The 133,164-nt window shown below is 36.8% G+C and overlaps 1 protein-coding gene and 1 long non-coding RNA gene across 2 annotated transcripts; both read right to left on the bottom strand.

Annotated features, from left to right (window-relative positions):
- Positions 1-61,546: 61,546 nt before the first annotated feature.
- LOC141912181 (uncharacterized) lies at positions 61,547-63,154 on the bottom strand. Its single transcript, XR_012620132.1, has 3 exons — positions 63,127-63,154; positions 62,920-62,972; positions 61,547-62,848 (listed from the first exon to the last, which is right to left on the bottom strand). It is a non-coding gene; the product is annotated as an uncharacterized LOC141912181 (long non-coding RNA).
- A 2,625-nt stretch (positions 63,155-65,779) lies between these two features.
- LOC141912037 (chondroitin sulfate synthase 2-like) lies at positions 65,780-109,677 on the bottom strand. The gene is made up of 7 exons (XM_074803207.1): positions 109,617-109,677; positions 99,478-100,255; positions 88,792-88,935; positions 88,485-88,630; positions 76,165-76,283; positions 75,896-76,009; positions 65,780-66,859 (listed from the first exon to the last, which is right to left on the bottom strand). The coding sequence occupies exons 2-7, from the start codon at positions 100,195-100,197 to the stop codon at positions 65,874-65,876; spliced, it is 2,229 nt and encodes a 742-aa protein (XP_074659308.1). The 5' UTR covers positions 100,198-100,255; positions 109,617-109,677; the 3' UTR covers positions 65,780-65,873.
- Positions 109,678-133,164: the final 23,487 nt, after the last annotated feature.

Consider the following 133,164-nt stretch of genomic DNA (forward strand, 5'->3'; position numbering starts at 1 on the left):
AACAATCCAACCACCATTTCAATATTCAATTCCCCTGGTGACCGTATACAAAAACCAATGATCGTGAAACTCACCACAATCATAGAACATGTCAGCAGCTACAATTTTGCAATTGATCGTGATAACAATACATGCCTCAGTACCAATATAATATGGAAATACTAAAGGCGCTTTTATGAAATTGAATCTGATTCGGATTAGCTAATAGATGTCTTTAGCCTGCAGTCGAAGAGGACGCCACTAATCGCCACTAACTTGCACCCCGAGCAAGTGAGTCGATTTAATAAATCAATTTACTTAACCGTTTCCATAAACGTGTTGATTTACCAAATCGGATTCACTAAACCGCGTGCCGTAAACGTGAAACTTAAATCGATTTACAAAGATTCAGTTTCGTAAAAGCGCCATAAGTTATTCTACTATTCAACGCCCCCTGGTGACCATATGCAAATCCCAATGACCTTGTAACTCACCTCTACCTCCACCTAGAACATGTCATGAGCTACCACTTAACAATTGATTGTGGTGACAAAAAACGCTTAGATATTAATATAATATTGAAATTCTAAGTTAATGTATTATTCCAAACACCCTGGTGGCCATATACCAAAAACCAAAGACTTTGAACTCACCAAAATCATAGAACATGTCATGAGCTTCAACTTTGTAGTATTTTTGATCAGCCAATTATCACGCAATTGGCGGCCATTTTGGTATCATCAGTACTTATTCGTAGGGGGAAAAAACGTTTTTCCACATTATGTTGATACCTAAGCATATTTGGTTACCGCAATCAATTACAAAGTTGAAGCTCATAAGTACTGATGACACCAAAATGGCCGCCAATTGCGTGATAATTGGCTGATCAAAAATACCTGTCTCAGCTACAGAACCCTATCCATAGAATAGCCACCCAAATTTCAATGAAAAATGGCAAACCAGTAGGAAGCTACATGACTCCGAATTCAATATAAGGGCGCCTGTGATTAGCTCCACATCCCAACAGGTGTTGAAAAACAGATTAGGCCACACTAAGTAATAGTAATACCCTAGTTTCTCATCCGATTTTTTCTGGAAAGTGACAAGGGCGGCCAATTATATTTCTATTGTTATTCTTAAATAAAAACGTTGAAATAGAGACTTATGGAAAAGATGCGGGAGAGAATTTCTTTTTACCAGTGCGAAACGAATAGGCAAAAAACTTTATTGAGAATCCAAAGCTCCCTAAACCTATAAAATCAAACTATATCGTCTCATTTAATCGAGACTGAGACAATCATTTTCGCTATTTGCATCCTTCCTCGAAATGAAGTAAGATGAAGCAAACCCTGCCGGTTATATAGCTGACTAACATATTATATGTCTCTACCTCCAGCATCTGTTTTAGTATATGTTGGCACAATAACTGTAAGGAAACAATATAATTTGTCTTTTATTTTTCTAAAATGAAAAACGTTACAGGAAACCAATAGGGCCCGATAGATTTTGTATGGACTCGGCAGCATCGTTCAATTCAATCACCGTTAACATCAACGGCCTGCACTAGTCAGTTGAATACGGCGCTCGAGGCGGACGATCGCCAAATCGCTGGCGACTAAATCAAACATGTTGTCGCCCAGTGTGCCCCCGCTTTAAAGTCTTATCTTTACCGAGCGAGGATTAGTGCACGTGTCGCTCTGATGATTTTTTCCCACTTCATGAACTATAAATAATACATCAGCTTGAACATATAAAGCTCTAACTAAGGTTTATATTCACGCGACAGGCCGGATGTTATTTTAAAATTAAATTCACACCTGCTTTTCGAAGGGACCCTGCCAGGATTTTATTTTTACAAATTTTTAGCATGATTTTTCCGACCCGGCAGCTGCGCAGAAACAAGGTATCGATTTTTTATAGTGTAAATCATGAAAAGTGAAAGGTTACAGAAGCTCGCTGCAGTCTCCCACGTAGGCTAATCATGGTTTATTAATCTAGTCCACTCACAGAAAAGAGTAAAACAAAGAAACGCCTACCGTTTAAGGTCTGGATCCTGAGTCTTTTAGTGAAGTCATCTGTCACGTACGCTTCCTCATCGACCTCTAAATTAACACAAATACAGAACAACATTATTTAGTTGCTTGGAGGAACCAAACAAACGACATTGTTTGAACATACAAGGCCAAAGCATAGATGTTAAATTAATTTCTCGAAATTAATTTATGAAGACTATGGGTCCAGGGACACCTTGCCCACTTGGGTCGCAGTTTGAAATGCTCAACAATCACTAAATTTGAACGCAATGGGCAAAAAAAAGAACTAGGAAATCATTATTCAAATATCTTATATCAATATCATATTATTCACCTTCATCATCAGAGTCTAGCTCTGAACTTGAAGACTGATCTGAATGTTCCTCTGGCAAATAATCATGATCATCACCACTATCATCGTCAAGTTCGATACCAGAAAGGACATGAACACCCGATGAACCCTCAGAAAACGTCTCTGCACCATCGGATTCGCTGGGTTCTGATGTTGAATTTTCATTGTTGACGTCATTTCTGTCAGCTAACAAAACAAGGACAGGTCATGTGAAGTTCAGAAATAATTTTTGAATAGTTAATTAAATAAATAAGCCCGAATCCTACCCGGGATTTCTTACAATAGGCATATGTTATGGCCCATAACAGGTGATTCTAGGACAATTGCCCCCGCCCTAAGTAAATTTTAACCCTAAAGTAGCACAGATACTAACTTCTGATAAATTAGACTAACCAACTTAGAACTAACTAAATTTAGACTAGCTAACTAACTTTAGCTAAACACTAAAACTGATTCCGATAATTTAGTCACTAATAATTGGACTAACTAAGTTTCCTTTGATATCGTAAGTGGATTATAATTACTTGAGGATTGATTGTAAAGGTTTTGATCTGCTCAAGTAAACTAAAACTAATTTGAATGAATTTCTAAGTAAAGTTGTTGTTGGTTACATGAAGTATTTAGGTGATGTTAATCCAGATTTAAAAGGATTTACTTTGGGCGGGGGCAATTGTCTGGGGACAATTGTCCTTGGGACAATTGTCCTAATAGGATAACAGGTATAGGTCCCGCCGTAGCATTATTTCTTACAATAGGCATATGTTATGGCCCATAACAGGTATATGTCCCGTAGCATATTTTACAGTGAGTAAGAAATAAAACTAGGATTCATCGTACCTGTTTCATGATCCGAACAATTAGCAGGCCTGTCGACATTACTTTCAGCTAAAAAACAAGGACAGATTACATAAAGTTGAGAAAATCGTTTTCAGAGATTTAATATAATCTGTTTTCAATAATTTTTCAATAGTTAATTGAATAAATAAGCCCGAATCCTACCCGGCATTTCATACAATAGGCATATGTTATGGCCCATTACAGGTATATGTCCCGTAGCATATTTTACAGTGAGTAAGAAATAAAACTAGGATATGTTGTACCTGTTCAATGATCCGAACAATTAGCAGGCCTGTCGACATTACTTTCAGCTAAATAACAAGGACAGATTACATAAAGTTGAGAAAATCGTTTTCAGAGATTTAATATAATCTGTTTTCAATAATTTTTCAATAGTTAATTGAATAAATAAGCCCGAATCCTACCCGGGATTTCATACAATAGGCATATGTTATGGCCCATTACAGGTATATGTCCCGTAGCATATTTTACAGTGAGTAAGAAATAAAACTAGGATATGTTGTACCTGTTCAATGATCCGAACAATTAGCAGGCCTGTCGACATTACTTTCAGCTAAAAAACAAGGACAGATTACATAAAGTTGAGAAAATCGTTTTCAGAGATTTAATATAATTTGTTTTCAATAATTTTCCAATAGTTAATTGAATAAATAAGTCCGAATCCTACCCGGGATTTCTTACAATAGGCATGTTGTGGCCCATAACAGGTACAGGCCTATGTCCCGTAGCATTTTACAGTGAGTAAGAAATAAAACTAGGATATGTTGTACCTGTTTCATGGTCCAAACAATTGGCAAGGATGTCGACATCACTTTCAGCTAAAATTAAGGAAAGGTCACATGAATAATGAAAGAAATAAACATTGTTGAAGCTGAGTGTCAAAAAATACATCATGGCTATTCCATATCATAAAGTAAGAAACAAAACGCTAAATTAAAAACAGGAAATATTCAAAATTTACAACTGGTTAGGGTAACATTAACCAGAGTTACCCAATGACGGTTGTGGTCGGGACTCTCGTCGATACTTGCGGGCCGCGTCACGTCGGATAGTTTAAATACTTAATTTTTGTTAAATATCCAAAATAATTACAAAGAATATTCACAAAATAATGTCAAATTAAATTTTATTTTTATTTCGTATTCCTCCGTAGTAACTGATAGGAAGACTGGATTCGAATCCCACAAAAACCACAGTGGGTCCGGGTATCGCTCCCGCTACTTTGACAGGTGAAGATGCTTAGGAGTCGTGAATTTTGTAGAATAACAAGTGCGTCGGTTTTACAGCATCGCTAAGGATCGAGTCCCGGAAAATTACGCGCGCGCACCCCGCATGTTAAAGACTAGAGTTCCGCGACATGCTTCCGAAATAATTAACTCAAAATTTTTGCCGATCCTTGGGATAAAATGCGTTTTTTAACTTAATCGTTTTACGTACGTGTCTTGAACTCCCGTTTTTCTGCGTTATTTCCTTTTCTGTGTCGTGTAAAATTCATATACGCTTGTACTATCTATAATCCGTATTTAAAGTAGTTCCATTAATTCGATACCCATGCAACCCGTGGTTGGGAACAAATTCCTAGGGAACAAATTCCTAGCGTAAAACACATAAAACTATTGAAGAGATTTAATGTGGATATCTGATGATCTTTTATTACATATACAGACAAATTTACTTATTAAGCCTTAAATCTGACTGTGCGCTTCACCAAGTTTTGACTATGACATTTTAGGCCTGAGGCCTATAGCTATGCTTTTATATTTGCATCTCATTTCGGTTCATCTCTATAAACAGAATCGTTCTCACGGCCGAGCCACGGCACGGTAGCAAACTCAAAATATTATAGTAATTGAATACAATTCAACAAGGATTTTGACAAACAATCTAGATATTTCCAGGAAATTTTGCAGTTTTATTTGTTTACTTTTGCTTACCGGACAAACCAGGAAGTAATTAAATGCACTAAAATGTTAGGCCTAACTCAAAAATTGGAAAGTCGAAAATCGATGCAAAACCACATGAGAAAATATTCCTATTTCAAATTTCAAATTTCATGGCAAACCGGTAAGGGTAGGGTATAGAATTTATGGGGTTCTCTTTTCAACAATCTTGAAAAATATCACAAAATAGTTAAATAAAATAACGTTCGAATTTGGAGTTCTCGAGTAGGGTCTACTAACAAAATGTGCTGTCTAGAAACATACAGCGACGTATAGATATGCGTGTTAGCTATATTGAAGGATTGCTAAAATTAGTTTTAAGTCACACGAATCGAAGAAAAGAGACTTCATTTTATGATCTAAATCTGGACTGCAGTCTAAAATGCATTAAAAACGATGGTTAATTTGGACTGCACAGTATCCAACTGGTCGTATCATTATGCCCAATTTGAGGTACGTATGTGTTAAACCAATTAGGAGAAATACCATAAAAGATTGATATCACACGAGTCTCGTAGGGCTTAGACCTATGTCCATTTATTTTCGTCTATCGATCTTTTTGGGATATTTAGGCCTCATTTATCGAACACATACCGGTACCTGATTTTGGTCTTGAGGACCATTGAATCTGCACAGTCCAGATAAATCAACGTTTTTGAACTCCGCAGTAGAGAACCAGGGGAACAGAGCCAGATGAATATTTTATGAAGGAATCCTTTAGTGTACCGTAGGTCTACCATATTTGATGAAGTTTTATACACAGACTACCCTCAGAATACCCTTTTGACCTGCTGGTTACGACTACGAAGGCTAAAAAAATGCAGGCGTAATCTTTACTAACATCCTTTTGACTCAATTACGATAAAGTGAATGATTATTCTAAATATCTACAACTAATAAAAGAAAAACAAGCTTATCTACCTGTTATTTGAAGATTCCAACCACCAATTACGTGCTTGGAAGAGCGCTGGTTTGAAAATACCCATAATGCAACTCATAGTACTGCATTGATCCACTGTGGCGCTAGCGTACTGTTCAAATATATATATTTGTGTGTCAGACCAATACTATGGGTAAGCAACACGGCTGACATCATCAACGTTGACGTGGCTGTTTGGCGCTAAAATAAAATGTGGGACGGTGTGGGACGGTTTGTTTATATCTAACTCATCATAATTCTTAGGTAGATTTATTAATTTTAGTTGAGCCATCATTCTATGATAATTATTATCTATATTAGCTTCAAAATAAATACTGATCCAAATTGTAAAATTTGCGGACGCGCGGCAACAAATGATCATGTAGTATTCTCATGCACAGAAGCACAGCAATTATATTCATGGATACAACTAATCTTTCAACGCACTCTAAACACACCTATAAAAATCACTCAAGACATCTTCTACACAGGAATTACTAAAACAACAGAAAGAGACTTCTTCAAACGCACACTTGCGAACTATCTTTTATTTCTCGAACAATCCATTTTGTACAAAAAAATTATTCCAATCTAGAACAAGGCTCTGGCCCCGTCAACCGGTGTTGTCATATCGCGGAAAGACGGAATCGCGGAATTTTCCAAAAACGCGGAATTTCTTCATTTTTACTTTAAATAGTAAACGGGTTTTCCCACGGGGATACCCACTGTCGGACAAGGCACCGGACCGATCGATGCAACGAGTTAGGTTCGAATCCCATTATTTGCAGGCAATTTTATATGGAATTATTATATTACGATACCGTTGACTGGATCAAATTCGGTTTTCGTATCTAGTCGACTAGTGGTCAGAACTAATAACCGAATGCGCTTGATTTTCGAACTATTTCCGGAATATAGTTCCCACTATCGGACATTCGGTTTCGTTTAGTTCGACTATACTCGACTAACTCAGATAACCGAAGGTGGCCCTGGCTGCCACCTGTAGAAGAAGTCAGAATCAAGTGGGGTGAAAGAGACCAGGCACCTAATGTCTATTTCTACTAGGCAAACTTCGGTTATCGAAGTTCATCGACTTTTTGAGAACTTCAGAAACGAATATTATCAGATAAATATTGGGCACGTTCGCGGTGTCGGACCGTAGTTGTAGATGGTTGCAAACATAAAATCCTACGACCAAACAAGTACCGGTTCAAATTCCTTTGAAATTATTATAATTTTACGGCCGTCCAGTACCGGTACCAATAAGATTATTTTGATCCAAATAATCAGCATAGGGACATATATGTTATAGCAGTCACAAAGTAAACATTAAAAAAACGAAACCATTTTATAATCTTTCATATCATTTAATTCTAAAAGATAAACCACATTCGCTTATAACAACAATGTAGACACACAACACGCATGAACAATCCTAAGCCAGAATGAAATATCCATAATGTCTATTTATTTTCGTCTGACATCGATCCAGTTCCACAGTTGTGAGTTAACTCTCAGTTTCTTAGAATCAATTCATTTCCAATGTTTTAAATCCAGAGACCAGAGTCAAATCTTAACTCGGAAATGAGTCCTGGAGAATGACCCATGGTGTCATCACAAATCCTACGTTTACGTACCATCGATCTGTATTCCATCAGTTAATGCAGCGATACTCTGTATCACTGAATTCGCAAAGCACGTATTGCCTAGGTTCTCCATTATTTGGAACAGTATCGTTAAGTTGTTGACTGGCGATATAATAAATTATCAAATACTAATTCCCGGTGTTGAAAACCTGGGTCCGGTGCCCTGTCCGACAGTGGGTATCCCCGTGGGAAAACCCCGTTTACTATTTATAGTAAAAATGAAGAAATTCCGCGTTTTTGGAAAATTCCGCGATTCCGTCTTTCCGCGATATGACAAAACCGCGCATCAACTCTATAATTTATTTCAAAAACTCACTTATAGATCGCCTAAACCAAGAAATCATGCTTCAACAAAACCTTCATATTTGGAGACTTAACAATACACTTATACACCTGGACGCAAGCGGACAGCTAGCACACAACGTTCATACAACATTCGGAAACGTTCGTGAAAGTTGTGTGATAGTTTATAATGTAACGTTCAGGCGATAACGTTTTCTGAAGGTTTTTCTAAACGTTATCATCCAAGAGCCTGCAGCAAATTATTAGTTAAGTCAGATATCATCAATATAGTCCGTTTTAAGCAAATCCCGACGTGGATTCCTACATTTTAATACCATTTGAAAGCAAGATTCAAACTTTCGGGAGTAAAGAAAAATATGGGATTCGAAACCGATGGATATCGTGACATATCAAAGCAGGAAGTGTTCGCCATTGTTCATCAATCAGCTTTAAGCGGCGTGTTTAAGGGATTTAAAAATCGTTTATTTACCAAGGTACGTTATTCAATCCACAAATTTTGATACTTTCAATATATGGAAAATCACCGATAGAATGTTTTTGAAACAATCTTTCATGTAGAAACCCACGTTAGAGACCTTTTCGTCGGGTTTTATATCAATGAAATGACCTAACTGTTGTTCTCCAATAACAAGCATAACAATCCCTGTATGTATGGATGAAATGAACTTCAAGGCTTAACACAACCATGAAAATAAAAGTTTCTGTATCATTTCCTTTTTATTTTAGGAATCACAAAGGCTGCCAGCTACGCTGTAACGACGACGACTGGTGCACTGGAGAACTAACTTACAAGTGAATAATTTCGATATTATACATGTATACATACGTAGTTACAAAATAAAAGTTAGGTAAAATAATTCAAATATTAGTTAGTTGAAAGGGATTTATTCGAGCTCGTGAAAGAGGACATCATGGTTATAATGTAACGTCATACGAACGTTATTGGAACGTTTTTATCAAGCTCAATGGTTGCAGAGAGGTTGTGAAGTAACGTTCAGTCAACGTTATCAAAAACGTTCTGTGAACCTTAAAATACATTTACAAAAAAACGTTCTACAAACGTTGCACGAACGTTCAACATTAACGTTAAAACGTTAGTGAAAAACTTTTAGAAAACGTTCTTTGAACGTTTTATTGTTAGCTGGAAACGTAGTAAACAGAATCACAAGCGACAGCATTAGCGTAGTCTATTAATTAAAACCAACGCCATTATTTATTACTTACCCTACATATCCCGACTTCGACATTTGAGGTACGTTCTGATTTAGATCGAACCGGGATGACGGTCTATCAATACGCATAGAACTGTATGACCACTTTTGCTTTATATAATCACATACGAATTAGTTCACTGTTTCTGATGTTTGGACTGTAAACTCAGTCTCATTGCCGCGATAGCTGGAACGCTGCCTCCGTTTTTGGCCTCAGGATAACAAGTTCAGTCTATCTGCGCGCAATGGTGACTGGAAGGTTGTTTAGCAAAGCTATTTTCGGTCCTATTCGTGAAGAATGGTCGACGTCGGAAATCCGGAACAGAGCGAAGGGAGTGAGACGTAACTAACAGTTTGGAATACCAGAACTGGAACTGACTTTATTTTTACACATAGCTATTTATATAACACAGATTTAAGACAGGTTGAGATATGGAAAATGATACAAAAACCAAGGTGACAAGTAGGTGAAATGACAGTGAGACAAACAACAATTAACACATTCTGACACAGACAAACAGTCTCAGAGGACAATGAGTAATTAGATGGAGACATAAAACAATAAAGATTTACGAAATATAGATGAAATATGTATAACAATTATCAGTGACATTTAGCGTTGTTAAAGTTGCCTCATGACATCAGTCTCATTGAAAACTACCAAAAACCTAATTGTGACAATGTAAATAAAACCCGATCAAGACTGTATATATATGTAAATGTACAAACATGTATTCAATATTCACGTGTCAGTGCCGCTTTCTTACTAACGGTCTATCAAAACGCATAGCACTGTACGTTTGATAGCGATACATTCACGAACCTAACTATGCACTGTATATATATAGTTTATTAAAGTGTCATCTTTAAAAGTAAAGCCAGCCTATAAAAGGCTTACAAGACACAAATTTTCATACAATTATAACTTATTCATGGCATGTTAACGTTTCGTCGTAAGGACGCCCTTTCAATATAGTTACAAACATATTCAATTATTTTGCAATTCGATAGAATTTTAATTAATACCTCGGTACTTGAAAGGGAAGTTATATCAAGAGTTAGTACATCTTCAATTTTTTGGTATAGGTCATTTCTTAAATCATGATATGCGTTATATTGTATATTAGAAACACAAAACTGCTCACAGTGTAAAACTTTTACTTTTAGGCAAATTCAGCACCAGATGTGAAGTACCAGCTGCGCACCCTTTGACGGAGAAATCCATCCTCATCGGAGCTGCACTGTCGTCATACAGCTACACTTCGGACCCCAGGGCCATACTCTCCATCTGGAAAATGTGCGTCTTGAAATGTGCTTCCTTTCCATCTAGTCAACACGCGGGATCATCAACTTAGAGGACTTCTACATCAACATCTGCCCGAGAAAACGAAACGACAATAAACTATCGGCTATTTACTCGCTATTTCCAAAATCTCGATGTATTAAATTAGGCAGCCAAGAAAATTCACCCCAATCAGTCGCTTGCCGGTTCAGACTGGTTGGAAGATTGTTTGAATGAACCGGAACCGAATTTCCAATTATGTACTTCAATTTAAACAAAAAATTCTGTTATCTCGATCGCCGATCACACGACTATATCCGTACTTCGATTTCCGATTTCAAAATCAAACCCCCTGTTTCGCTCCCGGCAGGTGTGGTGAGTCTGAAAGGGACACTCAATTGAAAAAGTCAAAAAAAATTTACCAGCCAAATAAATAACGGGGACAATCCCTATGTTAAGATACAAAAAATCCCCTAGGTAAAAATCCCCTTGGTAAAAATCCCCAATTCTTCAAAGCAGGTAAAAACCCCCCTTCTTCTGAATGTAGTGTAAGTAGATACAATCTTGTGGTCAATTAATTCATATCATTGATACATATATCTAATGTATTCGTATTTCACTGTGGAACACCATAAGGATATCATGTCGTGAGCATACAAACTATGGTATAAACTATTTGAATTGAAACATACTACAAATTAACAGTTCTAAATAGCGGTACTAAATTAGTACAGTTATTATAATGCACCAGTCAATGAAAGTCCCCGCCCTACGGCGACCGGGAAACGAAAATTAGCGCAAATTAGCGCCGGCGATCGGGACTTTTTCCCGCTACCGGTAATGTTATTTTTATCGCTACCGTAGCGCTATTGACCGCCTACACATGGGGATTCCTGCGCTATGGATCGCTTAAGTATGCGGGTAATTGTGCGCTACGGATCGCCGTGGGGTACCGGGAATACACTAAAACTGGTATTTGCAGTTTGAGAACCGTAAAAATTCTGAAATTCGATTTCTCTAAACGATATCATCAGAAAAATATTACAAACCAATGTTTAAAAAAAGTGATCCAATTGAGCTCTTAAAAACGGTAAAATACGAATTTATGGAAATAAAAAGTTCATTGTTGAAGATGGCGCTAGCTAGCGCTGTAGATCGCGATGGATCGACATTGCGGGTGAGGACGTCGGCGCTATTTGTTGCTGTGGATCGGGTCCGTACACAAGGACTAGTCGCCAAAGCTGCGCTGTTACCGGTATGCGATCCACTCATTTTTTCGCTGGATCACCTCTTTCCCGGCGCTATGGATCGCTAATTTTCGTTTCCCGGTCCACGTAGGGCGGGAACTATCATTGACTAGTGCATTAGTATGCAGTTAGTTACCGCAGTTAATGAAAGGGTTCATCTCACATTTCAAATATATTACACTAGCTTAAATCTGAAATATTTCAAATTAAAAGTTAGTTATTGCTTATAAGTCATGGCATCGTACAGCTCAAATATACCACAAGTTAACGTATTACAAATAAAAGTTCATTATTCTTATTAATTCTAACAATTTATTTTATGCTAAGAGTTTACTTAAGAATCTATCCCAACGAAAACATTTCAGTCTCATTGCAAATGAATAAAATTGGAGAACTTTTTTGCTTTGGAATGTTATTGAACATCGATTGTAGGAAAAATGGCCATGGAAAAAATGGCCCATAGTGGGGATTTTTACCTACTTTGAATATTTGGGGATTTTTATCTAGGGAATTTTTACCCAGGGGATATTTTACCAAGGGGATTTTTACCTAGGGGAGCGTCCAGAAATTACGTACCTCAAAATCTCCCGTTTTTCTGACCCCCTTGTACCACCTTTGTACCAAATTCACTGACCACGCTCATAGGTACGTACCATGGTACCCATGACCTCCCCCCAAAGAACACAAATCAAAGCAAAATATAAACAAGAGGCCTACGGGCCTTGTACCGCCATGGCGCAGTAGAAGAAGAATGATTCAGTATTCAAAGTTTTACAGAAATATTTACATTGTAACGATTTAACAAGTATTAAAATAGTTAAGATGGTATAGGCTATGTGGCGATAATGTTCATTTTCTGTTAATATATCCTTACATGAAAAGATGGGCCCATTTTAGCTGCCCTGCAGAGATTCGAAAAAATGCAAAAAAATTCATCAAGATTTGGTGTAGGCATCGTGCTGAAAAGAAATCCAAGGTGGATGGCAACCCTGGTGACCATACTTGAACTCAATTTTCAATGAGGGGTAGACAATTCACCTACAAAAATTCTTACACCTTCGAGATGGCTTAACTGGCGGCCATATTTTAAAGCCGATGACCTCCATATACAAAAGGCATGGACAGCTTACCTACCCCGATCCTAACACCAAATTTTGTGGAAATCCATCAACAATTGCGGGCTGCATCGTGCAAACAAGAATTTAAAATGGCCACCCCAATGACAGCCATATTTGATCGCCAATGACATTTTTTTACAATAGGGGAGGATATCTCGCCAGACCCAATCTTCAAGCTAATTTTCAAAATGATTCATCGCAAATTACAGGCGAATAACGGTGTTGAATTCAATTCAATTCCAGAGGGCCTGGCCTTTTTGAAAAACCAGCACAGATGCCTATTTAAATCACATGAAATTAAAAAATTCAGTGCTTCGGTTGAGTATGTATTGCGACATAATGAATCATCCCTCTGATATTTACTGTTGCGCAAGTATGTATTACACATACTGGATCGCCGCTCTCTCACTGAACAGACGGCATATACAGAACGCTTAGGATTCATCTATCGAAACACAATTCGGAGTTAAGGTTTACAGTTCTAAATGTAAGTACTGTTTTTGTATTTATTATGAAGTAGGGAAAGGGGTCTACTAAATATTTAACCTTTAAATATATTTATATTTAGTATATCTTTTAGATAGCTAGAGTTACCACTAATATCTTTAGATTAATAAAATGTCATACGTGTCAAGAAGCGATAGAGAAACTCAAGATACTCTTTCTGAGGAATAGACAGCAATGGATTTCGAATCAATAGAAATTGGCGTAGAAGTACAAGAAACACAAAAGATCGACGAAGAAACTATATAAGAATTTCAAAAACATTTAGACTACTCCAAAAATTCCAATGTTTAAGTTTAACATTTGTTGTGCAGTTAAATATTTACCGGCAATTGAAAAAAATGTTTGTAATTATAAATTTTGTATATAGAAATCAAATGATGTATTGGATGAAACGACCGAACATACTTGTATATGTATTGTGTAAATCTGTAGGCGCAGCTTGGTGAATATTCTATGTTCGGTCGTTTCAATTATGATTGGCGCATGCGTATTAATCAAAAACGGGCCTGTATGCCCGGTTTTGCTCAGTACGCATACGTGTGAATATTCTATGTTCAGTCGTTTCAATTTTACAGAATAGATATATAATTATGATTGGCGCATGCGTACTAATCAAAAACGGGCCTGTATGCCCGGTTTTGCTCAGTGCGCATGCGACACGGATATTGTAACTGGTATGATTTAGATATCAAGGAACCGAAATGACTTATCAAAAGCAGCGAGGAATGAAAAAGGATGACGTTAGTCGAAGATGAACAGACGGAAATTATCAAATAGATTTCAAATAGAATAAAAAAATTCATATATTATAAATGGAAAGTAAACAGCCACAAATTATCAATATTACAAATAACGCTGGTGTTATAAATATTTATCAGAAGACATGTTGTGAATGTAAAAAAAGTATTGTGTTTGAATTATACTTGAAATATTTTCATCAGTTACTGTATCATATTCTAAACATATATTCGATAATTTATAACCCATATCTTTAATTATACTCGATATTAAAATTTCATCAACCGGAGCAAATGTTATCTCAAATATAATATCTTCTTGAATTGCGTATTTATATAAAGGTGCATTATTATTTATCAATTCAAAGTCTAATGGAATTTTATATTTGCTTCCATAAATCTTTTTGATCAAATTATCTACGTCATTAGTTACTACTGCATTATTAGCTTCTGATCTTAATTTATTTTGGTTTTATGATTGGATGCCTTGAAATATCATATTATTTCTATTTTCTTAACCATAAATCTTTATAGTGCGTAAATAAATTATAATCATCTAATGAGAAAACTGTTTCTTGACCAATCTTTATAGTTAATTTTTCAATCAAATATCTTCCAAAATTATCAACAACATAATTATTATTATTACCAGTTACATATATATCAGTCGATAAATAAATACTATTTGGAACATAAAAAGTATTTCGTGTTAATCTAGGGATTCTAACATATAAAGTTTAATCAGGATTAATATTAGAAGGGTTATGAGTAATTATATGATGAGATCTTTATGTTTTAATAGCATTAGATATTCTAGGATTCTTAGAAGGATTTATATAACTCCCACTCATTTATTTAACAAAAAAAATTAATTATCTATTTTTTATCATATTCACTAACCCAAAAATAATAGCACTTACAACTGTAATTAAAAATAAAATAATATGTTCAGCAGCAAAGTTAAGAATATTCCCAGCAGATTTTAAAACAAAACCAACAATCGATGCAATAACTCCGGGTAAAGCTGCAACAGATTTTTTAGATAGTTCCCATAAATATTTTGCTAATTTTTTAAAACCATCCTTAACCTTATCTTGAATAGAGGTTTATCCGGTTTATTGGGAGTAGGTGTAGATTTCAATGAATTTGATATAGCTAAACCAATTGTTGTGAATACCTTAGTTACAGCTGTTAGAATTGAAAGAATTATTATTCCTTCTAATTTAAATAATAATTTTATTCTATCTTTTAATGATATTTCAGAATTTGGTTTTATCAACAAATCTTTAAAAATAACTTTTAATCTATTAATATTATAATCATATGATTTTAATAATATATATCAATATTACCAACTTTATCATCAATTTATTTAGCAAAAAAAATTATTAATTAGTAAATTCATATGCTACAAATATAACAATTACAGTTCTACCTAAAATCCATATTATTTCATATTTCTGTTGTTCTTTACTTGGGGTATAATAATCTTCATAATGCATCATCAACTGATTGAAAATCTCTATGTCAAATTTTCTGATCATATAATTCTTTATTGATGTAATCCATATAGTTTTATCTCTTTTCTCTATATTCTTCTGCAGCTTTATTGTATTTCTCTAATGCTAAGTTATGTCTTTTTTGTTCTGATAATGATCCATTTTTATCAATATGCTTAAATAAATAACCACCACCAGTAAATGCTAAAACGTTAACTATTGCTGACCCTATTATAGTTATAATTGCAGAAGCCATTTATCTAACAAAAAAATTATGCATTTATATAGGAGGAATATATTTTTGTTTTTCTAAATAATCAATAGTTAAATTAGATAAAGTAACTGCTAACGTTAATTTTAAAATATCATTTATATCAAATCTATCAACATTAACACTTCCCATTTTAAATACTTTTTTAATACCATTGAATAACCAACAGTTCCAACTGATAGTAAGGCACTATTTTATAAACCAGTTATTATCCACTTATTATCACTCATTTATTTATCAAAAAAATTACTATCTTCAAAATATTTAGTTATCTTATTTATGATTATTTCAACATTTTATTTCATTACTACTTTTATGATTATCATATATTTTAGATAATTTATCTTTAATATCATCGATAATTCCATCTTGATTTAATTCATAATATTCTAAAGGCGTTTTAATTAAATCAATCACTTTTTCTATATTATAATTTTCTTTATTAATCATTGATGCATTGTTGAATGATTTACTTTTAATATCAGTAATTACATCATTTAGTTTAATTCTCATTTCTTTACCATGTTTAAAATCAAACCCAAAACATATACTCGGTCCAACAGTTATATTCATTTATACAGTGAAAAAAATTACTCTCTACATCTTATAACTAATTCATAAATCACAGTGAAATTATTTAAATCAATTAAGTTACCATTATGATTGCTAATTATTAAATTACTAAATTGAGGAATGCATGGTTTGAAATCACATTCTGTTAAATTATAATCTATTTGCGTTCCAAATTCTTTAGCATTCTTCAATGGTAAAATATTCAATATACTAGAATTACAAGTTGTATCTTTAGTTGCTTCAAATGTTTTCGTTGGATCAATTAAATTGCAATAAATATAGAAGTGTGTTAAAGTTATTAAATTTTAATTACCATCTACGTTTCCTGTAACAGCATCTGGTGCAATTCCTAGCAATTTAGCTAATGGTTTTTTTTGCCATAAATGCATGTTGACTTTCATCATATATCTTTATTTTAATTTTATTTGCGCTATCACTTTTTATAAATCTTATTAAAAATTTATCATCTCTTCTAATTTTCAACCGTGCTCTTCGATTAATTTCTTGAGCTAGTGTTTCTAAATTATATAATCCTGGCTTTAAAATTAGATGAAACCATTTATTTATATTTCTAATATGAATTAAAAAAGTATTATCTTCAATAGTTTTATCCGTTATATTATAAAAAGAATTACATAAACTTACGTTTACTAATTTTATATAAACACAATTCTTAAATTCTCTATCTAATTGTACTAGTAAATTATGTGATTCATAATTTGTAAGTCTTCTTGAATCAACAAATATTCTGTATTCTTTTAATTCTACCATTTATTTTACATATTTTATTCGAAATCTATTTTATGGTGCCCTTTTTCATTCTTACCTTTGTATATGAAATAGAAATCTCCAGAGACATAATTCTTCTAAATCTTCACTTGATAATCTATTAAATCTATCTGGTAAATATGTTCTGAATTTATATGTATTTCCTTTCAATCCTTCATATTCTAAGTGGATAACTAATTTACTACCATATCTATTAGTAACTGTATCAATATTTGTAATTAGATATTTCTTATGAATTGTTTATTCTGTTAACTTCTTAAATTTATAATCTACTGATTTGACATTTGAAGTATCTTTGAAGTATCTAGATTAATATTTTAAGAGTAATAGGGAATAAGTTGTTTCAGGTTAAAGGTTGAGAGGGATTTATAATATGAATATAATACCCTCTATGTCTTTATTGTCTTTAGTAGTTTTAGTACTTTAAGTACATAAAGAATAAATCTTTATATTATCAATACTTTAAAAATAAAATAGAACTACTATACTACTAAAGAGATAAAGACATAAATATATATATATATTACTGTTTCAATAATAATATTTATTTATCCGATAGATTTTATATATTACTTTTTCAAAAATAATATTTTTCTTATTCCACAGATTTATTATATATATTTGATTCAGTAATATTTGTTTATCTCACAGATTTATTACATATTACTGTTTCAGCAATGATAAATCTGTGTCTTTATTGTCTTTAGTAGTTTAGTAGTTTTGAAAATAATTTCATTCAGTACTTATAAAATAAAGATTTATTCTTTATGTACTACAAGTACTAAAACTACTAAAGACAATAAAGACACAACATTTGTGATATCTTTTATTCTATCTAGAAATGATTTGCTGTTCTCACTGTTTGCTTGTTTACTCTCCATTTATAATAAATATTTTAATTAAAATTTGATTAACACGAATTAACACTAGAATTCTTTTCATAATCTCATTCTCTTTTGTTTCTTCTCTTTTAAATCTTAAGTGTTCATCTGAATTGCAACCATAAGCAACTGTGTGTATACCATCATCTAAAATATATCTTTTATCATCAAATGGATTCAGACTTATCTTCTCTATCTCTTCAATAAACATTTCATGATCTTCAGATCTTAAACCTTTCATCTTATGTTTTCTAACTTGTTCATTGAATATACAATTGATGTAATCTTTGAAATGAATATTCTTTTCTACTACACTTTTGGTTATTCCTTTTAACTTTTTAGCTTCATGAGTTTTAGTTCTATAACTATACATTTTAGATCTAATACGAATGAACTCTATCATTTCTTCACCCCCTAATTCATCTTTGAATTTACCAGGCACCTTTTTACTATCATTGTTAAACAATTCATGATCTTTAGGATAATAATACTAAAATCAAAATGATGTTTTAATGTTTTTAAATCATCTGTTATGTTATTAGTTTTTATCTTTAATATGTAACTGTCAGTATCAAAATATAAGATTTCTATATGCTTTTCTCCAAAACGAGGTTGCAATACGTTATAATAGAATTCATACATTAATAACTTTGATATTGCTAAAACTGTAGCTCCAACATAAATTGGTTTATTAAATTGCATAGATGTTCTCCTCATTTTATCTGAAGCTAAATTTTCATCAAATATTCTGTTACCTATGAACTTAGGATATGTTTGTAAATGTCTAATTCTTTTACCATTACTAACTAACTCAATATCATTTCTATTTCTTATATTTTCACAAGTCATTATTCATTAACTTGAAGAAGTCTTTTTCGAAATCAGTTTTAGCTTTAGTTCTCTGTTTGGTATTAAAATCTATATATTTTTCTAACCATTTAGATTGACTAAATGAAATATATCTATTTACTTTTTTAGAACCATTCCTTGATTCAAATAAAACTTCAACATTCTATAATGTACTACATAATTATATTTATCTTCCTGAGTTACCATTAACTTTTCTGTACGAATATGATTTTCGGGTTTAATTCTTTTTTGATAATTTGATAATTCTTCATGCGTTACAGTTTTATGTTCTGGACAGTATGCTAAATTTCTAGATTTAAAGTCTACAACAAAGAAGTTACCAGTCTCTGAATCATTTGCAATATCTAGAATTCTTTTCTTCCAATCAAATTTATCATTATTTTCATGTTGTAAAACTTCACTTATTTCAAATACTCCATAAGGCTGTGGTTCCATCATTGCCCAACCATATAGATTATTTGCATCTATATATAATAACTTATAACCAGGGTTATAATTTACATTGAAATATCTATCACCTAATACACCTGAAACTCCTCCTCTTATAGATTTTTCAAATAATAATAATTGATCTATATTTGTTAACAAATCCATTTTTAAATCTGTAAATTTTAAACCACAATCCCAAGTTAATCCTGGTGATGAATAACAATGGCAAGGATCAATATTAAAATATTTTAGATTTACATCTCTAAACCTTTCGAATATATCAGTTGATAATAATACGTCCGATTTTAAATATAAATCTCCTAATTTTCCATGATTTATTATTTTGAAAAAATTCCAAATATTCAATGTTCTATTATATACTTCATCTTTAACATATTCATTTTTTAATTCATCAAAAAATGGTTCTTTTAATAATTCAGTTAAATATTGAAATCATTATGTGATTTATAAAACTATATGGAATTGCGCCTTTATATCTCATTAATTGAAAATCATCATTATTTGGATAGTGTTGCTTTAATATTCTTAATTCATCATCAACTAATGATTTTGATAAATTATCTAATGAACTACCTAAAAATCTATATGAATCTATAAATCTTAGACACTCGAATTGGAATGATATATAATTCTCAGATGTTTTAGCTAACATTCTAAATTTATATGTTGGTATTTCATCTTTTGATCTATTTGAATTTAATCTTTCTATTTCATTATTGATTTCTTCTATTTTATGGCGTAACTGTTTGATGAATAAATGAGCATCATACCCTGATAAATTATGAAATATTACTGGAACAAAGTTGATTTTCTTAGCTTGTAAGTTACAATTCTCATGCGCTGCGCCTCTAAACTTTCCATTCAAATGATCATGGTCTCTTATTTTTTTTTCTTTATAATTGAATATCTTTTCACAATAATAACATTTATCTGCAAACTCAAATTCTTCTTTATCTTCTTCTGTCATAATTATTTCTATACTTTCATTTAACTTTTCATAAAATTTTATTTCATACTCGATTAATAAGTCACAAAAATGATTGATAACATTTTCATTTCTGTAATTATAATATTCACTTTTAATTAGTTCTGGGTAATCAGATTTAATATATAATCCAAAACATGCTGCTGATTGATGAATCTTTTTAATAGTATTTGCTATTGGTGGTTCTTCTGAAAAATCATTTTCATAGTTTAGTTTTTTTCTTTTATAATATATTTCTTTTCTTTCTTGATCAGTTAGTTCCTTATTTAGTAATTCAAAATCTCCATATATTACAAATGGTACTTTATTCATGTAATCATAGTTTTTGAATTCTAATATTTTATCCTTTTCATTTGGTAAAACTATTTTACAATAATCATGATTATCAGATAATTGTTTATGATTTAATAATGTACTTTCATTACTGAATCTATGTAAACATTTTCTACATAGAAATACTTTATTGTGGTTATTTTCTGTTCTAAAAAATAAATCGATTTGTTTTATCCACAAACAATGATTTTCATAATATAATATATCTATAACACCATTGGAGATGGAGATTTAAATACAAAGGTTCTAATGTATAATGTTCAATTTCATTACCTTTTGTTTTTGGCAATTTGATTAAATCAAATAAATTTATTCTTAAATTATTATCTCTTTCTATTTTTGGGATATTTCTAAAATCTGGATAACTGTCTATCTTAGACTGGATAATTGTCTATCTTATAATTATTTTCAAATTATTTATAATTTGTTAATCTATAAGTATGTTTATTATAATCCTCAACTGGATGTAAGCAACTAATTATTGTCCATAGAAAACATTTATTATCTTCATTTTGTACATTTATAACAGCATTTGTTTTAAATGGTAATTTGATATAACTTGATCCATTTATATTATCATCTTAATAATATGATAAATTATTTTCATCAATTGGTTTTGATTTAGTTAACTTATTATATTTTGTATTGAACACATGTAAAGTCATAAATATTATTTCATCAAATATTAAACCAGATCCTTCAAAATATTTCTCTTCTATTTTAGTTTTTACTTCATTATAACATTTATCTAATTTATCATCTATATGTTTTGAAATAATTTGTTGTGAATGGGAATTTATATTATATATTGGTTTATCTAAACTTTACTTTAGAAGATATGCTAATTTTAGGGTATTCAACATATGTAATTATTTTTATAATATTTTTCATATTTTCTAAATGTTTTTCATTTTCTTCTAATGTTTTTCCTTTATGAAATTTAAACTCAATAGCAGCTGGACCAATATCACTTATAAATGCTTCAGTTATCTCTATTTCTTCTTTATTATCTACTGAATTAATATAATTTCTTACATCTTCCATGTATGGTCTTTTATTGTTTAATTTATTTCTTATTCTTTTAATTGTCTTATGTTTCTTATCATTGTCATTATCAAAATAATCTTCACCTAAAATATTATTATTCATATTTCTCATATGACTTTTAGATTTTAAATGTTCATTACGATATCTTTTATCACTGAATGATTGATTACATGTATCACATTTGTATGTTTCTTTTTCATTCTTCAATTCATCTAATTTAGTTTCTAATATATCATCTTTATATTCTAACTTAAATTTATTTTCTAAATTTGTTCTAGTTTTATTGTGTCTTGCATTTTGGGATTTATCTATATTGATTTTACATGTTGGACAGTAGTACTTCCTATTTGCTTCCATTTTAATATCAAATTTTTTATTAAAATTGATTTTAGAAGTTATTCATTTTTATATTATTCATATATATGAATATTTTAAGAGTAATAGGGATAATAGGGGTTCAGGTTAAAGGTTGAAGGGGCGAGTGATTAAAAAATGAAAAATAAATTCGAGCGTGTGAGAATTTATTTTTTATTTTTTATGAGCTCGACCCTTCGACCTTTGGCCTGAACCCCTATTATCCCTATCACTTACGCCCCTTTCTTTAAAGGTTTATTTGTTGTATGTCATTAACAATCAGTTATATAATACTTTATTCATAACTTTGAAGCGGCGCGCTGACGGCGAACGCTCAAACAAGGTCAGTCACGTAGGCCAACGATAACACGAAACAGACCACGGTTTTGCCGGTTAAGAGCGTCTCTCCACACAAATTAGAGGGGCTGTAATGGACCATTTGTTGACACTCACCTTTAATAAACTTCGTATGGATACAATCGAGATAATTCCACCCTATAGTTCCACTATTCAACGATTGATGCGCAGCTTGAACATGGCGCCGCCATTCAATACGCTGGTCACGATGTATCTCGACACGCATCAAAATCACACTTGAATTACAAGTGTTGACTTATGGGAAACGATCGAAATCTAGCAATTTGGTTGGGAAAATATCAGCACTATAGTTGAAAAAAGTTGATAAACCTCCTCCGACTGTCTAATCATTTAAAAGCTTTGCCTTCACATGGAACTATTTCCGCCTTATAACAGGTGCACTCTGCCGCCGTGATTCGCCCATTCAACGATAAAAACTTTCCCACGGTCTTACTATCGGCATTTTCTAATAATTTAGGGAAATGTTTAAAAAAAGCGAAATTTCACACTCTGCATTAATAAGATTAAGCTTAGAGTATTTATTCGTTTGACAAATCTTCCTCTGAACTCCCACCAACAAGTTTTAAGTAGCGACACGACCGTAGAAGTATACGGATTAAACATGAAATAGTATAAAAAGGGAGGGTCAGCACAGTAAGGGGATTGAAGAAAAGATCGAGAGTGGTGTGAAAGCCTAAGATAGGAAGCTGCAAGGTATGTAGGAGTGAGAATTGTATTATAAGCTGATGTTAGAATAAAGGAAGAAATATAGACCCACGAGAAGTCGTTAGTATTATTCTGGAGACAGTGGAATATCTCGAATCGGATTAACCCTAATACTCGGAGGAATTGAACAACAACACGAGTGGAGAACACAAACCAACACCACAACATTGATGGAGAATACAGATTCACAACAGTAACCACACGATGATACACGAATAGAAAATGCGAAAGCGTTGTCAGAAATTGATTTGATTTGACATGTAAAATCGGAAAAAAGGTTAGCGGGTACAGCGAGTGTAGCGCAACCGTGTGGATTGTGTTTACAAACAGAATGTCGAGCATGCGCACTGCAAACAAGATGGCGGAAATAAAATCGCTGCGACGATATCATTTATTTCATACTGATCCGCAGCTGAATTGTACTTTCAAAAAGATCAAACGATTTATATACGTAGGTTTCTTGGCATGTCCTGGGAGAACACACGCATTGTTCGTTATGTACGATAATACATTATCCGCCTTAATGGTTGTTTGTCGGAAACATTTATACTTGTACCAGACGAGCATTCTAAATCATTTGTAGGTAATCACGGCGCTGTAGTCATTAGAAAAATTCGTGGAAATGAGCAATTATGAAATAAACTTATGAAACACTCGCTGACCCTTAGTCTGATAAATCGATTATAAGGAGTAATATTAAAGAGTAATATTAAAAAGTAATGTTAAAGAGTTTTATTATTTTTATTAATAAGAGTTTGTGTGTTTAAGTAATTGGAATATCAGGGGTTCATACCAGAGTACTAGAGTACTAAACACCACTCATCACCACAAGTAATTTTTTTTCCTTATAAATGGAAAGGAATGATGAATATAATAAAAAACTTATGTGGGGTTGGAAAAATTTACGGCCTTTAGACAAGAAAGAAAATCAAATCAAATCTAATAAACTAATAATAAATAATAATTTACAGATATATTTAGAATAGTTAACAAAGGCAAAGAAATTTATTGATCAATGGAACAATGATCCAAATAATGAACAATACGTTGAGGAATTTGATATCAAGGAACCGAAATGACTTATCTAGACAGTTATAATTACTGCTCCTAATAGATGCTGTGAGGCTTGGGTGAGAACGGTTAATAGCGTGTTTGTTATATACAAGGGGAAGTAATCCCACTCATCGCCACAAGTAATTTTTTTTCCTAATAAATGGGAGATAGAAAAGTATTCTTAGCAACAATAAATAACAGAATAAAACCAGCAAAAAACAATTTGAAATAAAAAAGTTAATTGATGTAACAAAAGAAATTGAACATAAGATATTGAAATTAGAAAAGATAAAAACTAAATATGGAGAGAAAGTATCAGCTAATTTAAGCTACTGTAATGTTAGTACATCGCGAGAATTTAAAGTATTTTTACCTGATAAATGGGTTTCATTGAGTACAGAGGAATTAAAATATTTAAAAGGATTTAAAATAATCTATCATGGAAAAAATGAAGACGGTCATCATGATTTAGAAATTGTTGATTAAATAAAAAATAAAAATAATGAATATCTAGAATCCAAAATGACCTTAGTCGTTTTATAAACAACTACAATCATACAGTCAAACATCTGTTACATTTTATTATAAGAGAGTGCTTCATTTGAATATTGATCAATCAAACAGGTGTTGCACAACGTTGTTATATTGGATAGCTAGCAGTTATATAATAAGCACGCAGTACATACAACACACACAGGATACATTCTCTCTCTCTCGTTCTCTCTCTCGTGATTAAAAGGAATATTTCAATGTTTTTACGGTAAGTTTTAGCAAAACCACCCGACTTGACTCACAGAGTTTTTAGGGGATAAGCATTCCGTTATTGAGAGGCGCCACGAGATACCTATCCCCAAGCATTTCTACTTACACCTCTGTGACCCACACCTCACCAATTCTCCTTCAATGGTTGACAGGAAACACGTTATATTAAAGGCGCCTAATGCATTTCCTATCAACCCCTTACCCCCGAAAGGAGGATCGAAAGTCGAAACTGAAGGAGAACCACGGAGGGTGGACAAAGGTGCATTTTCGAAATGCCCCTGCAAGCCAAGCCCGGCGGCACTCCAGTGGTTGAATGAATTGCCTTATATACTTAGCTAAAACACCTAAGTAAATGTTGCTGGTGCTAAAAAAATATGTGAAATTTGAAATTATAAATTATTCCGAATGAAAAGAATATAAGAATGAAAACTGATAAATGAATTATGGATTTTTAACTTAATTATGATATAATTTTTAATCAAATTAGTAATTAATTACTATGTTAATTGATTAACAAATTCAAATACAAATATTCATTTTAGCATCACACCCAGTGCTGCCATCTTTCAATTCAAGAAAAAACTAATAATAAGAAACGACTGTAATACAATATTCAAGTAAAAACAAAATAAATTAATAAAAATAATGAATATCTAGAATCCGAAATGACTTATCTGGACAATTTAATTGCTCCGCGTAGATAGACAAAAGTAGTGAGATATTCAATTAATTAAAAAAAATTATTTTTTTTGCTTTTTTTCTAAAATATTAATCCATTTTTTTTATTATCAATTTTGAATTTCAGAAGTATTTTCATTTTTGATAGCAGTTGTTTCAGAATTATTTATATCATGAATTTTATTTGATTTCTTATACAAACTTCACCCAATCAAAATGAATACAATTACAAATCCAACTGTAAAATATAGATATTTATCAAATATTCTATCATTAGAAAGGGTTGAAATAACAATATTTTCACTATTTTTATTAACATTTTTATTACTTATTTTTCTTTTACAGCTTTTTTATATTCTTGTGATTTAATTCCTAATTGCCGAGACCATTCAATTTGTTTCTGTGATCTCGGTTTTTTCTTCACAGTTAATTCCTTCACTTCTTTCACTTCGCTCATTTATTATAGAAATATTTTTACTTTCAATATTTGAAAATGTTATAACCCCGGTTGATAATAATGTCATAAATCCGCCTAATTGAAACGATAAATATCCAATCCATTTATTTAATTCAGTCATAACTAAATAGTCATTTTTTAAATCGGAATATAATCTATTTTCATCTTCAATTGGTAGTATATAATTACATAATTTACTATAACCTTTTACTACATTTTCTGATATCGCGTCATTAATTCTAGCTGTTCTCGCGGCTTCATAAATCTTAAATAATCTAATAATTTCATCTGATTTCATTGTATCTAATTCATTATAAGTTAAATTTTTACCGACAAAATTTTTACATTTTCCAGATGCTATTAATATTTCTAATTGATGTTTTCAATAAAGATAATATTCATAATTATTATTTGTTGTAACATTATTTAAAGCACCATCATCTGGAGTTAATTTTGTTTCTGTTATTCCTAAATCATCTAAAGTTTTTTCAATTGGAACATCACCATTTTTAGATTTTATTTTCTTTTCACCTACCATTTATATAACAAAAAAATTAGTTGTGATGTTGCAACTAGAATTCAACTAGAATGTAACTAGAATTCAACTAGATTAACAAGCTAGTTGAAATATTGTTTTTATTTGTTTCTTGTTAAATCTAGTTGATTTTTGTTCCAACTACTAATAACTAGAATTCAACTAGAACGTAACTAGAATTAAACTAGATTAACAAGCTAGTTAAAATATTGTTAAATCTAATTGATTTTTTGTTACAACTACCAATAACTAGAATTCAACTAGAATGTAACTAGAATTCAACTAGATTAACAAGCTAGTTGAATTTAAATAAATTCATATTTAAATGGGTGTTGTAATCTAAATAGTAATTTTGATCTTTTAATATTTTTCAATTTATCCATATATTCATTATCTAAATCATGTGGAATAATATCATTTTCCTCAAGTGCATTTTTCATCGATTTTCTATCTTAATTGTATGTAGAATAAAACTAGAAATCTTATATTCTCCCTAAAGTCTTTAACAATTGAATTATATTTTTGATTTAAAACCCATGTTGTTATCCCGAAATGTCTTCCAGAGAAAGCTAGATAACATAACTCGCTTTCTCTAACTTTTGAATCATGTAGATTTGCACAATCATCTATAATGAATAATGTATTTGATCCTTTATAAATATCAATTGCTATTTCAATACAATTATCTAAATTTTCTTTTACTGTTTTAGGATCTAATATAATAAATTTATTATTTCTAGTAATATTTCTATCATAAGTTTGATTAAATTCGTACGTTGGGCAAAATAATACTATATTATCAAAATAGTTTTCATAAACAGTTTCTAATAAATTTAATATAAAATAAGTTTTTCCACAATTTGTTACGCCAGATATTAACATATTATGAGGCTCAAATATAAATAATTCCTTATTCATTCATATATTTTTAATTTTACTTGATAATATCCATTCATTGAATTTATCTGGCCATCCAACCCATTTTACTAAAGAATATTTTTTTCTTTTAACAGTTTTTGTTTTTTATACTTTTTCAATTTTATATTCTTGTTCTAGATTTTTCAGTAGTTAGACTCAATTCTTCTTCATAAAAATACCCATAAACTTCTTCACCATCTAAATCTTCTAATTTATAGACATATGGTTTTGTTGTTATTACCTTTTTTATTTTATATATTTCTCTAGTAAAATTACGATCGTATCCTTTGTCAAATATCTTTTTATACTTAGAAATTCTAACATTTTGACCAACTTTAAATTTAGGTTCACCAAAATCATCTACAAGAAATGCTCCATATAAATTATTCCAAACAATTTCAGCATTTTCAGGTTTTCTAGCATCAATAGGTCTCATTCCAATACAAGAATGATAAGAATTATTATATCCTTCTATCAATTTTGGTAAAACATCAATCCATTTTAAAGTATTATTTGCTGTAAAATATTTCCACATTCTTGTTCTTAATGTTCTATTAAATCGTTCAACAACTGCTGCTTTTTTATCCGATTTTGTTGAAAAATATTCAATATTATGATTATCTAAGAGTTCATGAACAAGTGAATTATCAAATTCTTTTCCATCATCAAATTGTATTTTTTCTGGTTTTAGTTTATCATCCGAAAGAAATTTTCTTAAAACATTTGATGTTTGTACAGCATCTTTTCTATAAAGTGGGAAACTCCATACATAACGACTAAAAATATCAATTATATTCAATAACCACCAATAACCATCATTATCTTTCTTAACATTTTTCATATCAATTAAATCTCCTTGCCACTGTTGATCTACACAGGGAAGTGTGATGAGATGGAATACGGACGCTTTTAATTGCCGGATGTAGGCTATTCAATTCAGCCCGTACATCAAAGGTTACCGCAACAGCAGTAAGCTACGCTTATCGAGTGTGTGTTACCAGCTGAACACCAGTCAACATCAACTTTGATTTGCTCGCAGAACAACCCGCAATAGTTTTAGCCCGATAAATGTTCTGCGATCGATACTACGCATGCGCACTGCAGTTCATTGAACAACGTGGAAGTGGCTGTGTATACACATATTTTTCTTTAGAAAATCGGTTGAAATTCAACAATTTCTCGAAAAATTTGTCCAAAAAGGTATGTATTTTTATTCTTCTATATCTCCGAAACCCGGTATCGGAACATTAAGTATTTATATTGTGATTAAAGTCTGTTTTTACGTGTTAAACATATGTTTTTGCCAGTTCGTTCCGATTCCGGGTTTAGCGTTATTTGGGCCTTGAAGATGTCAAATATTTCGGCCCAGACTCGCGCAGCTTTCGTTTCTGACGTCATGTTGCTATGTTACGACACAAACATATACACGAAGTATGATCTTTAAAATGTGTATTTACTACATAATAATGTTACTTAATAACGCTTACATTAGGCCTACAAGTTATTGTCCCCCATATAAACCAAGTTTTCTAAATAGCATCAGCAATCTCATTTAATTAACCTTTTCTTATTTTTAGTCATGGATCTTTGTCGATTGTGTGGAAAAAATGCAAAACCTCCGGATCATCGTCCTATCGATAAAAATAATTTCAAAAGCCATGTGAAGGAGTTGTTCAACATTGATTTTGATGATGATACTGAACAGTACCCGATATATATCTGTTATATGTGTCGTGTCAAATTACAAAAATGGCGTAAGAACGAAAACGTTAAAAAAACTGTCCCTGTGACTATCAAATTAAAACAATGGACATGTAAACCACTGGTTAATTCCAAGTCTGGACGGCGACGTATTTGTAGTCAAAATTTTATCGATCGATTTTCCATAATGTACTGCTGCCATTCCATTTGAACTGAATTTAAATACTCGATGGTTAATCACTTCAGTCATAGCCTTTTCCAAATATATAGTGTTCCTGCAAAAATAATAATAATGATTATTATTTTAACATGTACTTATCTGGATTTTTTATATTATGTTTATATATTATTTTCTGTATTCGTTTATTATTTTATAACCTAAAAGGATTGTATTGATTATAAAAATAAATGTAAAAAATACCTGTATGTGTGTTTTCTCGTGATCAGATCGCAGTCTCTGGTCAGCTGAGCCTGAGAAGTACCTATATGAAAAAGAAAAGGAAAGAATAAAGTGCCTGCAATTAGGTGGAAACTATTCCGATATTACATTGATTCAAAAGGAATAACACTCACTAGAATCGGCCGAATTAGTTGATCCTGATCCAGAGGATTCCCGTAATATTTCCGTATCGATCTGAACCAATTCGTCACTATCAAAGAATAGTTCGTCAAAATCGTCATCATTTATAATTTCGTTGACAACCGTTGCCATTTTAATACAGAGGAAAGAACCGATATCACGATTGATAAAACACTATCCGTCTGAAGCGATGTAGAGAGAATCGCACAATGATAACGAAAAAGTCCAAAAATGTTAGTAGTTTATTCAACGTTTCGTCTATGTCCTAATAGTCATCTTCAGAAATAATGAATACTACAGAAATTATGAGAGATATATACAATCCAGAGACAAAGAGACTATTTCAAGTAATCAGAGATGATACAAACTAAAGGAAAATTAACGTAGAAACAGTTACACGCTAAAACAGATTAAAGAGAAGCAGTTAAGAGACAAACTAGGGGGCACTTAAATTTAAGACAATTGTGAATACAAGTTGATCGACTAAAATTGATGAGGGGAAATCAGGTGTTGAGTTTAACCAGTTTACAGAGGAATTTTTATATAAGTTTATTATGGGATGAAAAACCGATATTCGGAAACAACTGAATTATTACGGAGATTCCCGATCTCGCTGGTTATCGCTTATCGGCGCGTTACGTAACAAAGCGCTCGCCGGCGAACCGTTATCGGCTTTAGGGCAATTACAACGCACATTCGACAAGAGCTGCACAATAGCGTCCGTATTCCATCTCATCACACTTCCCTGATCTACATAACTTACCATAGTTTTATATTTTCTAACAATTTTTTTATGTGTTGTGTATGTTGGTTGTTCTAACATAAATTCATTTATATCTTTATATTTAACTAAATTGTGTGGGATTATCTTATCTAATTTATCTTGTTTTACTTTACGCCATATATTTTTAGTAGAAGAATAAGCAACCGAACTCTCAGGGTTGTAATATAAATTTCTTAAATATTGTTCTTTAGTATTAGGAGTTTTTTTACCTCCCATTTATATATCGTTAATTTTAACTTTATATTTCTAATATTGAATACTATCTAACTGTGAATTTACAATATTTAATTGTGCATCAGATATAATATAAATGTGCATTTTAAAATTTTTGTCTCCTCTTTTCTTTTTCATGAATAATTGTATTCCATCTTTAGTGTTCTGTAGTTTTTTCCCAGAACCATGTAATGAATTATCCTCTGTTGTTCTAAAATCTAACCATAATGCATATTTATTGCCGGTATAATAATCAATTTGATTAATATTACAATTTTCAAATGATTTTACTTTTTCATTCATAAAATGTTTTCTAATTTCTGGCCACTGATCTATCATTCTCATTCCTTGACAAAATATTTTATTTGCTATTCCTTCGATAGTTATTTCTACTTTTGTTATTTCAGGATTATAATAATTATCTACCTTTATTGCACCATTAGAATATGTTGCAATGGTAAAAAATATTAATATACCTTTAATAGATCTTCTTGGGAAGTTAATATTCTCATTAATTATTTCATCATTTGCATTAATAGTTACAGTTTTAAATTTATCAATATAATCATATAATAATGAAAATCCTTGATTGTATTGAGTTTGAATTATACTAGCAATATTTTCATTAGTTACTGTGTTATATTCTAAACATATATTCGATAATTTATAACCCATATCTTTAACAACGCTAGATAATACAATTTCATTTACAGGAGCAAATGTTATCTCAAATATAATATCTTCTTGAATTTTATATTTATATCAAGGTGCATTGTTATTTATCAATTCAAAGTCTAATGGAATTTTATATTTGCTTCCATAAATCTTTTTAATCAAATTATCTGTGGCACGAGTTACTATTGCGTCATTAGCTCCTGATCTTAATTTATTATGGTTTTCCGATTGAATACCCTGAAATATCATATTATTTCTATTTTCTTTAGTTAACCATAAATCTTTATAATGCATAAATAAATTATAATCATCTAATGAGAAAACTGTTTCTGGACCAATCTTTATAGTTAATTTTTTAATCAAATATCTCCCAACATTATCGACAACATAATTATTATCATGACCAGTTACTTTTATATCGGCTGATAAATAAATACTGTTTGGAACATAAAAAGTATTTTGTGTTAATCTAGGAATTCTAACATATAAAGTTTCATCGGGATTAGTATTTGAAGGATTATGAGTAATTATATGATGTGATCTTTCTGCTTTAATAGCATTAGATATTCTAGAAATCTTAGAAGGACTTATATAACTCCCACTCATTTATTTAACAAAAAAATTAATTATTTATTTTTTATTATTTTTTTTCTTGATATCTTTTTGTTATCATATTCACTAACCCAAAAATAATAGCACTTACAACTGTAATTAAAAATAAAATAATATGTTCAGCAGCAAAGTTAAGAATATTACCTGCAGATTTCAATATAAAACCAACAATTGATGCAATAATTCCTGGCAATGCTGCAGCAGATTTCTTTGATAGTTCCCATAAATATTTTGCTAACTTTTTTAAACCATCCTTAACTTTATCTTGTATAGAACTATTATCATTCGGGGGTTTATCCGGCTTATTTGGAGTAGGAGTAGATTTTAAAGCATTTGATATAGCTAAACCCATTGTTGTAAATAACATAGTTACAGCTGTTAGAATTGAAAGAATTGTTATTCCTTCAAATTTAAATAATAATTTTATTCTATCTTTCAATGATATTTTAGAATCTGGTTTTATTAGATATCTTTTAAAAACATCTTTTAATCTATTAATATTATAATCATATGATTTTAATAATAATTTAATTTCTTCTTTCTGTACTTCTAAATTATTTTTTTAATTATTAATTTCTTTTTCTAAACGTAATTCTTTTTGCCTATATTCTATTTCATCAATTACTTGATGATCTAAATCAGACTTTAGTTGTTCTATTTCTTTATTTGCATTAGTTAATTCTTTTTCCAAATACATAATTTTTTGATGTCTTATACTTTTATTATGTGCAATTTTATCAGCTTCATTTCTTATACTAATAATTTCTCTAATTGCTTCATCAGAAAATATATCTAAATCTTCTAATTCTTGATCTGTTGCATCAAGTAATCCATTCGGTAAAAGTTTTTCAATTGAAACTCTATTTGATTTAAGTTTACTATTTTTGGAAGTTATATTCTGTTCAGAATTTGTTTCTGTTTCTGATTTCTTTTTGATTATTTCAAATAATTCATTAATTCTTTGTTTAAATACGTCTATATTATCATCTATTTCTTTTTGTGTAACATCAGTTATTTCATTACTATTACTTATTCTTTTAATTTTATCTGGTTTTAAATTTTTCAAAGTTGATTCCGCTAATATTTTTTTATTATTCTTAGAAGTGATATCAATATAATAATCACCTTTCAAACTATAATAGCATTTACCATTATCTAAAAATTTTAATTGATCTGCTAAAGGTCCGACGTCTTCATCATTTATGTTAAGTTTAGAATTTTCAATTATACGTTCTAATTTAGGTATTTTGTTTAAATTATCTAAATCTTGTTTTACTAAACCTGGGTTTAAATTTTCAGGATTAAATTGTGATTCTGCATTTTTAATATAATCAGGCATATTTAAATTATTATTATATCCTGGCTCATTAAAACTTGTTTCATCAAAATCAGGTGGTTGTTCATCACTTATACCAGGTTCATCAAAAGGATCCATTCCAATATCTTCTCCACCTTCTACATCCATTTATATAATAAAAAAATTAAAATTTAAAATATAATATTCCTCCTATAACAATTCCTATACAAGTTAAAGCTAATTTAGTATTTTCATGGGATTTATTATCATCATTTAGTTTAATTATTTCATGTTGAATTTTATCGGTTTTAATATTTTCTGATGTATTAAAATCCGGTTTAGAATCATTATTTAATTTAATATTCTTAGTTTTAGTTTCAGTTGATTGAATATGTTTTTTATTTTTTTCTCCTTCCATTAATTTTGGAGCAGTGATTATCTTTTTATTTATATCATTTAATCCAAATGAATTATTTATTGTTGCAGTTTTAATTAGATTATTGTAACCAATTATGTTTCCCATCTTGAATACTAAATCATTAGAAATAATTAATAGATTAGGACCTATACAATAATTTAATCTAATATGTGATTTATCTAAATAATTTTGATATCTTACAATGTTTTCTGGAATCGATCTATTTTTATCATTATGAATGGAATCTTCAAATAATACTTTGAATTGTTTCTGTGTATCAAATGATGTATTTAAATTTCCAATCATTGGTGATCTTGTTTCAACTTGCGCACCTAAAATACATATCAAATAAGTTCTAATAGATTGATTTATTCTTTGTATACCAGCTTCAGTTAAACCTTCACTATTTTCTAAAATGAAATAAACCCAACCATTATTGTTTTCTTGTTTTAAATTATCATAAAATGTCGGTAATTTATTGAAATTTAATGTTTCTAAATCCTTAGTTCCTATTTTACCATAACCTAATTTATTATTATAGATATTATAAAAACTATTAGATGGTATGGGAAGTGCACAATATTCTGCAATCTTTTTAGGGCAAGGAAGTGATCTTATTGTTCCAATGTTCGTTCTAAAATCAGAATTATTTATATCTATATTAAATTCATTACAAATTTTATAAAACTTTGACAAATTAATATTATTATCTAATTCTTTAAAATACCTAGATCCTGGTAAAGGACACTCTAATTCATTTAATATTAATCTTATTTGAAAGTATGTATGAAATCTAAATAAACTTTGAATTAATTTATATTTAGGATTATTCAAATGATCATTCCAACTAATTCCACAACCTGTTGTTGCACAATAAACAGCTAAATTTAATTGGTTCTGCCAATACTTCATATTAGATTTTAATAACCATTGTTTTTCATCTTTCAATTTTTTAAAATCAATTAAATATACATGAAATATATTTTCCATCTTTGCATTAAAATTATTAGTTTCATTAACATAAATTTCTAAATTAGTAAATGAATCTAAAACTTCATTTCTATATGTAATATCTTTATTAAAATCTATTGCTGGAATATTATATTTAATTGATTTATTATATTGGATAGCTTTTGGAAAACTATCTACCATTTATATAATTAAAAAATTAATAATTTATTAATTCTTTTAATAATTTATCTTGTTCTTCAACTGTTATATGGCCATTTAAACTTATTATATAATCTAGTGTATTCTTTAATTTATTAATTTCTTTTATATTAGTTTTAATTTTTTCTTTATTACTTTTTATATTTAATTTTGAACTTATACCAGTTAAAACACTTGAACTTAATCCTAATACACCAATTAATATAGCTAAAGGTGTTAATGGGCTGAATATTGCTAAAAATGTTATTACAGAACTAATTGTAACCGAACCACTTATAATCAAATAATATATAATTTTACTTTTTAAATATTATTTCTTTTTTATCTTTAAGTCACTTTCAAATTCTAATATTTGTTTTTCTAAATATGTTTTTAATTTAGTTTTATTTATATCATGAGGAATAATATCAATATTATTAACTTTATCTTCCATTTATTTAGAAAAAAAATTACTAATTAGTAAATTTATATGCTACAAATATAACAATAACAGTTCCACCTAAAATCCATATTATTTCATATTTCTGTTGTTCTTTACTTGGGGTATAATAATCTGATAATTTAGGTTTGTATACATGTAATTTTTCTTTATTGGTTACTGCGTTATATATATCTCTATGTGAAATATTCTGATCAATTAATTCTTTATTGATGTAATCCATATAGTTTTGTCTCTTTTCTCTATATTCTTCTGCAGCTTTATCATATTTCTCTAATGCTAAGTTATGTCTTTTTTGTTCTGTTAATGATCCATTTTTATCAATATGTTTAAATAAATAACCACCACCAGCAAATGCAAAAGCGTTAACAATTGCCGATCCTATAATAGTTATAATTGCAGAAGCCATTTATTTAACAAAAAAATTACGCATTTATATAGGAGGAATATATTTTTGATTTTCCAAATAATCAATAGTTAAATTAGATAAAGTAACTGCTAATGTTAATTTTAGAATATCATTTATATCAAATCTATCAACATTAACAATTCCAATTTTGAATACTTTTTTTAATACCATTGAATAACCAACAGTTCTACAAAATATTTAGTTATTTTAGTGATGATTAATTCAACATTTATTTCATTACTAGTTTCATTTGTATATATTTCAATTATTATTTTTTTAATATCATCGATGATAAAATCTTCATCTAATTCATAAAATCTTAAAGATTCTCTAATTAAATTAGTAATCTTTTCTACATTAAAAGTTTCTTTATCTATTGTTGTTTCATACTCAAATGTTGTTTAATTAGAAAATGTTATATTTTATATATGTGTAATTACATCATTAATGTTAAATTTCATTTCTTTCTCACGTTTAAAATCAAATCCAAAACATATGCTCGGCCCAACAGTTATATTCATTTATATAATGAAAAAATTACTCTCTACATCTTATAACTAATTCATAAATTACAGGAAAGTTATTCAAATCAATTAAATATCCATTGTGATTTCTTATTTCTAATTTAAAATTATTGAAATGTGGAATACAAGGTTTGAAATCACATTCAGTTAAATTATGATTTATTTGAGTTCCAAATTGTTTAACATTTTTTAATGGTAAAATATTTAATAAACCAGAATTACAAATTGTATCTTTAGTTGCTTCAAATGTTTTTGTTGGGTCAATCAAATTGCAATAAATATAAAAATGTGTAAAAGGTATTAAGTTTGATTTACCTTCTGCGTGTGCTGTAACAATATTTGGGTTAATTCCTAACAGTTTAGCTAAAGGTTTTCTTACTGTAAATTTAAATTGTTCGTTATTATCTAACCTAATCTTTATTTTATTAGAACTATCACTTTTTAAAATTCTAATACTAAATCCGGAATCACTTCCTAATTTAGCTCGAGCTTTTCTATTAATTTCTTGTGCTAATGTATCTAAATTATATAATCCTGGTTTTAAATATATAAAATACCATTCATTCATTTTTTTGTAAAAGATTGAAAAAATTAAATGTTCTAGACTTTTATCCGATATATTGTAAAATGAGTTACATAAACTTATATTAACTAATTTTAAATCAACACAATTCTTAAATTCTCTATCTAATTGTACTAGTAAATTATGTGATTTATAATTTGTAAGTTTTCTAGAATCAACAAATATTCTGTATTCTTTTAATTCTACCATTATTTATAACATAAAAAAATTACCGCTCATCACTAAAAATTAATTTAAATAAAATTTTTCCTTAATAAATGGATGAGAAGATAGCATGCGAAATTTGTGGTGAACTTCTAAGAAAAAGTAATATGGCTCGACATACGAAAAAACATGATGAAAATTATAAACCCCCTAAAATAAACTGCCCAAAATGTAATAAATTATTCTCAAGAAATTATGTTAAAAAACATTCAGAGAAGTGTAAAATTAATGGCGCAACGGCTAATGTTGATAGTAACGAAAGTAATAGTAATTCTGCTGAAGTTGAACCTGAAGTTATTTGGAAAAGACCTTTCTTATTCTATGACAAGGATAATATAAAAGATCATTTCTGTAAGCCTTGTCGAATAAAATATAGCCCTGAAAATATAGAAGATTGGGAGAATCATCAATTTCGTAAAGTACATATAGATAAAATTTCTAATAAATTTGAAACTGAATTCAATGAAAGAAAAGATAATTTATTAGAAAAAATAAAATATGAGAAAACGTTACCAGATAATAAAGAAACAGTTGAAAAGTTAGAAAAACAATATAATGAATTAACAAGAAAAACATATTATTGTAAATATTGTAAATTGATTATTACAACAAGTAATTCAAATCTACATAATAGAACAATAAAACATAAAGAAAACGTAAGAAAATACCAAGAGCTTAATGATGATCTATTACCAATAAATTATAAACAAAAATGTCCACAATGTAGTTATGCGACCTTAAGACAAGAAGGTACTGTGTTATTTTGTAATGAATGTGGATGGCAAAAGAATTTATTGGGTGAAGAAAAAACTAGAAATTTTCTCATAGATCCAAAATTAAATTATCTTGATGAAATTTTTAAAATATTTTCTATAGAAGATCATACACCAGAATATATGCAATGGCTTGAAAAAATGAAAATAATAGAAAATAAAAATGGTGAAATAACTAAAAAAGATATTATAAAAACAATTATTCCGTCAACATTTAACACAAAAGAAAAGAAAATGTATTTATATTTATTATTTAACGATTATTATGAAAAACCTAAATTAACAGAAGAAGATATGAAAAATATAAAAAAAATATTCAAACAAATATTAATGTATCATTTGGAAAATAGAATAACAGATTCAATTAATTATGAATTCTTTTTAAATAAGATTGTAAATTATTTAAACATAAATATTATAATTCCATTTGATGAATTAACAAACAAAAAGAAACAAAGAGAGCGAGATGAAATGTGGAACAAGATAGAACTTTATTTAAATGAGAAAAATGGAATGGAAGAAGAACCTGAACAATTAAATGGAAATGAAGAAGCCAATAGTGATTTCGATTATGATGATATTGATTTTATGTTTTAATAACCATAAGGTAATGTTTTTATTCCATCATCCAAAATATGTCTTTTATCATCAAATGGATTTAAACTAGTTTTTTCAACTTCATTAATGTACATCTCGTGATCTTCTGACCTTAAACAATTCTTTTTATGTTCCATTACAATTGATTTATATAAACACTTTATATAATCTTGAAATTCTATATGTTTATCAACCACATGTTTTGTTATTCCTTTTAACTTTTTAGCTTCATGATCTTTTGTTCTGTAACTATACATTTTACTTCTTATCCCAACAAATTCAATCATTTCATCTCCCCCTTATTCATCTTTAAATTTACCAGGAATCTTTTTATTATCATTGCTAAATAGTTCATGATCTTTGGGATAATTGCTAAAATCAAAATAATGTTTTAATGTTTTTAAGTCTTTTGTTATATCATTTGTCTTGATTTTTAGTATGTAGGCGTCCGTATTTTTGGCTATTAATGGAAATCCACAGTTAAATGTGCCATCTTCAGTTGATAAGGTTACATATTTCAAATAAATCTTTAACTTCTTCTGTTAACTCATTTTCTACATGGCTTAAATTAAAGCAATTTGGTTGAGATTTAATCAATCCAATATTCATATTAAAACCTAATGAATTGCATAATATATTTAATCCTGATATAGCAACTTTTCCTTTTTGAGCTGAAGATATTGTTTTGCGGTTTTTGAAACTTTTAGTACCATCTGCTGCGTAGAATCCAATGAAGAACCATTTTCTTAAATTATCTTTTGCATTTAATACATAATCTGGAACTATCTTTTCTTTTGTTGAAGTATTACTTTTAACTATTGCATGAATATAGAATTCATCATTATATTTTATAGCAAAATCTTTAGGATTATTTACAAGTATTCTATAAACTGCTGTTGATTTCATATGATCCACGATTCTAAATATTTTATGTGAATAAACTTCTTCACAAAATTTCTTTGTTCTTTCTAATAATATTAAGTCTTGATTGCATAAATACCAGCAATATTGAGTGCGATTAACATAATTATACACACCTGCTGAACCATCTCCCATGAAAAATCCTTTGATAAAATATTCTTTTTCATCCAATGTTTCGGGTTCTATATTATAAATATTATCAATTATTTCATCAAATGACATATGATTCATTCTTTGGAAAAATCTTTTATGTAATAATTCATCTCCAATTTTTATATCAGTTGGATTTATTTCATCACCATTTCGTTTAATTAAACTATGATCTTCTGTAACATCTACAAACCCTAATTTAATTCTAACTCTATAAATTTTCTTATTTGTTTTATGCCTAATAATTCTTTAATTTGTTCCATCCATTTCTTGTCCAAATATCCATTAAACCATTTATTTGTATTAATTCTTTTTCACCATATGAAATATAACATTCATTTTGTTTTGGAATTATTTCTGAAATTCTTCTAATCAATATTTTATCATTACATTTTAATAATATTGGGGTGTTAGCTGTTACAGAATCAAAATATAATATTTCAATATGCTTTTCCCCAAAAAGTGGTTGTAAAACATTATAATAAAAATCATACATTAATAATTTTGATACTTCTAAAACAGTTGAACCAATGAATATAGGTTTATTAAATTTCATTGACGTTCTTTTTAATTTAACTGCTGTTAAATAATCTTCAAATCTTTTATTTCCTAAATGTCTAGGACTTGATTGTAAATGTCTTAATCGTTCAGAATTATTTACTAATTCAATATCATTTCTATTTCTAATATTTTCACATGTTTACCATAAAAACTATTATTCATTAATTTGAAGAAATCTTTTTCAAAATCTGTTTTTGATATTGTTCTCTGTTGAGTATTGAAATCTATATATTTTTCTAACCACTTCGATTGATTAAATTCAATATATCTATGTACTTTCTTTAATTTCATTCCTTGTTTTAGATAAAATTTTAACATTCTATAATGAACAATATAATTGTTTTTATTATTTTGAGTAAGAATTAATTTTTCTGTAAAAACATGATCATTCGGTTTTATTTTCTTCTGGTATTCACTTAAATAACTATCATCTACAGTTAAATGTTCTGGGCAATAAGGTAAGTTTCTTGTTTTAAACTTTATATTTTCAGGATATTCTAAATCAACTACAAAGAAATAACCAATTGGTGCTTCATCTTCTAAACTCATAATTGCGCTTTCCCAATTAGTTTTATCATCATTTTCAACTTCTGTTAATATAAAATTTCTCCCATAACACCACTAATTCCACCTCTAATTGATTTTTCAAATAATAAAACCATGTCTGGTTCTTTTAATAAATCTAATTCTACATTTGTATATTTTAAACCACATTGCCAGGTTAAACCAGGACTAGAGTAGCAATAACAAGGATCAACATTAAAATGATTCAAATTAACTTCTCTAAATTTTTCAAATATGTCAGCCAATATCATAACATCTGATTTTAAATATAAATCAACTAATTCACCATGATTTTTCATCTTAAAATGGTTCCAAATATTCAATGTTCTATTAAACACTTCGTCTTTCACATACTCCTCTTTTAATTGATCATAAAATTGATCTTTTAATAATTCTGTTACATTATAATCATTGTGTGTTTTATAAAATGAATAAGGAATTGCACCTTTATATCTCAATAATTTAAAATCTTGTTCATTTGGATAATAATATCGAGTTATAACAAAATCATTATCAACTAAACTTTTTGATAAATTATCTAATGAACTTGCTAGAAATCTATAAGAATCTAAAAATCTAATGCAACCAAATTGAAATGAAATATAATTTTCAGATGTTTTAGCTAATAGTTTAAAATCATATTTTCTTACATTTGCTTCATTCATAGCATTATATTCTTCTATTTCTTGATTAATTGCGCCCAATTTTCCCGATAATTGTTTTATAAATAGATGGGTATCATAGCCTGATAAATTATGAAATAATATTGGTACGAAATTTACTTTTTTAGCTTGTAAATTGCAATCTTCATGAGCAGCTCCACGATATTTTGAATTTAAATGATCATGATCTCTAACTTTTTTATCAAATGAATAAAAACGTTTTTCACAATAACAACAATGAGTTGCATAATTAAAATCAATTTCATCTTCTTTTGTCATAACTATTCTTTTATTTTTGTTTAATAATTTTGCAAAATCACTTTCTAATTCAATCATTTTGTCACAAAAATCATTAACTACATTTTCACCTCTAAAAGAAATATATTGACTTTCATATAATTCAGGATAGTTTGATTTTATGTAAATTCCATAAGCAGCAGCTCTTTGATGAACTTTTTTAATTGTATTTATAATTGGTGGGTCTTGAATTATATCTTCATTTAATTCATTTCCTTTATCCATTGATTTTAATAATTGCTTTTTGTTATATATTTCTTTTCTATCTTGATCAGTTAATTCTTTATTCAACGATTCAAAATCCCCATAAATTACAAATGGAATAATATTTTTAAATTTATGATTAGTAAATTTCAACTTACAATCTTTTTTTGTTGGCATTATTAATTTACAAAAATCTTTATTATCACATAATTCTTTATGTTTTAATAATGTGTTCTCAGTCATAAATTTAGATAAACATTTTCTACATAGATAAATTTTATTATGGTGATCACTTTCTGTTCTAAAGAATAAATCAATTTCTTTTAACCACATATAATGTTCATTTTCTTCTTTTTTGTAATATAACAAATCTATAGCACTTTCATCATCATAATACTCTGTTAAATATAAAGCTTCCAATGTATAATCTTTAATATTTTCACCTTTTGTCTTTGGTAATTGCATTAATTCGAATACATTTATTTTTAAATTATTAACTTTTTCTATCTTAGGAATCATTTTTATAGTTACTGGATATTGATCAATTTTATATAATGTTTCATATTTCCGGTAATTTGTTATTCTAAAACTATGTGTAATATCTTCTGTTGGGTGTAAACAACTAATAATTGACGATAGAAAACATTTATTATCTTCATTTTGAACATTTATTACTGCTTTTGTTGTAAATGGTAATTTAATATAAGATGATGCTTTAATATCCTTTTCTGTTGTAAAGTTTGAATCATTCTTAAACATTTTATTACTTTTTGATGTTTTATTTCTTTTTGTATTATAAACATTTAAATCTAAATATATAATTTCATTCAATGTTAAGCCAGAACCCTCAAAATATCTTTCTTCAATATGACGTTTAAATTCATTAAATATTTTTTCTAACTTCTCTTTTATTTGTGTTTTTGAAATTATTTCTTCAGAGTGAGTTTGAATATTATAATTCATTTTTTCTTCTGACTTTATAAAACTTACTTTCCCAGAGATACTAATTTTTGGATATTCAACATCTGTTATCAAATCTAGTATTTTTTCTATTATTTCATTAAATTTACTATAATCTTCTATTGTTGTTCCTTTAAAGAATCTAAATATAATAGCTGCAGGACCAATTTTACTATGTAATGTTTCTAATATTTCAATTGTATCTTTTATTTCTAGTGAATCAATATAATTTCTAACATTTTCCATGTAAGGTTTATTTGAATGGATTTAGTTTTTGAAGTTGGTTTTTTTACATTTTGAGGTTTATCATCGAAATAATCTTTTCCTAAAACATTATTACTCAAATTTTGATGGTGTTTTTGTGATTCGAGATGTCTATTATAATTCCTTTTTACTATAAATTCATTACAAACTTCACATTTTATTTCATCCACATTCATATTTTCTAATCGTTCTTTTCTTTCATTGGATTTTTCTGGAGTTTCAAAATCTATTACATTTTTTATATGATTTGCAGATTTTTCATGTTTAGATTTATTAGATTTATCGATGTATTTTTTACAATATGGGCAATAATATTGATTTTTATTAACATTATTGTTTTCTGTCTGGTACTCACTCTCTCCCATTTATAAGGAAAAAAAATTACTTGTGGTGATGAGTGGTGTTTAGTACTCTAGTACTCTGGTATGAACCCCTATTCCAAATACTTGTTTAAATTTGAATGTACTAATAATTATAAAGAATATAAATAAGAAAGATGATATTTCGGCTTACATTGTATATTACTATTTAGACAAAATTAAATATCGTTCATTATGGGAATTGTGTTCATTGGATAAATGAAAAGTCTAGGAATCAGGACCCCGGCTCTGCGTCGTGGTGCTGCGTTGGTTGCTCGTTCCCTTTTACGGCTGGCCGCAAGCAGGGTTCTGGATTTTTCTTGGGTGTGGACGCAGCCGTATAAAGGGGGCCGCACCTCGAGAGAGAGCGGACTATTTTAGAAAGCATTTTCAGGGGAAGCATTAGAAGACTATAGAACAGATTACTTTCGGCTATCCGGTTGAATTGCATCTTCTTGTGTGCGGGATTTGAAACAAAATTCTAAATTAAAAGGTAGGGAATTTTATAAATTGTTGAGAGTAAAGTTCAATTTAAATTGTTAGAATAAAAGTTGAGTATTATCATATTTAAATCCGGAGTTCCTTTTATTCCTTGGTTTTCGGGTTTCTGTGTTCGTGGTCGACTTTCTCGCCAGGGACCGGAGTTTGTGAAAGAGGAAAAAGACAGTAGAGAAAGGGACCGCGGAACATATTGGTGCCGAAACCCGGGAACTCCGGAATAATATATAATAAATTATCTACTTTAAATTCCAATTTAAATAACACAAAAAATTTCTGAATTTCTTATACGATAGTATTATATATGATTTCTGAATTATGGATGAAGATATCATAGAGGCCCAAGAAACCTATGATTTTCTGTTAGAAGTATTTACGGATGGCCTATACGGTCTCTATTGGGCGGAGCAGGATGCGAACGCATCCGGGGACGAGGAAACATTTGAGCTTATTGTAAATGCTAATGGGCCAAAATTAAGGCACCTTCGAAATTGCCTCGTAGAAACCGCGGAAGTGCTGGGTAAAGAGCACAAGGACCCCTCATGGGCGGAAAGCTCTAGGTTTAATGCGATGATCTTTCAATAAATTTCATACATTGGCATTATTCATACGAATTTTAGGGATAATAATAATAATTATATAATGATAATAATAATAATAGTAATATCAGTTAGAATATCGGTAATAGTAATAATAATTTCAACAATATAAATTTTGAACGAATTTTTTTTACAATGACGACTCGAAGTCGGGCCCAAGGGGATCCGGGTACGGCTGCTGATAGTTCGGTCAGCAATGACACAGTCATGCGGGCGCTGACCGGGCTTCAGGGGCAGATGGGCTCGGCAGCAGCGTTTGTAAATTACAGCCTCCTTCCGAAATTCACAGGCCGGGACAATCAAGATGTGGATGAATGGTTTAGGGGATTTGATAGGCTTGCTGAGCTCAGAGGCTGGACCGCTGAGGTAAAAAAGAAACAGATTTTCTGGTTTCTGTCCGGACCAGCTTTGGTCCTTTTCAACGATCTACACATCGATCAAGAAACTGATGTGGCTGGCAACTTAAAAATTACCCCTTGGGATGATATCGTTGCTGCTTTCATAAAACAGTTTAGCCCGACAACTTGGGCCATAGTCAGGGAATCTGCCCTGACAACCATGAAACAGGGGGAGGGGCAACCAATTGACCAATCTGCTGAGGACATCGATCGGATGGCCTCTAGCTTAAAGTTCTCTGATCACCAGAAGAAAATTTTGTTAATTAACAACTCGAAACCGGAAATTTCCTTTTATCCGCTGTCCCAGCGGCCCGCTACTTTTAGAGATGCCTGGGAGGCCGGTAGGATGGCAGAACACATAGAGAAAAAGAAGAAAACTACCCCCTCGGTTAATCAGCTTGAGGCAAGCCCGAATCAGGAGGTACGAGAAGTCATGGCTGAATTGCGTGACATGTTTAAACAACTCATGTCAACTCAGAATAGGGATTCGAACCCTAGACGCCATGACCAGCATGAGAGGGGAGTATCTCCAGATGAAAGGCGATCTCTACAGAGATCAAGCGGAGGGAGCGTGATTTGTTACCGCTGCCACGCCCCGGGACATTACGCCCGTAACTGCCCTACCTGGCAAGTGGATCAGGGATATCAGAGGCGCCCAGATGACAGAAATCTTAATAATTCTAGCCCGGCAAACTCTAGACGTTATTATAACAATAGAAGATTTAGCAATCAACGCACAGGTTTGAATTGGCCAAATCAGGGAAACGCCATGGGACCTCATCCTGTAGGAGACCAGCAAGGGTGGGGTCGAACCACCATAAATGGTCGCCCTAGTGTAGCCAACGAACATCCTATGAGGAATGGCCGCCCAGTGACGAATCGACAATACGGCCCGCAACAAATGCGTCGCTAGGGGAATCTGATTTCTGGTGGGATGATAGTTACTACTATCAACACTCGTATTACGATGATTCTTCCTGTAGAAATGATGATTTTTATAATGAGGACAGGTATTTCTCGTCGCAATCGTGTTTAGATGATTGCGAATTATTTGATCCATCAGAATATGTTCAGGACTTGGAAACTGATTGGACTGATTCCTATTATTTTGATGAAACTGAACTTAAAGATTATTCTGGAACGTTCTCTGAGTGTCGGACACCCTCGTGGGGGGCAGATCATGTTTATAACGGTCAAGACAAAGAATCTGAATTTGAAAATGACTTAAAAGAAGATAAAGTTCGATTTAAGGATAAATTCTATGGAGAAGGGCATAAAAAGTCACATTTTGTGATCCGGTGGTTATAGATGAGATTCAAACGAATAAATCATGCCTTAATGTGTGTTATGACAGTAGGCCGCGCTGCAGTCTGAATGTCGATCCGGGGTTTTCGACGACTGGCGACGGTATGCGGGAACAGGGTTTTCGGATAATTAAGGGGCATGAAGTCGCGCAACAGAGTTGCCCAGCGACAGTTGAATCAGCGGTACAATGCGAAATTATGCCTTCAAATAATAATGATCGCAAGGTAAAATACCCAGAGAGTGGTAGAATAGTAAATCAGGGTGTAGTTGAAGATACAAATCAGTCCGAATTGAAGACACTAAGGTCAGCGGAAGCTGCCTTCTGCCAAAAAGAGGCTGAATTAGCTCACACATTTTCGCAGGAAGAATCTTTTAATTTTTCTCGACCGAATGAGAGTTCGGATAATGGGTTGTATGAGTGTAACAAGGGAAGTGACTTGGTTCAAGACGAGTTTGTCGTAGACTCAGAGGCCGAAAAGGACGAGTCGACACGTTACACAGAGGTTTTTAGTGGAGTTTCTGCCTCCTCCGCAACCGACGAACAGGACGGGGTTACCCAGAACTATTTTCCGTCAATAATGGCTACTGTTGCTAATCGGGTAGTTGGTCATCATTCTGGTATACCACTTAATATTCTTATTGACACCGGCGCGGAAATATCAGTTTTAAATAGTGGTTGTTTACATAGAAATCCGCAGATTCAGTCAGGTGAAACGCGAGAAGGACTATTCCATTCCGCTCGTGGGGTAGATGGTAGTAAGTTTAACTTGCGAGGATTAGTAGACATAAACTTTCAGCTGGGTTATCTAGATCTCACCCATTCTATGTATATTGTCGATGACGTGAGCTCCGATGTTATTCTCGGAGCAGACTTCCTGGAACAGCAACATGCTGTTATTGATTACGGCAAGAAAGCTCTCCGGCTGCCAGGTGCCGACACAATCCATTTTAGTAGCAATACAGTCAATCTAGGAAAACCCTCGACAGTTAAAGTGACCGAAATGACAATTGTCCCACCTTCGTGTGAAGTAATTCGAACGGGAACTGTTCGTCGGACAAACCTCCAGCGCCGTTTGCTGTATTTGAGCCATCTAACCATCTTCGCACTCAGGATTTGTTAGGCGCTAGGTCAGTAGTTGATGTCACTTCAACAGGGATTCCCTTTAGAGTCATGAACCCTACATCCCGACATGTGACCTTGTATGAGGGTACGTGCTTGGGTCATTAAATGGACAGAGGGATGGACGGTCAATCAGCCGCTGTCAACTAAGGGGGATTTTGGCCAGCTTCCAAGGCCACCGGAGGCCAATTTTACTCAGGTTAACGAGCCGCAGACATCAGCTGACATAGGACTACCTGAGATCGATCTAGTCAAGTCAGACCTGACCCCATCACAACGAACGAAACTTCTTAAGTTACTGCACTCGTACAAAGATGTTTTTGCTAGGTCCGCAGAGGAATTGGGTAAGACGGACTTTGTCAAACACGTTATAGACACTGGAGATGCACCCCCTATTCGGAAGAGGCCATATAGGGCAACCCCTCGTATGCATGAAGTCATCGACACTCATGTAAAACAAATGTTGGACTATGGAATTGTTCAATATAGTACGAGCCCTTGGGCTGCCCCAGTGGTATTAGTCCAGAAAAAGAGCCCAGACGGCGAGGTCAAGTGGCGATTTTGTGTAGATTATAGAGGACTCAATGCTGTCACTCGGACTGATTCTTTTCCCTTGCCAAGGATTGACGATTTATTAGCTCAAGTTGGACAGGCATAACCGAGATATTTTAGCTCACTCGACCTCTTGAGCGGTTATTGGCAGGTTGGTGTAGATGAAGCTAGCAGAGAAAAGACTGCATTTATAACTCAAACTGGTCTGCTAGAATTCAAGGTATTGCCTTTCGGTTTGAAATCAGCTCCATCGACTTTTCAAAGACTTACGGGTGGTCTTCTTAGGAATTTGATCGGGAAATTTTGCCTTGTATACCTAGATGATATTATCTGCTATTCAGACTCGTTCGACTCCCACTTAGAACATTTGGCGCGAATTTTTGATCGTTTCCGAGCGTCAGGGCTTCGTCTGAACCCTAAGAAGTGCTACTTCGCACTCAAGGAAATCAAGTTCTTAGGTCACCGTTTATCAAAAAACGGCATTGCTACCGACCCCGAAAAAGTAGCAGCGGTCCAGAACTGGCCCATTAAAACCACCCTAAAACAACTGCGCAGCTTTCTTGGGTTTACCAATTACTATAGGCGATTCTGTAAGGGCTATAGTACTATAGCCGCGCCGCTCCATAATCTAACCAAGAAAAGTGTTCCATATAAATGGGATGCTGCATGTCAACGAGCGTTTGACACCTTGAAACAAGCGATGCTCGAAGTTCCTATTCTGGCCTATCCCATATATGGGGGAGCTCCATTTTTACTATATACGGATGCCTCTGACGATGGCATTGGCATGGTATTAGCACAGGTTCAGGAGGGTACCGAGAGAGCAATCACATATGCAGGGTGTGGGTTAACAAAAGCCGAAAAGAATTACTCCACCACGGACCGTGCTTCTCGTAGTAGCGGCAGGAGTTCGGAAATTCGAACCCTATCTGAGGGGATATCACTTTGAAATAATAACTGACCATAGCTGTCTCCAATATCTAAAATCAATGAAGAATTTGTCGGGTCGTTTGGGTCGCATAGCGCTTTATCTTGAACAGTTTGATTATTCTATCTCTCATCGTCCGGGGAAATCGCACGGCAATGCTGACGGTCTATCGCGGAGACCGTATCCTGAGCCCCAGATCGAAGAGGACACGATTGAGGCATGCGCGGTACAAGCCGAAAATCGAGATCCGATTCCAAACGACATGTCTGTAAATCAACGGTCTGATCCGAATCTGCTGAATATCATTAATTATCTAGCCGACAGCTCCTTACCGGAAGAGGACAAGGAGGCCAGAGAAATCCTGTTGTCGTCAGACAACTACTTCTTGGATGACGAAGGGCTACTCTATCATGTGGACTCAAAGAAAAAGATAGAGGCAGATGGTCCGCGACAACTATTGATCCCCAAAAATATGCGCACCGAAATTCTAGAAGCAGGTTATGATTCAATTACCGGTGGTCACTTGGGACATAAGAGGACCTATGAGACATTAAGAGCTAGGTATTATTGGTCGGGTATGTACAAAGACGTAGAAAAGTGGATCAAATCTTGTAGAGACTGTGCAACCAAAAATAAGCCGGGAAAGCCCATACGAGCCCCAGTTAATCCGATCGCTGTCACTGGACCATGGGACAGGGTCTCAATGGATGTATGTGGTCCATTTCCAACAACTGTTTCAGGGAATAAGTATATTCTAGTTTTCGTTGATTATCTTACAAAATGGGTCAAAGCATTTGCTATGAAAGACCAAGAGGCAGCCACAGTTGCTAGAATATTTTATGAGCAAATCATTTGCCGACGCGGGGCCCCATCTGTGTTACAGAGCGACCAGAGGAACCAATTTCTTGAGGAAGTTGATGAATGAGGTGTCGCGACTCTGTAATACTCCTCGGGCTCGCTCTAGTGCTTATAGACCACAGACTCAAGGTCAAGTTGAGCACATGAATTTGGTTATAGTCAAGGCTTTAAGCATGTATTGTAACGACCGTCAGACAGATTGGGATACGTACTTGGATCCAATCCTTTTTGCGTACAGGGTTAGTCCAGCGTCAAACACACCACAATATTCTCCGTTTTTTTTTAAATGTACGGTCGAGAGCCAAAACTCCCAATGGATGTTGCTCTTCTCAACCCGAAAGATGTCTACTTTGACGCAGGAGGTTTTGTTCAGGCCATGTTACCGAAGTTGAAAGAAGCCATGAAATTAGCCAGAGATAACATCAAAAGGGCTCAAGAAAGGATGAAGGAACGTTTTGATAGAACGGCAGTCCCGCCAACTTTTGACGTAGGTGACCAAGTCTTAGTTTTCACACCAAAGAAAGTAAAAGGGCTGAGTAAGAAACTCTTACATCAATGGACTGGTCCGTATCGGGTTGTTCGAAAGCTTTCTCCTGTTTCTTTCATCTTAGAGGACGAAAACAATAAGGAATTAGCAGTGCCGATTCATTGTAATCGGATGAGATACTTCTTCTCTACTAACATTCGACCGTTGGACAGGATCGACGACGATATCGATAATGGGAACGATGGTGACCAGGACGAGGATCACCCAGACGACCAGCCAAATAATTTGACAGACGACCATGGGGGATCAAATGAATATCCCGGACAGGCTCTGCCAGACAAACCAACTACGAGTGGCGTGGAGCCTGTCTACTACGTAGAAAAGATTATTCGTCACAAGAAAGAAAAGGTAATTTTGAAATACCTCATCAAATGGGTTGGTTATGACAACAAGGACAATACGTTTGAGCCAGCTGAAAACTTGAACCCAGAAGTTATTAGAGCCTATTGGGATGACTTAGCGGCTAGGTCTAAGTCCAGGGGTCGGAAAACTAAAAATAGGCGCCGATAGAAGGACGACGACTGTTCCAAAGTTTGCCATATTGACGTGGCTCATTGTTATCTTTTCAGAATGCAGGTTGTGCTCGTACTACTGGTTCTTTGGTTCGCCCAAGCTTATGGGTCCACGCCAGCTACAGTTTTGAGGCCGAACTACGGTGCGGCTTTTCACAGAATAGGTGGAGTGCATAACAGGGATAGTGCGTGGTTCCACACGTTTGCGATACCGTGGCTGGTAGTCGACGATTCCGTGTATTCCGTGGTCCTTATGCCGGTCCCAATAAACGCCACATCATATAACACTTCAATGATCGTGGGGACGCCCCCGTATTTTGGCGCGACCAGGGATGGTAACTATTATACAGAAATGGGCCATGATATCTTTTCCACTTGTCATGGTACTGATGTGATGACTTGCCCGCAGCGCGTCTCCATGCGCGAAATTACCGTTGATTCGTGCCTAAGTAGTCTTTTCTTCGACAGGCCCTCGCGGGTGTTAGCGCTATGTCACATAAGGTACGAGGTCGGGGGCCTCGCCGAACTAGCGGCTGATGTGGGCGACGGCTTTTTCCTCGTATCAGGCAGTGATGACTTTTGGACTCTCGCATGCCCCGGCAAGTCACCACAAGCGATTCCAGCATGTCGTTTTTGCTTAATTAAAATTGGTTGTGCATGTGCATTGCGGGGTTCAACGTTTTATGTCCCTGGTCGAATTAATAAATGCATAAAAAAGGACACTGTAACTATTGCACACGCTGTGAACCTTCCCGTCCTTCATAGTTTCTTCGGGAAAAATGCAGTTTCGAATGTTACTGGAGCGCCGATGTTCCAGGGTACACCATACGCATCGCTGCCTGTTTTGGATTTAAAACCAACAATTGGTCAAAGGTAGCGGCAGTTGATACTAAATTTAGTATGGATTTTAAGAAACTGGCCCAAACTGTCAGTCAAGAGTCAAAACTTTACCGTTCCCAAGCCGATGCATTATTTGTATACCAGGAGCCAGTTATTTCAAATGGTGGTGGCACTGGTTGGATGACTTGGCTTGCAATAGGTCTATCCGCAGGTAGCATGTTACTGTCGATATTTGTTTTGTTGAAATCTCAAGGGTTAATACCAGTGTTGGGAGCAGGATTTCTTCCGCCCGCTCAAGCCATGGTCACAGTTCACCCCTCTATTCACGATTTACGTTCTGGAGGTTGGAATAATTCAGTTATCAAGGAAGTGGTCATGGCTGAAAATATTCGGGTGGATGTTGTTCTGTTTTTGTTAATCGTAGTGGGAATTTTGATAATTGTTTTTCGACCGTCGTTACGTGCTTTATTTTATAGATGCAGGCATTGGTTACCTGCAGCATGCTCGCCTGGTAAGTATCCAGTTAGATTGATGCTGCGAATTAAGAATGGAATACATAGTCTCGATTTACCTTTACTAACGCTGTCTGGATGTAAATCTGAATGTTATTTAGAGCCACCAGCTCTTACTAGAGTCGCCTTACAGGTCACTTGTGGGGTTGCTCGATTGAATTTAACTTGGCACGAAAAACAAATGACCTGTTCACAAGGGACGGTTTATAATTTACCAAAATCATGCTCGGTGCCTCTGAAGATAAGTCTGTTTGAAATGAGGCAGATGTTATCGGTATCTAGTAAAGCAATCGTTAGGCTAATTATCGTTCGTTGAGTGTGGAACTGAGAGAAGCGGCAAAACTCGTAGTGTCATCAGTTGAACCTGAAATTGTCGCTGTTGACGTTGAAGCTCACACCGACAGTCAACAACCGAGCATTCTGGTCCAAATGAGGGTCGTCTCTATCCACGTCTTTATTGAGATTTTGAATCACTTAGTAACATCGCATTTGGAGGAATCAGTGTTATACTCTCCTCGCGATGTTAATATTCTGAAGAACTGCATCTTCTTGTGTGCGGGATTTGTAAAAAAATTCTAAATTAAAAGGTAGGGAATTTCATAAATTGTTGAGACTAAAGTTCAATTTAAATTGTTAGAATAAAAGTTGAGTATTATTATATTTAAATCCGGAGTTCCTTTTATTCCTTGGTTTTCGGGTTTCTGTGTTCGTGGTCGACTTTCTCGCCAGGGACCGGAGTTTGTGATAGAGGAAAAAGACAGTAGAGAAAGGGACCGCGGAACAATACACTATGTACGCAGTTTGTTTAACGTTAGACAATTTATTTTCGTAAATTGAACAATTTCCAAGATTCACTTCCCCCTTTTCCAATTTTACCGTCCTATAAAATTCACTGCTTTTCACGGCCGCCCGTGCTGCCCAACTCTGGCAGTTGAGTCATTTGCAGTTTCAAAGAAAACTAGGCCACACGCGAGGCGCGCTTTTCGTATACATGCGCAGATCAATACCAAACACATAGCAACGAATATGTGTCAGGCACGTGTGTGAAGCACGAATAAACGTAAAAGGGCATGTGTGGATCTTCCGAAACGAAATGTTCCAACAACAAATAAATAACTAATTTAGTAAATAAGCAATGGATTCTGATGAAATTCAATAGGCTAAGAGATTTATTACTGCATTGAGTGTTTTGAAAGTTCTGAAGAGAAACTAAGCATCGTTTTTAAGTTATTTTGTACCAAAGCAAGAAAGTTTCATATGTGATAACAAAAAGAACTTCTCTAAAGCGAATGTCCATAATAAAAGTTTTCACACAGCTTTCAAGGACAACTCACGGCTAGTTAATTTAGACTGACAAGATTAATACCCGGACGATTATAACACATTGCACTGATTAAGTTAGAGGCTAGAATTGCTGAAACCTCGCTGGCTGGATTAATGTTATCTCCTAATGATTTTCTCGACAAATGCCCTTTGCGTATAAAATTATCGTTACAGTAATTCACGTATGATAGCATTCCCCTAATGTAATCATTCACATACCAGTTGAAACGATACACTTTATTATCTAATTCCTTATCAAGACTAGGGACCAATCCAGAAATAATAACCTTAATAATGTTATAAGACTCTGTCATTTTAGAGGTAATATCAACCAGACTGTAAGCAGCCCTCGATATGCCTTCGTTCCCCTGGCATTGCTTGAGGTCATTTACTCCACAGTGGAGTATAATACATGTATATGACTTGGGTGTTTGACAACATAATTTGTCGCCCATTCATATAACCGAGATAACGTCGGAATGTTGATATAATTATGGACGTATAAACTAGATGTAGTGGATTCCTTTGATCTAGGCTGGTGCGTCGTCCTTCTAGTTTATACGTCCATGGGCTATCCCAGTCTGCTCTCCAGTATTGTATAACTTTCCTGGGCGCTTTCTTGACTTAGGTTGATTTGATGTCAAGGCCAGTCATAACAATACTATGGTCTGATATTCCAGGGATAGATGAGGAATTCTTGACAACCATATCAAGGTAATCCATCCGATATGAGAAAAAGCTATTCTAATTTTCTCGGACTTTGCATACTTGTCAATGATATTTTCTGTAGCGCAAATAGAAATATTCCTCCCGAAAACCAAATCGATCTTGAAATACAATTCTAAATCTTTAAAGTTAACCCGGAAGTAAAACAGTAGACGATACCGCTGGTTCACGTGAACACCCGCTGATCACTCCGGCTAAGCCAATCATAGAGGAGTTTTGCTTTCTGTTTGACTTTTTAAAACAGATATCCTTGCGTTCAGATTTTCGCGAAAAAGTTCATATAAATTTTAACGAGGCCCTTTTCAAATTTTTGCTCCATAGGGTTTGGAGAATGGATAATGCTTTAATGAAAGATCTGTATGAATAAATGCTCGTATGCGCAGTCAAAGAGCCTTAGCTCTGTAAACCATGTCATTTAAATTCGCTCCATTTGTATAGTAATAGGCTCAGCCTACGGCTGGCCCAAAAATCATTAATATTTTTGTAGACGTGTACCAAGTTAGTGCAAATCAGATGGTTGTTATTTGAATTTTGTGGTGTCTTTTCGGAATTTATCAGTTGATAACTTACGTCGTCGCAAAAACTAACGTCGTCACAAAAATGGTTATTTCTAAATCCCATTTTTGACAGTATCCTGCAATTTTGTCAAGACAGTTTTAGTTTTGAAGACCATGTTCAGAATTAGACACTAATACAAGATCGTTGGCATATAATAAGTAATTCAGTATGTCGCCCAGTGGAACTGGGTCACAAGACTCATCGAATATAGATATAATATCGTTAATAAAATGTTGATAAGCATTGAACCAAGAGTGTTTCCTTGTTGTACCCCAATATTTGAGCTGAATTTGCTGGATGTTGGGTAATTGTTAAGTTTTACTCTACTGGTGATATTCCGATTGTTCAATGATGCGAATGAAGTGATCTCCTAATTCTAATTGTTTCAATTTGTATATCAGACCTTGGTGCCAGACTCTGAGTCAAATGTTTTCCGGAAATCAATGAAACAGGTAAAGAGTTTATTGGATGAGGATAGTTTCTTATCGACAAGTCTCTTTAATGTGAACATATGATCTGAGGTCCTACTTTTAGGCATGAAACTAATCTGCTGAGGTACAATCAAATTGTTTGATATCAACTACTTTAGCTTTATTAATCTGACAATCAGGAAATGACAAAACACTTTACCAAGACAACTGTTTAAAGTACTATAATTATCGGGCAATGATTTATCGCCCTTTTTATAGAGAGGAGCAATCAGGCCTTCAGCCCATGAGTCTGGATAGAAGCCGCTTGAATAAACGTAATTAAATAATTTTGAAAGGGGTTAGTACTTTAAAAATTTCGTTGGTCAATCCATCAGGCCCTGGTGACTTGTTTTTCTTCAGGGCTGATAGAGCTTCCGAGATTTCTCTTTCCGCGATAAGAATGTCCAATTCAGTAAAAGTAGGTAAATCATTTGGTAAGTCTCTTAGATCTGCTCTGTTTAGTGAGTTTGTCTTCGCTAAATTTATAGACTTGAAATGGTCAATAAATATTGCTGGATCACAGATATTTTATTCCAATAGTCTTCCTTTTAGTGAGGTAGGCATTTAGAGCTTGGATTGCCGAAATGCATCTCGTTTTACTTAAAGAAGTTTGCGGTACCATCTTTTCAGTATGGAATATTTCTCTCGGGTGACCCCATTTGTTTGCCAATGCAACTTTTTCCCTGTGGTACGCAAACCATTCCTTAGTGACGAGCATTCTTTATCAAACCAACATTTTTCGCAGTTTACCTTAGTACTCTTTTCCATGTGTTTTTTCTTGGGCATTTTGATATCTATATATAGTATGGCCACAAATTCATCAACTGTGTTGTTCACAGTGTGTATATCAGCAGTGTCTGAAGACCAGACATCTTTGTTCCATAGGTTATCTAATTCAATGATGATATCTGGGTTTGATAAATACGAGTCTGCTTCTTCTGGGTCTTTGAGTTTAGCAAACTGGCTGTTGCAAAAATCTGTATAAGTTGGTGGGTTATAGGCTTCCTCCAGAGATACAACTGTTTTGTATTGCAGGCCCAATCCTCCGGCACAATGATCTGAGAGCTCACTAAGTTGGCTATGGACATGCAAGTACTTGATAAGAAGGAAGATTTCATCATGAATCAGAGCCAGATCTACAACACTTCTTCCATTCCATTGGTGACAGGTATATCCACCCAAGTGGTCACCGGGGTACCGGCCATTTAGAAAACATAGATTATTGGACATACACATTTCAACTAAATTCTTGCCCATTTTGTTAATCGTTTTATCTTTGCTCCACCTTATGGGTATTTCAATGACTGGTATCTCTAATCCGCTCAATACTGGTATGTATTCATTGTCATTTAAATTAACGTTAATACATTCATTTATGAGTCCAGTCCGAGCATTAAAATCCCCTAATACATGTAATAGGATATTTCCAAGACTTGAGTATTTGGTGCACCCTAATTCAAGTGACTCAAGTTATCGTCTGAATTCTTCGAACCAACTGTAGAATTAATTGGGCTCATGTAACATGCGGCAATAGATAAAGGTTATCATGACATGTGGTAGGGGTATATTTTAACCAAATTATTTCAGACGAAGGCCTTTCAATTACTTTCACATTATTCAAACAATTCAAACTAAAATAATCCGAGATTTGTGGAAACGATTCTTCATCAGTGTGAGTTTCGGTGAGACAAACAATGTCATAATTTTCTATCTGTTTTAAAAAATAACCGTCATTTAACTTTTTAGTGTACTGGTTACACAGTCCTTGGATGTTCCACGCACCTATGTTTAACATGTTCGCGGACTCGGGAAGTTATCGCGGTCTAACCAAACTCCCGTCTACGAGTGAAAAGGTCTAAAGCTCGTCGCACTGAGCTTGCAAGATTGTTCGCAAAACGTTTTATACCATCTCTACCGTTAATATGCCGGTATTCGAAAAACGCCTAATGAAAAACACCGAATCGGAAAACGCATAACGCCTAATTCATAGTAACATCCAAGAAATTGACCTAAATCCCTACGTGAACTATGTACGCAACGCTACATAGTTCACGTCGGAGTGCGTGGAGCGCCGCCCATTCCATCTTCGTTTCTACTGTCTTTGGTTACACAGGCTTATCTGTGTTATCATTTCATATTAAGACAGAGTATTATGATTATAAAAGACATCATATTTCTTATATGGAACATAAAGTTTATTATTTTTTGTTCAAGGAAGTTCAGGGGCTGGACATTATTTAGTCTCTCATTGGTTCGGTAGGTTCACATTAGCGTGGTTGTGAACAGTTTTGGAGGATAATTTTGAGAAAGGCTATTTTATCAGTCTTTGTGTGCGTTGTACCTACGAGCGTAGGTTGTACCATAGTTATGCATTCCGGTTTCAAAATTCAAGAAAGCCGGTTTATAACCGCGGCGTTTGTTTTCGCGTTATCATAGAAGTGTAAACTGTTTCAGTTTACACTTCTATGGCGTTATGTAATAATTGCTTGCACGGCGGACATTCTATCATCATCCTATAATGAAGTTTATTAGAGTAGTAGTCTCGTTTCGTGAAGCGTAAAACACATGTATTTTCAAACTTTTCCGTTGATGAGTTGGATTGTGAGTCTCAGTAGATGGTGCAATTACGAAATTAGGTCATTTTCTAGGAATTAGGCGTTATGCGTTTTCCGATTCGGTGTATTTCATTAGGCGTTTTTCGAGTACCGGTTAATATGCACCGGATCTCGGTAAAAGTGTTGACGATTGTTGAGGTTCTCGTGGCGGCATACGAAAGTGCTTTTGTCGAATTCCGCATGGCTTTCAATAGTCGCATTGAATATACGTGACTGTATGTCGTATCTGTTATGATCCAATCTATTCGGCACTAGCGATGTCACTAATTTAGTCTCCGGAAATTTGTTTTTGATTTCGTTGACAAGATCAATATAACGGTCCACACACTTATCGGCACTATTTGTTTTACGGATATCATTGGTCCCTATATGAAGGACATGACGGATTTTGACTGATATCCCTGACATCACTAGATGCTTCATTTACTGTGTACGCTGTTAGTTTTTCGACGTCACACGAATCGTTAACAAAGCGGTCAGGATTAATTCGTATAAGAATCACCTATGATAACTACTCGTCTACGCTCACGACGACTACGGGTGCTGCGGCTACGTTTGTCGCCATGGTGAGATGTTCGTCGACTTCGATTATGAACGACTTTGAATGTCGCATGACGAGCACTAGTTTCCGGACAGTCGTATACGCTTTCATCCCTGGGACTATCGGTAGTCAGTGAATTACGGTTAGAATGAGCATCCGGACTGCGCAACTCATTCAAGTTCTCTGTGTTCGATTTTTCACGCGAGACCCTTTCCAACAGGTCTTTCAACTCGTTTCTCAAATCATTGTCATCATTAGATTTCTGTAGAATGTCTTTTATCCTGCAGGCGTTCCTGTCGGCAACTTTTTTCAGGCGGTGACGCCCTTTTCCAAGTTCGGTAGCGGCATTGTCAGTTCAGAGATACGGTCGAATCGTATGATCGCGTCATCAATTTTAGTATGTATGGATTTTAGTTTTTAGGTAGATTTTAGAGGAATCTGGACGCATTGGTTCACTTGTTGAGTTAAGGTGACTATGGAAGCTTGCAGTGACTTATACCATATATCCAGATTCTCGGCACCATCTGTTATTGTAGAGCTGTAGTCAGTCTAGCAAGCAGCATTAGCAGAGAAGTCGCCGATATCGATAGACGTGCTGCCATCTCTAAATGACTTCATATCGGTAGGTTCGGAAGTTTGGGCGTCATCGGCTTTTTGAACCAGGTTCAGAGCCGTCGGAAGGGATTTCTCAGTGGTGAGGCTTATTCCCGAATGGGGGGTGTGGGCCCTCCCCAGAAAAATTTTGAAAATTCAATCACCAGAGATGCATTTTTGGGCCATTTCACGGTCTCATTCACAGAAGCACGAGAACTCGTGAGCAACCACCTAGTACAGATAACGACGAGCTGCTACGTGGTACATCGAGCTTTTGAAAAAGCATAACAAATTTTTTGGTTGAGCAAAAAAGCAGGGGCGGATCCAGGGGCATATTTTGACTGCCTTCTAAAAGAAATGAGGGCACCCAAAGGGGGAGCGCGGGGTAACCCCCCTCGCCGGTGGGGGTTTGTGGGGTCTCCCCCAAGAAAATTTTTAATTTTCAAGTCCTCAGATGCATTTTCCCAGCATCTAGGACATATTTTTCTCAATCCTCACAATCCAAAATAAAGCCTTAAACACTGATGTAAGCAAAGTCTCCAACCAAAAATCCAAAATGCAAAAAGACATATGTTCAAGATTTATATATATTTATTTTCAGTTTCATTTTCAGCATTTTTATGGTATGGTTACAACTTACATAATATTACAAGATTGCATAAAGTGAATATTTGTAATACATACTGGAAACAACATTTATGAAAATGGCAATTTAAATATTTCCTTATTTAATATAGCATTTTGAGATAATTATCTCAATTATATTATTATATGAGTACATTGCACTAGGATCATGTTATATAATGTACAATGTATCCATAAAATACTATTTTCAATACCGATTTATTGCTTAAATACATATTTGAACTTTATATTTTTCAGTTAAAACACACAGACTCTCATAAATTTCAAATGAGACATACCCAGATACCAACAAATTGCACCATATTTCCACTATTCTTCAGTTAGCTCACACATTGCAAATGAGACATTTTCCATTGATACAGCAGCAAATTAAACAATATTTACAATTATTTTACAGTTAAAAATGACAGAATCTCACACATTGCTAATGAGGCATTTATGAAAGAAAATAAAACTACTATATACACTACAAAATAAACATTTATCTCATAAAGTTATCAATATCCAATGTTATTTTTATCAAAATAACTTTAATTTACTGATACTGAACTATATTATACTATATAATAATACTGATTGATTCAGCTCTGAATTACAATGCTGAGTAAATCATTCCAGCAAATAAATTCCAAATAATACTTTTCATAATCTGACATAATCAACCATATATTTCAAAACATTTTACCACAAACAGCTATTAAAACTTGTAATTTCTGATATTTAACGGTTTATAATGTACACAAAACCACAAGCAATAAGAATAAATTCACTAAAAAATTCCCATTAATACATATTTTGTCCTGACAGCAGTAAACCAGTCACAAAGGCAAACAACAATATCTGCTGAACACAAAACTCAATCACGTCATGAATACCAGTTCTAGTTTATTATATCTAGCAGCACCATCTTTCTAGGATGCTGACGGGCAAATATATCAATCACTGCCTGAATGTCAATTTTCAGGGAACTATAGACTGAAAGGAGAGCTAAGCCATTCATGCGGCTTTGATTCATGGTGCTTCGCAAATAAGTTTTGAGACGTCTCAGAAGTGAGACAGAGCGTTCACACTCACATGATGTAACGGGCATAGTCCCCAGTAACACTAATGCTGCCCTGATATTAGGAAACAAATCAGCATCTACAATGGGTAGGAGTTGCGTAAGATGTTTTGGAACTTCTTTCTTGCTTTCAGCTGTCTTTTTCCAGTAAGATTCCCAAAGATGCAGTTCAACATTCAAAGAACTAGGTGATGGCAGGTCATCAATGTACTCCATACAGAATTCTTTGAATGGCTTCGCCCATTCTTTGTTAGCTAAAACCGTTGCTGGCAACACGGAGAATGCAGAAAGAATAGTTTCCTGACCACTGAAAAAACGATCATTTATCTCGGAATACAAATGATCCAGTATTGGTATAGCAATAGCACGTTTGAAGTACTGTTCTACTGACTCAGCTGGGATGTTGCTTCGCTGAGTCTGACGACCACATGTTCGGGGTTTTTGAACGTCAACTTCAAGCAAACTGGCTAAAGCGGTAGCCTGTTGAAACCATAATAGGTCGTAGGAGTCGAGATTTGATCGATATTTCTCGATAGTATCACGGACAGCTTTTAAGCACAAATATGCACGATTGGAATCCTGGTTCGCGTACTACAACTTAACGGTCAGACTAGTCGTCACACTCAGACATTCACGTGTCAAGATATAAGCGGCAATGAACGGAAAATTGGTAATCGCATGGTAGAGCCCATTTGCTTTTACCACAGAATCTGGATTCCAATGCTTTTCTGCATTCATACTTATCAAATCCAGGGTTTCAACGACAGCCACCACTATATCCGAAAACACCTCCATTACATCTAGGCGTTGGACCCATCTAGTTTGACAAAGGTCCAACAGCTTTGAGCGCTTACTTTCAGGGCACAGTACCTTGATCTTTTCAGAGAGTGCACCTTGTCGTTTTGGGGAATTTGAAAAAAATCTCGACAACTCCCCCAAAGTGTCCATCATGTTTTTCACCTGTGCAACTGATGCAGTTTTCGTGACGCAGAGATTAAGACGATGAGATGCACAGTGTACATATTTCACTTTGCGATACTGTGTTTTAATGCGAGTTGACGCACCCTTACATACACCAGACATATTTCCAGCCCCGTCAAAACATTGTCCCCTACAATCTTTCATGTCAAGGCCAAGGCCTTCAACTGTTTCTATCAATAGTCGGGCTATTTCTTCCCCTGATGTACCAGAATCACACCAAATAAACTGCAGGAAAGATTCGTGAACTTCACCATTCGAATCAACATATCTCAGAATGAGAGGCATCTGTTCTATGTTGCTGCAATCCGATGCCTCATCAGCTAAAATTGAGAAGTAACGGTTCATTTTTATGTCATCTATAATTGTTTTTTGAATCCATTCTTTCAAACAGTCAATCAGTTCATTCTGAATGGTTTTAGAACGATATGTACTTGTTTTTGAACACTTTTTAAAATGTTCCGTCAGTGTTGCATCACCAGCATCGCATCGAAACTCCAATAACTTTTGGAAATTACCAGAATTACTTTCTAAATCCAGATGTTTCGAGTCATCACGGTGTCCACGCAATGGGATATTTTGATTCCCAAGAAATATGACAGTTTTCAAAATGGATTTCAGAATTTTGCGATTTTCAGCAATTCGTTTTTGATTTGTTGTACTCGTTAAATTGTTGACTCCCAAGGGTTTGGGATTCCATTACACTGAGAAACATTTTCTCACAGCAAACTGCATCATGATGTACTTTAGAGTTATCCCTATGGGATGTAAATCTAGAACTTGCGCATGTCCAGTCAATAAAGGGAGTCGAAACTAAACGTTCTAACTTGGCATCGTGTTTTTTCTAATGTGCGACCAAAGAAAACACATGGTCGACAGAAAGCACCTGATAGTTCCTCGGAATATGCAAACCAATGGAATTGTTTGAGCCAATCAGCATTAAATGATCGGTTTTTTAAGCCATATATGTCCGTTTTGGGAAATTTATACTTTTCTGTCGGCACCCACAAGTTACATAAAGCATTGTACTTTTCAGCATCTTTCATTGTCCTTGTTTTGCCAACTAACAATCCAATATCTGAAAACAAAACCACAGATAAAGTCAAATTCTGTACATGCACACATTCAAACAAGCAAAACAGAACTTACAAATATTCCTGGAAAGCTCCATAACACGCAATATTTGGCAACCATTCATTGGCCTATAAAAGTTATAACTTAATCCAGGGGCAGATTAAGGGGATACGCCGCAATCTTGCCAAAAATTTCTCCAAATGTTTCTTCAGAATAGATAATGGATCCCCCTGTTGACACATGCAGAGAATTAAATAAGAAAATTATCGCATACAAACGTACCCATCATATTATTATTATTTGTGTCACGATTCTCATAGGCAGACATGATTTGATGATGATCATTCGATGAAATCTGGGGTACCGGTACACTATCAGTTGGTACAATTACTGGAGTTTCAATCATCACTGCATTAGATGGTGGTGTAATTGATTCCCTGTCCATGATGTCAGAACTGGATGTCGTGGTTGTTTCGACGATATCATGTGGATGGTCACCGGCTTCAGCACTCTCTGTGATGTCAGAACGGGATGTCGCAGTTGTTTCGACGATATCATGCGGATGGTCACCAGTGGCAGCATTAGAGTGATTAACTGGTTCTGCTGAACGACCACTGAAAAATAGAAAAACAAGTTGCATAAATATTCATTTAAATGTGCCCTTTTCTGACTTTACTACGCCAGGCCCAGGCTGCCCCCAGGATTAATGTTGCCTTTTAGCTGGAAAGTGCCCTTTTTATACTGAACTTGCCCCTAACAAGAGCTATGTATGTGCATATATTATCTTTGTGAATGCATGCAGCCCTAGACCTTTTAAGATGCCTCCGGGGGTGGATTCTTGAGTTTGACTCTTTGACTTTGACATTTGTTACGCTAGCCTTGAGGCCTATAAATTGCCTCTGTTTACGGCTGTTTGACCTAGAGACAGCTCATAAATCATAAACAGTGTTGTCAAACAAATGTTAAAGTTCTAACCTGAACAACGTAAATAAGGTTTTGCAGCGCTTTGCATCATCTTTTAGTAATTTTTCTCGGTCACGCTTTCTCCGTGCTGCCGATGGCATTTTTCATGTTGTGAATGATTCTCCACACAGGGCGCGATGCATTAACTATTACCGTAACTGCGGACATCGGCAACGGAAAACTGCCGACATCGGCATCGGAAGTTTTGATAACGACTCTCAGTTCATGCGGGTTGTAATGTGCCGGCCTGGGGTTACAGATCGTTATCTCTAGTGCCCCCCCCCCCCACACGAAAACTCATCGGAAAAGGTTCACTTCGAATCACGATTATAATCTATATGCTACTTTGCTATAGTAGATTTTTTTACTATCACTTAAAAATAAAAAATGCGTTCCTTTAAGAGGGGCACTCGGGATTTTTTGACTGCCTTCCGGAAGGCATGGAAGGCACCCTGGATCCGCCCCTGAAAAGTGCTCCGACGGCTCTACAGGTTAGACAGGTTACATAGCGGGCAGATGTAGATCTCATGTATGTCGAACGATATCCGGGCCATGTCTTGTTTCTGGAGGCCAGTACATAGATTATGCATCCAACTTTCACACAAAGAGCATTGAACCAATTGTCTGTTATCTGGGTTTTGGCAAACGGTGCAACTAGACTTTTGAGGAAATTGTTTGTGTCCATTGTTTGTGTCTGAGGCGACTGGGGGTCTAACTGACTCTGTTTAGGTTTATTCAGTTTTTCCAACATTTTCGGGAAGGTGTCTCTCACCCGGAACGAGTTCCCTTGGATATTCAGCTTGGGAGTCTTTTTCGTTGACCCTCTATACAAAGTTGTGTGAATGGTACCCAATTTGTTGTTCTGGCTGTCAGTATACATTCCAGAAAACTGAAGACCGTGATCTCCGCGGGCTATCGGATTACCATAGCTAGCACGGAGTACCTCGAGGATAGACTTCGCTTTTTCTTTGCATAGGTCTATTACCACTGACTGTGGTTTCTCACTTATCGCAACCTTACGGTAACCTAGTTCATCATCAAATGAGTTCACGAAGTTCTGCTACTGGATCTCCTCTCAGATTTCTGGCCCTGCTGGAGTATATGGTCTCTCAGTTGGGTGTACGCAGAGTTCAGTTTCTGGAACGAGGTGGTGGCATCAGATCTGTTGAACTTATCGGGGTGTATTTCTTTAGCGATGGAGATGTATTTGGTCCTAACATCATCAAGGCTTGAAGGCAGCTCATCGAGTTCTAAGATTTTGAGGAGTTCCACGTTATTACTATATTTGATTTTATACGTGATACTGATGGAAAAGTTTCTCACATGAATTTACGACGATCGACGAATATTACAGACCAGAACGCTGCTCGGTTTTGTTATCTATCTATAGCACATCACCTTTTCTGCCTACGTTGGGGTAAACAGCATTAAATTTCAATTTTCTCCGGACACGGTAAGTTTGTTGTGATCACAAGTGTGTATGACCTGTTGACTGGAAGCCTCGAGTGTTTGTCAGAGATGACGTCAGAAACACACACCTGCTGACATAAACAATAACAGTTAGCACGTGCTGAAATTGCTGATTTCAAAGTGATATTTCTGAGTAGTGGCTGAACTAGAATTCAAACCAGTAGCATATTTGATAGTTGTGAATACATCACATTTGAAAATGACTTGTACACAATATTCTTTTTTGATGGCATTTGCTCTTTAATGAGCCACGTATTTCACAACGGAAGTGGATAATCCGCAAATAAATGCCAAGTGTGAACGCTTAGTACCATACTAAAATCCTATTGTGAACGCAGCTTATAAAAGGTAGCACACCATTGGTGATTTGCTACATTCTGATTGTAAGAATTACAAAGATATTACCAATGCCACTTGATATTGGGTCCACTGTGTGTATGGTAGTAAGAAGGTGATACAGCTGATCCGTTACTGCCCCGGTTACTGTAAAAATACTTATTCAATGACATTTATATCAAACCGCACCTAGGTGACAAGTCTTGTTTATTACCAAGAAAATCATATTTGTACATTCTCAATTATTGCATATTGTATCATTATAGTTTTCCGGATTGTTTCAAAAAATACGTAGCAAGGTGCCTCTTATCACCAAACATCTTAGCATGTTGCACATGACAATTTGCCATATGTTCACCGGTACAATTGAATGGCTTGTATGCAAGTCGAAGGTCAGGATCGATTCCATGCAAAATGTGAACGTCACTGAATTGCACAAACATATCCATTATAGTCGATGATGACCCTTCATTTCTACCATTGTGTGATTTATTATCCGCAGCAAGGAAATCACTTGCGTAAAAACTAGCATGTTCCGCCGAATGCGTATTGAAATATCCGTTGTCTTTGTGCACATCAAAGTTAGTACTATTGTTGCCAGTGAATCTCGGATCATACTGCCAAAAACCGATTGGAAAAAACACCTGTTGCCCACGAATTGTATTGATACGAACACGGTTCACGAATTGTAAATTCATATGCATAGTAACTGAGCCCAGAAACATGATGGAGTCAATCATTGCTTTTTTGGCAATCACTCCTCGGATGACAGAAAATGGGCCAGACACTTCGTCTAGTAGCACCCATTTCAAGCAGTTGTCATATGCATCGATGATGAACCTATATGTCTGTAAAATTTCAGGTCTTTCAAAAACCATCATCAAATCTACATTGGTTCCAGTTTTACAAAACTCGAATAAATACGTCGTAAGAAAGTGATACAGCTGATCCTTCACGGCCAAGCTTACTGCAATGATGACAGTAACATGCGTCGTCTCCGTAACGTACTGTATTGGTACAAGCTCAACGTGGTTTAGTGGACGGATGAGATTGGCATGATGAATGATGGAACACTTTTTCTGGGAGTCATACATTTCTACATCAACCATGTATTCTATCCCCCGAGATGGATCAAAGCGCCGATAACCATTCACCAAACGCGTGTAATGTAGGTGGTTACCAAACTGATCCTGCAGTGTCAAAAAAGTTTTGTTCAAAATACTTGAGATGTCTATTTCGTCGATCCCTACAAAAAATAAACAAATGTAATGATCATTGGTTGATATGTCGTTACTATGGTGCCCTTTAATGTAACTGTGTTTGTTGTGAATTTTCAAGCACATTAATAGTGTATCCTGAGTAAGGGGCTGCAACTTGTTGAAATATTGATATGAAAAACTAGATCAGAGTTGCCACTACTGAAGATACAACTGGGTCAGCAGCTCAGCAACTAGGAGGGTGGTCTATCTTTAAAAGCTGACGACTGATGCATGGGGAGGAATGAATGCGCAAGCAACAAATGTACAGTAAACCTTGCATAAGTCGGATCGGATATAGTCGGATTAACGGACAAGTCGTATAAATTCAGAGGTCCCATTTTATTCTTCTTATTTTCAAGTAAATTTCTGTCCCAAAGTCGAATTTTACTAGTTGGAAACTTGCCTACATCATAGTGTGAAGTGTGGTCCCAAAATATAAAATCTACTTAAATTATAGTCTCAAAGTTGGATCGTTTATTGATCATGTGTGCGCTTGCGGGTAGTATTCTGTCCGATGGGGAAATTGTGGAATTTGTCCGGGATTCCACAATTGAGATTGATGATGACGATGATGACCAAACAGAGTATCATCCAGTCAGCACATCTGAAGCTTTAGATTCACTGAAAAAACTCTATGGATATCTGTTGGCCAGCAAAGATGTAAACTATGACAAGGAGCTTGATTGTTTACACTTTTGTATCCAAAGTACAGAACAAACGTGCCAGACAATCAACAATTTGAGTTTTTTAAACCTGTTTAGAACGCTGGATTAATTAACGACCACAGCTTGACCCCGATCAAATGAACTTGAAACTCACCACAATCATAGAAAAGTTGTAAGCTACAACTTTCTAATTCATTGTTGTAACAAAATATGCTTAGGTATCAATACTATGTGGAAAAACTTTTTCCCACCAACGAATGAGTACTAATGACACCAAGATGGCCGCCAATTACCTGTCTCACGTATAAAACATCCCTTTCCAAAGAATACCCATCAGCGATTGCAATGAGAAATGGCAAACCAGTAGGAAGCTACAGGACTCAGAATTTGGGCCAAAATTGACATTTTGGGCACTAAAAAGGTCATAGGGCTAAAAAGGGAACAAGAGGCCCATGGACCTTGAAGCATTGGTAGATTATACTGTGGTAGGTATTAAGTGGTTAATGTATTACATCTACCGGCGAATGTTCTATGACAATGTTGATTGGGAGGACCACAGACATAAGGTCAATTCGTGTTAGTACGATTTTCATTTACGCTGAAAATGAATTTCATTTTTCTGCCGAACGATTGAGCCTAGGCTATTTGTATAATGCGATTCTGTTAAAAAGACGAAACCAGTTTATTCTGATGTTTTCCATCATGTCGCAGCTAAGATATTCATATCAATCAAGATTTGGAACCCATTTAATACAACAATCTTCGGCACTTTCGACTACACAAGGTGTGTATCAACGATGTAAAATTACAGTTTTTGGAACTAAAATTTGTATTTCCGAGTGGTACTTACCCTTTCCTATGGTTTTGCCAATATTTTCTAAATTTGGATTGATCGCCAATGGTTTTTCTATACGACCCGGCCCTGTGGTATTGCATTTAGACACCGACGAAATCCGCCATCTTTTTATGCCATAGCAGACCCAAGAATGCAGCTATGCGGGGCAGGTGGGTGGGATTCCCACCATAGGAAAGGGTAAGCTGCTCGGAAACACAAATTTTAGTTCCAAAAAGTGTAATATTTCCGTTGAGTACTGTACCCTTTCCTATGGTTTTTGCTAGATTAGCCTAGCACAAGGATGGTCCATTTGATCCAGCAAGCGGGGGAGGACTGGTGTGGGTGGGAACGCATACGCATGCATCCCCGACCAATCCAGAGAGAAGGTGTCAACCCTACGCTTCTGCATCTGGAAACGGGGAAACAAACAGTGGACACCTCCGATTGAACCAGGTGGCAAACAGATCAAGCAGCGGATTGCCGAACATGTCTCAAACCCAATTGGCTATTTCTTGGTGGAGAACCCATTCTGTCGCAATAGCCTAACCTCGACGAGAAAGAGCATCGGCCATCACGTTCCTTTTCCCGGCTAAATGTGCCACAGTCAGGGAAACTCACTTTGCCTGGCACCAAAGAAGAATTTTGGCTGACAGATCTGTGAGGGTTTCTGAGTGAGTGCCCCCTTGATTCTGAAGGTAAGCCCTCACAGTTGAATGGTCCGTGGCTAACCAAATATAATGGCCCTCCACTCTCCTGTGAAAGAACTTCAGAGCGTTCCACACGACGAGCATTTTCAGGAAATTTATGTAGCGAGACCACCTCCCAAAGATCTGGACTTAGATCAGTTGGAGGTACAGGAATCAAGGTCTCCCGGTTGCCCTTCGACTGAGACCAGAAGACTTTCCATTATTGTTGCAAGCGCCTGCTTCTGAGGTGGCCTAAGGGCACCACCAGACCCATTGAGCTGATGGAGCCTAGAAGCCGTGACCGGTAATGAGCTATTATCAGTGACCAGTAACAAGCTATTCTCGGGGTTGTGGACACTCCCGCTACAGCTTCTTGAAGTTTGGCTACTTGAGCCATGGACGGAAAAACTTTGCCGATTCGGAGATCGAAGTCCATGCTGAGATAAGTGAACTGTTGGGCCTGCGTCAACTGAGATTTTTCCCTGTTTACGCAGAACCCTAGCTGATGGACTAAGTCCAAGACTGAGGTCATTGCCGCCGGACATTCTTGAGCCGAGTTTGCGACTATTAACCAGTCGTCGAGGTAAACGAACAGTCAAACACCCCTGGACTGAAGTACCTACTGAACGGCCTTGACCAACTTAGTCAAAACCCACGGGGCTGTACTGACGCCAAATGGAACAGACCTGAACTGGAACTGGCAGCCTTTCCACTTTATCCTGAGAAATCGCCGAGATTTTGGGTGAATTGGAACCTGAAAATAAGCATCTTTCAGGTCCAATGAAGCTGCCCATTGACCCGGACGGAGCCCCTTGAATCACGTCCTTGGGTTTGGTCATCCGGAACCTTGGGAAGTCTAGGTGCCGATTGAGGGATGACAGATCTATCAACATCCATTGACCCCCTGTGGCCTTTGGTACCATGAATATTCGAGAAAACCAGCCGGGAGAAGTTTTGTTGCAAACTGGTTCTATCGCTCCCTTCTCGGCCAATTCCCCAAGAGCCGGAAAGATTAAGGCCTCCTGACCTGGTTTTGGCCGCATGTCGGGAGGTGACCTCGTCAGGCGCGGTCGCTTAAGGAAACGGAGACGGTAGCCACGTGAGACGACCCGGGAGGGCCAACCATCTCCAAAAAGGTTGGACCAGTGGGTGGCTACCTGTTGCTGACAACCATCCACTGGTCCCGAGAATTCATTTCCAGTTTTTCTGAAAGAGCCACTTTTCGGGGCCTTCCCTGTGCCCTGATACGAACCGGAACTGTTATGACCGGATGAGGCTTGATGCTATTGTTGGAGCTGTGCGCTAGTTCTCCAACCGGCATCTGAAGCCGCCTGAGAAAGCTCTGAAGTTTGAGTTGGCCCTGTTTGAGTCCGTGCCGAACCTTGCGCCACTGGTGCCGGACCAGAACACTTTTTCCACGGGGTTTGGATGGTGGGCTCGGTCTGGACCGCACCAACCGGAGAAAAGATGCGAAGACGTCACCAATGGAGCTCTCAGTAAAGAATTGGACACCATATCAGGTAAACGAGCTTTGGAACTGGAGTCCATAACTGACTGACGGAAGGCTAAAACAAGATTAGCCTGACCCCGAAACGACAACGGAATGACATGTGAAACTGACCGAGCTAAAGATTGGATAATCCGGTCCATTCCCTCTAGTTTTAGGGCAACTGACTCTGGGTCGGAGCCCCCATGGACGGCGGCGAGAGTTTAGCAAAGCTCGCCTGTCAACACCTTCAGTGCCATATCCTGGAACGAGCCAACCCTGGTAAGATTGTCCAGGATTGACGTCATGACCACCAAACCGAACTTAGGCAAACGAATACCCGACTGCGCTGAACCAGTATCGGGGCTGATCAAAGTATAATCAGCATCCAGGCAGCTATGACTATGATCCACAGCACCTGGAGTTGCATAATACATCGAGTGAAATGCGCCTATAGGCTAGGGGATTGGTTGAACTAGAATATTTTCCAGAATTCGTACCCTGTTCTGGAGGGGAAAACGAAAATGTTCCAGGGCGACATTCACCCCATAATTGCGTATCTAATCTAATGTCTATTTCAACCTGACTTGAGAGCATTCCGGGTGGCCTAGCTCGCTAATTTTTGGTAGTACATACCTGATAAAGGTCTTAATGGGACCAGAAAGGACAGGCAGTCGACCTAAATCATGATTTTTAAACTTTTATAAATATATTGTAAAACTTTCAAATCATGGAGTCTCTTTTCTCTCAGGAACCCCTCTCAATGCAGACTTTTTGGATATCCTTCAATACAGTTTAAAGAGGATTAAAAAACGATATTTTAGGTCGACTGCCTGTCCCTTCTGGTCCTAATACGACTTTTATCAGGTATGTACTACTAAAACTGACTGAGCTAGACCACCCGGAATGCTCTCAAGTCAGGTTGAAATAGGCATTAGCCCATTCTCTTGAAACCGCTGATAATTCACGTAAAACATTAAGATCAGAGTCCGGAGGGTGATAAGCTTCCATTGACCCACCGACCAGAGGAGCTGCTGTGGGCTTAGCACGAGTTTCCCCGTGTTTTACAAAACAAGAGCCCCAAGGGCACTATGGCCAGCCAGTCAGCTTTTCATAAAATGGCAATTGATGATGATGCATTCTGTGGGTTAAATCTGTCAAAATACACTCCCAGCTCAGAGTCAATACCTAATAATTTACTTAATACAATTGTAGAATACAAAAGTAGCACAGACAGCGACTGGATCTGGCAGGAACAAATACCTCAGATAAATCTTTTCCCTTGATCTTATTGATTTTAATGCGGAATAGAATTAATTTTCTGGAATTTGCTGAAAACAAAATTGACTTGGATTTGTTGTTTTTATTTGTTCAATAAAGTAAAATTGAATTGAATTTGATTTTTTTTTACGGAATGAAATTTGATTGAATTTGTAGTTTCAGCACATGGCTAATTAGGATATAAAGGTCATCTATCCCGATTTAAGAAAAAGCTATTTTTCCCGGACTTTGCACAATGGTCAATGATATTTTCTGTAGTGCTGCTAATAAAAATATTCCTCCGAAAAACCAAATCAACTAAAGCTTTCACAGAAATCGATCTTGAAATACAATTTTAGATCTTAAAATAAAACCCAGAAGTAAAACGGTAGACATTACCGCGGGTTCACGTGAACACCTGCTGATTTCTGCGGCTAAGCCAATCATAGAGGAGTCTTTGCTTTCTGATTGGCTTTTCAAAACCAATATTTTTACGATCAGATATTCGTGAAAAAGCTCATATAAATTTTAACGAGACCCTCTTTCAAAATTCAGCTACATAGAGTTTGGAGAATGGATAATGCTTTAATCTATGATTTGTATGAATATATGCTCAGTTGGACAGTAAAAGAGCCTTTGCTTTGGAAACCATGTCATTTAAATTCGCTCCATTTGTATAATAATAGGCTCAGCCTACGGCTGGCCTAAAAATCACTAATCATTGCTCTAAATAGCATGTCCCTGCGGGTTCGGATTAAACTGAACGGGACAAAGATACGTTGTGAACCAGGGAAGTCCCCATTGAATGGGGCAACCCAAAAATGCTTGCGGCAGGAACGACACAAGAAGGAATTTCCACTTCTGGGACCAGATCCTCATTGAAATCAGACCCTACCCCAGCATCCAGGAATTCAGAGTCATTTCGAATTCCGAATAACTGAGTGGGCTTGCGAACTTCTGACCGGACAATCAGGAATAGGCTAACCTGTTGTAGAAGTTGCAGTAACAACTTGTTGCGACGATGATAACAAGTTTAAAATTTTTTCTTCGAATACACAGAAATCCTACTGAGTCAGGAATTTTCCAATATCCTGACGATCATGACGACTTCGGTGACGGTCCCTCGAATGGGATCGAGACCTGCTAATAGAACTACCTTCTTCGCTAACTGACGTCGACGAATGATGAGGCGACTGCCGGCGAAACTTTCTGCAATAACGATCATAATTCCTCTCGTGATCTATCCTTGATCTGCTAGGAGAACTTGCGCGTTTATTACGTTCACGGTGCCTGGACCTGGTGTAAGAGCGAGCTCTATCCCCAGAGCGACGAACGTCAGAATCCGACGAACTGCATGCCAATGACCGAACAGGAAGTTCAGAACCGGGTGACATCTGGACCAGACCGGTGCCCGAACTGGACTGGTACCGACCGGACCAGTGCCGGTATCTTGACTACCTCGGCCGCGTGCTTGGTTCAGATCCTGTAGTCTGAACCAGTGATTGACCGGTCATTCACCGGAGACCGGTGCCGCAGAACTAGCGTTCCTCCCTGGTGAATGGAGTTGGGAACCCAACCGTGCAAGTACAGCCGGCGACTGCTCCGCCATATGATTTGAAATCGAATAAGAGACGTCAGTGGGGACGTCGGCCGAAACCGACAAATCTCTACTATTAATGCGACAACGATCTTTCAGTTTCTGAGCCTTATCGGCCCGAATCCAAAGGTCCTCTGACCGAACCTCCGAAGTCGGAGCTGTGTGGCCGAGTGGTTAGAGAGTTTGGCTCTGTAGTGTCCTCGGGCAAGGCACTTATCCTCATAGCCTCTCTCCACCCAGGAGAAAATGGGTACCTGGCCTGATGACTCCTGAGCGCTTGTTAGCAGCTCTGTTACTTCTCCCCAAGGAGAGATGACTGATACATGTAAGAGTATAAAATTGGCCGGGGTAATAATACCGAAAATGTTAATGTCTAAATAAGACACATATTATTATTGTCATTATTATTAGGTCTTGCAAGGATTACCTCTGGAGCAGATTTGCGCCTACACGACGCACACGAAACGTGGTCGTCCCAGGCATCGAATAAATGTCAACATCCTTCCCCACCACGACGTTGACCTTTAGGAGGGGGCGGCATAATTATTCAATCAATCGTTCAGGAATAATGAATTAAATCAAAATTATATTAAATCAAATTAGTTAAATTATCTCGGGAAAAAAGAAACAAGGGATAGCCCCCAAACCGAACGGACTCACCGTTACGAGAGTGACAACTCCCTTAACTTCCTAAATCCCTTTATTCTTTGGCGAAAAAATCCAACACATTCATAAGCAAGAACGCCAAGAAAAAAGATGGCGGATTTCGCCGGTGGCTAAATACAATACCGCAGGGCGGAGTCGTATAGAAAAACCATTGGCAATCCATCCAAATTTAGAAAATATTGGCAAAAACCATAGGAAAGGGTACAGTACTCGACGGAAATACTTTAAGGGTAATCTAAAGCGACTGTGGTGTTTTTTGCATGAACTGTTAGGGCTTTTGCTGAATAATGAAAACAAAAACAGAACGATTTTTCTGAATAAATGGACGGACGGAGGCGGATACTAAGTCCCCCGCCCGTGCCCTACACCGCGCGGGGACAAAAAACCAATGACCTTAAAGATTAACGCATTGTTACATCATGTCATAAGCTACAACTTTGCAATCGATTGTGGTCATAAAACATCCATAGGTACCAATATAAATACCGTAAAAACCGGCGTATAAGTCGAGTTTTTAATCCATAATTTTACCACTAAAATATTGACCTCAACTTATAAGCCGAGTACAGTTTTCTACTTAGTATTTTCAGGTCACAATATTGATCAATGAAGTTTTATTACAAGTTCTATGAAACAAATAAGACTGTGCCCGTCTTCTCACTGCTATAATAGTTCGAATAATAGTTCACGATAAATTATGTTATTATGTTAAAAAAAAGTTCTTTCATTTCAACACAGCTTCACTTGAATGATACATTCATATATGCGCGCTCAGAGCAGTGCTTCATACATAACACTATATAAAGCGTGTGACTCGTGCTACTATATCACTGTATGGTAGTGTAGGCCTAAAAAACCATCTCGACATATACGCCGCATAGACTTATATGCCGGTTTTTACGGTAGGCAAATTGTATATAAGTCAATATTCAACTCCCCCCAACTGGTTAAGAAAAACCTCTTTTCTACAAGAGGAGATGAATAATACGACAGTGATACTATTGATCAAATATCAAGAGTATAAGTCAAAACCTGTCGATATATTCTTCAAAAACATTTTTCTAAGTACAAATGAGGACTAATGACACTAAGATGGCTGCTGATTGTGTTGCGCTTAACTGATCAAAGAATCTGTCTGATATATTTTTAGAGCTCTTTTCAAAGCATCAAGAATTTCAAGGACCTTTTTGGGCACAAAAAAGGAAAGGTCTCGTGACGGCCATCTTGTATTTAATTGACCCAAATTTTCTCATGCTAATGCACTGTGTGGGAATACAAGCATATGAGAAAGATCAAGATCAAAGCTTTTCCAAAATTTCCCTTGAAAACTTCACAAATATGTAGAAAGTGCCGATTTTGGCTAACAACAATGGTTTTCAGTCGACCATTCTGATTCTGAACTGGCCAGTTTTCGGGGAGAATATGTATCTAGGGTAGATACATGTATAAACCATGTATAAACCAAAGATCAAGACAATCCATTAAATCGTCTTGAAAACTTCCCAAAACAACTGGATTCCATATACGGACAGACAAACGGATGAACGGACAGATGGATGAAAAGTTAACACAATAGCCCCCTGGGACTAAAGTACCAAGTGGGCTAAAATGATTGCTTGGGCATTGGCAAGGTCAACATGGATCGTCAGAGGGGGTGGGTACAGACAGCAGAGTGACAAGTGCAGGAGTCTATGCACGGGCAAGCTAACTACAAGATACCTGGCAACCCTTTGTCGTGGGGGTATAAAAATTCTTTAACCTGAGCAAAGATGCATATGTTCATATATTTCTATATGTTTTTGATAGAATATACTAATGTTGAGCTTACCGATAAGTGCAGATTCCGTTTCTTGGTCGGATTTCAAGTATATGCTTTTTTCAGTGAAATATTCCCAACGTATGACATCATAACGCTGGGTTGGTTTATGAGGAACATCGATATCTATAAATATTATACTTAATGGCATTCAATGAAGAAAAGAAGAATCTTGAGGTAATAGTCATAACTACACCTGGGAAAGTAATTGTCGATAAGTGAAACCAGGTCAAAATTATTTTTCATATTACATATGGTAGGATATATGAAAGGAACCATACCGACAGGCCATTGATATGCATCTTTGCCAATAGGTGTCAAATAACTGACTTGTTTTATTTCATGGCGATTGTCTTCTATCTTCTTGTGAATCTGATGGATCTGATGATGACAAAATTCTCTGTAGCAAAGATAAACAAGATAAAAATTACCTACAGGAGCTCCATGGACATTGAGAAAATTGGAAGTTCCAGACAATTTGTTAAAAAGAACAAGGCCCCATGGAAGGCTAGGGGTTAAAGAAGCTTAAGTACCGTATTTTCCGGTGTATAAGTTGAGTTTTTGAGACCAAAAATCATGTCCAAAAAACGTAGGTCGACTTATACAACTGCTACACTTTCGATATCGTTTTAAACTGACGTTGTTTAGAGTTCAAGGTCGCCATGATGAAATGGGATATTAATTTATGTTAGGCTACACTCATATACCAATTAGAATTTAGGATGTTGATAAAAAAAGTTTCTTATAGTTTGGAAATGTTTCATAATTAACTAATGTTAAAAATCAAAAGAGAAAGAAAACCGCGTATATTCATTGTACAGTGTTTATATAAGCCGCGATGCTGTGGCAGCGTGCCAATAATCAATACACAGTCAGTCTAATACTAGACTACAGGCGCGCGGCATTCAACGTATACACTACACATTCAACACGTGGATACAAACAATGAGCACTAATCCGGTAATTTAATATTAGAAACAGATCCCAATGATTTAATAAAGCAAACAGTGGTAAAGACTCTCAACTACTTTGAGAATGACATCGGCACTGTTTTCAATTTGACATATGTAAACACATGAAGAAGCGACTCGACTTATACACCGACTATAGACCTAGCACAACTTTTTAAACTGAAAATTTGACCTCGACTTATACACCGGGTCGACTTGTACACCGGAAAATACGGTAATCAAGTATAAATGTTTTACAAGATAAGCAAACTTGCCCTTTCCAACACATCTCTCAGAAGATGGTGATCTTGCCCAACCTGCATTGCTAGCTTCGAACCCACCCCTTTTTGCCCTAATCAGAAAGAGCCTCTACAAAATCCATTGGCATATCATAACATGGCATTTTTCCGCTTGTTTGTGATAAAGGACTATTGAGATTATTGTCTGCAAATATGCCAAGGCGCAGATTCAGACAGTAGAACAGCAGATGTGCAGATAATCTTAAACCAAAAGGGCATTAATCAGTCATCCATCAATTCCAAAAAAAGAAACAAGGACACTTTAAGTTGTCTCTAGCAAACCAAAAAGTAGAAATGGGCACATATAGTCATCCCTATATCAATCCCAAAATTAGAATAGGGCACATTTTAACAAAACTAGGCAGATAATCTTAAACAAATGGGCACATTCAGTCATCCATCAATTCCAAACAAAGGAACAAGAAAGGGCACTTTCAGTAGTCTCTAGCAAACCAAAATGTAAACTAGGGGTCGATGGAGACCATGCACACTTGGGAAGTGGTTTCAAATGCTCAATGTTCAAAATTTCAATATTCAACGCCCCCAGGTGACCATACACAAGATCCAATGACCTTGAAACTCACAGAAATCATAGAATACGTCAAGAGCTACAATTTTACTTTTATAAATATATTGTGGTAACAAAATATGCCTAAGTATCAATATAATTTGGAAAACCTAATTTACTTTACTATTCAATGCCCCTGGTGACCATATACAAAAACCAATGACCTCGAAACTCACCAAAATCATAGAACATTTCATGAGCTACAACTTTGCAAACGATTGCGATAACAAAATATGCCTAGGTACCAATAAAATATGAAAATACTAAGTAGTTGTACATTTCAATGTCCACTGGTGACCATATACCCACCATAATAGCACTAAAATGAGGCAAAGCCTCGAATGCCCCCCGGCCTGAAATTCACCGCCACGTGAAGTTACAGGGTTTGTGGTAAATGCATTAAAAATATCAAGCCACAATTAGTTCTATAAGAATGATGTTAGAGAACAAAGTGCAACAAGAAACGAAATTCTTAATGTGGACTTTCCTAAATTTACATGAGTATGTTTAATTTTAATCAGCAACAAAATTAAACATTGGTACTCTAGATAAAGATTATAAGCAGAACAAATGAAAAATAGTGAGAACTATTCGATTGAATTCAAATGATGGGAGAAGTGACTTTGTACAGACAATAAGATTGAAAATAAGGACAGAAAATATCAAGAAACGAAATTCTTAATATGGACTTTCCTAAATCTATATGAGTGTATCAGCATCAAAATCAAACATTGGTACTGTAGATTTAAGAAGAACAAATGAAAAATAGTGAGAACTATTTGATTGAATTCAAATGATGGGAGAAAATTGACTTTTTACAGACAATTACATTGAAAATAATGACGGAATATCAAGAAGAAAATGTCTTTCTCAAATTATCAATAGAAACGCATACCTATCTTAGCAGACCTGCTTACCCCAAAATTTCAACATCAGTAGTATTGCATATTTATCTCGATAAAAATAAGCTCACATCAGTAGCTTTAATGAATATTCGTCTTTTTCCTTTAGAGTATCAGTAGTATCAGAAAACAGAATTAATCAAAAAATAAAATTGAATATTCTTTACTTTTTAAATTTTTCATTGTTCCTCCGGTCAATGAGAACCAAAATCTGAGGATCAGAAGGATAAAAACCTCAAGTGTTCTTAATTAACAGACAGTATGTTCAAAATATGGCATGTAATTTAGCAATACCAATCTTTTCCCAGGAGTGAATCTACTTAGTATTTTGGAAAAGGTATCAGGCAGGTGCTGCCACTGTGATGAAAGGTTGAGTAGTGGGTTTTCCCCAAGGATGAAAATATCTATTATAAAGTCAGGAAAATAATCTTTTAAAAAGAAAATACAAAAAACAATTTCATTTTCATTTTTATTTCACCTTCTCACATTAAACCTACCTTCAAAATAAAAAAGCCTGGCCACACAAAATACGGTAAAAACCACAGTTAAGTCAATGAGTCTTTAACCCCAGGTTTTACCAGCTGAAGTAATATTTATCTCGACATTTATTCATACGTGTCTACTACTTGGTATTTTTCAGGACACGATAAAATGTTCATTGAAAGTTTATTCATTTTAAAAACTTTTCATACAAACACGGTATGAAAACATAATCATAACGCGCGCGCCTATGTGAGCATTGGTATGCTGTCATGAGTGACTGTGTGTATAGCGTGTGTAAAGAGATTATATTGATCATACACATAAGTAGACGCACATACATACACCACTGCCATATAATCAATACTCTGACCTGATTTACGAGCAGTAGAAGCAAATGAACCTGTACTCCCGTTTTTGAAAGTTCATAACCGTATTCACAGATGTGATATACTTCAGCCGTATTTTCATACAGGAAGATAAAACAAATCTGTATTTTGAAAAGAACGGATGAATAACCGCAGTTTTTACGGAGCATCCGTACTTCCGTATTTAGCTATTAAAATCCTTAGCAAATACGGAAATTCGGTGGGGTAAGCAGGTCTGTCTTCGGCATGAATTTTTTGGCAGAATTTCAGAGAATCTGTGCACCAAGTAATCAAAAAAAGCCTAAGATGTCCCCCTCGATTGAATCCAGACGTTTTCATGAAAATTTGTCTTCATTGATACGATCTCCATCCCACACATCTGCATGATGATTCATGAATATACATGATAGTTGGTTTTCCCCAGTGACTCAAATAGACACTCTCCATGTTCATGGTGTGACGATTTCTATACACAGTGTACGAAGTTTGTTAAACAATTAATTTTTGTAAACTGAACAGATTCACTCCCCTCTTTCCCAATTTTACTGCCATTCTATAAAATTCACTGCTTTTCACGTCCGGTCACGACAAACCCTGGCAGTTGAATCATTTGCAGTTTCCAAGAAATCTTAAATAGGGTTTGGCCCAAGTGATACCCTACTTGTGTACCAAGTTTGAAATAAATCAGTCAACAATTGCCGCCTCTAGGCTGTTAACGTCGTTTTTCATATCGGCCCCTGGTGGCAATAATTTGAATTAAATCAACCCAATATTAAATCGGCTTCTGGCCCAAGCAATATCCTACTTGTGTACCAAGTTTGAAATGATTCCGTCAACAATTGTGGCCTCTAGGCTGTTAACGTCGTTTTTCATGTCGTCCCCTGGTGGCCATAAATTGAATCGAATCGGACCAATTTTAAAAAGGGTTCTGGCCCAAGTGACATCCAACTTGTGAACCAAGTTCGAAAACAATCGGTAATAACAATTGCGACCTCTAGGCTGTTAAAATCACTTGCGGCGGCAGCGGCGTATTGAGACGAAGGTAAATCTATATGCCCCCTCTCAACTTAAGTTGAGCCAGAGCATAAAAATCATAAGCTACAACTTTGCAATTGATTGTGGTTACAAAATACGTCTAGGTACCAATATAATATGGAACTAGGGGTCCAGGGACACCAAATTATGCTTAGGTATCAATATAATATGTAAAACTTTTTTCTACCTATAAATGAGTACTGATGACACCAAGATAGCCGACAATCGCGTGATAATTGGCTGATCAAAAATACCTCTCTCCGGTATTGAAGATCCCTTTACATAGAATAGCAACAACAAATTTCAGTGGAAAGTACTTCGGTGGAAAAACTTTTTTCCACCTACGAATGATTACTGATGACACCAAGATGGCTGCCGATTGCATCATAATTGCCTGATCAAATATACCTAATCTCAGGTACAAACGATCCCTTTCCAAAGAATACCAATCTCAAATTGCAATGAAAAATTACAATTTTGTTCAAAAATTGGTATTTACGAGGAATACGTTCGGACTCCCCATCAGGGCCCGGACTTGATTGGCTACCCTGACTGCCAATGTCCACTCGGTGGCTACTGGCTTGTCTTGGCTAGAGCGTCGGCCACCACATTCAGGCTGCCGGCCAGGTGGGATACCGAAAGAATCATCCCTTGAGCCTGGACCCAGGTCAGAATCTGAGCTGCTAAGTTGGATAATGTTGGGGACCTGGTCCCCCCCTGATTGAGCAAATAAGCCTTTACTGTGGAGTTGTCCGTTGACAGCCACACATGATGACCCCCTAACCTCCTTTTGAAGTGTTTGAAGGCCTTTTGAACCGCTAACAGTTCCAGGTGATTCATGTGGAGATGAGCTTCTGCTCGAGACCAGTTCCCGGCTTTCTGAAAACCTTCTACATGTGCTCCCCAGCCCTGATGGCTGGCATCCGTGAATAGATGAATCGGGGCCTTCAATGGTGCTAGGGAGGTGCCTCTTGTCAAGTTCTGCGCGAGAGTCCACCACTCGAGGTCGGGGATTAGGTTCACCGGTGGTACTGTCAATAAGGTATCCCACTCTTCCCCTGCCGATCTCCAAGCTTGCTTCCAGAATCTTTGAAGAGAACAGCTGTGTAAACGACCGAGCGGAACTACGAGTGCAATGGAACTCATCTGGCCCAAAACCTGGGACCAGGACCGAGCCGATCTGGGGGCCCCCGTCAGGAGACCGAGAACTGCCTCCCTCAGCTTCTGAACTCTGGCCTGTGCTGGTCTGACTAAGGCCTGCGTCAGGTCGAAGTGCATACCTAGGTACGTGATCCTTTGAGAGGGGGTCAACTGGGACTTCTCTAAATTCACTATGAAACCTAATTGACGGATCAAGGCCAGTGTCTTGTCTAAGGCTTCCTTGCACTATGCTTTCGAATTTGCCACAACCAGCCAATCATCCAGGTAACAGAAAATGCGAACTCTTTTTGACTGAAGGTGTTTCTGAACCCTTTTGACAAGTTTGGTGTAGACCCAAGGGGCTGAACTCAGGCCGAAGGGCAGAGACCGAAATTGGTATGTTCTTCCCCTCCAATGAACTCTTAAATACTTTCTTGAGTTCCTGTGTATTGGTACTTGAAGGTATGCATCCTTCAGATCTATGGATGCTGCCCATTGGCCTGGCTCCAGCCCCTGAATCACCTCCTTGGGTGTTGTTAGCTTGAATTTTGGGGCTATGATATAATAACGATTTAGAGCTGACAGATCTATTACCGTCCTTAAGCCCCCAGATGATTTTGGGACGGTGAAAATTCGTGAATACCATCCCGGGGATCCTAGAGGGATTTCTTCCAGCGATCTTTTTAAAATCATCTCGTTGATCGCTGGCATAACGTGGGACTCCTGCCCCCACTTTGGCCTCATTTCCACCGGCTGATGAGATAGATGCGGTTTGTGAACAAATTTCAGTCGGTATCCTTTGGAAACGATCTTTGTAGCCCAAGTGTCGCCAAATTTTTCTAGACTGGCCTGACATCTTCAACGGGTACCTGTGTTGGCGCGGCCACGAAAGGGTCGATTGAAGCCCCTACGTAATCTAGCCCTACCCCTTTGGGGATTGTCACTGTAAGAACTTTGAGAATAACTGACATAGTTCAAATTGTTATTGTTGTCGCTTTGAGCTCCCTTGGAGCTTGTCCAACCCGCTTTTTTGTAGCTTAATTTGCTGTTGACTTGAGATTGATTGTATCCGGGCTGATTTGCCGGTGAGTTTCTGTAAGTAGATTGGCCGGCGTAATAACTAGGCTTTTTTGGTGTCTTCCATGACTGCCTACCGGCCTTAGCCCGAGATTCTCTGATCTTGGTGGCCTCAGCATCGGCGGATGCGCAGCATCCAGAGAAAACCCGTGAGGAATTGCCCAGCGGTGCTCTGTATAGAGCTACTTTCACCGGTTCTGGAAGTTTGGAGTCGGCCAACAAGCTATATCTATTGATCAAGGCTAGGTTAGCCTGGATCCTTATACCCAAAGGCTGGATCCTTATACTCAAAGGTACTTGGTGACACAACGCCTTGGCCATAGACTGTAGAATTCTCTCTATGGTCGCCACGTGTGCGGACATTGTCTCTGGATCCGGATTATCCTGGACTAGTTGAGACTTTACTTTTTCTAACTCGCCGTGCATGGCAACCAGTGAAATGTCTTGGAAAGACGCGATTTGACAAATGCTACGAGCTAATTGGTTCAACGCTCCCATTGCTTGTTTTGGTAAAGTGTAGGTGGGCGGTGGTTTTTTGGGCGGTGGTTTTTTGGGTAGTCCTATCGTGGTTGACCCATCGGAGTCTAACTCAAAGTGTGGTTTGAATCCGGGATCATCAGCACCTGGTGTGGCGTAATAATAAGTCTTGTACCCCGATATGGGCGGATACATCGGAGAGAAAAATTTTGAATCCTTCATGCCTGCCTCTAATGGAGGATAAGACCAAGTATTGTCTGTACGCTTACCACCCCACAGTGTCGTGTCCAAAGTCTCACACCATTCTTCTCTATACGCAGAATGTGGTGCTAAAACTAACTCTTCGGTGTCATCAGATGGACTGAAGATTTTGGCGGCCGACCCTCTAGGCTGGGTTGGTTTAGGTTTGGCCTTGGTACCTCTGTATCGGGAGAAAACTTCTTTTACTAAGTCCTTGAATGGAATGTCTCCTGTCTCTTCCATTGTGGATGGTGACGGAGAGCACGATCTGTGCATGTCTCCGTCCCTGGATAGACCAGTACTTCTGGATCACGAGATTTTTCCTCGTCAGAAAAATCGTTGACATCATCCAACACTAACCCATCTGTTGGGTTGCAGGACAGCCCTGTTGGCACTGATGGAGGCTTGGGGCCCGGGGGTTCCTTACCTTTTAGTTGTTCCTTAAGGGAAGCGATCTCCTGCGAGAATATCGCTAGCATATTCTTGATGTCCCTAGAGTCAGACGGCTTATCAGCCGGTGATCTAGAACGTGAGCGACGACGTTGTTGCTTATTAGCACGCTTGCGCCTACGCCTGGTAGGTGACGGAGAATAGGTTCGACTTACTCTAGAACGGGACCTAGAACGAGACCTTGACCCAGAGCTGGGGTCAGACGGTGAACGACGTCGTTTTTTATTAGAGCGCTGGTGCCTACGTCTAGTAGGAGATGAAGAGTCGGACCGACTAAATCTCGATCGGGACCTGGACCTAGACACGGATCGTCCCGGATCATTGCCCTGTTTCCGAGTATCCAGGCATTCAGGTGTATCAACCTTGCCCGATGAGGACGCTGGGGTCTTAGAAGGTGTATCAACCTTGCCCCAACGTTTAAATCTCGGTCCCCTAGGGGAACTGGAGACGTCGTGATCCGACATGTTAAACCCTAAAATAAGCTGAAATGAAGGGTTAATTATTGATACGATTTTTAGTACAGATTATTAATTTTCGTGAATGATGAGACGGAAATCAATTACGTTGAATGATAATTATTAAATATATAAGGCGGGAGGAGCCGCTAAGAAAACAGCACGGCGCTCCCGCGAAACCGGTGGCAAAATGTTGAAATGCGCATAGATTTAAAACGATCTCACCCGAGGTTCGACTTCTATTCCGAGATCAATCACTCTTATGTCTGTTTCTTATATCAATTAGAACGGATGTCCGATCCAACACGAAGAATTTTAACCGATTTACGAGCACTGCCGAAACACGTTCTCTAGAGAACAAGCGCCAAGCAAAAAGATGATGGCGTCTCGCCAGATGGCGCTATGTTACGGCGCCCCTACCTAAAGTCGATTCGGGCGTTATCTGCCTAGCCAAAAGCAATTTGGCTATAGTGTATTTTCCCAGGGAATGTATTCGAAGTAAATATGGCCATCCATTAGGAAGCTACAGGACTCAGAATTCAGGCCCAAATTGACAATTTGGGCACAAAAAAGGTCACAGGACAGCCCTCTTGAGTCCGATCGACCCAATTTTTCTCATGCTGATGGGCCCTTGGGGGACACAAATATACACGAACGATCAAGGTAATTGATAACAAGAAAGAAATTTAAAAAAGGGGTTGCTAACATGGTTGTACTGAAAGCTTGCTTGGTGGTTTTGCATTTCTGTAGTAGAATTAATCGAACTTTGAACTGATTGCTTTTTAAAGAACTAAGAGATCGGTGTTGTCTTACATCGTTACATGAAATGTTATACCCGGGGACTGAGGATGGGAATGATTTTATTGTAGACGTGGACCAAGTTAGTGCAAGCTTTTGGATGGTTGTAATTTGAATATTGTAGTGTCCTAACGGAATCTATCATCATGTTGATAATTGCTAGATTACTTATTGGATTGTGTTGAAATGATTTTGCTGTCATAGAAAAATTCGAGTGACTTCAGGTGAAAAGAAGCTAACACGAAAAGAGATAGGAGCCACGATTTTCTTTTTAAAATAATAAAGAATTAAGCAAGAATAAGTTGCATTTCCTTCAAGGGCAATCTACTACGATCATCCGATAAAGTTTATTGCCACTATAGACTACTACTCCTGGCTCTTTGAAGAGACAGGGAACCAGTCTTCCTATTCAATTCAGAATTTATTTTACAGAAGAGCGGTTTTTAAGTTTCACATATCTAAACTGATAAATATAAATGTTCATACAGAGATTTTTCAAATGGCCGCTATTGCAAGCACCCAATGAAAGTAAAAGAAAATTAAAAGAATTTTTCAAAAACAAATGTTTTATAGGGAATCTTTCTTGTGTCAATAATGAACGAATTGAATTGTCGGCATCACTATGCCACATATGAATAATTCAAGACTGATCACGCAAACTCAACCAAGGTTGGTATGCGCCGCTGAAATAACAAAAACGATTAAACAAAATCAAAAAAACAATGAAAATGACAACCGATATAGCCAATATAAGAAAGGGACCTTGATTTTATTACTGCATTAAATGTATGTAAATATCAGAGCCCAAGAAAGTTTCTAACGAAAGTTATCGACTCCCCAAGCAAGTTATCAATCCGTGCGATAGCAATATGGGCTTGCAAGCATGTAAGCCCATGAAAATTTCTTCAAAATTTCCCACGAAAACTTCGAAAATGTGTAAAAAATGCTGATTTTGGCGAACATTTATGGCTGCCAGTTGGCCATCTTGAATCTGACAGGGCCAGTTTTTGGGCTGAAGATTTGTCTAGGGGAGATACATGTATAAACCAAATATCAAGAAATTACCTTGAAGCGTCTTCAAAACTTCCCAAAATAGGCCTAACTGGATTCCGTCTATGGACAGACGGACGACGGATGAACAGTGAATGCAATAGCCTGCTAGGACTGAAGTCCCAAGTGGGCTAATGAAAAATGGCAAACCAGTAGGAAGCTAGAGGACTCAGAATTCACAGGACGGCCATCTTAAGTCCGATCGACCCAATCATTCTTATGCTTATGGGCTCTTGGGAAATACAAATACTTATGAACGATATTGATCAAATCGTCTTCATAATTTCCCTCGAAAATTTGAAATATGTGTAAAAAGTGCTTATTTTGGCGAACAACAATGGCTGCTGGTTGGTCATCTGGAATCTGACAGGGCCAATTTTTGGGTGAAGATGTGTCTAGGATAGATACACGTGTAACCCAAAAATAAAGCCATTATATTGAAGCGTCTTCAAAACTTACCAGAATAACTGGATTCGGATCTAGGGATGAACGGACGGACGCTTCTACGGACGACGGACGAAAAGTGAATGCAATAGTCCGCTGGGACTTAAGTCCCAAGTGGGCTTAAAAGGACACTTGCAGTCTTCTCTATCAATCCCAAAAGTAGAAGAGGGCACATTGTTACAAGACGAGGTAGATTATTTTCAACGAAAAGTAACACCATTCTTAGGATTTCATCATAATAACCCTGAAATACTTCTAAATGCAGTAAATTTTTCTAGAAAGCGCTTAGCATCAGACATCATTTAATGCATGGAAAATGCATCAAAAAGCAGTAAATTTTCAGTTTGTTTGCAGTAGATCATGCCCTACTTTGCTTTGGTGACATTGACACTGTGGTGACCATATACTGAAACTAATGATCTTGATACTCACTACATTAATAGAACATGTCACCAGCTACAATTTTGCATACGGAATAATATCATATGGAAATACTAGGTTATTGTACTATTCAATGCCCCTGGTGACCATATCCATGAAACAACAACCTTAAAACTCACCATAATCATAGAACATGTCACCAGCTACAATTCTGCCTACGATTGTGTTAACAAAATATGCCAAGTGACCAATATAATATGGAAATATTAAGTTATTCTACCATTCAACGAAAATTTTAAGATTGTAAAATTTTGTACCAAATAATGTCAGTTTTGGCCTGTATCTTCCCTATGGTTTGCCATTTTTCATTGCAATTTGTGAAGGGTATCCTATGAAAATGGATCTTAAAACTAGGGGTCCAGGGACACCATGCCCACTTGGGAAGTGGTTTCAAATGCTCAACAATCTAACAATTTCAACATTCAACGCCCCCTGGTGACCATTTACAAAAACCAATGACCTTGAAACTCACCACAATCATAGAACCTGTCAGCAGCTACGATTTTGTAATTGATTGTGATAACAAAATATGCCTCGTTACCAATTTAATATGGAAATACTAAGTCATTCTACTATTCAACGCCCCCTGGTGACCATATTCAAAACCCAATGACCTCGAAACTCACCACAATCATAGAACATGTCAGGAACTACAACTTTGCAATTGATCATGGTGACAAAATATGCCTAGGTACCAATATAATAAGGAAATACTAAGTTATTCTACTATTCAACGCCCCCTGGTGACCATATAGAAAAACTTATGTCCTTAAAACTCGCAACAATCATAGATGATGTCATGAGCTACAACTTTCCAATTGATTGTGGTTACAAAATATGCATAGGTACGAATATAATAAAGAAATGCTAAGATATTGTATTATTCAACGCCCCCTGGTGGCCATATACGAAATCCAATTACCTTGAAACCACAATCATAGAACACGTTATGAGCTACAACTTTCTTATTGATTGTGGTAGCAAAATATGCTTAGGTATCAATATAATGTGGAAAAACTTTTTCCCACTTACGAATGAGTACTGGTGACACCAAGATGGCCGCCAATTGCGTCATAATTGGCTGATGAAAAATACCTGTCTCAGGTATAAAACAGCCCTTTCCAAAAAATACCCATCACAAATTGCAATGAGAAATGATATACCATGAAACAGGTATTTTTGATCAGCCAATCAGGCCTATCACACAAAGTGTCATAAGTTCTCTTTCGTAGGTGGGAAAAACTTTTTTTGTGCGGTAAATAGCAGTAGGTTTGAACTTATAGCCTCGATATTTGAATATTATTGGCACTGACATAGGATACATCTCCTCGTATGAAATTTGGGTGCACCCAATTCTTCGTTCTTGCCACCACAGGAGTTAAATATTGAATATTAAATCAAAACCTGACTACAACACTCATACTCACTTGTGTAATTTGTATAAATCAGTTTCTTTTTGAATCCCATAGATGCTCACAGGAATAAGACTATGAGGCAGGTCTAAAACATTAAGTTGCTGTAAGGCATCCAGTTGACTATGATTATCTAATGTTGTGGTTACATACTCCATATACTAAAATTCAAAACACAACATGAAATTCATCAGCCAAGATTGAGCAGTACCTTATCCAATGTACTGAATGATCGAAATATTCAAAGGCCAGGTGGCATTGAATACAAAAGGACAACAATCTACCAGAGGAGGGGAAATCTTTGATGAAATAGCTATATTACCTGTGAGGTTGATTTACATGTGAGTTGTGTAGTCTGATATATACAGTTTGCTAGTATATCACCAATTCTTCCACCAACAAATCCACTAGCAGTAGCTTGCCTCTCACAAACTGAGAACCGAGAAATAACTTGTTCAAAGACGTTCTGAAACCACACAGCAAACATCTACATGGAGCAAGCTCAAAAAATGAAAACAGCATATTGAAAGTGATAATAGGCAATAATAGAAGCACAACAACTAAACTAATAACCATTGGTGAAACACTATTCCCTGTTTTTATGTTATATAGAGAATCCCACACTAATATAGTGAGAAAGATGAAGTCCAATAAGTTTCTTTCAAACTATTAATATATTGATTCAATGTTTCCCCGATAACCTAAAAGTCGTCTTCATCTTCATTCCTAGTGCTTCTAGCAATCTTTTGCTATAGACATCAGACAGCAGATGAGATAGCAAATACTCATTAGAGAGGTTGACAAAAGATAGTAGAATAACTTTTTAAATCTTTGTCGATAACATAGATAAACAAGACTTTTAACAGGATTCGAAAACTAAGGATGTTATAGGCCTATCTGAAAATTCATTAGAAAAAGGATCACTGATTTTGATGAATTCTAACTGTCAATAAGACGGATTTGGTCGGGGAATTCTATTTTGAACGTATCACCTGATAGGATGCAATAACTGTAGCACAAGAACTCATTTACCAATTCAATTCAATTAAACTTACATCTAAACTAGGGGTCCAGGGACACCATGCCCACTTGGGAAGTGGTTCCAAATGCTCAACAATCTAACAATTTCAATAGTCAACGCCCCCTGGTGACAATATACAAAAACCAATGACCTTGAAACTCACCACAATCATAGAACATGTCAGCAGCTACGATTTTGTAATTGATCGTGATAACAAAATAAGCCTCGTAACCAATTTAATATGGAAATACTAAGTTATTCTACTATTCAACGCCCCCTGGTGACCATATAGAATAACTAATGGCCTTAAAACTTGCCACAATCATAGATGATGTCATGAGCTACAACTTTGCAATTGATTGTGGTTACAAAATATGCATTGATACGAATATAATATAGAAATACTAAGATATTGTATTATTTAACGCTCCCTGGTGGCCATATACAAAAACCAATGACCTTGAAACTCACCACAATCATAGAACACGTTATGAGGTACAAGTTTCTAATTGATTGTGGTAACAAGATACGCTTAGGTATCAATATAATGTGGAAAAGCTTTTTCCCACCTACGAATGAGTACTGATGACACCAAGATGGCCGCCAATTGCGTCATAATTGGCTGATCAAAAATACATGATAAAATACATGGTAAAATTGCAATGAGGAATGGCAAATCAGTAGGGAGCTACAGGACTCAGAATTCGGCCCAAAATTGACATTTTTTGGCACTAAAAAGGTCATAAGACGATCATCTTAAGTCCGATCGACCCTATTTTTGTTATGCTGATGGGCCCTGGGGGGATTCACATACATCTGAAAGATCAAGGTAATCGATCAAAGCATCTTCAAAATTTCCTTCAAAAAGTTCAAAAATATGTAACTAGGGGTCCACTTTACACCATGCCCACTTGGGAAGTGGTTTCCAATGCTCAACAATCTAACAATTTCAATATTCAACGCCCCCTGGTGACCATATACAAAAACCAATGACCTTGAACCTCACCACAATCATAGAACATGTCAGCAGCTACGATTTTGTAATTGATTGTGATAACAAAATATGTCTCTTTACCAATTTAATATGGAAATACTAAGTATTCTACTATTCAACGCCCCCTGGTGACCATATTCAAAACCCAATGACCATAAACTCACCATAATCATAGAACATGTCATAAACTTCAACTTAACAATTGATCATGGTAACAAAATATGCCTAGGTACCAATCTAATATGGAAATACTAAGTTATTCTACTATTCAACGCCCCCTGGTGACCATATAGAATAACTAATGTAAAACTCACCACAATTGTAGATGACGTCATGAGCTACAACTTTGCAATTAATTGTGGTAACAAAATATGCTTAGGTATCAATATAATGTGGAAAAACTTTTTCCCACCTACCAATGAGTACTGATGATACCAAGATGGCCACCAATTGCGTCACAATTGGCCGATCAAAAATTACAATTTTTGGAACTAAAATTTGTATTTCCGAGTAGTACTTACCCTTTCCTATGGTTTTTGCCAATATTTTCTAAATTTGGATTGATCGCCAATGGTTTTTCTATACGACCCGGCCCTGCGGTATTGCATTTAGCCACCGGCGAAATCCGCCATCTTTTTACGTCATAGCAGACCAAAAAAAAAAACAGCTATGCGGGGCAGGTGGGCGGGATTCCCACCATAGGAGAGGGTAAGTACTACTCGGAAATACAAATTTTAGTTCCAAAAATTGTAATATTTCCGTCGAGTACTGTACCCTTTCCTATGGTTTTTGCTAGACTAGCCTAGCACAAGGATGGTGGGAAAGGTAGATAGAAAAACCATCGCTCAAACGCAAGGTAAGAGGGAAAAAGAGAGCACTTACCCAAGCACGGAATGGAGCACTGTAGCACAGGGAAGACCGGTTGGCCAAAGTGAGTCTGTCCAGCTCAAGGCCCCCCCCCCGGAATTTTGCGAAATTAATACTTGCAGATATGAGCCCAAACTATGTACAAGGATACACCCCCTGTGATCCTGATAATGCAACATAAATATTCTACACTAAAAGGTCCGATCGGAAAGAACGGACACCTTGAGCCATGACAACAGGACCAAGTGAAGCTAATGAGCCTAACTGGCCTGAAACATCCCGTAAATAAAATGACGTGAATGTCGATGGAGAATTCCAAAAGGTGGCCCGACAGACTTCCTCCAATGGAGCACCCGAAAAGGCTGCGCAGGAAGTAGCCATAGACCTCACTTGATGAGAAACCAATCCCTCCGAGGAAAGATTTTCCTTCAATAAAATGTCCTTGATCAGTGAAGAGACCCATCGGGCCACTGTATCCCGTGAAATATCACCCTTTAGGTGATCCAGCAGCGGAATAAATAACCGCTCCTGTGAACCCCTCCGTGAAGCAGAGCGATCTAAATAGAAACACAACGCCCACACAGGACATTAAGTCCTGTCCGGGATGCCCGGTTCCACTCGATGTTTTAGGGCTTCAATTCGCCATTGACGCCCAACCAAGCCTGGTCGTTGGTTCTTTGCCAAAAATTCCAAAGCAGGCCACAGCGAAACAAATTCCTTCGCTGGCCCAAAGACAATATGACCTTGTCGGACTGAAAGCGCATGAATCTCAGAGCGACGGGCCGAGCAAGCCAAGAACAGCAAAAATACAGTCTTTTTTGACAAATTTGCAAATGACACTGCCGAAAGAGGTTCAAATGGAGCCTCCATTAACTTCTTCAAAATTACAGACAGATCCCATGGTAGAACTATCCTTGGTACCCGAGGCCGGGAAATAGAAAACCCTGCAACAAGCTGGGATATTCCGCACTGACTAAAGATTTGTAATAATAATTAATAACATTTTAGAAATGGCCAGAATTTTAACTTAGGTTCTATCTCATTTTTATTTCACAATTGCGATTGGTATATTTTTTTTTTAAACGGCCGTTAAGGCTTCATGTTTCGTCTGCAATTCACTGCAAATAGTTACGCAACTACGCACATTTCAGTGTTTTTGGCAGCTGTACACTCAATCGGAACCGTTCGTGACTAGCTTCACTGCGGAATTATCATTAATTAACATCGCCATATCACATCATCAACTTATATTGTGCCTTAAAACCCTAACAGCCGAAATAATTGAAATGCACACACGATTTCTATCATTGAAAATTGAGAGAGTGGCCGTGTTTGTGTTCTGCTGCTTCGCGTAAATCCTGCGCAGTGCCGCAACCGCGCGGAGTGGGGCCGATACGTCCAGAAGCACGCAATGTATGAGAAATCGCGGAGCGGTAACCTTTAATAGTTATGACCTGCAAACCTTTTACTACAAATAGGTGCAGTAAAAAATCTGCCAATTGAGCTACAGAGGGTGAGCATGGATCAATTTCCCCTGCAGCACACAAATCCGCAAAATGACTCCATTTGGCATCGTAAATGGTACTTGTTGATGGCAGCTTAGATCCTGCGATAAAGGAGGCAGCCTGTTCTGAAAAGCCTGAAGCTGGCAAGGATCGCTGGACAATGGCCAGGCGAGCAGATTTAACCACTGGCTGTTTGGATGATGAATGTTCCCCTGAGAGAGAAGCGATGGGAAATTCGGAAGAATCCTGGGGTTGTCGCACAGTAGGTTGAGAAGTGGTAGGAACCATTTCTGGGCCGGCCAACATGGTGCTACCAGAACTATGTTGCAATTGACTGATCTCTCTATTTGATCCAGTAAGCGCGGCAGGACTGGTGTGGGCGGGAAGGCATACGCATGCATCCCCGACCAGTCCAAAGAGAAGGCATCGACCCCCCACGCTTCCGCGTCTGGAAACAGGGACACAAACAAAGGACACCTCTGATTGAACCGGGTGGCAAACAGATCCAGCAGCGGATTGCCAAACATGCCCCGAACCCGATCGGCTACTTCTTGGTGGAGAACCCATTCTGTCGCAATAGCCTGACCTCGACGAGACAGAGCATCGGCCGTCACGTTCCTTTTCCCTGCTAAAAGTGCCACAGTCAGGGACACACCCTCTGTCTGGCACCAAAGAAGAATTTTGGCCGACAGACCTGTGAGGGTTTCTGAGTGAGTGCCCCCTTGGTTCTGAAGGTAAGCCCTCACTGTTGAATTGTCTGTGGCTAACCAAACGTGGTGGCCCTCCACTCTCCTGTGAAAGAACTTCAGGGCCTTCCACACAGCCAGCATTTCTAGGAAATTTATGTGGTTGGTGGCCTCGTAGCGAGACCATCTCCCGGCTTTGACTCGGTTCTCCAGATGTGCCCCCCATCCTTGGTGACTGGCAGCCGTGAATACACGAACTGGAGCCTCTAACGGGGCTAGTGACACCCCGCGCCGAAGATTCGTAGTTGCCGCCCACCACTGAAGATCCGGACTTAGATCGGTTGGAGGTACGGGAATCAAGGTCTCCCAGTTGCCCTTCGACCGAGACCAGAAGACCTTCCAATACTGTTGCAAGTGCCTGCTTCTGAGGCGGCCTTAGGGCACCACCAGACCCATGGAGCTGATGGAGCCTAGAAGCCGTGACCAGTAACGAGCTGTTCTTGGCGTTGTGGAAACTCCCGCTACAGCTCCTTGAAGTTTGGCTACTCGAGCCATAGACGGAAAGACTTTGCCGATTCGGAGATTAAAGTCCATGCCGAGATAAGTGAACTGTTGAGCCGGCGTCAACTGAGATTTTTCCCTGTTTACGCGGAACCTTAGCTGATGGACTAAGTCCAAGACTGAGGTCATTGCCTCCCGACATTCCTGAGCCGAATTGGCGACTATTAACCAGTCGTCGAGGTAAACGAACAGTCAAACACCCCTGGACTGAAGTACCTTCTGAACCGACTTGACCAACTTGGTGAAATGGTACTGAGGCCAAATGAAAGAGACCTGAATTGGAACTGGCAGCCTTTCCACTTTATCCTGAGAAATCACCGAGATTTTGGGTGAATTGGAACCTGAAAGTAAGCATCCTTCAGGTCCAACGAAGCCGCCCATTGACCCGCACGAGAGCCCTTGAATCACGTCCTTGGGTTTGGTCATCCGGAACCTTGGAATGTCTAGGTGCTGCTTGAGGGATGACAGATCTATCACCGTCCGTTGACCACCTGTGGCCTTTGGTACCATGAATATTCGAGAAAACCAGCCGGGAGAAGTTTCGTTGCAAACTGGTTCTATCGCTCCCTTCTCAGCCAATTCCTTGAGAGCCGGAGAGATTAAGGCCTCCTGACCTGGTTTTGGCCACATGTCGGGAGGTGACCTCGTCAGGCGCGGTCGCCTTAGGAAACGGAGACGGTAGCCACGAGAGACGACCCGGGGAGGGTCAACTGTCTCCTAAAAGGTCGGACCAGTGGGTTGCTGCCTGCTGCAGACAACCTCCCACTGGTCTCAAGAATTCATTTCGAGTTTTTCCGAAAGGAAGAGCCCCTTTATGGAGCCTTCCCCTTGCCTCGATACGAACCGGAACTGTTACGACTGGATGAGGCTTGACACGATTGTTGAAGTTGCGCGCTAGTTCTCCAACCGGTATCCGAAGCCGCCTGAGAAAGCGCTGAAGTTTGAGATGGTTCTGTTTAAGTCCGTGTCGAACCTTGCGCCGCCGGCGTCGGACCAGAACACTTTTTCTACGGAGTTCGGGGTTGGACTTGGCCTGGACCTCACGAATCTTCCTCAGCTCTGCGGAAACCGGAGCGCACCAACCGGAGAAGAGACGTGAAGACGTCCCCAATGGAGCTCTCAGCAAAGCATTGGACACCATATCCGGTAGACAGGTTTTGGAACTGGAGTCCATCACTGACTGACGGGAGGCTAACACAAGATTAGCCTGACCCCGAACCGACAACGGAATTACATGCGAAACAGACCGAGCCAAAGATTGGATAATCCGGTCCATTCCCTCCAGTTTTAGGGCAACTAACTCTGGGTCGGAGCCCGCATGAACGGCGGCGTGAGTCACGCGAAGCTCACCCGTCAACACCTTAAGTGCCATATCCTGAAAGGAACCAACCCTGGTAAGATTGTCCAGGATTGACGTTATGGCCACCAAACCGGACTTAGGCAAACGAATACCCGACTGTGCTGTAACAGTATCCGGGCTGATCAAAGTATAATCAGCATCCAGGCAGTTATGACTGTGATCCACAGCACCTGGAGTTGCGTAATACGCCAAGCGAAATGCGCCTATAGGTGGATCAGTTGAACTAAAATATTTCCCAGATTTCATACCCCGTTCTGGAGGGGGAAATGAAAATGTTCCAGGCCGACATTCACCCCATAATTGCGTATCCAATCAAGCCCATTCTCTGGAAACCGCCGCCGATTCCCGTAAAACGTTAAGATCGGAGTCCGGAGGGCGATAAGCTTCCATTGACTCACCCACCAGAGGAGCTGCTGTGGGCTTAGCGCGAGTTGCCCCGTGCTTGACAAAGAACTCACTTATCATCGCTCTAAATGGCATGTCCCCCGCTGGTTCGGATAAAACTGAACGGGACGGAGATACATTGCGAGCAAGGGAAGCCCCCATCGTCTGGGGCAACCCACAATTGCTCGCGACAGGAACGACCCCAGAAGGAATTGCCGCTTCTGGGACCGGATCCTCATTGAAATCAGATCCTACCGCAGCATCCAGGAATTCAGAGTCAGAATTCCGAAGAACTGAGTGGGCTGGCGAACTTCTAACCGGACAATCAGGAATAGGCTTACCTGTTGTAGAGGTTGCAGCGACTTGTTGCGACGATGATAACAAGTTTAAAATTTTCTCTTCAAATGAAAGGCTGAATCCAAGAACATGTCTATCACACTTTTGAGCCCAAACGTCTACTTTTACTTAGTAGCCACTTGAGAACAATAAGCAATTACCGTATTTTCCGGCCAATAAGCCGAGGGCCGTTTTTTAGCCTAAAATACATGGATTTCATAAAGCTTCGCCCAATAAGCCGAGGCCCTTCATCAGAGATTTTAATTCACTGATTTGTCAATTAGTTCGTCTTAATTGACGATTTAAGAGGCTGACAGTAGCGCCCGCCGATGTGTGAGAGTGCTGTGTATACTATCATCGCCGAGTGACTGTGCTATATATAGACTCACTCAGCTGATTACTATACACACAGCCATACACGCAGTACGCCGCTCACTGCTGATTTGCATATATACTAATGTATGAACTGACACGTGGTAGTACGATGAACTCGCGCGTTATACAAATGTATACCATTGCCGCTGTGTGGTGATAGAACAATCAAAGTAAAAATAAAATAGTTCAAAATAGATTATAATTGGTAGTAAATAATGACCTCAAATAAATATCGACCACTTTTCTTGATTTTGACGATCATTGAGAGCATTAGAGTGGCATAGATCAGGAAGTGATGTTTTATGTCAGATCGTATCCGCCCAATAAGCCGATCACGATATTTTGGGTAAAAATCTGAGGCTAGAAAATCGGCTTATTGGCCGGAAAATACGGTAACGATATCGGCTACTTTTCCAGTAGTATACATTTCAAAACAGTCACTCTGAAATAGTATTCCTTTCAATTCGGTTGGTTTTCTTTAGTGGCTGTTTTGAAGAGTCTACTATTGAAAAGTGACCATTTTGAAACATCTGATTTCGATAGTGCACACTAGCAGTAGAGGTGACTGTAAAACCACCCGCCTGTTAACAGTGACTTTGTGATAGTAACTCCTACCATAGCAGCTACATGTTCTTGGATTGAGCCTTTCAAATACATGGAAATCCTTCTGAGTCAGGAATTTTCCGGTATCCCGACGATCATGCCGACTTCGGTGACGGTCCCTCGAACGGGATCGAGACCTACTAGAAGAATCGCCTTCATCGCTAACCGACGTCGACGAACGATGAGAAGACCGACGGCGAAACTTCCTACAATAACGATCGTAGTCCCTCTCGAGATCAAACCTTGATCTGCGAGAAGGAGATCTTGCTCGTTTATTACGCTCACAGCGTCTAGATCTAGTGGGAGAGCGAGCTCTAACCCCGGAGCGATGATCAGAATCAGACGATGAACGAACCGGATGTTTTGAACCGGACGACGTCTGGACCGGACCAGTGCCCGACCCGGACCGGTACCGACCGAACCGGGCCGTTCCCGACTACCGCGGCGCGCGCTTGGTTCAGACCATGTAGTCTGAACCGGCCGAACGGGCCAAACCGGTGAACGACCAGAGACCAGTGCCGCTGAATCAGCGTTCCTCCCCGGTGAACGGAGTTGGGAAGCCGATCGTACCAGAACGACCGGCGACCGCTCCGCTATACGATTAGAAACAGGATTAGAGACGTCAGTTGGCACGTCCCTGCTATTAACTCGACGACGATCTCTTAGTTAAAGAGCCTTATCGGCCGGAAGCCAAAGGTCCTCGGACCACACCTAGCAAATCTTGCTCCTTGCACATATTTGACCGGATTTGCGCCTGCACGACGCACAAGAATCGTGATTGTCCCAGGCGCCAAACAAATGCCCGCATCCCTCCCCGCCACGATGTTGACCCTTAGGAGGGGGTGGCATAATTATCCTGTCACAATAATAAATTCAATTCAATTCAATCAAATTATATTTGTAAATAAAATTCTTACGGAAAAATAGAAACCAGGGATAACCCCCAAACCGAACTGACTCACCGTCATGAGAGTGAAAACTCCCTAATATCCTAATTCCCCGATTTTTACGGCGAAAAAATCCAACGCGTTCTACTGCTAGAACGCCAAGAAAAAAGATGGCGGATTTCGCCAGTGGCTAAATGCAATACCGCAGGGCCGGGTCGTATAGAAAAACCATTGGCGATCAATCCAAATTGAGAAAATATTGGCAAAAACCATAGGAAAGGGTACAGTACTCGACGGAAATATACCTGGCTCAGGTATAAAACAACCTTTTCCATAGAATACCCATCACAAATTGCAATGAGAAATGGCAAACCAGTAGGAAGCTACAGGACTCAGAATCTTTGTCAAAATTGACATTTTGGGCACTAAAAAGGTCATAGGACAGCCATCTTGAGTCCGATCGACCCAATTATTCTTATGGTGATTGGCCCCTGGGGGATTCAAATATATATGAAAGATCAAGGTAATTGATTCAAGTGTCTTCAAAATTTCTTTCAAAAAGTGCTGATTTTGACGTACAACAATGGCTGCCAGTCGGCCATCTTAATTCTGACAGGGCCAGTTTTTGGCCTGAAGATGTGTCTAGGGTATATACATGTATAAACCAAATATCACGACATTACCTTGAAGCGTCTTCAAAACTTCCCACAATAACTGGATTCCGTGTACGGACAATGGACGAAAAGTGAACACAATAGCCCGCTGGGACTAAAGTCCCAAGTGGGCTAAAAAGTGTTGATTTTGGCGAACAACATGCTGATTTTGACGTACAACAATGGCTGCCAGTCGGCCATCTCGATTCTGACTAGGCCAGTTTTTGGACTGAAGATGTGTCTAGGGTAGATACATGTGTAACCCATATATCAAGACATTACATTGATGCGTCTTCAAAACTTCCTAAAATAACTGGATTCCGTCTACGGACGGACGCTATGACGGATGACAGATGAAAAGTGAACGCAATAGCCCGCTGGAACTAAAGTCCCAAGTGGGCTAAAAAGACGTAGCAAAATGACTAATTGCGAAAAAATATGAACAATACAGGTGAATGAACATTAATAAATTGACATCAGTAGAATGTAGTGTTTGATTTAAGCGAGGCCAGTTTCATATCAAATCAACTCAACTGGTCATCAGGGCCAGTGGAATTCTTTCCTTAAATCTAACCCTGGAATGGCAGTTTTGCACAATGATGGTAGGAGGAAATTACTTATTCAACAGATTTATCAAAATTAGTCACATTTTGATCCACTTCTTAATTCACTCATCCCGGATCAATGGATCATGAATCATTTTCATTCATTATACCCGTATTCATCTAACATACTTGATTATGTCTGAATGTAGATGCTCCAAAATCTTGGCTTACCCGAGAAATGATTAATCCTGCCTTGATATCACACAAATTCCTGTCATCACTCTTTGGGACTCCAATGAATGCTGTTTTGCCATCACTGATACTCAAAGAATGTACGAACTGCTTCAAGGCTTGACCATTTAAATACGTGTTATCCGACACAAACATATACCAGTCGTAAAGGAGCGCAGTGTTTTGATTATTGATGTACTGCAGGGCGAATAATGGAATGAGGTGATGACGATTAGTATTGAAACTCACAATGGACATTTCTTTTGGTATGACAGTATTCTTAGCACGTGGCCCCATAAAAAAGATCAGTTTCGAAACTGTATGCCTTAATGTACGGTTCATGGCAACAGCTAATGAATTAATATCATTGGCTGATGAATAGACACCAACAAATAATTTAGGATGTATATTCAGCTCTTGAGAAACAAATAATGGACGCTTAAATGCCCTTTTTTCGTTGTATTCTAATACTGTGTTTTCAATCCATTTAGGCTCAAAATCACCATCAGTCTCATCAATCGATTTAGTGTCTCTTAATTTTGCAAGTCGGTCATCGGAGCTGCTATCAGATGCTATTGCTTGGTCAAATTCCTGGCAGAATGAAGCTTCATTGGAAAATGTTGATGTAATTAAACTCAAACAAACACCAACAATTAATCCAAACAGCAATGGGCACATGTTTGACATGAAAGTGATAACCCGACGAGGCAACATAATCATGTTCCTCAGGTGCTCTTCAAATTTGATGGTTCTGTAATTGGTGAAGAAAACTGCGCCACTGAAAATGAAAGAGAAATTTTTAGTCATAAGTTTTTCAATGGATTTGACACCTGAGGAAATGCCAGTAGCCTGTCTCATTCCAATAAAGGTAAAAGCTTAGAGAAAAGTTTCTAAAAAAAATTGCACATCATTTGAAATATGAAGGGCACTAAGCGTAAGAATTCCACATTGTGAGAGCCATTATGAGAGCTAGAAACTTTATTAGTGGATCTTCCCCTTAATGAAGTTTCAAGAAAATTGAATTTGCACATGGCAGTTGACCTTGCTTTATTTGTCACATAGGAACCGGCAAAAAATAACGATCTATCCGATTGACAAATTAAGTACATATCACACGTCTTTGTCTTTTTATGGAACCCGTATAATCATGGGCTGAATCTGATGAGCTAGGTAATTTCAATGCGTTACTCATAGTGGGGTGAAAACGATTGGCACATACGTATGTAATAATAACTGTTTTAATTTGTGACAAAGGCTTTTCTGTAGGACTAGTACCGATTTGAAGAAATAGAAACTCCACCCCCAGGGGCACTCCCTGGGGGACGAATTCAAACAAGAGGCCCACGGGCCTTATACCTTCATGACGCAGTAGAAGAAGAATGATTCAGTATTCAAAGTTTACAGAAAGATTGACATTGTAATGATGTAACAAGTTTTAAAACAGTTAAGATAGTATAAGCTATGTGGCGATATTGTTCATTTTCTGTTAATAAATCCTTACATGAAAAGACAAGCCCATTTTAGCTGGCCCAAAGATCACACTACATGAAACTAGGGGTCCAGGGACACCATGCCCATTTGGGAAGTGGTTCCAAATGCTCAACAACTACAATTTCGATATTCAATGCCCCCTGGTGACCATATACAAAAACCAATGACCTTGAAACTCACCACAATCATAGAACATGTCAGCAGCTACGATTTTGTAATGGATTGTGATAACGAAATAGGCCTATGCCTCGTTACCAATTCAATATGGAAATACTAAGTTATTCTACTATTCAACGCCCCCTGGAGACCAAATTCAAAACCGAATGACCTTGAAACTCACCACAATCATAGAACATGTCACGAACTATAACTTTGTAATTGATCATGGTAACAAAATATGCCTAGGTACCAATATAATAAGGAAATACGCCCCCTGGTGACAATATACAAAAACCAATGACCTTGAAACTCACCACAATCATAGAACATGTCAGCAGCTACGATTTTGTAATTGATCGCGATAACAAAATAAGCCTCATAACCAATTTAATATGGAAATACTAAGTTATTCTACTATTCAACGCCCCCTGGTGACCATATAGAATAACTAATGGCCTTAAAATTTGCCACAATCATAGATGATGTCATGAGCTACAACTTTGCAATTGATTGTGGTTACAAAATATGCATTGATACGAATATAATATAGAAATACTAAGATATTGTATTATTTAACGCTCCCTGGTGGCCATATACAAAAACCAATGACCTTGAAACTCACCACAATCATAGAACATGTTATGAGCCACAAGTTTCTAATTGATTGTGGTAACAAAATACGCTTAGGTATCAATATAATGTGGAAAAACTTTTTCCCACCTACGAATGAGTACTGATGACACCAAGATGGCCGCCAATTGCGTCATAATTGGCTGATCAAAAATACCTGTCTTAGGTATAAAACATCCCTTTTCAAAGAATACCCATCACAAATTGCAATGAGAAATGGCACACCAGTAGGGAGCTACAGGACTCAGAATTCGGGCCAAAATTGACATTTTTGGGCACTAAAAAAGGTCATAGGACGGCCATCTTGAGTCCGATCGACCCAATTTTTGTTATGCTGATGGGCCCTGGGAGGATTCACATAGGCCTATATCCGAAAGATCAAGGTAATTATCAAAGCATCTTCAAAATTTCCCTCAAAAAGCTCAAAAATGTGTAAAAAGTGTTGATTTTGGCAAAACAATGGCTGCCAGTCGGCCATCTTGATTCTGACAGGGCCAGTTTTTGGGCTGAAGATGTGTCTAGGGTAGATACATGTGTAAGCCAAATATCAAGACCTTACATTAAAGCGTCTTCAAAACTTCCCAAAATAACTGGATTCCGTCTACGGACGGACGACGGACGAAAAGTGAACGTAATTGCCTGCTGGGACTTAAGTCCCAAGTAGGCTAAAAACTGTTCACTCGGACTGTCCGTGCAACTTCAAGCACTGCCAGAACACTAGAACGCACATCATTCAGTTTACTCAGTCAACTACCACTTTTCACAATGTAAGAACCATCCCGTCCGCGTGTCCCCCTGTGGACGCCCGGACCGCGTATACTTGCATTGCGTTAGATCATGTAAATAAGTTAATTGGACGTTAATGCGAGGCTTAAATGCATCAGATTGTAGCTGCAAAGTAAATAGGCCTGCAAAACTGTTACTATTTTCAAATTAAGAATGCCGTTTGAGTTATCGTGGACGCGTTTGGAGTGAGGAAGAGAGTCAGAGTCATAACTTTTTAGGACACACGGAATCCAGTCAGCTGAGGAGAGGCCAGAGTCACGGTACCGGCATTTTATCCAGCAGAGGGTTCCAGCTGAATTACTCGCCTCCAAGAGGAAGACGAGCGGACCCGGACATACCCATCAACGGTGAAGAGGCACGAGGAGATAGGGGACGCCCCGAGAGGATCCGGGCCATATGGAGGCCCAAGTTGGGTGGTGGCGGGACAAGCACAGCTGTGCAGGAGTTGCTTGTCCCACAGGGGTTTGGCGATGGGCTTGGATTTTATTTCCAGGTTGTTGATAATCTCGCGAGAATGGCGCTAAATATGAACTGCAAGTTAATTCAAAATATCATGGAAATACCTTGTGTTTAAATGTTTATTTATCTGCTATAAAGTTCCGGTAAACAATTGGTCATTAAGGATCATTATCAGATGGTCGTGACGCTATCCTATATAAAACTACAAGGGACGAAACGCCTTCAAGTTGTGCCAGCCAGAAAGTTGGGACAGTCATGTGACTTAACGCTTCATATTGGACTGAACATGAACCTGAAGCATCTAAGATGAAAACTATACTAAGAAGAATATTTGAGAATAACTTACATTCAAATGCATTTTTTTGTCTATGAATTATGTTTGATAATAATCTATCCTTTATAAGTTATAAATTTCATATGAATTATAATCTGACAATGAATATCGGTCTGTGAATGTGTTAACTTTTCATGTTGAAGTTTAAACATGATGATGTCATCACAGGGTTCATAGCCTGAAGACCAACCAAAATTCAAGGCCGTTTGAGAAGCACATTCAAGGCTTTTACCCCAATGAAAAACATTTTTACGGTAATAAAATGCCTCATCCATTCACAAACAATCAAAACAGCTATAACAGGGTTCATTGTGCCACTGCTGGCCGAATTCACTATTATTCACTGACACAGCCAACTACGGCAACTTTAAGAAATTTGATGATTTTGAGCCAGTGACCTAGTGCCTACACTAATGACTTTTTAATTAGTTGAAGTACAGATTTTCTGCGTTAAATCTTGAAAATAAAATGGAAAAAAAGTGTGAAAACTGTAATTGGGCTGAACTAAAATGATGGGAGAAAACTTACTTTTTGCAAATAAGATGGAAATATCAAGAAAAAAAATCTTTTTTTCAAGGCTTTTCAAGGCCTTGAATTTCCTTTTGACAATTCAAGGATTTTAAGGCCCGCTACGAACCCTGGATGTCATGTGACTGTCCCAACTTTCTGGCTGAAAATTTAAGTACAACGGAGGGCTGGCATTTCATCCCTCGTAGTTCTTATATAGTAAAGCGTCACAACTGTCTGATAATGATCCTTAACGGCCAATTGTTTATCGGAACTTTATAGCGGATAAATAAGCAATATAAACACAAGGTATTTCCATGATATTTTGAATTTATTTGCAGTTCATATTTAGCGCCATTCTCGCAAGATTATCAACAACCCGGAAATACAATCCAAGCCCATCAACGAACCCCTGTGGCTTGTCCCCCGTGAAATCCAAATATAACGGAGAAGCTATTTTGGTTAACCAATAGTCTGAATACCAGTCGTTGTTACGCTTCCCGACAACGTCTGACGCTAAAGTATCATATAGAGGTTAACTCCTGTTAATTGCAATGCAACAACTGATTTTAGTGTCAAATCAAACCTTTGTACTAAAATAAATTAATTAGTTACCTTGTTGACTTTTAAAACGTGTTTTATAACAAAATTTTTGATATCGCGAACTGGAGAATTTATTGATTTGATTTGAATTGATTGCCACAATCGGGATTTCCAATACGGACTAGATTAATAAAATGTGAAAATTCAATAGGCCTACGTCTCTCTAAAATTACTCAAAATGTTATTTTTTGTTGATAAAACGCATAAATTTTGGTCAATTTTAACCTTAAGAATTTGAAACAAGATTAGAATAGGCCTAATATCTGCATTGGCATCAATGTCAGTCCACGTTGAAGTCTGAATCCGTAATTTACACTGCACCATGCACCAAGAAAAGCCGCCATATTTGTTATGGTGCTTCACTTCAACTATTTTTTGAGGCGACTAGTCAAAAGTTTTGAGCTACTACGATCGTCAAAAGCTACTTAGGATAACAAATTTAGGCCTATGCACAAACAATAGTTAACCTCCATCTGATTACAGAACAGACATAAGGGGTGAAATAGACGCTCAAAGCCTCGTCCCTCAAAATGAGGGACGAAAATTAACCTTATATGAGCACTTTCGCCCTACACGTTGTTTGTAGAACGACGGCTAGGTACTAATGTCTATTTCAACCTGACTTGAGAGCATTCTGGGTGGCCTAGCTCGCTCATTTTTGGTAGTACATACCTGATAAAGGTCTTAGTAGGACCAGAAAGGACTGGCAGTTGACCTAAATCATCATTTTTTAATCCATTTGAAACTGTATTGAAAGTTATCCAAAGAGTCTTCACTGAAAGGGGTTAATTGAAGAGAAGTGACTCCATGATTTGAAAATTTAACAATGTGTTTCCATGCCTACATACCAAACTTCAGTTGGTAGGCATGGGGACATATTGTTAAACTTTCAAATCATGGAGGCTCTTTTCTCTCATGAACCCCTTTCAATGAAGACATATTGGATATCCTTCAATACAGTTTCAAATGGGTTAAAAACGATGTTTAAGGTCGACTGCCTGTCCTTTCTGGTCCTACTAAGACCTTTATCAGGTATGTACTACTAAAAATGAGCCAGCTAGGCCACCCGGATGCTCTCAAGTCAGGTTGAAATAGACATTAGACTAGTGAATCCCTAGACAGACCTCCCTGATTGATAATAAATATGCTGAAATAAACATTTTTGGGAGGGGGTACGAAAGTGCAATAGCGCCAACTTTATTGAACTGTCAATCAATAATGTATTTGTATTACAATAAGGATCAATAAAGTTATTTTGAATTTGAATGTAAAGCCTTCAATAAATGGATCCGTCAATTGATGATGATGATGATGATGATGCAGATGATGATGATTGATGACAACTGTAAAAGAGGCGTCCGTCACTTAGATTTAATCTATTACATACTAATACTAGGAAGTCGAATTACGTCACGCTAAAATCCGGCAGCGAAGTGACTAAAATCCGGCAACTTTTGGATCGGGAGATTTCAGAATGTATCTATTTCGTGAAATTTCGACCAAGATTGGGTCGTTGAATAGTTTAACAATGAACCGCGTCGATCGAACGAGTTCAAAATAGCTGAAATTCCCTTAGCAACGGGAGCGAATTCATGATAAACAAACCACGCGCCGGGGCCCGATTCAGCCATCATCGCAGGCTCGAATCCCGGAGAATTACGCTCTCGCGCGCGCATGCGACAGTCAACCCCAACTGCAGCGCTGAAATATGTAATCATTTATCAAATTTAATGACCCTAACACTGCGATGAGTCGCGTTGCCGTACGATTTGTTAAAATCAATTTTTGTACTCGACATTTCAATTTTACTGCTGATAATTTATTCGATTTTTTTTCTGGCAGAAAAAAATTATGCGATTGATGCGTTTCAACGTGTCATTCATTTTTTCTCGTCTTCCTTTACTTTTCAAATGGAGCTCATTTCTAAATTAACACCAGGTCAAATTCTTCAATATTGCAAACCGTCTCAGTTTCACCATAATGTCGCTTTTTACATTTCGGGTTTTACAAAGTGGTTTAAACCATTAAAAAATTCCAGATACAATCTAAATCGAAATAGTAATCTTTTTAGCAGTGGTAAACCGACCTGCCCCGGGTAGCCAAAGACCAGTTTATATTTAGTTAAGAAATGGGTCAAGTTTTTTTCATAGAAAATTGAATTTCATTTGATCTACAGATCAAATGAACAGGTTCGTCATAATTTTCCTAATCAAAATATAAGCCAAAATTTTCAATAACCAGAAATTAATCAAACCTTAAAGTTGAAGTTTCATCTTCTTTCTCCCACCACTTATGGTAGGTATGTTCATGTCCGCGCGGGGCGCCACTATCGATTGTGACGACCATTATTGATTAGGAAAAGTGTGATGCGCGTTTTTACTACGCGTTTTGACATCGCGTAGTAAAATCATTCATAAAACCTGTCTATCAATGCAAATGAGCTAAAATCTTTTGGAATCAACCAATAAGATCGATCTTTATCACTTGGGGGTTGGTTTAGTGTATAAATCCGCATTTTAGTCGAAGAAAATAGAAATCGAAAAATACCCTTTTTCAAGAGCAAAATTCGTCAGCTTAGGACCCGGAATAAGCGATGAATCATCAGGAATCAAAAGGTTTAGGATCTTAAAATTCAAATACTGAAGACCGCATGATTTTATTTCGTGTCGGGGCTGAGTGATCGCTGCCGGAAAAGTCGATGTCTAAGTTTTGCGTTGAATCGAGCGATACAAAATGGCGGCCGGCACTTGTTATTGAATGACGACGCGCCGCGCTGCTCGTGATGAGATCAATATTCAACAATTATTCATCGGTCTAGCGGTGAATTATTGTATTTATTTTCCTATTCATAATTTTTCATCACTATATTTCTGAATATTAGGACAGATTTAGCGAAATGATCGGCAAAAAATTTTTTTTTTTGCGCGCGGATCGCCACTACGCTCCCGTCGGTAAAGCGGCTGTTGAAAGAGGGAGGCGTCTAATGGGATGAATTGAGGCTTGTGACGGGCAAAAATAGAGGAGCGTAATGGGACAATGAGGCTCCCGAGGGGATTTTCCAAAAGCAGCAAAATTGAAATATATATAAAATATTGTTGAAATTTAGCTCAAAACAAAACAAATGGATTATTATTTAGTTATTATTAGTAGTATTATTACTATTGCTTGGTTTATGTTTCTAAACTGATTGATTTTATTATGATATCATGAATATATTTCAAATTTCAGCGTTTTGAGCTAGGCCAAGCCTAATTTTCTGCTTTTCTTAACTAAAATTCATTTAGCAAATAATGTATAAAATTGGTATATTTAAATCAATTTGCAATAGGAGCCTATGGCTATAGACCTAACTGACAGGCCTTGATAATCATGTTTATTCATTTCAAAAATCATGTAGTGAAAAAAATAATTTCATTTGAAATCATATCAATATTTCACATTTTTTCTTGCTGTTACCATGGAAACCTAATAATAATAATCTATATAATAATAGATATTCCTAGATAAACTTAGGGCAAACATAAACTATTGATAACTAGTTATTCTATCCCCTTTCTACATCATAACTTTTGATCTAACATCGATATTTTCATTATTTTACCATTTTTCGGCTGGTTTCCATGGAAACCAAAGGCATTTGGAATCAGATAAAAATTTTGGGTCTGTCAACTGTCACCTGAAAGTGCTATGAGTGTATTGCTCTTGAAATTTCTAGTCTATCTCTTTTAGTTTAAGAGATATTGAAGTTTGTTTACAAGAAAAAATTGCCTTCTTAGATCACAGTTTTTGTGTATTGAAACATGAAGACACTTTTCGCTCAAATTTTCAAACTTCAATTTGCGATATCTCGAAAACTACTGAAGATAATTCAAAAATTTAAAAAGCATATTGTTATTTGAGCCCTCCCCATTCCAACAAGCTTTCTTTCAGTAAGATTGGAGCTATTTGAATTTTTTATGGATATAGCTACTTATGGCATTAGTTTTCATTTTTCCAAGCTTAACAATAAGAATTGATTTAATTTCTTCAATAATTTAATGCTCGGGCCCAAATCTACAGAACAATTTCAATATCGAAATAAAATTGATTATCTTCAAGAGTTTCATTGACAAAAATTAATTATCTCGGTGTTCCTTTAGTCAGTGACACTATTTTGAGTGTTTTTGTTACACTCCCCTCCTAGTCAGTAACCTGTCTGTGGTTTAGTTTCACGATCGGATATTTTCACAAACCACAGTCAGGAATGGGAAGGTCATTTTTGTATGAAATCTTCGTCAGCCAATTTGACTGACGAGTAATTTGCCTGGCATTTCATTGTCTCTTAAGATATCCGTCTAATTTTTGTTGTAATCGACGCACAACAGACTCTTAGTTTGTCTGATACCTATAACACCTCACCTGACGATCTAAATCCATGTGCAAATCGGCCGTAAAGTGAGAGTAAATTTCCGTAGAGTCAACAGCTGCCATTTTGAAAATTACTGGAGGTGCTGGCACCTGTGGAATGAGGCCAGGACAACAGCACAAACTAACGAAGCGAAACGACGAAATTGAAAAATATTAAGAAATCAACACTTATTCCCATTTTTCTTTTACCAGAATTTATTATTTAAATGTTTATTAAGGAAAACACGAAGATTTGAAATATAGGTTGGAAAACCATCAAAAATAAAAATTGTCGTTTCGTCTTGGAAGTTTTATATAAATCCTTGTAGGTCCCCATGTCTTATCATGCCACATGTGCAATACAGAGAAATGGCGGCCAATGGCGAAATTTGTGGAGAAATTAATTAATTTCTCAAAATAATGTTGATTAATCACTCGAAACATGCATAAAATTGGATTATTTCGAAAGGTACCTGTGTTAGTTTGTGAATTAAGCCATTAATTGTGGACTGAAGTGGATAGAAAGTATATTTTTGAAGTGTTACTTTTTTCAACCTTTTTTTGGCCCTTGTCATCCCTTACGTTGGTATAAGCCCATCCGATTATAAAAAGCTTACCACCAACGATTAGGTAACTAACTAACTCCACTCCATACGTGAACGAGGTTGTTTTCGAATCGTTATGATTTCTTATTAATCTTAGTATGAAAAATTAAATCAAGCTGCACTGACGAAGCGTCCGTCACTTAGATTTCATTTATTACATATTATCCCTACTTCCATACCAACACTGGCAACAGGAACGGATGTCATGGATCGTCAGCTGTCTACGTAAAAACTGCTGGTTTTTGATGGTGGTGGTACGAGAAATGGATGGCTCCGAAAATATTCGATCATGGCATCAATATCGGTAGGCTCCACACAATAAGTAGACTGGTCGCCTGTCCAATTCTGCGCCACCTGCATTCGCAGTCAGAATAGGACAGGTCTAACCAGTCCGCCATCTTCCGCGGAATATACGGATCCAATCAGATTTCAGTATTTCATCACGTGAACAATGTAACATGGCCGCCTCCAGAGTTTCTCGATTTACGTTCCATGAACCGCTTTAAAGTCGAGTTTTACACCAATGTAGAAAGAAACTCGACCATTATGAGAATGCCGGTTTGCTAGCGTATCTATTTAACACCCGTATTGCTCGGGTGACTTTTACTACCAACGGGTGGCGCTGTGTGTAAATTTCACATAAATCAACGACTTTCGGCTATTAGCGGTACTTAAGACCACTTGAAAACATCATAGTCAATTACGGTAGTAGTGAAAATAAAAAGTTACAGTTCGGTGTACAGCACCATAGCACCCATATAATACCACATACATTTTATTCAGACTAAGGACTTAGTTAACACTGATCTTCGTTTCCATTAATTAATGATCTGTTGAATTAATTAGTAATTCAGTCTTTCGGTGGTTCGAGATAAAATGCCCGCAAAATAAGAACTAACGAACCAGGGCTGACCACAAATTGCCCAACAGCTAAATTTTCCGAAACGACACAATAATGTTTAGTATCAAATAACTCGTGGCGTGGACCTTGGTCTATCAACTGACCAATGCATGACCAGTACTGGCTATATAGTAAATTATCTGTTTTGCAAACAATTAAGTTATTTGGTGTCAAATAACTAGATATAATGTGGACATTAAACTAAAAATTGTTTAACTGACCAATGCTTGACCAGTACTGACCAGTTACCACTAACTAGAACCCACCATATGTAATTTATATGTTTAGTAAAGCAATAAAATCGTGTTTGGGCGTCGAGCTACTAGATACGGTGCGGGCTATGATCTAACAACTATTTAACTGACCAATATTTTACCAATACTGACCTTAAAGTAATTTGTTTATTCTAGAAGCAACACAGTCGTGTTTGGTGTCAAATAATTAGAAATGGTGTGGGTTTTCATCTAACAACTATTCAAGTGACCAAATCTTGACCAATACTGACCACATAGCTATATTTATCTGTTTCGGACACAACTTAGTCGTGTCTCGTATCAAATAATTTCATTCGGTCTGAACGTAAATATAACAACTCTTTTACCTGTACAAGCTACACCAGTACTGTCTAATTACCGGTTAAATGTTTTTAGAAATAACACGGGGTATTGCCTGAATCCTTCGTCAGTACTACTCTTATTAAATGTGTCGTTTTAAAAGTCTTGTCCAATTTTTATCGTAGGAAGCGAGCTAACTTTGAAATTTCCCACTAAATGCAAAAGATTTTCACATCGGGTTTTGAACGAACAACGTTTCGATTTGTAATTGTAACGTGCGCATTTTAGCCTGTAACGTGCACATTTCACTAGTGTGAACGTGCGTATCGGTACCATTATGCGAACCTTGTCAAACTTTTGCGTTCAAGACGTTTAAACTGAACACTAAAGGAGATATTATAGCATATCATATCATATATCATATCATATCATATATATTGATCCGCAGCAAGATTCCGTAGTAACTAAAAAATGTTTGTAATGATGGTTTTTGTTTACGTTGGTGGTTTCTTTATGGGTATCAGACAGCAAACGATGTGTGCAAGTTGTTGTTTGATGCTTTGATCTACCAGCGCTGACAATAAATCAGCCAGGGGTAAAAATAATTCTTCCTCGGTTCTTGTGCTGCGATATCTGGCAAACATTCAGAATTATTTTTAAAACTTAAGGATAGACGGAACTGTAATTGGTTGGGTCGGAACGATGAGGTGCTTTGATAGTGTGGTTTGTGCAGGGATCTCGCTGTTACTTCTTGATACTCCCGACTACTTTCTATAAAAGGAAGAACCGGAAGTATAGGAAGACATGGTTGTTTTGCTTTATCCTGTATTATTATAGAGTTAGTTAAATTATAAATGAAAATTGGTATAATAAGTATAGAATGATTTTAGATTTGATAATCAATTACATTGTATTTCTGAATCAAAAGTTTACTATTGTTAATTGGAAAAAGAAACGATGAGTTTGTTCCATAATCTGGGTGAAAACTAAGTTTTGAAAATATATCTAAATTAAGTATCCTGGATGTTAATTAAGGACAAGACCTTTATAATCGCTTAAGTTTTATGGAAGTTTAATTGTGGCAAATATCAATACTAGCTCTCTAAGGTTTCTGTTGGTGTACATGTCTGTTGGTAACTCGTAGAGAATAGCTGCTCTCTCAACGATGATGAGTAGGGAGTGAGTAAATCAAAGCGCGTTATGACAGGAGGGTTGGAAAGAAAAGTTACTTTGGCAAATCAGTTTCTCAAATAATTTTAGATTAGCAAATCATTAAGGCTAATTCTACATGTCCAAAACCGTCATGACAGCTAGGTTGCTGCTCCTTGCCAAAAGTCGAACGGGAGAGTCGGCATTCTAGGAATGTCGATCTTTTCTATAAAAAGAGGCCCGCAGTCTTGAGAAAGCAGACTTACCAGGGACGCTCGTATAGATACTTGAGGTTTGGGTGGAAATACCAGAATTAAGACGGGTTACCAACAGTAGTGTACAATAGGAATTTGGAGTTAGGAATTGGACTGTGTACTATCTGGAGTTATTACTATCATCAAGGTAAATAAAATCTATATTATTATTATTATATTCAATCAGAATTTCGGCATTTTAGTTTGATTATTTGGGTTTGTGCACGGACACGTTCTCTCGCCAGGGACCGATCTTTACGTTTTTATATTCAACGATTAAGGAGAGGATTGTGACCGGTGTATCAATATGAATAATGAATAGATGGAAGATAATGTAGTAGTTTTGAATGTTTCGTAACTGCTGTCCACTGACTGCAGATCATCAAAGTTAATCGCCTCATATGAAATATATATTCGTTATAAGGGATGTAGTAGTTCAGTGAGAATTCAAACTTATGGGTAATTTTAAGTGATCACAACGCTGACCAATAGAGAAAGCTGTATCACAACAAAAGTGCGACTTACGTATCTTATTGAAACATAGTAAAATACCGGAGAGTAAATGGGAGAACCCTGAATTCGAAACAATTCCACACTCAGATCGTTTACTTTGAAAACACAATTTGCAATTTGTGGACATCCATTATTTCTGCACCAAAAGCATGAAGTATATTATCTTTGCTCGTAAAAATTTGAAATTTTGAGGAAGATTTTTGGCCTCGTTAACCTGTGAACACGTCCTTCATATATTTTCTAAGACCGATCTTGATATAATGCTGAGAGTTTAGAGAAAATTATGGTAGGATGTAAACTTAGGCCGCTTCGTATCCGTGGAAGGTTGCTAATTATTGATCTTATACACAATAATCATAAGTACGTAACACGAGACTCCATAGAATATCGTTTTTCAATCATACGTACACAAATTATTGCGATATAAAGATAAATAGTACTTTAATATACTTTTTACTTCTTATACTGAATATTTCTTTAGTAGTATTAATAAAGAGTGGATCAGCAGGCTACCTGAGCCCATTCCACGATTTGAGGTCAGTTGCCAAAAGTTAGTAAGTTTACATACCAGTGGATAGTTAACATTTAAAATGACAATTAAAACTTCATTGCTAAAAATAACTTTGTATTCGTAGAATAGTCACACTCAAATGCGGAGAATTGATAATACCATAATACGATACGAAAATTCATGGTGTACAAATTCAAAAAGATGATCTCTAGTGAACGATCGAACGTTGTGTCGTTATTTTCTAATGATAAAACTTGGTTTGAGATTTGAAATGTGTACATATTGGATCTTTTTCATATTAACAGTGTATTTGGTCATGTATGATATTGTATAATGGTTAATTTAAACTAACTGGTTTTAGAGTTGTATCCCTAAATCCTGTAATAGAGGATGCAATCTTTTTGCGGCAAACAGTACAAATAGCTAGAAAAAGCAACGATAGTGCATTGGTAAACTTAACGCAAGCGTACATTCGTTGTTTAGGTTTTTCGTTGGGAAAATTAATGTTTAATCATTATTGAAATATCCGAGGCGAGCTTTTCCAGGAATTTACAAAGTTGAGCTTTACACAAGGAATTTTTTTGTAGTCCGATATCCGTGATTACCTCTGGCTTGGAGAGATACAATCTAAAACCAACCGTCGAGTCAAATATTTTACCACAATTTTCTATGATTAGTAAAAAGATTAAGTAATAGACATAGGCATGCAAACAGCAATATCTGAAGTCCACTCCATTTCAAACTCATTCATCTTTACACAAACTCCAACTTGTTGAACAGTTCAAAATCGCGTGGCTTGAATTATTACGATAACTAAAATCAGGGACCACGATACTTGCTCATCTACACTGGCTTCCAATTTAACAAAGGATTGAATTTGAGTGTTTGATGTTGTAACAATAGGCCTACCATACTGAATTACGGATTCACTTTCTACTTTTTGATTGAACATTTATATCACATATTGGGTCATTTCATTTTTACCGGTATAGGCCTAATTGGAAGAACCTATCCGTATATCATGTTTAATTTTATATAATCTGACTTTTGAGATGTCATTCAATCAATGCATTCATATGCGGTCGTCGCTTTCAAAAGCCACCACGGACTGACTACTTAGCGATACCTTGGCGGACGATCCCACACGTTTCTTGCTCCAGCCCTAGAATGCTCAATTATAAGGCGCTTTTACGAAATTGAATCTGATTCGGTTTAGCTAAATCCGATTCGATGTTGGAAAACGTAAGGATTAGTAAATCGAATCGTTTTTCGTAAATGAGTCGAATCAATTTATCAATCTAAAGGTCGCGATTCGAAAGAAAATGGGCGTCAATGGTGACCGAATTATTGATAGATGATGGTCTGCAATAGATGTCTTTAGCCCACGGTCGAAGACAGGGGCGGATCCAGACCGTATTAGCCGTATTGCCCAATACGGTCTAGAATTTTTAAGTGCCCTTCGAAATTTCACCGGCAATATTTTTGACGGCATTATTTCAGCAACCGCTAATTCCGTGTCCGTAATCCGGGCATAATTATAAAATTAATCGGTATATACTGCTGCCGAGAAAGTGAGGAGAGATAATCATATTTGTAAAGCCTTTAATCATGATAAATTAAAAAGGGCACTTTCCTTTTGCAAGGGGCACTCATGCTTTAGATGAGGGCACCTTGTCCTTGCCTTTTCAGGGAGGGCTAAAGGGGCACTCGTACTTTAGAAGAGGGCACTATACGCGGAAAATGTTGAAGAAAAGGGCACTTTTTGGCCTAATTTTTAAAATTTTAGGGGCACTTTTGGTTTGGAAGATGGCACACGACATAAGGATAAATGTGAAGACGAGGCAATTTTTGCCGATTGTTAACAATGAAGGGGCACTTAGCCGTATTCTGTATAAATTGTTAAGGGGCACTTTTAAAGATTATAGGGGCACTAGGCGAAGTTGGCGACAACCATTCTTTCATGGGTTCGCCAGCTTCATTTTTTATCCGCATCCGTTGAAATATTGTCTCGAATTCGTTTCCCAGACCCCCTCTGAGGACTTCGCGCCTTCGGCGATCGCATTGACCTGGATACTGGGTGTGCCCTAAGATCAGAAAGGTGCCCTTAAATTTCCTTCCAATACTGTCTACCCATCCCCCTGGATCCGCCCCTGGAAGAGGACGCCATGTTGGATTTCACTGACTAAATCGCCACTAACTTGCTCGCCGAGCAAGTAAGTCGATTTAATAAATCAATTTACTAAACCGCATCCATAAACGAGTTGATTTACCAAATCGGATTCACTAAACCGCGTGCCGTAAACGTGAAACTTAAATCGATTTACAAAGATTCAGTTTCGTAAAAGCGCCTATAGTCGTCATGAACACCCGATTTGAATTCAAATTCAAAAGACTCCTAAAAACGCACCTGTTTACTCGATTACTGTAAAGATTACTTTGAGCATTTATATGCAAGAATCAGTGAAATTGGCGCTTTATCAGTTGTATTCATCATTCAAACCATTATTCTCCTTATCCTATGAATTTGGAGACCCATCCTTGCATGAGAATGAATATAATGTTATTTCAATTAAAGATGACACATGGCCTCATATCATTACGTTATGTTTTTTAACGAGTGGGCGAGATTATATTTAGGGTTTTCTGTTGCTTCACAGAAAACCCTATTGAAATTCGCGTGATTATTATTAGGGTTTTCTGTTATTTCACAGAAAACCCTATTGATATCCGCGTGATTATTATTAGGGTTTTCTGTTATTTCACAGAAAACCCTATTGATATCCGCGTGATTATTAGGGTTTTTCTGTTATTTCACAGAAAACCCTATTGATATCCGCGTGATTATTAGGGTTTTCTGTTATTTCACAGAAAACCCTATTGATATCCGCGTGATTATTAGGGTTTTCTGTTATTTCACAGAAAACCCTATTGATATCCGCGTGATACTTATTATTATTATTTTCTTCCACACTATTTTTACCAAAAGAACATAGGCTTTGTTACCTTACCGCTGTTTCATATACAATCCATATAATATCGTTCAGCTCACTGAGATCTACAAATAGCCCGCGTGTTTTTTCACGAATCATCGTTACAAAAGCGCTGTCGGGCCGTAAACATCGAAAGGACCAAGTACATTGAGAGAAAATTTTCAATTTATCCAAACCAGTATAAATTCTCCTCCCTTATGCAGACAAAAAACATCAGAACACTTTATAATTTATGTATCTTTATAAGTAAAATTGCTAAAATATTTGTGTAAACACGGCATTCGCTGCTATGTTATTTTGTATAATGTTCTATTTTTCACTCATATTGTCTAATTTGTAGACCTTGAGTTTGTCAAATAAACTGTAAACTGTAAACTGTAAACTGAAAATTTAGCCCCATTCAATGGGGCGACATGTTTTTCGAGTCGTCATCCCGAAATCAACCCGCAGGCCGACTGTCACTTCGATTATCAATTCAAGTATAAATGAACTAATTTATTGCCGCAGACTTCACATTCAGTCGCGGTCTTCAAACAGTGATTTTAACAATAGCCCATTTTCCTCATCAAATCATATTACCGATACACTGGAAATTTACTACTTTAGATTTTAAAAGCACTGTCGAGCCGTAAACATCGACGAATCGCGGTGTGTTACTACATCGTCGTTCCGGGGATCAGCTGCGAGTTTCTCGTCATCATGAACCTACGTGAAGTGAGCCTGTTACTCCAGCCTCGTATTTAGATATAGTGTGTATACACTGTACAGCTGCCTGTAGATACTGGTTGACATGAAATGTATAACTTAGCATGACGGAGCGATGATAACTAACGTTAACGTTAGTATATAGCATCGGATACTGATACTCAAATTTCTCTGAAACAAAAACTCCAGGTTTCGTAAAAACTGAGTATATTACTGAGTAGGCTCGATTGTTCAAGTAGATATATAAAGTAAATGTCTGTGCATCGATTTGTTCAGGTATTATTTCAACTCACGATTGCATCATTCCGCGACAATTCAATATTTTGGTTTTGTCACTCGCGACAATTCATTATTTTGGTTTTATCGCCCGCGACAATTCAATATTTTGGTTTTATCGCCCGCGATAATTCATTATTTTGGTTTTATCGCCCGCGACAATTCAATATTTCGTTTTTATCGCCCGCGACAATTCATTATTTTGGTTTTGTCGCCCCAGACCATTCATTATTTTGGTTTTATCGCCCGCGTCAATCCATTATTTTGGTTTTGTCGCCCGCGACAATTCATTATTTTGATTTTGTCGCCCGCGACGATTCAATATCTTGTTTTTGTCGCCCGAGACAATTCATTAGTTTGGTTTTATCGCCCGCGACAATTCATTAGTTTGGTTTTGTCGCCCGCGACAATTCATTAGTTTGGTTTTGTCGCCCGCGACAATTCATTATTTTGGTTTTATCGCCCGCGACAATTCAATATTTTGGTTTTATCGCCCGCGATAATTCATTATTTTGGTTTTATCGCCCGCGACAATTCAATATTTCGTTTTTATCGCCCGCGACAATTCATTATTTTGGTTTTGTCGCCCCAGACCATTCATTATTTTGGTTTTATCGCCCGCGTCAATCCATTATTTTGGTTTTGTCGCCCGCGACAATTCATTATTTTGATTTTGTCGCCCGCGACGATTCAATATCTTGTTTTTGTCGCCCGAGACAATTCATTAGTTTGGTTTTATCGCCCGCGACAATTCATTAGTTTGGTTTTGTCGCCCGCGACAATTCATTAGTTTGGTTTTGTCGCCCGCGACAATTCAATATTTTGGTTTTGTCGCCCGCGAAAATTCAATATTTTGGTTTTATCGCCCGCGACAATTCATTACTTAGGTTTTATCGCCACCGACAATTCATTATTTTGGTTTTGTCGCCCGCGACAATTCATTATTTTGGTTTTATATTTTGTTTTTGTCGCCCGCGACAATTTTCTTTTTTGGTTTTATCGCCTGCGACAATTCAATATTTTTGTTTTATCGCCCGCGATTATTCATTAATTTGATTTTGTCGCCTGAGACAATTCATTATTTTGGTTTTATCGCCCGCGACAATTCATTATTACGGTTTTATCGCCCGCGACAATTCATTATTTTGGTTTTGTCGCCCGCGACAATTAACCATTTTGGTTTTGTCGCCCGCGATAATTCACCATTTTGGTTTTGTCGCCCGCGAAAATTCAATATTTTGGTTTTATCGCCCGCGACAATTCATTACTTAGGTTTTATCGCCACCGACAATTCATTATTTTGGTTTTGTCGCCCGCGACAATTCATTATTTTGGTTTTATATTTTGTTTTTGTCGCCCGCGACAATTTTCTTTTTTGGTTTTATCGCCTGCGACAATTCAATATTTTTGTTTTATCGCCCGCGATTATTCATTAATTTGATTTTGTCGCCTGAGACAATTCATTATTTTGGTTTTATCGCCCGCGACAATTCATTATTACGGTTTTATCGCCCGCGACAATTCATTATTTTGGTTTTGTCGCCCGCGACAATTAACCATTTTGGTTTTGTCGCCCGCGATAATTCACCATTTTGGTTTTGTCGCCAGCGACAATTCATTATTTTGGTTTTATCGCCTGCGACTATTCAATATTTTGTTTTTATCGCCCGCGACAATTCATTATTTTGGTTTTGTCGCCCGAGAACATTCATTATTTTGGTTTTATCGCCTGCGTCAATTCATTATTTTGGTTTTGTCGCCCACGACAACTCATTATTTTGATTTTGTCGCCCGCGACGATTCAATATCTTGTTTTTGTCGCCCGAGACAATTCATTATTTTGGTTTTATCGCCCGCGACAATTCATTATTTTGGTTTTATCGCCCGCGTCAATTCATTATTTTGGTTTTGTCGCCCGCGACAATTCATTATTTTGATTTTGTCGCCCGCGACGATTCAATATCTTGTTTTTGTCGCCCGAGACAATTCATTATTTTGGTTTTATCGCCCGCGACAATTCATTAGTTTGGTTTTATCGCCCGCGACAATTCATTATTTTGGTTTTGTCGCCCGAGACAATTCATAATTTTGGTTTAATCGCCCGCGACAATTCAATATTTTGGTTTTATCGCCTGCGACAATTCATTATTTTGGTTTTATTGCCCGCGACAATTCAATATTTTGGTTTTATCGCCCGCGACAATTCATTATTTTGGTTTTATATTTTGTTTTTATCGCCCGCGCCAATTTTTTTTTGGTTTTGTCGCCCGCGACAATTCAATATTTTGGTTTTGTCGCCCGCGACAATTCATTATTTTGGTTTTATCGCCCGCAACAATTCAATATTTTGTTTTTATCGCCTGCGACGATTCAATATTTTGTTTTTGTCGCCCGAGACAATTCATGATTTTGGTTTTATTGCCCGCGACAATTCAATATTTTTGTTTTATCGCCCGCGACAATTCATTAGTTTGGTTTTGTCGCCCGCGACAATTCAATATTTTGGTTTTGTCGCCCGCGACAATTATTTTTCAGTCCACTTGGGACTTAAGTTCCAGCGGGCTATTGCGTTCACTTTTCTTCCGTCCGTCCGTCCATAGACGGAATCCAGTTATTTTGGGAAGTTTTGAAGACGCTTCAAGGTAATGTCTTGATATTTGGTTTATACATGTATCTACCCTAGACACATCGTCAGCCCAAAAACTAGCCCTGTCAGATTCAAGATGGCCGACTGGCAGCCATTGTTGTTTGCCAAAATCAGCACTTTTTAAACATTTTCGAAGTTTTCGTGGAAAATTTTGAAGACGCTTTGATCAATTACCTTGATGTTTCGTTTATATTTGAATCTACCAAAGGCCCATCAGCATAAGAAAATTGGGTCGATCTGACTCAAGATGGCCGTCCTATGACCTTTTTAGTGCCCAAAAATGTCAATTTTGGCCAGAATTCTAGGTCACGTAGCTTCCTACTGGTTTGCCATTTCTCATTGCAATTGCTGATGGGCATTCTTTAGAGAGGGATGTTTTATTCCTGGGAAAGGTATCTTTGATCAGCCAATTATGACGCAATTGGCGGCCATCTTGGTGTCATCAGTACTCATTCGTAGGTGGGAAAAAGTTTTTCCACATTAAATTGATACCTTAGCATATTGTGTTACTATATTCAATTGGAAAGTTGTAGCCCATAACGTGTTCTATGATTTTGGTGAGTTTCAAGGTCATTGGTTTTAGTATGTGGCCATCAGGGGGCGTTGAATAATACAATAACTTAGTATTGCTATATTATATTTGTACCAAGGCATATTTTGTTACCATGATCAATTGCGAAGTTGTAGTTCATGACATCGTCTATGATTGTGGTGAGTTTTTAAGGACAATAAATATTCCATATAGTCACCAGGGGGCGTTGAATAGTAGAAAAGCTGAGTTTTTCCTTATTAGATTGGTACCTAGGCATAGTTTGTTACCATGATCCATTGCAAAGTTGTAGATCATGACATCGTCTATGATTGTGGTGAGTTTTTAAGGACATTAGTTATTCCATATAGCCACCAGGGGGCGTTGAATAGTAGAATGGCTTAGTATTTCCTTATTAGATTGGTACCTAGGCATATTTTGGTACTATGATCAATTGCAAAGTTGTATTTCATGACAATTACTACAATTGTGGTGAGTTTTAAGGTCATTGGGTTTTGCATATGGTCACCAGGGGCGTTGAATAGTAGAATAACTTAGTATTTCCTTATTAAATTGGTAACGAGGCATATTTTGTTATCACAATCAATCACAAAATCATAGCTGCTCACATGTTCTATGATTGTGGTGGGTTTCAAGGTCATTGGTTTTTGTGTATGGTCACTAGAGGGCGTTGCGTATTGAAATTGTTAGATTGTTGAGCATTTGAAACCACTTCCCAAGTGAGCATGGTGTCCCTGGACCCTTAGTTTGGTTTTGTCGCCCGCGACAATTCAATATTTTGTTTTTGTCGTCCGCGACAATTCAATATTTTGGTTTTAACGCCCGCGACAATTCATTATTGTGGTTTTATCGCCCGCGACAATTCATTATTTTGGTTTTATCGCCCTCGACAATTCATTATTTTTGTTTTGTCGCCCGTGACAATTCAATATTTTGGTTTTGTCACCCGCGACAATTCATAATTTTGGTTTTGTCCCCGTGGTTTTGTCGGAACATTAAGTTTTTTGGTCGAACAGTGTGGTAAGGTCGTTTTGGAAATTTACTCGGTCTGGTATCTTTTGGATTACTGTGTATGTCATTTGTCAGGACATTAAACAGAAGACGACTTAGGATACTACCTTGCGTGACCCCACTAGTTAGACCGTCTCATTCCAAGATGAGGCGTTCCGTTGATTTCGGTTACAAGTTTCCGTTCAGAGATAACTGCTGAGCCATTTGGGCGACCTATCATTGATACTGTTTCCTAATAGCCTCTTTAGTAATGGCTGATGTTGAGCCTTATCAAATGCTTTGTTGAAATCCACCGTTGAACAGGATTCTAAGACTGTGCAGAAAACCCGTTATCGCTGCTTTGCAGCTATATTTATTATTATTATTTTCTTCCACACTATTTTTACCAAAAGAACATAGGCTTTGTTACCTTACCGCTGTTTCATATACAATCCATATAATATCGTTCAGCTCACTGAGATCTACAAATAGCCCCGCGTGTTTTTGCACAGAATCATCCTTACAAAAGCCTGTCGGGCCGTAAACATCGAAAATTAAGCCCCATTCAATGGATGTTTTTCAGAAGTCGTCTTTCCGAAATCTACCGCACGTTTCTTATCACGTCGATCATCAATTCAAGCATAAATTAACAAATTTATTACCCAAAGATTGCACATTCAGTCGCAGTTTAAAAAAACTAATTTTTTTAATAGCCCATTTTCCTCATCAAATCATATTACCGATACACTGGAAATTTACTACTTTAGATTTTAAAAGCACTGTCGAGCCGTAAACATCGACGAATCGACGTGTGTTACTACATCGTCGTTCCGGGGATCAACTGCAAGTTTCTCCTCATCATGAGAATCAAATCGAGTACAAATTAATTTATTACTACCAGTGATTTGGCTGCGGGTTTCAAGGAGTTAGTATAACAATTCCTATTTTTCTTTACCGAATTAACCGTGTATTTACTAAGATAAATCTTTAGTGTACCGGGGAATCGTAGGCCTAAACTAAACACGCCGAAGAAATATAGCGGAGAAAAGCTGTTATGTCGACGAGGTATCAAAATAAAAGAATATATTACTTTATTCGGCCGCGGGCTTCAACCTCTATATCAATACCATCAATACTCTATATTTCCTACAGTACACACCGATCATTGTCAAATGCACAAGGTATTTACTAAATACAAGTATATAACACATAATCCTTTCCGTATGCTGGACTCACACTTGACATTCGGAGTAAGCGTTCGCTGTGGGGGAAAGGGATCGTTCGATGTGTCGCTTGAAGTGTTTATCGAGTTTGACGCGGCTTTAGGCCTACCGGTACTGAGCTTTACTGACTCAAACAAACACAGTACAATTGTTGCGTTTATTAACGGACTCATTGGATTGAACTTCAAAACAAAATTTACCATATTTAGGTGGGTTGTTAAATTCAATAGGCCTACGACCAATCTGTCCGGATGTTAGGCCTACGCATATACAAAGGCCTACATAGGCTAGTAGCCTCTACTAGGTTAAGCGTTCGCTGTGGGGGAAAGGAGATCGTTCGCTGTGTCGCTTGAAGTGTTTATCGAGTTTTACGCGACCTTAAGGCTTTAGTGTGGTGGCTGATAAGGGCCATGCGTAAGAAAAACACGTATATGCAAATGAGGGCGACATTATGACAAAACGACAAAACTAAAATAACGCGACAAAACAATAATTTTGGTTTTGTCGCCGGCGACAATTCCTTATTTTTGTTTTATCGCCCGCGACAATTCATTATTTTGGTTTTATCGCCCCCAACAATTCATTAGTTTGGTTTTGTCGCCCGCGACCATTCAAGATTTTGGTTTTTCTGCCGCGACAATTCATTTTTTGGATTTGTCGCCCGCGACAATTCAATATTTTGGTTTTGTCGCCCGCGCCAATTCATTATTTTGGTTTTATCGCCCGCGACAATTCATTAATTTGGTTTTATCGCCCGCGACAATTCATTATTTTGGTTTTATCGCCCGCGACAATTCAAGATTTTGGTTTTTCTGCCGCGACAATTCATTTTTTGGATTTGTCGCCCACGACAATTCAATATTTTGGTTTTATCGCCCGCGACAATTCATTATTTTGGTTTTATCGCCCGCGACAATTCATTAATTTGGTTTTGTCACCCGCGACGAAACAATATTTTGGTTTTGTCGCCCACGACAATTCAATAATTTGGTTTTATCGCCCACGACAATTCGTTATTTTGGTTTTATCACCCGCGACAATTCATTATTTTGGTTTTGTCGCACGCGACAATGGCGACAATTCAAGATTTTGGTTTTATCGCCCGCGACAATTCATTTTTTGGTTTTATCGCCCACGACAATTCGTTATTTTGGTTTTATCACCCGCGACAATTCATTATTTTGGTTTTATCGCCCGCAACAATTTATTATTTTGGTTTTATCGCCCGCGACAATTCATTTTTTGGATTTGTCGCCCACGACAATTCAATATTTTGGTTTTATCGCCCGCGACAATTCATTATTTTGGTTTTATCGCCCGCGACAATTTTTTTTTCTTTTTGTCGCGGTTTTATCGCCTGCGACACCTCAATATTTTGGTTTTATCGCCTGCGACAATTCATTTTTTTGGTTTTATCGCCCGTGACAATTCATAAGTTTGGTTTAGTCGCCCGCGACAATTGAATATTTTGGTTTTGTCGCCCGCGACAATTCAATATTTTGGTTTTATCGCCCGCGACAATTCATTTTTTTGGTTTTATCGCCTGCGACAATTTATTATTTTGGTTTTATCGCCCGCGACAATTCATTAGTTTGGTTTTGTCGCCAGCGACAATTGAATATTTTGTTTTTGTCGCCCGCGACAATTCATTATTTTGGTTTTATCACCCGCGACAATTCATTCTTTTGGTTTTGGCGCCCGCGACAATTCAATATTGTGGTTTTATCGCCAGCGACAACACATTATTTTGGTTTTATCGCCCACGACAATTGATTATTTTGGTTTTATCGCCCGCGACAATTCATTATTTTGGTTTTGTCGCCCGCGACAATTCATTATTTTGGTTTTATATTTTGTTTTTGTCGCCCGCGACAATTCAATATTGTGGTTTTATCGCCAGCGACAATTCATTATTTTGGTTTTATCGCCCACGACAATTGATTATTTTGGTTTTATCGCCCGCGACAATTCATTATTTTGGTTTTGTCGCCCGCGACAATTCAATATTTTGGTTTTATCGCCCGCGATAATTCATTATTTTGGTTTTGTCGCCCGAGACAATTCATTATTTTGGTTTTATCGCCCACGACAATTCATTTTTTTGGTTTTGTCGCCCGCGACAATTCAATATTTTGGTTTCATCGCCAGCGACAATTGATTATTTTGGTTTTATCGCCCGCGACAATTAATTTTTTGGTTTTGTCGCCCACATTATTAGCTTTTGAATAATTAGGCCAATTAATAATGTAATAAAGACTTATGCTTTCGCCCATTTTGAAGTCGATTAATGTGATATAGTACGGAAGCGATAAAGGGCCTCGAGTTGTCGCGTTCAAACTCAACAAGTCGCCATATTTATGTCGATATATCGCGATATATCGTGTCAAGTCCACATGAATATGTCTACATATCGTGACGTTTTCACGACAAATTTCGCTTATTTGCTCATTTTCCACGGGACAAGCCGTCATTTGAAGACATGTCTAAATGTAAGATGAGGACGCCAGTAATATGACGACTGAGTTTCAAGTCGTCATGAATATGTCGACTTGTCGCGAGGAAAGTGGTCGTGAAAACGAAATATGTCGTCAAAACGTCACGATATATCGACATATTCATGTCGACTTGACGCGATATTTCGCGGTATGTCGACAATAATATGGCGACTTGTCGAGTTGGAACGCGTCATCTCGAGGCCCCTTATCGCTTCCGTAGATATAGTGTCGAATATTAAGGTCATTTTGGCAGATTCTTTTTTTTAAAAGTGATATTAAAGCGATCATTCAAGTGATCCTACTTAATGAAAGATCTACGGAAGCGATAAAGGGCCTCGAGTTGTTGCGTTCCAACTCGACAAGTCGCCATATTTATGTCGATATATCGCATCAATTCGACATGAATATGTCGACATATCGTGACGTTTTGACGACTTGAAACTCAGTCGTCATATCACTGGCGTCCTCATCTTTCAGCAACGCCAGTCACATGGAGTCGTACGTGTTCTACTTTCTGCGACGCGACACGACTGTCACAACCAGCCGACGCGCTCTTGCGACTGGCAGAAACTAGTCGCACACAATCGTATTGCAAGCGACTTGCATCGAAACTTGCGATGCAACGCGAGGATCGCATCGTGTCACAAGAACAACCTACGTCTGGCTTTAAGTTACTGCGGTGCACCAGAAATATCTTTTTTTTCGTTCAAAAGACCTTTCGCTTGAAAATTCTTTCGTCGGAACAAACTTTATTTCGTTCGAACCAATAATATTCTATACAATTGAACCAATTTGAAAAAATCGTTAGAACAAAGTTGAACAAACTTTTTTTTGTCCAAACGAAAGGTTTTTCGTTCGAACAATCATTCAATTGAACAGAATCGTTTTAATTTGAACAGAATTTTCTTGTCAGAACATTAAGTTTTTCGTTCTAACAAGTATATTGAAAAAAGATTTTCTCCGAACCGAAAGTATTAAGTATTTCGTTCAATCGAACAGAATTGTTTTCATTCAAACATTCGTTCGAAAAAAATTGTTTTCGCTCAACCAATTTTTCTTTTCATCATTTCAACAATAACATAGCTTTTTATTCGAACACATTTTTTGTCAGAATGAAGAAAATTTTTGGTTCAAGCAAAAAGCGTATTGTTCGATTAAACAGAATTATTTTCATTCGAACAAGATTTTCTTGTTGGAACAAGGTTTTTGGTCGAACAGCGTATTAAGGTCGATTTGGAAATTTACTCGGTCTGGTATATTTTGGATTACTGTGTATGCCATTTGTCAGGACATTAGACAGAAGACGACTTAGGATACTACCTTGCGTGACTCCACTAGTTTGACCGACTTATTCCAAGATGAGGCGTTCCGTTGATTTCAGCTACAAGTTTTCGTTCAGAGATAACTGCTGAGCCATTTAGGGGACCTATCATTGATACTGTTTCCTAATAGCCTGTTTAGTAATGGCTGATGTTGTGCCTTATCAAACGCTTCGTCAAAATCCACCGTTGAACAGGATTCTAAGACTGTGCAGAAAACACGTTATCGCTGCTTTGCAGCTATATTTATTATTATTATTTTCTTCCACACTATTTTTACCAAAAGAACATAGGCTTTGTTACCTTACCGCTGTTTCATATACAATCCATATAATATCGTTCAGCTCACTGAGATCTACAAATAGCCCGCGTGTTTTTTCACGAATCATCGTTACAAAAGCGCTGTCGGGCCGTAAACATCGAAAATTTAGCCCCATTCAATGGGGCGACATGTTTTTCGAGTCGTCATCCCGAAATCAACCCGCAGGCCGACTGTCACTTCGATTATCAATTCAAGTATAAATGAACTAATTTATTGCCGCAGACTTCAAATTCAGTCGCGGTCTTCAAACAGTGATTTTAACAATAGCCCATTTTCCTCATCAAATCATATTACCGATACACTGGAAATTTACTACTTTAGATTTTAAAAGCACTGTCGAGCCGTAAACATCGACGAATCGACGTGTGTTACTACATCGTCGTTCCGGGGATCAGCTGCGAGTTTCTCCTCATCATGAGAATCAAATCGAGTACAAATTAATTTATTACTACCAGTGATTTGGCTGCGGGTTTCAAGGAGTTAGTTTAACAATACCTATTTTTCTTTACCGAATTAACCGTGTATTTACTAAGATAAATGTTTAGTGTACTGGGGAATCGTAGGCCTAAACTAAACAGGCCGAAGAGATATGGCGGAGAAAAGCTGTTATGTCGACGAGGTATCAAAATAAAAGAATATATTACTTTATTCGGCCGCGGGCTTCAACCATTTATCAATACTCTATATTTCCTACAGTACATACCGATCATTGTCAAATGCACTAGGTATTTACTAAATACAATTATATAACACACTCCTATCCGTATGTTGGACTCACACTTGACATTCGGAGTAAGCGTTCGCTTTGGGGGAAAGGAGATTGTTCGCTGTGTCGCTTGAAGTGTTTATCGAGTTTTACGCGACCTTAAGGCTTTAGTATGGTGGCTGATAAGATAAAAAAACACGAATATGCAAATGAGGGCGACATTACGACAAAACGACAAAACTAAAATAACGCGAGAAAACAATGACTTTGATTTTGTCGCCCGCGACAATTCATTATTTTGGTTTTTTCACACGTGACAATTCAATATTTTGGTTTTATCGCCAGCGACAATTCATTATTTTGGTTTTATCGCTTGCGACAATTCATTATTTTGGTTTTGTCGCCCGCGAAAATTCAATATTTTGGTTTTATCGCCCACGACAATTCACTACTTTGGTTTTATCGCCAGCGACAATTCATTATTTTGGTTTTGTCGCCCGCGACAATTCTTCTTTTTGGTTTTATCGCCCGCGACAATTCATTATTTTGGTATTATATTTTGTTTTTGTCGCCCGCGACAATTTTTTGTTTTGTTTTTGTCGCCCGCGAAAATTCAATATTTTGGTTTTATCGCCCGCGATAATTCATTATTTTGGTTTTGTCGCCCGAGACAATTCATTATTTTGGTTTTATCGCCGGCGACAATTCATTATTACGGTTTTATCGCCCGCGACAACTCATTATTTTGGTTTTGTCGCCCGCGACAATTCACCATTTTGGTTTTGTCGCCCGCGACAATTCACCATTTTGGTTTTGTCACCCGCGACAATTCATTATTTTGGTTTTATCGCCCGCGACAATTCATTATTTTGGTTTTGTCGCCCCGACAATTCATTAGTTTGGTTTTGTCGCCCGCGACAATTCAATATTTTGGTTTTGTCGCCCGCGACAATTCAGTATTTTGGTTTTATCGCCCGCGACAATTCATTACTTTAGTTTTATCTCCAGCGACAATTCATTATTTTGGTTTTGTCGCCCGGGACAATTCTTCTTTTTGGTTTTGTCGCCCGCGACAATTCATTATTTTGGTTTTATATTTTGTTTTAGTTGCCCGCGACAATTCAATATTTTGGTTTTGTTGCCCGCGACAATTCATTATTTTGGTTTAGTGGCCCGCGACAATTCAATATTTTGGTTTTATCGCCCGCGATAATTCATTATTTTGGTTTTATCGCCCGCGACAATTCATTATTTTGGTTTTGTCGCCCGCGAAAATTCAATATTTTGGTTTTATCGCCCACGACAATTCACTACTTTGGTTTTATCGCCAGCGACAATTCATTATTTTGGTTTTGTCGACCGCGACAATTCAATATTTTGGTTTTGTCGCCTGCGACAATTCATTACTTTGGTTTTATCTCCAGCGACAATTCAATATTTTGGTTTTATCGCCCGTGATAATTCATTATTTTGGTTTTATCGCCCGCGACAATTCATTATTTTGGTTTTGTCGCCCGAGACAATTCATCATTTTGGTTTTATCGCCCGTGACAATTCATTATTTTTGTTTTGTCGCCCCCACAATTCTTTTTTTGGTTTTGTCGCTTGCGACAATTCATTAGTTTGGTTTTGTCGCCCGCGACAATTCAATATTTTGGTTTTATCGCCCACGACAATTCATTACTTTGGTTTTATCTCCAGCGACAATTCATTATTTTGGTTTTATCGCCCGCGACAATTCAATATTTTGGTTTTATCGCCCGCGATAATTCATTATTTTGGTTTTATTGCCCGCGACAATTCATCATTTTGGTTTTGTCGCACGAGACAATTCATTATTTTGGTTTTATCGCCCGCGACAATTCATTATTTTGGTTTTGTCGCCCGAAGAAAATTTTGAAGACGCTATGATCAATTACCTTGATCTTTCGTTTTATATTTGAATCTACCAAAGGCCCATCAGCATAAGAAAATTGGGTCGATCTGACTCAAGATGGCCGTCCTATGACCTTTTTAGTGCCCAAAAATGTCAATTTTGGCCAGAATTCTAGGTCTTGTAGCTTCCTACTGGTTTGCCATTTCTCATTGCAATTGCTGATGGATATTCTTTAGAGAGGGATGTTTTATACCTGGGACAGGTATTTTTGATCAGCCAATTATGACGCAATTGGCGGCCATCTTGGTGTCATCAGTACTCATTCGTAGGTGGGAAAAAGTTTTTTCCACAATTAATTGATACCTAAGCATATTGTGTTACTATATTCAATTGGAAAGTTGTAGCCCATAACGTGTTCTATGATTTTGGTGAGTTTCAAGGTCATTGGTTTTTGTATGTGGCCATCAGGGGGCGTTGAATAATACAATAACTTAGTATCGCTATATTATATTTGTACCAAGGCATATTTTGTTACCATGGTCAATGGCAAAGTTGTAGTTCATGACATCGTCTATGATTGTGGTGAGTGTTTAAGGACATTAGTTATTCCATATAGTCACCAGGGGGCGTTGAATAGTAGAAAAGCTTAGTTTTTCCTTATTAGATTGGTACCTAGGCATAGTTTGTTACCATGATCCATTGCAAAGTTGTAGTTCATGACATCGTCTATGATTGTGGTGAGTTTTTAAGGACATTAGTTATTCCATATAGTCACCAGGGGGCGCTGAATAGTAGAATGGCTTAGTATTTCCTTATTAGATTGGTACCTAGGCATATTTTGTTACTATGATCAATTGCAAAGTTGTATTTCATGACATGTACTACGATTGTGGTGAGTTTTAAGGTCATTGGGTTTTGCATATGGTCACCAGGGGTCATTGAATAGTAGAATAACTTAGTATTTCCATATTAAATTGGTAATGAGGCATATTTTGTTATCACAATCAATTACAAAATCATAGCTGCTCACATGCTCTATGATTGTGGTGGGTTTCAAGGTCATTGGTTTTTGTATAATGTCACTAGAGGGCGTTATGTATTGAAATTGTTAGATTGTTGAGCATTTGAAACCACTGCCCAAGTGAGCATGGTGTCCCTGGACCCCTAGTTTGGTTTTGTCGCCCGCGACAATTCATTATTTTGGTTTTGTCGCACGCAACAATTCAATAGTTAGTTTTTGTCGTCCGCGACAATTCATTATTTTGGTTTTATCGCCCGCAACAATTCAATATTTTGGTTTTAACGCCCACGACAATTCATTATTGTGGTTTTATCGCCCGCGACAATTCATTATTGTGGTTTTATCGCCCGCGACAATTCATTATTTTTGTTTTGTCGCCCGTGACAATTCAATATTTTGGTTTTGTCACCCGCGACAATTCATAATTTTGGTTTTGTCGTCCGTGGTTTTGTCGGAACATTAAGTTTTTGGTCGAACAGTGTGTTAAGGTTGTTTTGGAAATTTACTCGGTCTGGTATATTTTGGATTACTGTGTATGTCATTTGTCGGACATTAAACAGAAGACGACTTAGGATACTACCTTGCGTGACTCCACTAGTTAGACCGTCTCATTCCAAGATGAGGCGTTCCGTTGATTTCGGTTATAAGTTTCCGTTCAGAGATAACTGCTGTGCCATTTGGGCGACCTATCATTGATACTGTTTCCTAATAGCCTGTTCAGTAATGGCTGATGACGAGCCTTATCAAATGCTTTGTTGAAATCCACCGTTGAACAGGATTCTAAGACTGTGCAGAAAACCCGTTATCGCTGCTTTGCAGCTATATTTAGGGTTTTCTGTTATTTCACAGAAAACCCTATTGATATCCGCGTGATTATTAGGGTTTTCTGTTATTTCACAGAAAACCCTATTGATATCCGCGTGATTATTATTATTATTATTTTCTTCCACACTATTTTTACCAAAAGAACATAGGCTTTGTTACCTTACCGCTGTTTCATATACAATCCATATAATATCGTTCAGCTCACTGAGATCTACAAATAGCCCGCGTGTTTTTTCACGAATCATCGTTACAAAAGCGCTGTCGGGCTGTAAACATCGAAAATTTAGCCCCATTCAATGGGGCGACATGTTTTTCGAGTCGTCATCCCGAAATCAACCCGCAGGCCGACTGTCACTTCGATAATCAATTCAAGTATAAATGAACTAATTTATTGCCGCAGACTTCACATTCAGTCGCGGTCTTCAAACAGTGATTTTAACAATAGCCCATTTTCCTCATCAAATCATATTACCGATACACTGGAAATTTACTACTTTAGATTTTAAAAGCACTGTCGAGCCGTAAACATCGACGAATCGACGTGTGTTACTACATCGACGTTCCGGGGATGAGCTGCGAGTTTCTCCTCATCATGAGAATCAAATCGAGTACAAATTAATTTATTACTACCAGTGATTTGGCTGCGGGTTTCAAGGAGTTAGTTTAACAATACCTATTTTTCTTTACCGAATTAACCGTGTATTTACAAAGATAAATCTTTAGTGTACCGGGGAGTCGTAGGCCTAAACTAAACAGGCCGAAGAGATATGGCGGAGAAAAGCTGTTATGTCGACGAGGTATCAAAATAAAAGAATATATTACTTTATTCGGCCGCGGGCTTCAACCATTTATCAATACTCTATATTTCCTACAGTACATACCGATCATTGTCAAATGCACAAGGTATTTACTAAATACAAGTATATAACACACTCCTATCCGTATGCTGGACTCACACTTGACATTCGGAGTAAGCGTTCGCTGTGGGGGAAAGGAGATCGTTCGCTGTGTCGCTTGAAGTGTTTATCGAGTTTTACGCGACCTTAAGGCTTTAGTATGGTGGCTGATAAGATAAAAAAACACGAATATGCAAATGAGCGCGACATGACGACAAAACGACAAAACTAAAATAACGCGAGAAAACAATGATTTTGGTTTTGTCGCCCGCGAAAATTCAATATTTTGGTTTTATCGCCCACGACAATTCACTACTTTGGTTTTATCGCCAGCGACAATTCATTATTTTGGTTTTGTCGCCCGCGACAATTCTTCTTTTTGGTTTTGTCGCCCGCGACAATTCATTATTTTAGTTTTATATTTTGTTTTTGTCGCCCGCAACAATTTTTTTTGGTTTTGTCACCCGCGACAATTCAATATTTTGGTTTTATCGCCTGCGACAATTCAATATTTTGGTTTTATCGCCCGCAACAATTCATTATTTTGGTTTTGTCGCCCCGACAATTCTTTTTTTCGCTTTTGTGGCCCGCCACAATTCATTAGTTTGATTTTGTCGCCCGCGACAATTCAATATTTTGGTTTTGTCGCCCGCGACAATTCAATATTTTGGTTTTATCGCCCACGACAATTCATTACTTTGGTTTTGTCTCCAGCGGCAATTCAATATTTTGGTTTTGTCGCCCGCGACAATTCATTATTTTGGTTTAATCGCCCGCGACAATTCAATATTTTGGTTTTATCGCCCGCGATAATTCATTATTTTGGTTTTATCGCCCGCGACAATTCATTATTTTAGTTTTGTCGCCCGAGACAATTCATCATTTTGGTATTATATTTTGTTTTTGTCGCCCGCGACAATTTTTTTTTTGTTTTTGTCGCCCGCGACAATTCAATATTTTGGTTTTATCGCCCGCGATAATTCATTATTTTGGTTTTGTCGCCC

Source organism: Tubulanus polymorphus, chromosome 10 (genome assembly GCF_964204645.1).
Source record: "Tubulanus polymorphus chromosome 10, tnTubPoly1.2, whole genome shotgun sequence".
Lineage (NCBI taxonomy): Eukaryota > Metazoa > Nemertea > Palaeonemertea > Tubulaniformes > Tubulanidae > Tubulanus > Tubulanus polymorphus.

What these genes read in the sequence shown, in the direction of transcription:
- LOC141912037 (XM_074803207.1), bottom strand. Translation starts at nt 100,197, where the DNA reads ATGATTATGTTGCCTCGTCGGGTTATCACTTTCATGTCAAACATGTGC. An exon ending in CAGGATTAATCATTTCTCGG is followed by an intron (nt 88,936 to 99,477) that starts GTAAGCCAAGAT and finishes GTGTGGTTTCAG; the next exon opens with AACGTCTTTGAACAAGTTAT. An exon ending in CATGTAAATCAACCTCACAG is followed by an intron (nt 88,631 to 88,791) that starts GTAATATAGCTA and finishes TTTGAATTTTAG; the next exon opens with TATATGGAGTATGTAACCAC.